The sequence below is a fragment of the Somniosus microcephalus genome, chromosome 34 (assembly GCF_052327205.1).
Source record: "Somniosus microcephalus isolate GS21.2 chromosome 34, FLI_Smic_1.0, whole genome shotgun sequence".
Taxonomy (NCBI): Eukaryota; Metazoa; Chordata; class Chondrichthyes; order Squaliformes; family Somniosidae; genus Somniosus; species Somniosus microcephalus.
The window spans coordinates 9,094,478-9,238,656 of NC_141020.1; the positions used below are offsets into that span (position 1 = coordinate 9,094,478).

Sequence of the window (144,179 nt, forward strand, 5' to 3'; positions counted from 1 at the left end):
AACCCAGTTGTGTGTCAAATTAGGTCCAGAAGGTCGCCGAGTCCTTTATCACGAACTGTATCACAGTATGGTATGGCAGCTGTAGCTACTATGACCGGAAAGCCCTGCAGCGGGTAGTCAAAACTGCCCAACGTATTACCGGCACCCGGCTACCGACCATAGAGCACATATACCAGAAACGCTGTCTACGGAGGTCACGGTCCATCATCAAAGACCCTACCCACCCCAGCCACGGTCTGTTCGCCCTCCTGCCATCTGGGAGACGCTACAGATGCATTCGCACCCGAACGACCAGATTTAGGAACAGCTTCTTTCCCAGGGCTGTCATCCTACTGAACTCTGCTAATAAACTCTAAAGCCTGCACACCTGCCAATGCACTTTATTATGGTTATGTTTATGTTAATGTATTACAAGCCAAATGTATGTTGAATGTTTAAATGTCTTAATCTAAATGTACACTCTCGGGAGCCGCAAGCCTACATTTCGTTGTACTGCACTTGTGCACTAACAATGACAATAAAGTTGATTATGATTATGATTATGATAAAATGCAAGTAGAGTTTTTTATTGTAACGTTGTGAGAAAATGGATTCTCACCAGTTTTAAAGAGTGTGCAGGGACAGAGGGACCTGGGAGTTAATGTGCATAGGTCCCTGAAGGTGGCGGGACATATTGAGAGTGGTTAGCAAAGCACATGGGCCTAAAAATTCGGTTGCTTTGCGCCTCCCATTAATGCCCTAAGGGGGCGCTAACAGGGCGCAAAGCAGCTAGCACCCGGGCGCGGTGCCGCCAACGCCTCCCGCGAAATTCAGCGGGAGGTTAGCGACAACAGTAACCGTTAGCGCCCCGCGGCGCTGATGTCATCACCGTGCGCAGCGCCCCGGCCGCGATCTTCGGGAGCGCCCCCTGACTTACCGCCGGACGCTATGTCCGACGGGGTCAGGGGGGCCTACCTGCGGCCAGGGCGGCGCTAATTAAAAGGAAGGTGCCGGGAGGCCATTTTTGTTGCTGGCCGCCTGCCAGCACCTGCCTCCGTTGCCGTCCCCGGCCTCCTCTGAAGCCCCCCCGCCCCCACCGCGGAGTGCCGGCTGCGCTCCGTGAGCCCGGCACTCCAATCCCTGGTGGCTCAGCTGGACCCCGGGTCACACTGCGCAAGGCCCTGCCCCTTTAAGAAGGGGAGGAAGGCCTGCAGTACCGCAGCACGTAGCGCCACGATATTCACTCACAGCGTCCCACGTGGGAGGTGGGGCGCTTCCAGTAGCACCCCGCTTCCCTCTTTGGGCGCTACCGATGAATTTCGGCCGCGGGGGCGCTAAAAGTAGCACCCCGGCGAAGTTAGCGCCCCCATGGGATCTTGGGCTTCATAAATAGAGGTATTGAGTACAAAAGTAGAGAAGTTATGCTGAACCTTTATAAAGCGCTGGTTAGGCCACAACTGGAGTATTGCGTCCAGTTCTGGTCGCCACACTTTAGGAAGGATGTGAAGGCCCTTGAGAGGGTGCAGAGGAGATTTACCAGAATGGTTCCGGGGATGGGGGATCTTAGCTACAAGGACAGGTTGGAGAAGCTGGATTTGTTTTCATTAGAGCAAAGGAGGTTGAGGGGTGATTTGATAGAGGTGTACAAGATTATGACGGGTTTGGATAGGCTAGACGGGGAAAGGCTGTTCCCACTAGTTGATGGTACAAGGACTAGGGGACACAGATTTAAGGTTTTGGGCAAGAGATACAGGGGGGGGGGACGTGAGGAAAAACTTTTTTACGCAGCAAGCGGTGAGGACCTGGAACTCGCTGCCGACGGACGTGGTGGAAGCGGAGACACTCAGGGGGAGAAATTGGGTGAGTAGCGCCACCTGTTAGCGCCTAAAGAGGCAGTCAGTGGCTGTAGCACCACTGGCTGTGCCTCCCGCGATATTCAGCAGTGGCGCTAATGATGGCGCTAGCCTGTTGCGCTGCGCCACCACCAATGACGTCATCGGTGTGCGCAGCGCCCCATTCGCGATATTTGGTAGCGAACACCGCTGTAGCGCCGTTCGCCACCCGCGCCCGGTTCACAGGGCCTTGCTGTGCCGGCAGCGGCGCAAGTTAAGGTGGAGGTGCGGGGCGGCCGCCTGCCAGCACCTCCGTCCCCGGCCTCCTGACACCCCCCGCGGCATTGCCGGCTGTTTCCCGAGAGCCCGGCACTTCTCCTCGGTGCCGGGCTCTTTTGACGGCACTCGCGATCGGGGATCGTGCTGTTGCAGGCCCCTCCCCCCTAACAATGGGAGGAAGGCCTGCAGTACCGCAGCGTGCTGTGCCGCAGCGTGTGGCGCTGCAGCACGTTGCGCTGCGATATTCAGTTTCAGCGCCCTAAGAGGGATGCAGAGCGCCTCGAGCCTCGCCCCGTCTCCCTCGAGGGTTTCTGAAACTGAATTTCTGGCGATCGGTATTACTCCCAATGCAGCGCAAAAATCAGCGCCCAGGCGAACTTGGCACCTCAACCCAATTTCTAGGCCTCAATGTTTTCAAGGGGAGACTGGATAGGCACTTGAGGGAAATAAACTTGCAGGGCTACGGGGATAGAGCGGGGGAATGGGACTGACTGGATTGCTCTACAGAGAGCCGGCACGGACTCGATGGGCCAAATGGCCTCCTTCTGTGCCATGTGACTATGACCGATGCCCTGCTACCAAACATTCAACATTCACCTTGCGGGAGTGAAGCTTTGCAAATCTCTTCCTCAGAACGACGGAAACAGCAGCTGTGAATTCTGTGGCACAGATGCCTAAAACTCACAATTAAGCGGTATCATAATTTACACAATTTTCCCAGTTTTGTAAATGGAACAAATCTCCCATTTACCCCACCCCCCCACCCCCATATGGGGTGCGCGAGAAAAAACACTGGATGTATCACACGCGATAGGCAGGGCTACAGAACTCGAGATTACAAAGCCAACCGTACTCAACATAGCACCTCCATTATGTTGCACAATTATCAGTACATGGCACAATATGTGGATGGGTTGCCAACAGTCCTGAAATGCCACGCATGCACATTCAGGTCGTTATGTTCCGCCCAGTCACTGCGGCTGCACAAATAGCAGTGAACTTCAAATTAAACCTAATCCTGAATCAGACTTAAAAAGTCAGTACCGCTTAAAAAGGCAGAAATTGCTCAATCTTCAATATCTGTGTTGATTAGATTGGTTCAACTACACTACAAGCTAGCAGTACACTAGAAGCTACATGCACACACACACACATACTTAGTCAGTGGCGCACAGATCATATGAGCTACTAGTGTAATGTTTGAAGTCATACATGAGCGTCACAAGAGGGTTGCAAAGTTCAAAGAAAAAGTCAATCAGTACAAAAGGCTGTTGACACAGAGCATGACTACACGCCGTATTACTTTGCATTAAAGGGTAACTAAAAACAGCAAAATAATTATTGAACTTGACAAGCTGACACAATAAAATATCATTTCTCAACTACTTATCTATTTTATAATAAATAAAACACATGTAGTGGACCAGTGAGTTATATACAGAATAAAAGAACACTTGTGTTGCCATCACTTAGTAGCTTCCATAAACCGCTGCCCCCTCCCATGTATAACCCTGGCCCAAGACTGCAGAAAGTGGAGGAGAAGTATCCGGGAAGGTGCCGAACACCTCGAGTCTCTTCACCGGGAGCAAGCGGAAGCCAAGCGCAAGGACCGCACGTCAACCCCAAGAACCTCAACCACCCGCCCCTTCAACCACCATCTGCCCCACCTGTGACAGAGACTGTAGGTCCCGCATTGGACTCATCAGTCACCTGAGAACTCATTTTTAATGTGGAAGCAAGTCATCCTTGGTTTCCGAGGGGCTGCCTAAGAAGAAGATAACTTCTATACACACACACACGTGACGTGCTTCCTGCAAGATCCCACTGTATTGAATTTAAAAGCTTACTTCTCACGACAGCACAGTCCCAAACGCCCCGTGTAATGCAACAGCTTGTTCTCAATCAGGTCGGTGCGATTTGATGCAACTGTAAACCGCGAGCGGTTATTAACCCCAAGTCAAAATACTAAAAACCAACAAATACGTTTTTAAAAAAAGCTCTCGTGTACAAGTTTCTCCAGTTAGCAACTAGGCTCTAGATGGAACACAGCAAAATAAGAGTAGAATAATTGGTCACAATTAGTGCTAATGTGCCAAAACTATGCACATTTCCAATGAATTAATGGCAAAAAGCAGCATTAAATGGCAGCCGTGAGTTTGTACACAGCCCCAAACTGTCCTAGTCTTCAACTGCAGGCAGCAATGAAGTATGCAAGGAAAGCGGGGGGGGGGCGGAAAAAAGTAGAAACAGGTGAAGCAAGAAAGCTTTTTTTTTAAATAAAAAGACCATTTTAGCATCTATCCAGTCACTGAAATGCAGACTATCAGATACAGGTTAGTGTACATTCAAGCAGGATGTTAATTCAACAGTTATGCATTTCAGGGCTTGCGACTGCAATAGAGAGCCCTATATTTAGTCTCTGTCGCTTAGGCTTTGACTGAACCTGAAGGCCCCAGAGTGTGGGAACTTACCAGTGCAAAACTGCAGCAGAGAGCTGGTGTCATACAGCCCACCATAGCCAGGGATTCGATCCGCCATTCCCCTTTCCTTCCAATCTCTTTTCAAAAAAAACCCCCACAAAATACACAAACAAAAGCTTTTCTTCCTCCTTATTTTACTTTCTCGGGCTCCTTCTGCAGCCTCCTGTTACCATAGCAACCAGCTCACTCCAGCTCCTTCACATGCCTTTGAAAAAAAATTTCCTCGCCGCCTCTCACCCTGAAAAATTCATGGCAATGCTTTTCCTGCAGCTTCTTTCTCTGGAGGCTTTGATCCTGCCATCTTTTGAAAAAAATATATAAAACGGATTGAGGATTAATAATGGAATCCTATTTTTATTTAAATAGGCTCATTACAGCACACCTAAGGATGTGATGTGATGCTCTTCCCCAAACTCCAGCTCTTTTTGCTCCATCCATCCCAGAGAGCTCATTGGCCGCCTACCTGCATCTGAAGCTAATTTATTAACAAGCTCGCAGCTTACTTCACCTTCCGTCAGCCAATGAACTGCCGCTATCTTAGTACACAGCCAAATTGCTGATAAACTAGGCGTGAAATCGAATTAAACCAGGGTAGCTTGATAAATGGTATTTGATGACAATGTTCAACAACTTGACTGTTTGGGCTCAAACCTTTACTGGAGCTGGCTTCAGAAGTTAACCGTTTGAAGCCCGGATCATTGGCGAGAGCATCTCATCGTCATTCGGGAAAAAAATACAGTTAAAATAATTTAACATCAGTTTCCTTTTTGCGCTTTATTCTTCATCTGTTTTTTTGTTCCTGCCTTCACATCGTTCAACTTATAAACAGCGGCAACATTGCGGGTGGGGACAGAGTAGTTACTGATTCTGACAGTGCAAAGGCTGCTGAGTTGACACAAACAATTGAAACGGGGAGCTCATGGAAGGGACTGAATGACAACTGATGTTGTTTCAGCTCCAATCACACTGATGACCTATGGAACTGCCCCCCGCCAGTTTCCCACAATGGTGTTGTCAGCAGTCACATTGTCTAAACAAAAAAAAATATTCAAACAACTACAAATGCCGGGAGGAAGAGGCGGCAAGTTAATCAGGGTAGCTTTCCCCCCCTTGTTGCTCAGCCGGCAAGGTTTCCTTTTGGACACGGGCTGAGCGGGAGCAGCGGTGGTGCGTTCCACTTAGGCAGGGACAAAATTAGCTCATCTCCATCCGATGACTCTTGCTGGGAAGTGTGGAGGGCCAGGTGATCGGGCTTGATGGGGATGCCCTCCCCTGGCCAAATAGCCTGCTGATCGTCACTGGCGTGGCTCAGGCATGAGTAATGGTCACTTGGGCAAGGTGCTGGAGAGCCAAATGTCTGTATCCCAGCAAGGATCGAACAGCTTCAGGAGCAGAGTGTGACATGAATCAACTGAGCGGCCTGCGGGTGGCGCTGTCCAGGGAGAGTATAAATACTCGGGCACGGGCCCAGCTTGTGCAGGACATTCTTAACAGGAACTAGTGAAGGACACAACTAGACCTCCATGTTGTAAAACAGTTGATTAAAGCTTTGTTTAATGCTTAGACCAAGTGCCTAGTAGTTTTCTTACATCAGAGTGTACTCTTTTTGATGGGACCGTAAACAAAAAATACTGTGACTATTAAAACATTAAATGAAACTTTACAACTTAAATTAAAATGTGGTTATCAGTGGTGGTGATGCACTCCAGTCCCCGCGGTGCCCACCGGTCGCGGAAGGCCTCGAGCGTGCCGGCGGACACCACGCGCTCCATCTCCAGGGCCACCCGGGCGCGAACGTGGCCACGGAAGAGAGGCAGGGCAGTCGGGCCGAACGACCCCCTCGACCGCCCGCTGCCCAGACCAGTTGATGGCCGCTTTGGCCAGGCCCAGGAGCAGTCCCACGAGGAGGTCCCCCCCCGACCTGCCCGCTCCCCTCCGCACCGGGTGACCAAAGATCAGGAGCGTGGGGACTGAAGTGCAGCCAAAAATCGAGGCGCAGCCCCTTCAAATAGTGGAAGAGGGGCTGCAACCTCTCACACGCCATATATACATGGAACACAGACTTCCAGGAGTAGAGTGTAGGGGTGAAAACTGATGAGAAAAGGAAAACAAAGTTACTCAGAAATATTTTGAACTGTTTACTTTCAAAAAGGGGTGCGAGGCCTCAATACAGACCAGAAGATGTCAGGTTTGATCTGGGCATGAGTAGCACTTCCCATTTCCATTGATTACAGTATATTAAACGGTGCTGGAAAGTCTGTGCTTGTGGACACTGGGTGAGAATACGATCAATCTCTTGTGATGCCCTCCGTGTCCAAATAGCCTGCCAACCGTCAAGACTCACACATGAAGCAAGGCTGCTTGGGTGAGATACTGGAGCAGCCATGGAACTATACTCTGGCGAGAGTTATAGCACCTTTGGGATAGGAAGGAAGAAAAATGGAAAAAAATCAAATAAAAAATAGATCTAGAAATAACAGGTAGTTAACAGGCAGTTAAGAGGATTATCCCCATTTTTCCAGCAGAGGTGCGGGCTTCCCAACGTCGGGAAACCCCGCCAGGGTCACCGAGGCGAGCAGTGGGTCTGCGGGGGTCGGAGGGGTCCAAAAGTGCGCTGTGGAGGTGAGTGATGGGTGCAAGTGTGGAGAGGTGAGTATCTGAGGTGACTGTAAACTGTTAGAAAATGTTTACTTACCTTTGTTTCTTCCTGCAGGTTTCAACAGTTGGGGATGCGGAGAGTCTCGCATCTCACCGGCAGAGATGACAGATGGCTGCTGCATTCTCCGATGCAGCAACCATCTAATTTCTGCTAAAGATAGAGGTTTGATGAGTCTTGAACACAAGAACTCATCAAACAACAGAGAATGTCAGTGTTTGACAGCTTCACAGAGCTGTCAAACGATGACAATTCATCTGTCAAAAATTTTTGACAGATGAAACGTCATATGCTGAAGTTCTCTGTAACCGGCTTCCCCTTAATTGGCCTGCTATGCCCGCTGGGCGGGCTTAACAAGGTCAATCAAGGGAAAATAGCGTGGGTTGGCCAGAAGTCGATGGAGGCAGGACAACGACCCGATTAGCAGCAGTCCCGCCTCCAACGCACCCCCATTGGCAAAATCGCCCCCGGTGTATAATTCCAGCCATCTTAGAGAATTGCCATCACCAGCGTGTAAAGCACTGCCCATTTCCATTGATTATTTTGTTTAATTAGTACGCATGATTCAACAACATAGGACATAGAATCATACAGCACAGTAGGAGGCCGTTCAGCCCATCTTTGAAAGAGCTCTCCAATTAGTCCCTTTCCCCATAGCCCTGCAAATTTCTCCCTTTCAAGTATATATCTAATTCCATTTTGAAAGTTACTATTGAATCTGCTTCCACCACTTTTTCAGGCAGCACATTCCAGATCACAACAATTCGCTGCATAAAAAAATATTCTCCTCATTTCCCCCTGGAATTTTTGGCAATTATCTTAAATTTGTGTCCTCTAGTTACTGACCCTCCTGCCAGTGGAAACAGTTTCTCCCTCTCTACTTTATCAAAACCCCTTATAATTTTGAACACCTCTATTAAATCTCCCCTTAACCTTCTCTGCTCGAAGGAGAACAACCCCAGCTTCTCCAGTCTCTCCACATAACTGAAGTCCCTCATCCCTGGTACCATTCTAGTAAATCTCCTCTGTACCCTCTCCAAGGCCCAGAATTAGACACAATCCTCTAGACATGGTTTGTATTTGTCTGCAAGGACATTTGTCGTCATTGCGAAGGCCCCATAGGTAAATATTGGAGGCACACTCTCCCTGACCTGTTCAAAAGCGGGAAGGTCCTGGTTGAAGGTCTGTAGGATCGGAGATGATATGGTGATTTATAGAAGCATCAGCTGGCCACGACAACGAATTGGTAAGAAAAAGTCAAAGGAATCAGGAAAGTTTGACCATATTGGGTTATCTTGAAGAGAGGATCTCTTGGTAGATAGAACAAATCAGAGTGAATTAGAAACGTGATTTTGTCACCAAGTCTCTTCACCAATTGTGCTACTGCAAATGAACGACAAAGATGTGGAAGAGAACTGGTATCCATGGGAGGGGAGCTGGACGCATAAAGTTGCAGTCTAACTTGAGGGTCGGGCCTCTTTCTAACATCTCTATGCAGTAAAGCCAAGTGATCTATGAGCCCCTCCAAGAGGCATAGCAACAAGAGGAGGCCATTCAGCCCTTTGAGCCTGTTCCGCCATTCAATTAGATCATGGCTGGTCTGTGTCGTAACTCAATTTACCTGCCTTGGTTCCACATCCCTTAATATCCTTACCCAACAAAAATCTAGCAATCTCAGTTTTGACATTTTCAATTAACCCTCAGCCTCAACAGCTTTTTCGGGGAGGATGTTCCAGATTTCCATTACCCTATGTGTGAAGAAGTGCTTCCTGACATCACCCTTGAGCGGCCTAGCTCTAATTTTAAGGTTATGTTCCCTTGTTCTGGACTCCCCCACCAGAGGAAATAGTTTCTCTCTATCTAACCTATTGTTGAGATACCGCGGCAAACGTGGGAGTCGAGACCAGAGTTGGTGAAACACAACTGCTTTAATCTACCTCATGGCAAAGAGAGAGCTTGAAAAGCCCGCGCAACCACTTAAATACTCCCCAGACAGGAAGTGCTCCCGGCAGCCTGTCCCTGTGGGAAACAAGTTGCCGGAGGAAAGGGCCACCGGCTGGGGGCGGCTGCTGCCGGCAGTGCGCCTGCGTAAACTGTCCGTGCTGCCGTGAGCGGATTATGTCCAATGGTGGCGTGTCGCCACACTATCAAATCCTTTAAGAAAGAAAGAAGAACAAAGAAGCATCTTAAATACCTCAATAAGCATCTTAAATACCTCAATTAGATTACCCAGTAATCATCTATACCCAAGGGAATACATAAGAACATAAGAAATAAGAGCAGAGTAGGCCGTACGGCCCCTCGAGCCTGCTCCGCCATTCAATAAGATCATGGCTGATCATCGACCTCAACTCTACTTTCTCGCCCGATCTCCATATCCCTTGATTCCCCTAGAGTCCAAAAATCTATCGATCTCAGCCTTGAATATACTCAAAGACTGAGCATCCACAGCCCTCTGGGGTAGAGAATTCCAAAGATTCACAACCCTCCGAGTGAAGAAATTCCTCCTCATCTCAGTCTTAAATGGCCGACCCCTTATCCTGAGACTATGCCCCCTAGGTCTAGACACTCCAGCCAGGGGAAATAACCTCTCAGCATCTACCCTACAAGCCTAGTCTATGCAACCTGTTCTCATAATTTAGCACGGTGGCATAGTGGTTAGCACTGTTGCCTCACAGCGCCAGGGACCCGGGTTCAAATCCGGCCTCAGGTGACTGTCTGTGTGGAGTTTGCACATTCTCCCCGTGTTTGCGTGGGTTTCCTCCGGGTGCTCCGGTTTCCTCCCACAGTCCAAAGATGTGCGGGTTAGGTTGATTGGCCATGATAAAAATTGGCCCTTAGTGTTAGGGGGGATTAAATACGTGGGGTTACGGGGATAGGGCTTGTGTGGGATGGCTGTCGGTGTAGGGACCGGGTGCTAGGGTTTGGATGATCAGCCATGATCTCGTTGAATGGCGGAGCAGGCTCGAAGGGCCGAATGGCCTACTCCTGCTCCTATGTTTCTATGTAACTCTTTTAGCCCCGGTATCATTCTGGTGAATCTGCGCTGCACCCCCTCCAAGGACAATAGATCCTTCCTGAGGCACGGTGCCCAGAGGCCATCTCAAACAGCGCTGAATTTTCACTGGCCGTGGGATAACTCCAGTCTGATGCAGTGTTGTGTTTTAAAAGCACCCATGTGGGCCTGTTTGGACTCCATGGGAACTTTGCGTGGAGTCTTCCTAACATTGAAAATTAGCTACAGCGCGGAGGTCTATGTGGGGAGCTCTGCTGCTACTGCACCGCAGTGCTGATCGGACTGAGGTCAGTCTGCATTGTAACACAGGTCTGCCCAGCTACACATCGCAACCAGCAGATTCTAGTCTCAGGGCAATAGTTGGAACACATCTCCAGCTGCAAACACACAGTTGAAATAGCAAAACTGTATAAGCACCCTTTGGTGATGTTGCCTCAGCTCCCATGAAGATCATTAACTCCTCCTAGTCAATTCCCCATATAATGGCATAAACAAAAGGAGGTTTAAAAGGCGTCCAACCAAGCTTTCTGCTTGACACTCAATATGGTCAACCTTTCCTGCTTCGTTTGACTTTCCTCACCAATTCTGGATCGCACCCAGCAGGAGCTCCATCAGACCAAGAAATGTACTCCTTCCATGTACAATGCCTTCATAGAATATCTATACTGTATATTGCACTGGAGAGGGTACAGAGGAGATTTACCAGGATGTTGCCAGGACTGGGGAATTTTAGCTCTGAGGAAAGATTGGAGAGGCTGGGGTTGTTTTCTTTGGAACAGAGGAGGCTGAGGGGAGACTTGATTGAGGTGTATATAATTATGAGGGGCCTAGATAGAGTGGATAGGAAGGACCTATTTCCCTTAGCAGAGGGGTCAATAACCAGGGGGCAGAGATTTAAAGCATGTGGTGGAAGGATTAGAGGGGAGCTGAGGAGAACTTTTTTCACCCAGAGGGTGGTGGGGGTCTGGAACTCACTGCCTGAAAGGGTGATAGAGGCAGAAACCATCAGTGCATTTAAAAAGTACATGGATATGCACTTGAAGTGCCGTAACCTGCAGGGCTACGGACCAAGAGCTGGAAAGTGGGGTTAGGCTGGAGAGCTCTTTGTCGGCCGGCACAGACACAATGGGCCGAATGGCCTCCTTCTGTACCGTAAATTTCTATGGCTTTATGATATATGTGAATGTAAATGTGAACTCCTCAATGTGCAATCTAAAAAAATAGAGAAATAGTCAAGTGAGTGCTAAAGGTAATGGCACCACAGCGCTGATTTTGTGAGAACGGCAAAAATGGGGTTGAGCTGTGTTGTCTAGAGTATGACACAGGAACATAAGAAATAGGAGCAGGAGTCGGCAGAGTGAGCTTTACTGTGTATCTAACCCGTGCTGTACCTGCCCTGGGAGTGTTTGATAGGACAGTGTAGAGGGAGCTTTACTCTGTATCTAACCCGTGCTGTACCTGCCCTGGGAGTGTTTGATGGGACAGTGTAGAGGGAGCTTTACTCTGTATCTAACCCGTGCTGTACCTGCCCTGGGAGTGTTTGATGGGACAGTGTAGAGGGAGCTTTACTCTGTATCTAACCCGTGCTGTACCTGTCCTGGGAGTGTTTGATGGGACAGTGTAGAGGGAGCTTTACTCTGTATCTAACCCGTGCTGTACCTGCCCTGGGAGTGTTTGATGGGACTGTGTAGAGGGAGCTTTACTCTGTATCTAACCCATGCTGTACCTGCCCTGGGAGTGTTTGATGGGACTGTGTAGAGGGAGCTTTACTCTGTATCTAACCCTGTGCTGTACCTGCCCTGGAAGTGTTTGATGGGGCAGTGCAGAGTGAGCTTTACTCTGTATCTAACCCGTGCTGTACCTGCCCTGGGAGTGTTTGATGGGACAGTGTAGAGGGAGCTTTACTCTGTATCTAACCTGTGCTGTACCTGCCCTCGGAGTGTTTGATGGGACAGTGCAGAGTGAGCTTTACTCTGTATCTAACCTGTGCTGTACCTGCCCTGGGAGTGTTTGATGGGACAGTGTAGAGGGAGCTTTACTCTGTATCTAACCCGTGCTGTACCTGCCCTGGGAGTGTTTGATGGGACAGTGTAGAAGGAGCTTTACTCTGTATCTAACCCGTGTTGTACCTGCCCTGGGAGTGTTTGATGGGACAGTGTAGAGGGAGCTTTACTCTGTATCTAACCCGTGCTGTACCTGCCCTGGGAGTGTTTGATGGGACAGTTTAGAGGGAGCTTTACTCTGTATCTAACCCGTGCTGTACCTGCCCTGGGTGTTCTAGATGGGGCTGTGTAGAGGTAGCATTACTCTGCACTCTGTGCTATCTCTGTTGGGAGCACTTGATGCTGACACTGGGTGATTAAATTGGAAAATGTTTCATGGAGGAGCTCTAACATCCTTGACGTTGATGAGCTCACAGTTCACAAAAGAAAAATCGCTGAGTCCTTGCCCAGAACACAGTACCTGTTTTTTCTACCCGTTTCTTTTTCCTTGGCTTGGGACAGGTGTTCCTCAGCCTCATTTTCTTGATGCTTGGAGGTGTGGAGGGAGGGCTTATCTCCTCAGTGTTACTCTGTGCAGCTTCCTCTGGGCTTGTGGACTCCTCTCCATTTAAGCAATATTCTGGGAAAGAAAAAGTGGTTGGCTGTCTGCTTTTTGGTTGAAGGTGCATTATAACATCAACTTGCATTTATATAGCGCCTTCAACATAGTAAAACTTCTGAAGGCGCTTCACAGGAGCGATTATTAAACAAAATTTGACACCGAGCCACATAAGGAAATATTAGGGCAGGCTTGGTCAAGGAGGTAAGCTTTTAAGGAGCATCTTTTGAGGAGAGAGGTAGAGAGGTGGGACATAAGAACATAAGAAACAGGAACAGGAGTCGGCCATTCGGCTCCTCGAGCCTGCTCCGCCATTCAATGAGATCATGGCTGTTGTGTATGTAACCTGTTCCACCTTAAGAGAGCTTAAGCCTGTTCCACCTTAAGAGATGTACTACTTTCTTAGGCTGCTGTAGACGTAATACCGGGGGTGAACACACCGGTATATAAGCACTGTGCAGTAATCTTGTATTCAGTGTAGTCCCTACCTCCAACCAGTAAAGACCTGTTTTATTGTTACTGATTAAGTCTGAGTATTAATTACTTGAACAACTCACAGACTTAACAATGGCTGATCATCGACCTCAACTCCACTTCCCCGCCCGATCTCCATATCCCTTGATTCCCCTAGAGTCCAAAAATCCATCGATCTCAGCCATCTTTATGTTCTTGGGATCTGAGCATATTCATTGGTCTTAATGTTGGCGTTTAACCACTGGGCAACTTCAAATACTGACTTAGCTCTTATACATGACCATGTCCATCTAGACACGCATTTAAAATATTTTTACAATGTCAAGGAAAGATCACTACAATATGTTGAATGGGGGGAATTCAGTTTGGGATCGGGGCAGGAGTGCAGTTTTCTGTACAACCAGCAAATCAATTGAATTTACTAGCTTGGGAATCTTGGGAGATACAGGGGGGATGTGAGGAAAAACATTTTTAAGCAGTGAGTGGTGATGACCTGGAATTCGCTGCCGACGGAAGTGGTGGAAGCGGAGACACTCAGACCTAGAAATTCAGTGGGCTGCGCCACCAGTTACCGCCTAAAGAGGGTACTCAGTGGCTTTAGCGCCACTGGCCACGCCTCCCGCGATATTTAGCGGGGCGCTAATGGCGGCGTTAGCCTATAGTGCTGCACCGCCACCGATGACGTCATCGGTGTGCGCAGCGCCCCGCTACTGCCCCGAACGCGATATTGGGTCGCGCCCCCCCCCCTTTAGCGCCGGTCGCAATTCACGACCGGTTCAGGGGAGCCTACCTGTGGCAGTAATGGCGCAAATTAAAGGGGAGGTGCAGGGCGGCCATTTTTTTCGTTGGCCGCCTGCCAGCACCTCCTCGCGCCGCCCTCCCCGGCCTCCTGATCCCACCCCCCCCCGGGCAGTGCCGGCTGTGTCCCAAGAGCCCGGCACTTCTCCTCGGTGCCGGGCTCTTTTGCCGGCACTCGCAATCGGAGATCGCGCTGGTGCAGGCCCCTGCCCTTTAAGAAGGGGAGGAAGACCTGCAGTACCGCAGCGCGCCATGCCACAGCGTGTGGAGCTGCGGCACGTTGCGCTGCGATATTCAGTTTCAGCACTTCAAGAGGGACGCGGGGCGCCTCGAGCAGCGCCCTGCTTCCATTTGGGGCGCTGAAACTGAATATCGCGCTGGCGCAAGCGGCTCCGTCCGGAGCGGAAATTCCGGCGCCCAGGCAAGCTAGGCGCCACCGAATTTCTAGGCCTCAATGTTTTCAAGGGGAGGCTGGATAGGCACTTGAGAGAAATAAACTTGCGGGGCTACGGGGATAGAGCGGGGGAATGGGACTGACTGGATTGCTCTACAGAGAGCCGGCACGGACTCGGTGGGCCGAATGGCCTCCTTCTGTGCCGTTATGATTCTATGATACTGTGAGAGAGCCACAGGAGGGTGGGAGTAATCAGGGAGGCACAGTCATTTTTTCTTTGTTCAAAAAACAAGCTGCAGTATAATTGGGACGGGTTTGTGAAACAAGTGTTAAATTTGAGTGCTGGGCCCAGATTGCGACAGCAGGTCTTGCACTGTGAACATTGTTTGACTAATCCAAGATGAGTAACCATCACTGCATATCCACTGAAGCCAGAAGTCAAAAGAGTGCATTAGAAATGAACGTCTCGCCACTTTGCAACGCTGATGTGTCGCGAGAGGTTTGCGTTTTTCTTTTCATTTCTCAGCCCTGCTGTTCTGCAGGAGCTGACTTCTGTGGGGGCAGAGTTCCATAAATTACAGCCGGCCTCTGGCACTTTCCCAAATTGGCCCTTCTTCACGTGTGAGCAGCCGAGAGGCGTCAGACTATTCAATCATGAAGGCCACCACAGCTGCGCCAGATCCCATTCTCACTCACAGGCCACACATGAACACTTTCCATCAGGGATCATTGAACAGTGGCTGCAGAGTTGGAATTCTGGCTGATTTCCCCTTCCTCATCCTCACACCCGCCCCTCGCCCCTCCCCCCCCCCACCGCCCCTTCCTTATTACTCAAGGATGCTGAGGCTCCTAACATAGCCTTGATTGAAAAAAGAAAGACTTGCATTTCTACAGCACCTTTCACGACCACCCGACGTCCCAAAGCGCTTTACAGCCAATGAAGTACTTTTTGAAGTGTAGTCGCTGTTGTAATGTAGGAAACGTGGCAGCCAATTTGCGCACAGCAAGCTCCCACAAACAGCAATGTGAAAACGACCAGATCATCAGTTTTTAGTGATGTTGGTTGGGGGATGAATATTGGCCCAGGACACCGGGGAGAAGTCCCCCTGCTCTTCTTCGAAATAGTGGCCGTGGGATCTTTTACATCCACCCGAGAGAGCAGACGGGGGCCTCGGTTTAACGTCTCATCCGAAAGACGGTCAACTAACTCAGCACAGACTGGTGATGCAGTGGGGAACTATCCTGGACTCAGTACTATAAAGTGCAATACCTTAAACAAAACCCACTCGGGAACTGTAGCTCAGCAAGAATCTCCACTGAAAACAGAATTAAAGCAGAGCGGAAATGTCGATGTATCTAAGCATGCTCGCAGGTACGCGCTCACAGAGAACAGCATGCTCGTGTAGAATAAGCTTATGTTAAATTTGCAACTTAAGAAGACAAAATAAGTAAAAAGTAATCATTCATATTTACAGTTCCTGCAATTACTCTATACAATAGAAACGGTTGTGTTACAGTCTGCTACAAGCTGGCAACACAATGTCGGGATGCAAATTAGCTTCTCGAGGAGTTTGTGCTGTTATCTGAGTTCCTCAACTGATTTACAGCCTTGTAACACATTCCACGCAGCTGCTAGTGTTTGTGCAGCAAACTTGACAAGTAAAATGCTTGAAAATACTTAAGAAAAGAGGTTTTCTGGTAATAACATTGAAATACATAATTAATAGTGACATTAGGAAATATGCTTCTTAGTAGTTGTAGCAGCAATCAGGAAAATAATATAATCTATGAAGCTCTGGTTTACTTTAAGCAATATTAGCATATTTTAGTCACACTCTGTGAATAACATGCACCAATACATCCTCAGGGAATGATTCCTCCAAATTCCCATGTTCTTGCTCCTACTTCAGGTCCATCAATCCCAGCTTCTTAATTGCAACAATTACATGCAATTGGCAGGGTTCAGCTCGAATGGCTGCGCAGCGCGTGCAAGTGACTGGCACTGGAAGAGACGCAAGAGAAGGCAAGGGAGAATGAGCAGAAGAAGAGAGTGAGCAACTGAGTTTTCATATCGAAAATGGAACGGAATGACTTGCTGCTCAAAAGGAAGGGAAAATGAACAGATGAAAGGGGGATGAGAACAGCAAAGTTAAAGTCGAGTACAAAGAACGAGGAAGAGAGTCAAACCGAAAGAGAATGAAAGTAAAAGAAAGACTTGCATTTCTATAGTGTGTTTATAGCCCCTGATCAGCCATGATCCTATTGAATGGCGGAGCAGGCCCGAGGGGCCACATGGCCTACTCCTGCTCCTACTTCTTATGTTCTTATGACATGAATCAGTCATTCATGAAAGAAAGACTTATGAAATAATACTGAGTGGCCTGCGGGTGGCGCTGTCCAGGGAGAGTATAAATACTCGGGCACGGGCCCAGCTTGCGCAGGACATTCTTTAACAGGAACTAGTGAAGGACACAACTAGACCTCCATGTTGTAAAACAGTTGATTAAAGCTTTGTTTAACGCTTAGACCAAGTGCCTAGTAGTTTTCTTACGTTAGTCCCTATCTCTGTAACCTCCTCCAGCCCTACAACCCTCCGAGGTCTCCGCGCTCCTCCAATTCTGGCCTCTTGCGCATCCCCGATTTTAATCGCTGCACCATTGGCGGCCGTGCCTTCAGCCGCCTGGGCCCTAAACTTCTCCACCTCTCTCCCGCCCTCTCCTCCTTTAAGACGCTCCTTAAAACCTTTTGCTGACCAAGCTTTTGGTCACCTGTCCAAACATCTCTTCATACAGCTTGGTGTCTGATTTTGTTTCATAACGCTGGTGTGAAGAACCTTGGGACGTTTTGCTATGTTAAAGGCGCTATATAAATGCAAGTTTTTTGTTGTTGCTGTTGTTCCACGTAGAAAAACATCCCAACGTGCGTACATGAAAGAGGTAGATTTTAAGGAGGGTCTTAGAGGAGGAGAGGAAGGGGGAGAGGCAGAGGGTTTTATGGAGGGAAGGCACAGCCGCCGAAGGTGTGGTGAAGGGAGGACAGGGTGCACAAGAGTCCAGCATCGGAGGAATGGGGAGTTCTGGGGGAGGTTGTAGAGCTGAAGGATGTTATAGAGACAGGGATGGGCAGGCCATGAATGGATTTGAACACAAGGTTGAAATTTTAAATTGGAGGCGATGAGGGATAGGGAGCCAACATGGGTCAGCAAGGACAGGAGTGATGGGTGAGCAGGACCAATGCAGGATCGGATACGGACAGCAGAATTTTGGATGAGCTGGAGGTGAGAGAGCATGGAGGATGGGAGGCCAGCCAGTAATAATCAAGAATAATCGACAAAGCCATGAATGAGTCTGTCAACAGCAGATGGGCTGAGGCAGAAGCGGCAGATGTTACAGAGGTGGAAATTGACGGACTTTGTGATGGAGAGGATATGGAGTTGGAAGGGAGATTGATGGTGCTGTCTGGCGGGGGAGAGGATGGGTTACTACCTGCTCCAACAAGACAGAGAGGCAAGGAGGCAGAAAGGGAAAATGTGGTGGGATAGAGGGAGTAGAAGGAAGAACAGTCATGGGCCAGAAGAGGAGAGAATGAAAGGGAGGGAGAGGAAGTGACAGAGTGCGTTTGCTGGGTTTTTCCAATGCAACAGTATGAAAGGTGAGAGAAAGACCTAATCAAGTGGATGTATAAGGAGAGGACAGAATTGATATATTTGTCTTTTTTTTCTTCAGGGTTTATTCTTTCTGAGATGTTTCTTATGTGATGTTGTGTTCTAGTTCCCACAAGGTTACAATGATCGACTAATTCGCATTAAGTTCTAATTTTCTTGCCACCATGTCTTTGTATGTACAATAAATATACAAAATACACACACAAAACGTGGCGGGTTGAAGACTGAGACATTGGGGGTGATTTTGCCAATGAGGAGCTTTTGGAGGCGGGACTCCCACTTGTCGGGTTTTAGTCCCGCCTCCATCGACTTCTGGCCAACCCACGCTATTTTCCCTTGATTGACCTTGTTAAGCCCGCCCAGCGGGCCTAGCAGGCCAATCAAGGGGAAGCCGGTTACAGAGAACGTCAGCGTATGACGTTTCATCTGTCAAAAATTTTTGACAGATGAATTGTCATCATTTGACGGCTCTGTGAAGCTGTCAAACACTGACATTCTCTGTAGTTTGATGAGTCCTTGTATTCAAGACTCACCGAACCTCTTTCTTTAGCAGAAATTAGATGATTGTTGCATCGGAGACTCTCCGCATCCCCAATGATTGAAGCCTGCAGGAAGAAACAAAGGTAAGTAAACATTTTCAAACGCTTTTCACTTACCTCACATACTCACCTCTCCACACTTGCACCCATCACTAACCTTCACAGTGCACTTTTGCACCTCTCTGACCCCCATAGACCCACTGCTCGCCTCGGTGACCCTGGTGGGGTTCGCAGCCTTCGGGAAGCCCGCACTTGTGTGGGCAAAAAGGGGATAATCCTCTTATCTGCCTGTTAACTACCTGTTAACAGGCAGTTAAGTGGCTGTAATCCCCTTCCCGCCTCCAAGGAGACGGGACCCGGCGCGGGTCGGCTACCCACCTCCCGGGTAGATGGCACGGAGGCGGGTTGGGGGCGGGTCGGGCATCCGCCCCCAGATTCTGCCATTTTCCCGGCAGTCCCACCTCCAAACCCGCCTCCCCAGGGCTGGCAAGCTCGCGCCCGTTGAAACAGAATGTGAAATATTACACTGTAAATTGTGGAGGACAAATAGAGAGAGGAAAGTAGATAGCGGAAATTAAATTTCTGGAATAGTTTAAAAAAGACAACACATAAGAGTATAAGTATTTTTAGAGAAGAAAAACACCATTAGGCCCAACAAACCTGTCCCATTTTGAAAGACCAACACCCCCGATCTACTTTCTCACAATATGCTCGGTCGTATCTCTTTCCAGAACAGCACCAAATAGTTTCTTGAGTCATTTATGTCAGCCGTGGCTGACTGGGTAGCACCCTTCCCTCTGAGTCAGAAGGCTGTGGGTTCAAGTCCCACTCCAGGGACTTGAGCACAATTAAATCTAAGCTGACGCTCCAGGGCAGTGCTGAGGGAGCGCCGCACTGTCAGAGGTGCCGTCTTTCGGGTGAGACGTTAAACCGAGGCCCCCTCTGCCCTATCAGGTGGATGTAAACGATCCCATGGTCACTATTTTGAAAGAAGAGCAGGGGAGTTCTCCCCCCGGTGTCCTGGCCCAATATTTGTCCCTCAAACAAAAACAGATGATCTGCTCATTATCACAATGCTGTTTGTGGGAGCTTGCTGTGCGCAAATTGGCTGCCGCGTTTCCTACATTACAACAGTGACTACACTTCAAAAAGTACTTCATTGGCTGTAATGCGCTTTGGGACATCCAGTGGTTGTGAAAGGCACTACATAAATGCAAGTCTTTCTTTCTTCTTTTTATACTGCACGCTTCAGTGACCCTCCCTGGTAACTGTTTCAATAACTCTATTACCTTTTGGGTGCTAAGTTCCACCTGACTTCCTTTCTTAACACCTAATTTCCTAATGTTTTGACATTTGTCATCTGGGATTTCACCACAGTGAATATATTGTCTGGATCAACTTTGTCAATTCCCCTCATAATCTGGAAAACTTCAATTAGGCCACTGCCAATTCTTCAATTTTTCAATGAGAACAAGCCCAACTACCTCGAGCTTCCCTCCATAACTTAACTTCATGATGCCTGGATATAAAAGTGTAAATACAGGAAACTTTCTGGTATCCGGCACCGATGGGACCAAGCTGGTGCCATTAGATCAAAACTGCCGTAGAAACCAGCGCTAATGTTAAAACATACGGAGCTCAGAGCTCCGTGTGAAGCAACAAACCCTGTTGCTTAGCAACAGCTTCAAAACAGTCGGCGCAGCTTGCAAGCGTCTAGCTGAAGCTGTTGCTTAGCTACAGAGACGCTTGCAGAGCCAGGACTGGAGAAAAGAAGCAACGAAAAGAAAAAAAAATGATCTGAACCGACTCCTGAATTTTGCCGGTAGTGGTAGGGGATAGTATCGTTAGGGGGATAGATAGAGTTCTCTGCAGCCGAGAGCGAGAGTCCCGAAGGCTGTGTTGCCTGCCCGGTGCCAGGGTTAAGGACATCTCCTCTGGACTGGAGAGAAACTTGGAGTGGGAGGGGGAGGATCCAGTTGTCGTGGTCCATGTTGGTACCAACGACATAGATAGGACAAGGAAGGAGGTTCTGCTGAGGGAGTTTGAGCAGCTAGGGGCCAAATTAAAAAGCAGAACCACAAGGGTAATAATCTCTGGATTATTACCTGAGCCACGAGCGAATTTGGCTAGGACAAATAAAATTAGAGAGTTAAATGCATGGCTCAAAGACTGGTGTGGGAGAAATGGGTTTTGCTTCCTGGGACACTGGCACCAGTACTGGGGCAGGAAGGAGCTGTTCCGTTGGGACGGGCTTCACTTGGCCAGTGCTGGGACTAGAGTCCTGGCGGATCATATAACTAGGGCTGTAGAGAGGGCTTTAAACTAACTAGTGGGGGGGAGGTTCCTAGAGAGCAAATAATACAAATGACAACAGAGAAGGTCATAGACTTAGGTAGCAGTGGGGAAATTAAAAACCAGAGCAGGAAGGGGCAGAAGGTATGGAGTAAAAGGTAAAGTAATAAAAAGGGCAAAAGCAGGAAATAAGTGTCACAAAACATCTTTGAAAGTTCTCTATCTGAATGCACGTAGCATTCGTAACAAAATAGATGAGTTAATGGCACAAATAACTACATATGGGTATGATCTTGTGGCCATTACAGAAACATGGCTGCAGGGTGACAATGCCTGGGAATTAAACATACCAGGTTATTTAACGATCAGGAAGGACAGGCAGGAAGGAAGGGGAGGTGGGGTGGCTATGTTAATAAAGGAAGGAATCACTGTAATACAGAGAAATGATATTGGGTCAAAAGATCAGGATAATGAAACAGTTTGGGTGGAGATAAGGAATAATAAGGGGAAAAAAACACTAGTGGGCGTAGTCTATAGGCCTCCGAACAGTTGCAACTCTGTTGGACGGAGTATCAATCAGGAAATAGTTGAGGCTTGTAATAAGGGAACATCTATAATTATGGGGGATTTTAACTATCATATTAATTGGACAAATCAAATTGGGCAGGGCTGCCTTGAGGATGAGTTCATTGAGTGTATTAGGGATGGGTTTCTTGAGCAGTATGTAACTGAACCGACCAGGGGGCAGGCAACCTTAGATCTGGTCCTGTGTAACGAGACAGGATTAATTAAAAATGTCCGAGTAAAGGATCCCCTTGGAATGAGTGACCATAACATGGTTGAATTCCATATTCAATTAGAGGGTGAGAAGGTTGGATCTCAAACAAGCGTGCTAAGCTTGAATAAAGGAGACTATGAAGGTATGAGAGCGGATTTGAGTAGAGTGGATTGGGAAAATAGATTAAAGGGTAAGACGATACATGATCAGTGGTGTACATTTAAGGAGTTATTTTACAACTTCCAAAAAATATATATTCCACTGAGAAGAAAAGGGTGTAAAAGAAAAGACAGCCATCCGTGGCTAAGTAAAGAAATTAAGGATAGTATTCGACTAAAAACAAGGGCATATAAGGTAGCCAAATCTAGTGGGAGGATAGAGGATTGGGAAAACTTTAAAAGACAGCAAAAAATAACAAAAAGATTGATTAAGAAAGGGAAGATAGATTATGAAAGTAAATTAGCAAAAAATATAAAAACAGATAGTAAGAGTTTTTATAGTTATATAAAAAGAAAAAGGGTGGCTAATGTAAATGTTGGTCCCTTAGAGGATGAGACCGGGAAATTAATGGTGGGAAATATGGAGATGGCAAAAACACTGAATGAATATTTTACATCAGTCTTTACAGTAGAAGACACTAAGAATATCCCAACACTGGACAAACAGGGGGCTAAAGGGGGGGGAGGAGCTAAACACGATCAAAATCACTAAGGAAGTGGTACTCGGTAAAATCATGGGACTCAAGGCGGATAAATCACCTGGACCTGATGGCTTACATCCTAGGGTCTTGAGGGAAGTGGCGGTAGGGATTGTGGATGCATTGGTAATAATTTTCCAAAACTCCCTGGACTCAACAAAGGTCCCGGCAGACTGGAAAACTGCTAATGTAACACCCTTATTTAAAAAGGGCAGTAGACAGAAGGCTGGAAACTATAGACTGGTTAGCCTAACATCTGTGGTAGGTAAAATTTTGGAGTCCATTATTAAGGAGACAGTAACAGGACATTTGGATAATCATAATTTAATAGGACAAAGTCAGCATGGTTTTATGAAGGGGAAGTCATGTTTAACAAATTTGCTGGAGTTCTTTGAGGAAGTAACATATAGGGTGGATAAAGGGGAACCAGTGGACGTAGTGTATTTAGACTTCCAAAAGGCATTTGACAAGGTGCCACACAAAAGATTATTGCTTAAGATAAAAAATCACGGGATTGGGGGTAATATTCTGGCATGGATAGAGGATTGGCTATCTAACAGAAGGCAGAGAGTTGGGATAAATGGTTCATTCTCAGACTGGCAATCAGTAACTAGTGGTGTTCCGCAGGGGTCAGTGCTGGGTCCCCAACTCTTTACAATCTATATTAACGATTTGGAGGAGGGGACCGAGTGTAACATATCAAAGTTTGCAGACGATACTAAGATGGGGGGGAAAGTAGTGAGTGAGGAGGACATAAAAAACCTTCAAGGGGACATAGACAGGCTAAGTAAGTGGGCAGAGATTTGGCAGATGGAATACAATACTGGAAAGTGTGAGGTTATGCACTTTGGCAGGAAAAATCGTAGAGCAAATTATTATCTTAATGTCGAGAAACTGGAAAGTACTGAAGTACAAAGGGATCTGGGGGTCCTGGTGCACGAAACTCAAAAGGTTAGTATGCAGGTGCAACAAGTGATTAAGAAGGCCAATGGAATGTTGGCTTTCATTGCTAGGGGGATAGAATATAAAAATAGGGAGGTATTGCTTCAGTTGTACAAGGTATTGGTGAGACCGCACCTGGAATACTACGTACAGTTTTGGTGTCCATACTTAAGAAAGGACATACTTGCTCTCGAGTCAGTACAAAGAAGGTTCACTCGGTTAATCCCGGGGATGAGGGGATGGACATATGAGGAGAGGTTGAGTAGATTGGGACTCTACTCATTGGAGTTCAGAAGAATGAGAGGCGATCTTATTGAAACATATAAGATTGTGAAGGGGTTGGATCGGGTGGATGCAGGGAAGATGTTCCCGATGATGGGTGAAACTAGAACTAGGGGGCATAGTCTTAGAATAAGGGGCTGCTCTTTCAAAACTGAGATGAGGAGGAACTACTTCACTCAGAGGGTGGTAGGTCCATGGAATATGCTGCCCCAAAAAACTGTAGAAGCTACATCATTACATAAATTTAAAACAGAAATAGACAGTTTCCTAGAAGTAAAGGGAATTAAAGGTTACGGGGAGCGGGCAGGAATTTGGACATGAGTCTTGGTTCGGAGCGGGCCCAGGGGCCGTGTAGCCTGATCCTGCTCCTATTTTGTGTGTCTAATTCTGTTAGATGCAGGAGATGGTTCTGTGATAGTGGATTGGCAGTTAGGATCAGATCAGCCATGATCTTATTGAATGGCGGAACAGGCTCGAGGGGCCAATTGGCCTACTCCTGCTCCTATTTCTTATGTTCTTATGTTCTTATCGAGCTTTCCGGACATTTAACCTCCGGATAAACGAAAGTTTCCTGTAACAAGTTTCACCTAAAAGCTGCTTAAGGAAGGATGAGATATACAGTGGGGGCTAAAGGGCCTCAGTGAGTTTTCAACCAGTTTCAACAACTTCATCTTTGTTGTTAACTTAGCAGAAAGTTAATAATCTTGGAGACTTTACACCTTACTGTAATGGACAGCAGAAAACAAGTCGAAACTCCGAGGTTGTGTGTGTTTTTCACTTCTTCCTAACTTTCCAAAACAATTCAGAAAAGGAAAGTGGGATTAGGTTGGATAGCTCTTTTTCAGCCGGAACAGGCACGACGGGCTGAATGACCTCCTTCTGTGCCTTTAACTCCTTCTGTGATCGCAATTCCCAGACTGAATAGAAAGATTGCATAAGAACGTAAGAAATAAGAGCAGGAGTAGGCCATATGGCCCCCCTCGAGCCTGCTCCGCCATTCAATAAGATCATGGCTGATCATCGACCTCAATTCCACTTTCCCGCCCGATCCCCATATCGCTTGATTCCCCTAGAGTCCAAAAATCTATCAATCTCAGCCTTGAATATACTCAACGACTCAGCATCCACAATGCTCTGGGGCAGAGAATTCCAAAGATTCACAACCCTCTGAGTGAAGAAATTCCTCCTCATCTCGGTTTTAAATGGCCGACCCCTTATCCTGAGACTGTGCCCCCTGGTTCTAGACACTCCAGCCAGGGGAAGCAACCTTGCAGTGTCTTCTTCAATCCCCAATATTACACGTTGCGCAGATACCAACCTGCCCATTCTCTCAAGTTTTGCAGGGAGTTCATACAGTAGCTTTGCTTTGTGTAAGATGAATGGTTGCATTGGTGCATGGTGATGCTAACGTCACTGGGGCGTGTTGTCCATCACGTGGTTTCTCATGGCGTTATCCAGGCTCCTGGTTCAATTCCAACGTTGTGTGGAGAAAGCTGAACAAAAATAAACCAGATGTTTATTTGGATTGTTGTTACCGCTTGGGCTGTTGGTTGATGTAATGTCTAGAATCGTAGAGATGTTAGAGCTGCTTGTGGACTCTTCCCGCTAACACGTAAAAAACACAGGAAATATAGCTGAGGAAGCCTGCAATGCAGACTAATATGATGAGTTATCAGTCTGTTGTAAATTATATCGGGGAAAAAATTGAGTTGCACCCCCTTTGGGGTGCTAACTTCGCCAGGGCGCTACTTTTAGCACCCCGAAAAAATTAGCACCCCGCGGCCGATTTTCCCAGTTAGCACCCCGAGAGGGAGGAGGGGCGCTACTGGAAGCGCCCCGCGTCCCTCTTGGGACGCTGCAAGTCAATATCGCAGCACTCTGCGGGGGGGCTTCTCAGAAGGCCGGGGACGCAGGTAGGCCCCCCTGACCCCGTTGGAGATAGCGTCCGGCGGTAAGGCAGGGGGCGCTACCGAAGATCGCGGCCGGGGCGCTGCGCATGGCGATGACGTCATTGCCGGAGGCACAGTGCCACGGGGCGCTAATGGTTACCACTGCCACTAACCTCCCGCTGAATTTGCTGCGCCCGGGCACTAGTTGCTTTGCGCCCCGTTAGCGACCTAAGAGGTGCAAAGCAACCAAATTTTTCCCCCATAAACTTTAACACTCCAGTGATATAAGTGGCACACAGGTTCATTCCCCCACTCCACTGAATTTGCAATCTCCACCAGGACTTGTATCTGATGTCAAGAAATTCTCCATCATACTAAGTGTGGTCAACATGGACTTCCAGGTCGGTGAATGCTATGATGGGGTATTATAGGTTCCTTCTAGCTGCCTAAAATAGGATGGGCAAATGGTCTTCTTCATCCATGTCTCAGCCGTGGCTCAGCTGGTAGCACTCTTTGCCTTGGAGGCAGAAGGTTGTGGGTTCATAGTCCCACTCCAGAGACTTGAGCACAAACATCTAGGCTGACACTCTAGTACAGAGGTGCTGTCTTTTGGATGAGACGTTAAACTGAGGCCCTGTCTGCTCTCTCAGGTGGATGTAAAAGATCTCATGGCACTATATTGAAAAAAAGCAGGGGAGTTCTCCCTGGTGTCTTGGGCCAATATTTATCCCTCAATCAACATCACTAAGAATAGACTATCTGGTCATTATCGCAATGCTGTTTGTGGGAGCTTGCTGTGCGCAAATTGGCTGTTGCGTTTCCTACATTACAACAGTGACTACACTTCAAAAGTACTTCATTGGCTGGGATGTCCTGAGTTTGTGAAAGGCGCTATAGAAATGCAAGTTTTTCTTTCTTTTTATCTTATGTCAATGAGGATCCACCTTCAATCTTGCACACCGCATAGCAAACAGTTCAGTATAACTGGTGGAACAGATGTCATCTGTTTATTGGTTGTAATTGGCGCAGGGAAACTGGGGAACATTTACTCCTAAAAGAAAAAATATCCAATCTAGCTCATCTTTAGAATTCATAAACTATCGGACTACTTGAAAAAAGATTGGCACGTATAGAAATTCCTATCATTTGTAAACAATGTTTACTATTTTTATGTTACCAGCAGATGTCCCATGGCTTTTCTCATGGTATGCTGTTTTACAATATGTAATAACAAAGGAAAGTGCTACAGGAAGTGAATGTAACAGCTCCAGGAAATGCTATAAATAGGACTGCTATTATATTTGGAGAGAATTTCCTCAACGGTTCTCCCGATCAGCTGCCGTGACATCAGCAGACATCCCATTTATACGATGTATCCACAGTTTCCGTCAAAGTTATGATGGCCGAACAGTAGAACCGCCAGGGAAATTCCCAGTAATTATATGCAAGAATTAATTTATACAGGGTTTTTCATGACCTCAGGACCTCCCAAAGTACTTTCTAAATGTAGTCACTGTTCTAATGTAGGAATGTATTTCTTAAGGCTGAAGGGATCAAGGGATATGGAGAGAAGGCAGGGACAGGGTACTGAATTTGGATGATCAGCCATGATCGCATTGAATGGCGGAGCAGGCTCGAGGGGCCGAATGGCCTACTCCTGCTCCTATCTTCTATGTTTCTATCATGGTAGCCAATTTACATACAGCAAGGTCCCACAAGCAGCATTGATATTAGCGACCAGATAATCTGTTTTAGTGATGTTGCGCTGTCTATTCTTTGTTTATTGTCTATGCAATTTGGTTGAGGAATAAATATTGGCCAGGACACCAGAAGAACTTCCCTGCTTTTCTTCAACTAGTGCCACGAGATCTTTTATATCCACCTAAAGAGCAAACGAGACCTTGGTTTGACATCTCATCTGAAAGACGGCACCTCCGACAGTGCAGCACTCCCTCGGCACTGCACTGGGAGTGTCAGCCTGGATTTTTGTGCTCAAGTCTCTGGAGTGGGACCAAACCTTCTGACTCAGAGGTGAGGGTGCTGCCCAAGGCTGACACCACAAGAATATACAATTATTGTGCATTGTAATTATAGCACGGTTAGAAATTGTGTATTTATTATTCTTATAATCCCTCTCTTGCACCTATTCCCAATATTTTCACAAACCCTGGCGTCAGATCCCAACTGGTATGCAACCCATGATATCAAATTTAAATAATTTTAAACAACTGCTATTTTTACGTCGAACTTGTGAGTTCTGGAAATCACCAAAAATATACTTGAGAAAAAATATTTTGAAGATTTTGTTATTTTCAAATACTTTTGAAGAGAGAACTTTTGAAAAAATGTTACAATGCTATAAAATTAGAATGTTCTCATTATTATCACGTTTATTTAAATGTGTTAAATTATGCAGCATTTCATTATTTGAGAATAGGGCCACCAAAATACCAAAAAAATAACTATGGGGGAGTAGAGGGGAAAAATGAAGGGGGAAGTCCCAATAACAAATTGAGGGGTTGAAGAATTAAAATAATGAATGAAGGAAATTTTTTAAGCGAGCACTATAACCCACCATGCTCACTGGACACCGCCTGAAGACGGTGTGAGAAGAAGCTGTTCGTCACCAACTCCCCGCCAACCTCAGCACCGCAAGACCGCCAGCTAGCAACAGGCCTCAGCCAATCAGGACGCCGTTCCTATGCGGGCGCTAACCAATCAAAGGCGGAGGTGGCGGGCTTGGCTCTCTTTGCTCCGCCCCCCCTCCCGCCCCGCTACTTAGAGCGAGCCCGCGGACGGTTGGTCGAAGGTAGATTCGAAATTGCGCGCCTCGGGGTTCTCAGCGAATCAGAGCCGCGGGTTGGGGGCGGGGTAGAGGAGCCGACGCACGTGACCTGGTTTACCTGGGGGGCGGGGCGGGAGGATGGAGGGGGTGCACACGTGACCTGTCTTAAATGGAGCTGAGAGTGAACTGAGGTAAAAGGGTAGGAGGGACAGGAGGCTGGGGCATGAGGTAAGAGGGGAGTAGTTGTGGTGTAATGTAATGAAACCTCAGCCATGTTTTATTGACTAGGGGGGGAAGCAGGTTCACTCAACATGCTAGCTGACCCCCCAACCCTCTCCTGGCATTGCTCACAGATGGTGTGGGATGTGGAGCAAATGTGCTGTGATGGTGTTGTGTCCAATCTGCCCTTTAAGGTCGCTCTTCGTGTGTGTGGGGGGAAGTGGACTAAATCGACACCTGAGGTCAACAGGAGCTTAATTGCTGAGGGATGTTTCCATAGGTTGGCGGCTGCTTGTAAATTTCATGGGGGTGGGGGGAGGGAGAGAGAGAGAGAGAGAGAGAGAGAGAGGTCACGTTATCGAGTTTAGAGGTTAATTCTTGAGGGACGTTTCTGTAGGTTGGCGGCTGCTTGTAAATTCCTGGTTCCGTTCCGGGGGGGTTGGTGGGAAGTGAGGTCTTGTTATCAGGGTCAGAGGTCAATCAGAAGTTAATTGTTGAGGGATGTGTCCATAGGTTGGCGGCTGCTTGTAAATTCCTGGCTCCGATCCTTGGGGAGGGGCGGGCGGAGGGTGGGAAGAGAGGTCATGTTATCAAGGTCAATCAGAGGTTACTTGTTGAGGGACGTGTCCATAGGTTGGTGGCTGCTTGTAAATTCCTGGCTCTGTTCCTGGGGGGCAGGGGGGGGGGGTTGTGGAGGGTGGTAAGAGAGGTCATGTTATCAAGGTCCGAGGTCAATCAGAGGTTAATTCTTGAGGGACGTGTCCATAGGTTGGCGGCTGCTTGTAAATTCCTGGAGGGGGAGAAAGGTCATGTTATCAAGGTCAGAAAAACTAACGTGAAATGATTGGCCTTCTTTCTCTTTGACAAGTGTATCCTGGCCTCAGATTCCTCTCCAGATCAAATTTTACATGACTTTAAAAGTGAAGGCAACTTAGTTGCAAAACTTGCAATGTATATTTTTTCATAGTTCATTGGCTGGGTGAATCTAGAACTTCCTGTGACAACTCTGATTCTAGAATTTACATTGCGAAACAATCAATGCAGCAAAAAAAACTCAGCTGGGACACAAAGGGGAGGTAACGCTGAAGTTGTACAGAGCTTTGGTCAGACCCCGTCTGGAGCAACTGCATTCAGTTCTGGGCACCCCACCTCTGGATTGATATATTGGCCTTGGAGGGGGAGCAGCGTAGATTCACCAGAACTATACCGTGGCTAAAAGAGTTAAACTATGAGGCATGGTTGCAAAGACTTGGTTTGTATTCCCTTGAGTGCAGAAGATTAAGGGGCGATCTACTTAAGTGATTCGATAGGGTAGATGCAGAGAAAGTATTTCCTCTGGTGGGGGGAGTCCAGAACAAGGGGGCATAACCTTTAAAATTACAGCCAGGCCGTTTAGGAGTGAAATCAGGAAGCACTTCTTCACACAAAGGGCAGTGGAAATCGGGAAAACTCTCCCCCTAAAAGGCTGTGAATGCTGAGACAATTGGAGCTTTCAAGACTGAGCTTGATCATTTTTTGTTAGGTAAGGGTATCGGGATAGGAAGCAAAGGCATTAAATGGGGTTGAGGTGCAGATCGACTATGATCTAATTCAAAGGCGGAGCAGGCTCGAGGGGCCGAATGGCCTATTCCTGTTCCAGTGTTCCTAAAACAATTCCAATAAACTTATAATACTCTCTGTGCTGTAAGTTTGATGTAAAAACTGCGTTATAGGCGCTATATAAATAGATCCGCAAAGCCTTGGGGGAAAAATTTGGTTGTTTTGTGCCTCCCGTTAGCGGCCTAAGAGGGCACTAATGGGGTGCAAAGCAACTCGAGCCCGGGTGTGGCGCTGCCAACGCTTCCCGCGAAATTCAGCGGGAGGTTAGCGGCGGCGCTTACCATTAGCACCCCGCTGCGCTGCCGACAATGACGTCATCGCCATGCGCAGCGCCCCGGCCGCGATCTTTGGTAGCGCCCCCTAACTTACCGCCGGTCTCTGTGTCCGACGGGTTGAGGGGGGCCTGCCTGCGGCCGGGACGGTGCTATTTACAGGCGAGGTGCAGGGCGGCCATTTTTGTTGCTGCCCACCTGCCAGCACCTGCTTCCGCTGCCGTCCCCGGCCTCCTGACTCCCCACCCCCCCCCCCCCCCACGCACCACCCCCCCCCCCCCCCCCCCCCCCGGCGGAGTGCCGGCTGCGCTCCATGAGCCCAGCACTTCTCCTGAGTGCCGGGCTCTTTTGCCGGCACTCCCGACCCCCGGGGGTTCAGCTGGGCCTCGGGTCACGCTGCGCAAGGCTGCTCCCCTTTAAGAAGGGGAGGAAGGCCTGCAATACCGCGGCATGTAGCGCCGTGATATTCCCTCGCTGCACCCCAAGAGGGAGACGGGGTGCTTCCAGTAGCACCCTGCTTCCCTCTTGGGGCGCTACCACTCAATTTTGGTCGCGGGGGGGCACTAATTTTTCCGGAGCGCTAAAAGTAGCGACTTGGCGAAGTTAGTGCCCCAAAGGGGGCGCAACTCAATTTTTCACCCTTTGAGTTTTGAATTTTGGTGTCAGACATGGATTTTCAAACTGGCATTCCTGAGACCCAGAGAGTCCGCAAGGGGATTCGAGAGAGTCTTCAGGGCTTCTTGCATTCACAGATTTATGTGTAGCTGTATACTGATAGGAAAGTGCTTTGTGCAATGATGGCGCCTTTAGTAGCTGATTGTGTCTTTTGGAAGTTAGGACCCCGTCAGGTTTATTTGGCAGTGTGTCATTAGGAGCAGGGTGTGGGTCAGTATTTGAAGGGGGTCCCCGAGAGTGGGTCAATAATTGCAAGGGATTCCCCAAGAGTGGGTCAGTAATTGAAGGGGGTCCCTGATGGTGGGTCAGTAATTGCAAGGAGTCCCCGAGAGTGGGCCAATAATTACAGGCGGTCCCCGTGCGTGGGTCAGTAATTACAGGGGGGTCCCCGAGAGTGGGTCAGTAATTACAGGGGGTCCCCGAGAGTGGGTCAGTAATTACAGGGGGTCCCCGAGAGTGGGTCAGTAATTACAGGGGGTCCCCGAGAGTGGGTCAGTAATTACAGGGGGTTCCCGAGAGTGGGTCAGTAATTACAGGGGATTCCTGAGAGTGGGTCAGTAATTACAGGGAGTCCCCGAGAGTGGGTCAGTAATTACAAGGGGTCCCCGAGAGTGGGACAGTAATTACAGGGAGTCCCCGAGAGTGGGTCAGTAATTACAGGGGGTCCCCGAGAGTGGGTCAATAATTACAGGGGTTCCCTAGAGTGGGTCAGTAATTACAGGGGATTCCTGAGAGTGGGTCAGTAATTACAGGGGTTCCCTGAGAGTGGGTCAGTAATTACAGGGGGTTCCTGAGAGTGGGTCAGTAATTACAGGGGGTCCCCGAGAGTGGGTCAGTAATTACAGGGGGTCCCTGAGAGTGGGTCAGTAATTACAGGGGGTTCCCGAGAGTGGGTCAGTAATTACAGGGGTTCCCGAGAGTGGGTCAGTAATTACAGGGGTTCCCCAGAGTGGGTCAGTAATTACAGGGGTTCCCCAGAGTGGGTCAGTAATTACAGGGGTTCCCGAGAGTGGGTCAGTAATTACAGAGGGTCCCCGAGAGTGGGTCAGTAATTACAGGGGGTCCCCGAGAGTGGGTCAGTAATTACAGGGGGTTCCTGAGAGCGGGTCAGTAATTAAAGGGGGTTCCCGAGAGTGGGTCAGTAATTAAAGGGGGTTCCCGAGAGTGGGTCAGTAATTACAGGGGTTCCCCGAGAGTGGGTCAGTAATTACAGGGGGTCCCCGAGAGTGGGTCAGTAATTACAGGGGGTTCCCTGAGAGCGGGTCAGTAATTAAAGGGGGTTCCCGAGAGTGGGTTAGTAATTACAGGGGGTTCCCGAGAGTGGGTCAGTAATTACAGGGGTTCCCGAGAGTGGGTCAGTAATTACAGGGGTTCCCGAGAGTGGGTCAGTAATTACAGGCGTTCCCGAGAGTGGGTCAGTAATTACAGGGGGTTCCCGAGAGTGGGTCAGTAATTACAGGGGGTTCCGAGAGTGCGTCAGTAATTACAGGGGTTCCAGAGAGTGGGTCAGTAATTACAGGGGTTCCAGAGAGTGGGTCAGTAATTACAGGGGGTCCCTGAGAGTGGGTCAGTAATTACAGGGGGTTCCGAGAGTGCGTCAGTAATTACAGGGGTTCCAGAGAGTGGGTCAGTAATTACAGGGGGTCCCCGAGAGTGGGTCATAATTACAGGGGGTTCCCGAGAGTGGGTCAGTAATTACAGGGGGTTCCCGAGAGTGGGTCAGTAATTACAGGGGGTCCCCGAGAGTGGGTCAGTAATTACAGGGGGTCCCCGAGAGTGGGTCATAATTACAGGGGGTTCCCGAGAGTGGGTCAGTAATTACACGGGGTTCCCGAGAGTGGGTCAGTAATTACAGGGCGCCCCTGAGAGTGGGTCAGTAATTACAGGTGGTTCCTGAGAGTGGGTCAGTAATTACAGGTGGTTCCCGAGAGTGGGTCAGTAATTACAGGGGGTCCCCGAGAGTGGGTCAGTAATTACAGGGGGTCCCCGAGAGTGGGTCAGTAATTACAGGTGGTTCCTGAGAGTGGGTCAGTAATTACAGGGGTCCCCGAGAGTGGGCCAGTAATTACAGGGCGCCCCTGAGAGTGGGTCAGTAATTACAGGTGGTTCCTGAGAGTGGGTCAGTAATTACAGGGGTCCCCGAGAGTGGGCCAGTAATTACAGGGCGCCCCTGAGAGTGGGTCAGTAATTACAGGTGGTTCCTGAGAGTGGGTCAGTAATTACAGGGGTCCCCGAGAGTGGGCCAGTAATTACAGGTGGTTCCTGAGAGTGGGTCAGTAATTACAGGGCGCCCCCGAGAGTGGGCCAGTAATTACAGGTGGTTCCTGAGAGTGGGTCAGTAATTACAGGTGGTTCCCGAGAGTGGGTCAGTAATTACAGGTGGTTCCTGAGAGTGGGTCAGTAATTACAGGGGGTCCCCGAGAGTGGGCCAGTAATTACAGGGCGCCCCTGAGAGTGGGTCAGTAATTACAGGTGGTTCCTGAGAGTGGGTCAGTAATTACAGGCGGTTCCCGAGAGTGGGTCAGTAATTACAGGGGGCCCCTGAGAGTGGGCCAGTAATTACAGGGGGTCCCCGAGAGTGGGTCAGTAATTACAGGGGGGATCCCTGAGAGTGGGTCAGTAATTACAGGGGGGATCCCTGAGAGTGGGTCAGTAATTACAGGGGGTTCCCGTGAGTGGGTCAAGGGATATGGGGAGAAGGCAGGGACAGGGTACTGAGTTTAGATGATCAGCCATGATCTCATTGAATGGCGGAGCAGGCTCGAGGGGCCGAATGGCCTACTCCTGCTCCTATCGTCTATGTTTCTATGTTTCTCCTCCACTTTGTGCGGTCATTGGGCCAGGGATTCCCAGGTGTCGGTGGGGATGTTGCACTCTTTCAAGGAGGCTTTGAGGGTGTCCTTGAAGCATTTCCTTTGCCCACCTGGGGCTCTCTTGCCGTGCCAGAGCTCCGAGTGGAGCGCTTGTTTTGGGAGTCTCGTATCGGGCATGCGGACGATGTGGCCCGTCCATCGGAGCTGATCGAGCGTGGTCAAAGCTTCGATGCTGGGGATGTTAGCCTGAGCGAGAATGAAATACATTAAAATGCAGCGACTTGTTATAAGAGGCAAAAACAGCAGTAAAATTGCACACAGCAAGATTCCATGGACCGAATGACCTCCTCCTATGCTGTACGATTCTACCATTAACCCTACGAGCAAGTGAGATGAATCGCTATTCTATTTTTGACGGTGAATGTTGGGCAGAACACCGGGAGAACTCCCTGACTTTGTACAAATAGCACCCGAACAGACAGGCGGGACTTTATTGTAACATCACATACAAAAGAGGGAACTGAAGTGTGTCAGCTTAGGTTATGTGCTCAACTTCTAAAGTGGGGCTTGAACCCGTAGCCTTCTGATTCAGGCTGGAGTGCTGTCAACTAAGCCAAGCTGACGTTGAGAATTTAATTGCGTGGTTGTTCAGCATCGTTCTCCAGTGTCTTTGTTGAAATCCAAGTCCGAGTCGAGTCATCCAGTCGAGGAACTGGGTGTTCACAACAAAAGCCCGAGCTCTCGACATATAAAGGGCAGGGGCGAAAAAAACACTTGTAAATGTTGGAAATCTGAAATAAAACAGAAAATACATAGCAGCTCCATCAGGAGAAAAGACGGGTAAATTGTGGAATCATACAGCACAGAAGGAGGCCATTCGACCCGTCACCCCTGTGCCGGCTGTATGAAAGCGCTGTCCAATTCGTCCCAATCCCCTTTCTTTCTTTTTCCCCTCATAGTCCTGCAAATCTTTCCTTTTCAAGTTGCGTGTCGGATGGCGAAGGGTTTCGTCCCGAGGCTGGATCTACACTGTCACTGCGAAATGGTTATCCTTTGCCGATCGACCCTGAATTTGGAGTGTAACTCCAAAGTCAGGGTCCGCCTTAACTGGAGACTCCCTGGCAACTATTTCAGCTGGGTACAAAGCAAAGTACCATAGTGTCGGGCAAATGCAGCCTGAGTTCTTTAAGCTGCTGAAATTGTTAACTTTGTTCACTTTAGCGGAAAGTGATGGCCAACGACAAATAGCGTTGCACCATTTTTTTTTACTCACAACTCCTTATGCTAAAATTCCTGGGATGGGGGGTGTCCTATGAGGAGAGATTGAGGAGATTAGGCCTATGCTCCCTAGAATTTAGAAGAATGAGAGGCAGTCTCATTGAAACATAAAATTCTTACAGGGCTTGACAGGGTAGATGCAGGGAGGATGTTTCCCCTGGCTGGGGAGTCTAGAACCAGGGGTCACAGTCTCAGAATAAGGGGTCGGCTGTTTAGGACTGAGATGAGGAGGAATTTCTTCACTCAGAGGGCGGTGAATCTTTGGGATTCTCTCCCCCAGAGGGCTGTGGAGGCTCAGTCGTTGAGTATATTCAAGACAGAGATCGATAGATTTTTGGATATTAAGGGAATCAAGGGATATGGGGATAGTGCGGGAAAGTGGAGTTGAGGTCGAAGATCAGCCATGATCTCTGACGTAATAAAGACTCACTACGCGCTTGGTTGAACATAAAGCAAGGCTTTAATCGACTTGTAACAAAACATGGAGGTCTAGTTAGTAGTCACTTGCTTCCTGTTTCCAGATTGTCTCTGGCCAAGTTGGGCCCACGCCCGAGTATTTATACTCCTCGGACGGCGCCCTCAGCTGGCTGTCCAGTAGTACTTCCTGAGTTACTTCTTGTAGAAGTTGCGATTTATGACAATCTCATTGAATGGCGGAGCAGGCTCGAGGGGCCGAATGGCCGACTCCCACTCCTGTTTCTTATGTTCTTATATTCTAATTTGCAAAGAGAGAAGCTGCAGTAACTTCCTTTCCTTTCAAGACAAAATGACTTGTTGATTTCCCCCTGACCGGCACCCTATGTAGGGCACATACCCTGACACAGAATGACATTGGGTGATACATCCCATGAGTTTGCACACTTAAATATATGCAGTGCCATTTGCTACCGACCACCGCAATTTTTGCAAACCAAGCCCCAGAGGCAGTGAAAATGATGGCTTCTGTGTGGACCTGAGCATTAAGAAAATCACTCGCCGTTAAAAAAAGAATAACTTTCATTTCGCAAGGCAGTGTCTAATTCCCAGGGTGTTGGCACAGTGGCTTTGTAACCAGGTGTCGACTAATTGGCTCCAAGTCGAGGGAGCTGACCCCTTTGATTTCTTCTCCCTGAGGGGCTGCATAGAAGATAGGAGCAGGAGTAGGCCATTCGGCCCCTCGAGCCTGCTCCGCCATTTGATGAGATCATGGCTGATCATCCAAATTCAGTACCCTGTCCCTGCCATCTCCCCATATCCCTTGATCCCTTTAGCCTTAAGAAATATATCTAACTCCTTCTTAAATATATTTAATGAGTTGGCCTCAACTGCCTTCTGTGGTAGAGAATTCCACAGGTTCACCACTCTCTGGGTGAAGAAATTCCTCCTCATCTCTGTCCTAAATGGCTTACCCCTTATCCTTAGACTGTGACCCCTGGTTCTGGATTCCCTCGCCATCGGGAAAATCCTGCCTGCATCTAGTCTGTCTAGTCCTGTTAGAATTTTATAAGTTTCAATGAGATCCCCTCTCATTCTTCTAAACTCCAGCGAATATAAGCCCAATCGATCCAATCTCTCCTCATACGTCATTCCTGCCATCCCAGGTATCAGCCTGGTGAATCTTCGCTGCACTCCCTCCATGGCAAGAACATCCTTCCTCAGATAAGGCGACCAAAACTGCACACAATACTCAAGATGTGGTCTCACCAAGGCCCTGTACAACTGCAGCAAGACATCCCTTGTTCCTGTACTCGAATCCTCTCGCTATGAAGGCCAACATACCATTTGCCTTCTTAACTGCCTGCAGAGGGTCCCTGGCTGGTCAGGGACTGGTGCATAATGGGAAGAGACCTAAAAATGTAGGGGTTTAAAAAACAACAGATACAAAGGATAGGGTTCTATATGAGTATCAAGGGATGTGGAGCTATGGCAGCTATATGGGGTTGAGGTACAGATCAGCCATGATCCTAATTGAATGGCAGAGCAGACTCGAGGGGCTGAATGGTCTACTATTCCTATGGTGAGAGTTGGCCCAAATTGAATAAAAGTAGCATTTTGTGATCAAAAACTAAAGAAAAAACAAATAAAATAATGTACAGAAGCTTGGAAATAATCTTTCTTTTATGCTTCCAGGATTTTTATTGATAGAGAGGGAAAGGAATGCCTATGCGCATAATGTCCTCCTTAATCCAAGTGAAGCATGAAGTGGTGGTAAGTGCCCTCTTGCTCCTCCCTACTTCCTTGCTCTATTGAAATCAAGACTCCTAGCACAGTCTTCTACTCTAAGGCTGAATGGTTTGCAAACAAAACTGGTGCGAGATGGCCTCTAATGATCTGGGGGCGGGGGGGGTGGGGTGTGGGTGGTCTCATAACGCAGTGTGTCAGGTGGCCAGTTATCATCATCTTAGGCAGTCCCTCGGAACCGAGGATGACTTGCTTCCACACTAAGAATGAGTTCTCAGGTGACTGATGAGTCCAGTGCGGGACCTACAGTCTCTGTCACAGGTGGGGCAGATGGTGGTTGAAGGGGCGGGTGGGTGTGGGGTGCTTGGGTTGACGTGCGCTCCTTCCGCTGTTTGTGCTCGGGCGCCTACTGTCAACAAGGGCAGACGTCGATGACGAAGTCCAACACCGCCTTCAGTGTGCCAGTGCAGCCTTCGGTCACCTGAGGAAGAGAGTGTTTGAAGACCAGTACCTCAAACCCAGCACCAAGCTCATGGTCTACAGAGCAGTAGTGATACCCGCCCTCCTGTATGCTTCAGAGACATGGACCATGTACAGCAGGCACCTCAAAGCACTGGAGAGGTAGCAACAATGCCTCCGCAAGATCCTGCAAATCCATTGGCAGGATAGGCGCACCAACGTCAGTGTTCTTGCTCAGGCCAACATCCCCAGCATCGAAGCTTTGGCCAGTTATACTGCCACTTTTGCCATGATGTGTACCCAAAACTGCTTTGCACCGGTGCGAAAATGGCAGTGAGGATGCGTCCTCGTGCATTTTTTCCCAATCTGTGGAATTCCTCCCCTCCTTAATCTCCCTTTCCCACCCCAACAATCTGCGGGTTTTAAAACCCAGGCTTGGCATTATCGAACCCCTTGCTTCTTGATTTACTTCCCCTAGAATGGGATTTCATTTCCTCTGGTAGCTCACTGGTCAGAATGCTTGCTAAAATTCTCTTGTATGCTGTTTTAATACAGTACTGTCATTCACCCGTTTGTTCTTGTTTGTCTGTTGGGGTACCAGAAGAAACTAACCCTCTTCTGTCCTACTCTTCAGCCTTATCTTCTCAATAAAGTCACACTAATTAATAATAGGAAGAACACAAAGGACAAAATTCTATCGTGAAATAAATTCTTACTATGATTTCCTGATAAGCAACCTCAATCGCACCTTTGCATAAGCCTTTGTACAAGGGAGGGATTGCATATTGATATCCATTGGCATGGGCAAGTGATTTGGTACAACGCCCTGTGACAAATCCTGCTAATCACTACACTCACCACATGCAGCATGACTTGCTGACTGAATCATACTGCACAGAAGGAGACCATTCGGCCCATCGTGCCTGTGCCGGTTCTTTGGTAGAGTAGTCCCACTGCCCCTCTGCTCTTTCCCCGTAGCCCTGCAAATATTTCCTTTTCAAGCACAAATCCAATTCCCTTTAGAAAGTTACTATTGAATCTGCTTCCACCGCCCTTTCAGGCAGTGCGTTCCAGATCATAATGGCTTGCAGCGTAAAAAAAAATTCTCCTCATTGCCCCTCTGGCTCTTTTGCCAAAATACTGTAATTTTTCAGCATGAATTGCACAAGGCAAATAAAATATAGGTTGTGGGCAGCAACTAATCATTTGTTCTTGAGGTCATCCAAAACTTGGCTGCCCGTGTCCTAACTCGCACCGAGTCCCGTTCACCCATCACTCCCTGTGCTCGCTGACCTACATTGGCTCCCGGTTAAGCAGCGCCTCGATTTCAAAATTCTCATCCTTGTTTTCAAATCCCTCCACGGCCTCGCCCCCTCCCTATCTCTGTAATCTCCTCCAGCCCCACAACCCTCCCCGAGATATCTGCGCTCCACTAATTCTGCCCTCTTGCGCATCCTTGATTATAATCGCTCCACCATTGGTGGCCGTGCCTTCTGTTGCCTGGGCCCTAAGCTCTGGAATTCCCTGCCTAAACCTCTCCGCCTCGCTTCCTCTCTCTCCTCCTCTAAGATGTTCCTTAAAATCTACCTCTTTGACCAAGATTTTGGTCACCTGCCCTAATTTCTCCTTATGTGGATCGGTGTCAAATTTATTGTCTTAAAATACTCCTGTGCAGCGCCTTGGGACGTTTTACTACGTTAAAGGCGCTATATAAATACAAGTTGTTGTTGGTCTACTTTCCAGAGGTTATTACCAAAATGGTGCAAAATAGGGCAGTGACTCACTGGATTTGCGATAATGCAAATGAGATATTGGACATAATTAACGAGTCAAGCATTCACAATCTTTTTCACTTTCTCTTTAACTTTCCAATTTTCTTCCCCTCCTCCTCCCGTGAAGGTGCTGACCCTTGCTGGAGTACGATTCCAATGGGTGCTTGGAGCTGTCCAGGTGCTTTCCCAAGTGGTCATTTCTTCATATGTGAGCCTGCACAATAAGTCCTGCCAGGTTATTGAACAGGGGGGGTTGGGGGGCGGGGGGAGGGGGGAGGGGATAGACATCATAGTCGAGCCCGGTCCAGCCCTTGTCCAATCTCAGAACACACTCAGACCTTCCAGCAGGGACACACATCAGGAGTGCGAGCAGTTGTAGCGCTGCCGTCATCTCATTTACCTAGAATTACGTAGATTATACTGCACAGAAACAGGCCATTCGGCCCAACCAGTCAATGCCGCCGTTTATGCTCCACTCGAGCCTCTTCCCGTCCTTCCTGATCTAACTCTATCAGCATAACCCTCTATTCCCTTCTCCTCCATGTGCTTATCAAGCTTCTCCTTAAATGCTATACTATACTATTCGCCTCAACTACTCCCTGTGGTGGCCAGTTCCACAATCTCATTTGAGATTAACTAACTGCACCCGAACCTGGGACCATTCTTGCTCAAGTGTTCTTGCTCAGGCCAACATCCTCAGCATCGAAGCTTTGACCACGCTCGATCAGCTCCGATGGATGGGTCACATTGTCCGCATGCCCGATACGAGACTCCCAGAACAAGCGCTCTACTCAGAGCTCCGGCACGGCAAGGGAGCCCCAGGTGGGCAGAGGAAACGCTTCAAGGACACCCTCAAAGCCTCCTTGGAAAAAGTGCAACATCCCCACCGACACCTGGGAATCCCTGGCCCAAGACCGCACAAAGTGGAGGAGAAGCATCCGGGAAGGCGCCGAACACCTCGAGTCTCATCGCCAGGAGCAAGCGGAAGCCAAGCGCCAACAACGGAAGGAGCGCACGTCAACCCAAGCACCCCACACCCACCCGCCCCCTTCAACCACCGTCTGCCCCACCTGTGACAGAGACTGTAGGTCCCGCATTGGACTCATCAGTCACCTGAGAACTCATTTTTAGTGTGGAAGCAAATCATCCTCGGTTCCGAGGGACTGCCTAAGAAGATGATGATTCTGGTCTGTGTGACTCACGGCCATTCCAATATATTTATCCATTAAGCCATTAGATCTCACTTAAAGCATTTATAAGCCTTGTGCTGTTTGCCCGAAATGTCACTTGTTTGTATTCCTCCTCCTCAGAGGTCTTTCTCCGTTCGTGCTGCCAATGGCGGTTATCAAACACAAGATTACTATTTTTTATCATTGCTTCCCTGATGAACTGTTTTACTTTTTAAATAACTGCAGGATTGGGACTTTGAGCAAAATGCGGAGATTCCATCAAGGAGGGACATTCTGTCTTTGAATTACAGAGAGCTGCTGACCCCGGACAGCCAGAAAATTAAACTGTCGCCTCTACAACATCGTCGAAAGCAAAGGTAAGATATCTGAGCCAGAATTTGCTGGAAGAGTAGCGAATGACGCACGCCATTATGAATGTGTAAATCGGCCAGCAACTTGGTGGCGAGGAAGAGATACCCCGTGAATTGAGAATTGCCACAGGTTGCTGGTCGGTTTGAGCCACACCGCCGTTAGCCTCGCGACAACTGCATCGCGCATTTAACCACACAGTGAGTTTCATGAAGTTGCTGCATTTGCGCATTAATTGCGCATTAAACTCGCCACAGAATAATACGTCTGGTAATTAATAGCGTAAGTACCCTTTTAAGGACGTGATTATTGTTGATGACTACCAGTCAACTCCTCTGGCCCAGAAAGTGAACAATTAAAAGTGAAATCTCATTCCTTCATGTAGTAAATTGTTGTTGGAGACTTTAAAATGAATATTAAAATTTAAAAAACAGCTTACTTTTCTTTTCTGTCTCTCTTTTTCTCTCACTGAATCCAGTCTGTCTTTCCCTCTCTTTATTTCTCTTTCTGTACCTGATTTGACTCTAAATCACCCTATTTCCTTCTCAGTCCTTCCTCTGTTTATTTCTCAATCCTTGAATCTCACTGGTTAAGGAGATAGCCTGTTGGTCCCGTTGTTCACCAATTTCCGAGATGCCCCATTGCCCTCGCAGCACCGTTATCAGCTCGCACTTCCAGCAACTTACAGGGTGATATACCTATCAATTCAGTTCATGAAAAGTGACGAGTTAAGTTAGTAACTATAGGTTTTTATTGGCTAAATAACAGAGCCCACCCTCGTGGGTGATCGGATCCAACAAGGAGGAATACCAGCCAGTCGACCACCTTTATACCTGGGCAAGCAGGCGGAGCCATGGGCGGAGTCAGCTGTGGTCAGCCCAGGTATAACAGTGTGACAAGAGGTGACCTTGTGTAGTGATACAACAGTGTAAACAGTGATAACCATAGTGTAACGATATAAACAGTGATAACCACAGTGTAACGATAGTGAACGATAAAAGTGGTTTACCACACAGGGCAAACTTTTTTTGAGCTGAATTGTGCAGGAAAAGGTCGAAACTACCGGGCACACCGCGAGATGCCCCACTCCAGCAAATTCCAGCCCATTGCATGAACTACAGAATGGTGTGGGTTTGTTAACAATAACATAAAGGTTTTCGAACAGCACTGCACAGAACTTGAGATTCTGCAACGGGACCCCAAGAGCAAGCGCAGTTTCTCAAAAATGTCCGGTTCAGTAGCCTAGAAATGACGAAAGGAAATACTAATAGAGAAGCATTCGTGTGACATTCCTCTGTCTGTATTTTTCTGGTGGCATTTACCGATTGAAAATAAGCGGGTTAATGCTTGCGTTAAGGCAGCAGAACCAAAGACTGTCTTTAAACCACGTTGATCTTTGTCGGTTCACACTGGCAACAGTCATTTCCAGGCTTCTTTTTTCTTTCTGTATTTGTTTTGTGTAAGGATAGCCTTTCGGTAGCTGATGCTGCCTTTTGTTAGGATACAAGTTAGGATATAATTGCAGGGGGTCCCTGGGTGTGTCAGTATTTGTAGGGGGTCCCTGGGTGTGTCAGTATTTGTAGGGGTCCCTGGGTGTGTCAGTATTTGTAGGGGGTCCCTGGGTGTGTCAGTATTTGTAGGGGGGTCCCTGGGTGTGTCAGTATTTGTAGGGGGTCCCTGGGTGTGTCAGTATTTGTAGGGGGTCCCTGGGTGTGTCAGCATTTGTAGAGGGGTCCCTGGGTGTGTCTGTATTTGTAGAGGGTCCCTGGGTGTGTCAGCATTTGTAGGGGGTCCCTGGGTGTGTCTGTATTTGTAGAGGGGTCCCTGGGTGTGTCAGCATTTGTAGGGGGTCCCTGGGTGTGTCAATATTTGTAGGGGGTCCTTGGGTGTGTCAGCATTTGTAGAGGGTCCCTGGGTGTGTCAGTATTTGTAGGGGGTCCCTGGGTATGTCAGTATTTGTAGGGGGTCCCTGGGTGTGTCAGTATTTGTAGGGGGTCCCTAGGTGTGTCAGTATTTGTAGGGGATCCCTGGGTGTGTCAGTATTTGTAGGGGGTCCCTCGGTGTGTCAGTATTTGTAGGGGGTCCCTGGGTGTGTCAGTATTTGTAGGGGGTCCCTGGGTGTGTCAGTATTTGTAGGGGGTCCCTGGGTGTGTCAGTATTTGTAGGGGGTCCCTGGGTGTGTTAATATTTGTAGGGGGTCCCTGGGTGTGTCAGTATTTGTAGGGGGTCCCTGGGTGTGTCAGTATTTGTAGGGGGTCCCTAGGTGTGTCAGTATTTGTAGGGGGTCCCTGGGTGTGTCAGTATTTGTAGTGGGTCCCTGGGTGTGTCAGTATTTGTAGGGGGTCCCTGGGTGTGTCAGTATTTGTAGGGGGTCCTGGGGTGTGTCAGTATTTGTAGGGGGTCCCTGGGTGTGTCAGTATTTGTAGAGGGTCCCTGGGTGTGTTAATATTTGTAGGGGGTCCCTGGGTGCGTCAGTATTTGTAGGGGGTCCCTGGGTGTGTCAGTATTTGTAGGGGGTCCCTGGGTGTGTCAGTATTTGTAGGGGGTCCCTGGGTGTGTCAGTATTTGTAGGGGGTCCCTGGGTGTGTTAATATTTGTAGGGGGTCCCTGGGTGTGTCAGTATTTGTAGGGGGTCCCTGGGTGTGTCAGTATTTGTAGGGGGTCCCTAGGTGTGTCAGTATTTGTAGGGGGTCCCTGGGTGTGTCAGTATTTGTAGTGGGTCCCTGGGTGTGTCAGTATTTGTAGGGGGTCCCTGGGTGTGTCAGTATTTGTAGGGGGTCCTGGGGTGTGTCAGTATTTGTAGGGGGTCCCTGGGTGTGTCAGTATTTGTAGAGGGTCCCTGGGTGTGTTAATATTTGTAGGGGGTCCCTGGGTGCGTCAGTATTTGTAGGGGGTCCCTGGGTGTGTCAGTATTTGTAGGGGGTCCCGGGGTGTGTCAGTATTTGTAGGGGGTCCCTGGGTGTGTCAGTACAGTATTTGTAGGAGGTCCCGGGGTGTGTCAGTATTTGTAGGGGGTCCCTGGGTGTGTCAGTATTTGTAGGGGGTCCCTGGGTGTGTCAGTATTTGTAGGGGTCCCTGGGTGTGTCAGTATTTGTAGGGGGTCCCTGGGTGTGTCAGTATTTGTAGGGGGTCCCTGGGTGCGTCAGTATTTGTAGGGGGTCCCTGGGTGCGTCAGTATTTGTAGGGGGTTCCTGGGTGTGTCAGTATTTGTAGGGGGTCCCTGGGTGCGTCAGTATTTGTAGGGGGTCCCTGGGTGCGTCAGTATTTGTAGGGGGTCCCTGGGTGTGTCAGTATTTGTAGGGGGGTCCCTGGGTGTGTCAGTATTTGTAGGGGGCCCCGGGGTGCGTCAGTATTTGTAGGGGGTCCCGGGGTGTGTTAGTATTTGTAGGGGGTCCACCATTCACTTTTTAGGATTATTGGCTGCATTAAAGTGGCGGATGTGTCCAGTGTTCATTTGTTAATATTGCACAGTCATTTCTAGGTTGCTCAATATACAGGAGCACTGCAAACTTCAAGTAGTGTAATTGGGACACTTCTGCAAGGAAGTGAAAATATGCTGCTCATTGCAACCCTCATGCATCTCCTAAAAGGCCAGCTACCAAGGGCAAGCTGTCAGAGGTCGTCTGAAGAGTTCTTGATCTAACCCCAGTTTACAGTGTTCAGCACGGGGCGTCGTTGTACTGTTTAGTGCAGTGCGGTGCAGCAGACCTGTGTTACACTGTCTGCCCCAGGATTATATGGGTTAGTTCAGTTTAGAGCCAAACTTAGGCTACGATTGTCAGCTTTTGGCTCAGTGGGTGGCACCCTTATCTCGGAATCACGGGTTCAAGCTCCAGTCTGGAGACTTGAGCACATAATTCAGGGCTGACGCCTCACTGTAGTCTTGAGAGAGTGCTGCACTGTTGGAGGTGCCGTCTTTTGGATTAGATCGCCTGTTCTTCCTCAGGAGACTGAAGAAATTTGGAATGGCCCCCCAGATTCTCACCAACTTCTACCAGTGCACCATCGAGAGTATAGAAACATAGAAACTAGGAGCAGGAGTAGGCCATTCGGCCCTTTGAGCCTGCTCCGCCATTCAACGAGATCATGGCTGATCATCCAAACCCTAGCACCAGGTCCCTACACCGACAGCCATCCCACCCAAGCCCTATCCCCGTAACCCCACATATTTAATCCCCCCTAACACTAAGGGCCAATTTTTTTTTTTTTATCATGGCCAATCAACCTTACCCGCACATCTTTGGACTGTGGGAGGAAACCGGAGCACCCGGAGGAAACCCACGCAAACACAGGGAGAATGTGCAAACTCCACACAGACAGTCACCCGAGGCTGGATTTGAACCCGGGTCCCTGGCGCTGTGAGGCAACAGTGCTAACCACTATGCCACCGTGCTGCCGTGCATCCTGTCCGGCTGCATCACTACCTGGTATGGCAACTGCACCGCCACAGACCGCAAGGCTCTACAGATGGTGGTGAAAGCTGCACAACACACTATAGGAATTAAACTACCTGCTGTGCAGGATATCTACCCCGAGGGGTGCCGGGGGAAGGCCCTGAGAATCATCAAAGACGCGAGCCACCCCAGCCACAACCTCTTTGCCCTGCTCCCGTCCGGTAAGAGATACCGAAGCATACGGTCTCGTACCAGCAGGTTTCGAAACAGCTTCTACCCCCAGGCCATAAGACTCATGAATGAATAATTTATTATTATTTATTACTGTTGTTTTATTTATTATTACTGTATTTCTATTAGTATTTTTATCATTGCTATGCCATATTTATTCCAGTGTTGGGAGGACTCGTAAAAATCAACATTTCATTGTGCAGCACACACGTCTGCTGCATATATGACAAATAAAATTGAATTGAATTGAGATGTTAAACTGAGACCCCCTGACTGCCCTCTCAGTGGATATTAAAGATCCCATGGCATGATTCAAAGAGCAGGCGAGTTCTCTGGGAATTTTTTGAGAACGAAGGGAATTAAGGGATATGGGGATAGTGCGGAGTTGAGGAAGAAGATCAGCCATGATCTTATTGAATGGCGGAGCAGGCTCGAGGGGCCGAATTGCCTACTCCAGCTCCTATTTCTTATGTTCTCTCCGGTGTCCTGGCCAATATTTATCCCTCAAAACCAACACCACTAAAACAGATGAACTGGTCAATTATCTCACTGCTGTTGGTGGGAGCTTGCTGTGTGCAAGTTGACCGCCGTGTTTCCTATGTTACAACCGTGACTACACTTCCAAAGTACTTCGTTGGCTGTGAGGCGCTCTGAGGCTGTGAAAGACGCTGTACCAATGTGAGTTCTTTTTTCTTTTCACAAAGTCAGAGGCTTAAATCTCAGCAGAGTTTCTGGAAGCGGTCTTGCATCTTGTGGCTAAACGTGCTTCAGGGGGCGGTCATACCCAAATTACAAAAACCACAAGCCTGTCTCGTGAACTTGACCTCTTGGTCGTAATCACTGCTGCCCCTAAACCAAAGGAAATTTGTTTAAGCGTCTTGGGACATTTCCGCTTGTGGGGGAGCCCAAAACTAGGGGCCATCAATATAAGATAGTCACTAATAAATCCGATAGAGAATTCAGGAAAAACTGCTTTACCCAGAGAATGTGGAACTCGCTACCACAGGGAGTGGTTGAAGCGAATGGTATAGATGCATTTAAGGGGAAGCTAGATAAACACGTGAGGGAGAAAGGAATAGAAGGTTATGCTGATAGTGACATGAATCGGTCATTCATGAAAGAAAGACTTATGAAATAACACTGAGCGGCCTACGGGTGGCGCCGTCCAGGGAGAGTATAAATACTTGGACACGGGCCCAGCTTGTGCAGGACATTCTTAACAGGAACTAGTGAAGGACACAACTAGACCTCCATGTTGTAAAACAGTTGATTAAAGCTTTGTTTAACGCTTAGACCAAGTGCCTAGTAGTTTTCTTACATCAGATAGGGTTAGATGAAGTCGGGTGGGAGGAGGCTCGTGCCGAGTATAAACACCGGCATGGACCAGTTGTGCTGAATGGCGAATGGTTTTGGTGCTGTAAATTCGATGTAATGCTACGTTAAAGGAGCTATATAAATGCACGTTGTTGTTGTATGCTTATATTGTAAAAATAATATCCACTGTTGCCCAGTAGATGGTACTGCGAGGCCTCAGCCAGCACCCACCCTGAGATGGGCAGCAATAATACTGCAGCCAGAACGAGTGAGTCGAATTTGGGATAGGTTTGATTTTGGGAATGCAAAAACTGGGGTTAGAGTTTGCCTTTTAAAATGATTCTGATCGAGGTTTAAGCTCCCTTCCCAATTCTAATGGTACTTTAGCAGAGACTAAAGAGTTAAGTTTTCTGTTTGTGTGCTCCCAGCACGGAGCTTCGCCCACCGGCAGCACCTTTTGGGAAACTGCTGCATTCCACGATTTTCCAGTACATGTTCCCAGTGGCTGAAACTCTGTAACAGGCACACACAGGCGGGAGTCAGATTTGTACTACTTCTCCCTTCTCTTATCTCCTTTCCCTCTCTCCCACATCTCGTCATTTCTCCCTTCCTTTCTCTCTCCCTCACTTCCCTCTCTGCATCTTTCATTCCCTAGCTCTCCCTACTATCTTCCTGTCCTCGCTTTTCTCCCGACCTCTTTTTACTTTCCCCTCTCCCTCTCCGTCTCTTCTCTCCTCACTCTTTTTTTTCACCCTCACTTCTCCCTCTTCTCCTCCTCCTTTCTGCCACCTCACTCCCTCCCGTTGTTTTTTTGTTGTTGTTGCAAACGATCGACTTAAGAAACAAACGTCCTCTCAGGAACCTGTTATTAACATCTCTTCCCAGGGAGCAGTACCGCAGCAATGTGAACTCGCTACGGGAGCTGGCCGCCATTCTGCCGGTCCCTTCGCAGAAACGGGAGAAGCGGCTCACAAAGGTACAAAAAACAAACCAAGTTGTTCAGTAACACTCCATAACACGCAGTCCCTCAGCTGAAGCAAGTCTGAATTGGCCTCACATCCTTGGTAATTAAACATGGGAAAAGCGAGTGGACAGGTGCAAAAAAAAATTTAAAAGGCTAATTTAGGACTGAGATGAGGAGGAATTTCTTCATCCAGAGAGTGGTGAACCTGTGGAATTCTCTACCACAGAAGGCAGTAGAGGCCAATTCATTAAATATATTCAAGAAGGAGTTGGATATATTTCTTAAGGCTAAAGGGATCAAGGGATATGGGGAGAAAGCAGGGACAGGGTACTGAGTTTGGATGATCAGCCATGATCGCATTGAATGGCGGAACAGGCTCGAGGGGCCGAATGGCCTACTCCTGCTCCTATCTTCTATGTTTCTGTCTCGAATGGGCTGGAATACAAAGAAGTGGAGGTTATGCTACAGTTGTATAAAACTCTGGTTAGAGCGCATCTGGAGCACAGCGTTCAGTTCTGGGCACCGTGCCTCAGGAAGGATATATCGGCCTTGGAGGGGGTGCAGCGCAGATTCACTAGAACGATACCGGGGATAAAAGGGTTAAATTTTGAGGACAGATTGCGTAGACTAGGCTTGTATTCCCTTGAGTATAGGAGATTAAGGGGTGATCTGATTGAGTTGTTTAAGATGATTAAAGGATTTGATAGGGTAGATGGAGAGAACCTATTTTTTTGGGTGGGAGAGTCCAGAACAAGGGGACGTAACCTTAAAATTAGAGCCGGGCCGTTCAGGGGTGATGTCAGGAAGCACTTCTTCACACAAAGGATAGTTGAAATCTGGAACGTTCGCCCCCAAAAAGCTGTTGAGGCTGGGGGGTTGGGCGGGGGGAGTCAATTTGAAAATGTCAAAACTGAGACTGACAGATTTTTGTTAGGCAAGGGTATTAAGGGTTACAGAACCAAGGCGGGTAAATGGAGTTAAGATACAGATCAGCCAAGATCTAATTGAATGGCGGAACAGGCTCGAGGGGCTGAATGGCCTGCTCCTGTTCCAATGTTCCCATGAAAAGTCATTGGGGGGGGGGGGAAATTGGGTATCGGCCATTTTGGGCCGCTAATATCGGCCGGGCCGGCGCTAATTATCGTCTCCGACTGTAAAATTTGCCTCTATCGGCCCCTGGACGTGATTTGAGCGCTAAATCAGGCGCTACACACCTCGCTTAAGGCGCTAACGTCAGGGAGCGAGCCGCTACCTCAGAACACTACCGAAGCTCAGGCGATGTCCGTTACCATGGAAGCCAGACAGACTGGCGCCGTCCATGTTCTTAAAGGGGTGGGGCCATCTTGCCGGCCTGCTCATTGCAGCCTTGAATCTCGGCCTGGAGAGACCTTCAAAGCAATTGTGTTGGAAGCACTAATGGACAGGCCCAGGGAAAGAGCTCGGCACTTAGGAAGCTCAAAAGTGGTGCTGAGGGCCAAAACTCCTTAGGACAGCGTTATATCTCTCCAGACATCTCTCTGCCTCTCAACCTGCGTGTACCAAAAATTTTGCCGGCAAGAAAAGGCAGGAAGTGCCCGCCTTTAAATAGCGCTCCCCCAGCCCCTTCCCGACTTGAAAACGTTCCCCTCTACCTGTTGTTCCTAGCGGCAGGCGCTAAGGCAGGGGGCGCGACTCAATATCTGGTCCGGGGCGCTACCGAGGCATTGCACACTCGGCTGATGTCACGATCTGCGGGCGCAGGAGATCGTGGTGGTAGTGTTTAGCGCTGCCGCAAAAGGACTGGTCAATTTTGCGAGTGGCGCTAAAATCGCCGCGGTCGGGCACTAAGTTCCAAGCGCCCCGTTGGCTAACGGGAGGCGCTAACCAACTGAATTTTTCCCCCATAAAATCACAAGAGTGATACGGCACCGAAACTAGGCCATTTGGCCCATCGTGCCTGTGCTGACTCTTTGGTAGAGCTACCAACTAGAGCTAAGTGAACTTAGAAAATAGAGGAACAGCTCTGTAAGGGTAGCATTAATGACAATTAAAAAATGCAGGAGATGGGGTGGGCGGGACTGGATGGCGCATTGGGTTAGTGCAGTGTTGTCCCAACAGAAATCACTGAATAGCCACAGGCCTGGCTACGGCGACACCATTTCAGCCACATGCACTACTTTTAATAGAAAGCGGCATAATACAGGATACAGGTAAATGTATTTCACGCGCGTATATTTACTTAATAAACATCTTACCACCATTCAGTAACCAAGGCATTAAATGTAAGAAGTCACACAACACCAGGTTATAGTCCAACAGCTTTATTTGAAATCACAAGCTTTCGGAGCGCTGCTCCTTCGTCAGGTGAAGTGGAGAAATGCATAAAGACACAGCTTATATAGTCAGAGAATAATGTCAGATGTTTACAGGTAATGTTTCCAACTGCCATTTATCACACCTCGGCAGAGAGATAATCACAGCAATCAAAGGTGTAAATGGTGTCCAAACAGGTCAGTCAGGAAAACATTACATCAAAGAACAATGAGGTGGGGTCACAAGGGGTCAAATATTGCAGATGCTGGGGTCTGTATGAAAAACAAAAAAACAGACAAAAAACATTTTTTTTTTGCTGGAAATCACAGCAGGTCCGGCCGCATCTGTGTAGAGAGAACAAGCCAATGTCGACTCGAGTCTGGATGACCCTGCGTCAGGTGGGGTTACATGTAGCGTGACATGAACCCAAGATCTCGGTTGAGGCCGTCCTCATGGGTGTGGAACTTGGCTATCAGTTTCTGCTCGACGATTTTGCGTTGTGTGTCTCGAAGACCCCTTGTGACCCCACCTCATTGTTCTTTGATGTAATGTTTTCCTGACTGACCTGTTTGGACACCATTCACACCTTTGATTGCTGTGATTATCTCTCTGCCGAGGTGTGATAAATGGCAGTTGGCAAGATTACCTGTAAACATCTGACATTATTCTCTGACTATATAAGCTGTGTCTTTATGCATTTCTCCACTTCACCTGACGAAGGAGCAGCACTCCGAAAGCTTGTGATTTCAAATAAAGCTGTTGGACTATAACCTGGTGTTGTGTGACTTCTTACATTTGTCCACCCCAGTCCAACTCCGGCATCTCCACACCAAGGCATTAAAGCACTCACAATAATCAACAAACACTTGCACACTCTGTTTTTCGTCGTCTTAACCAACAAAAAGGTTAAAGTGCACATGCATCATATGCCGTGCGAATATAAGTGTTGCGATCACGTGCCCAAAGACGGTGTCTATTACTCATTATGTATTTATGAATCAGAAATGCAATTAGCCACATCTGCATTCCCACTAAGCCACATGTGGTTAGTACATTACGTACTGGATAACATTGGGTTAGATACTATCCTTTCATCTTTGGGACTTTGAGTGAAATCCAGCCCAGACTAATGGGACGAAAGTCTCCTCTGTCTGCTGGCTTTAATAGTCCTGTGTGCAATGAGTTTGGGACATCTAATGAGGACGGGTGTACAACACAGTTCAGTCCCTGATTTGATACTAATTGGCTCTCTCACAGTGGCTGGTGTGGGGAAATACAGAGAAATGCTTCTCTGAGGTCGGGGCTGTGGCACATTAAAGGGGCTTTTGCTCTGCATCTGTCTGTGCCATGCATGACCTTGAGGGAAAGCAAGCAAGAAAGCATTTACTTTCAGCCGTGGCTCAGTGGGTAGCACTCTCGCCTCCGAGTCCGAAGGTCATGGTTGAAGCCAGCCCGCCCCCCCCCCCCCACCCCTCCAGAGACTTGAGCACTTAATCCAAGCTGACGCTTCAGTGGTAGTACTGAGGGAGTGCTGCACTTTTGGAGGTCTGTCTTTCAGATAAGCTATTAAACCGATGCCCTGTCTGCCTGTTCAGGTGGATGTTAAAGATCCCACCAAGAAAAGCAGTGGCGATCTCCCGGTGCACTGTCCAAACATTTAATCCCTCAACCAAATGCAGATTCACTGCTCATTTATCTCATTGCTGTTTGTGGAAGCTTGCTGTGTGTTGTTTGTCTGATGTATTTGCATTACACCAGGCAAACTGCACTTCAGAAGTACTTAATTGACTGTGAATCGCTTTGGGATGTCCTTATAAAAGGCACTATATCAATGCAAGTGCTCTTCTCTTTTACAGAAGGAGGTTCTGAACCAGGTTTTGCGTTACATTGCATTTCTTAACAGGCACATCAGCAACACTAAATCCCTGCTGAAGAATCATTATGTGGAGATAGATGAAAGTGGTGAGTGTATGCCACCTTCAACTCAAGCAGCATCTTCATGCTTTACGAGTCTCCCGTGAGTTAGCGGAACCACCTGTGCTGTCTCTGAGCTCCTAGCTTGGTGGACTAACAGGTCCTTCCTTGTTCCAAGGTTCCTCATGCTTTGGGCTGACCTTTGACTGGACAGCCACAAATAGGGCAGCAGGATTCCATGGTCAGGAGCCCAGAGGCTTCCTCGCGATTTTGGGAGCTTGACGATTAGAGACCGTCGTTCTTTTATGTGTTCTCTGGATATGGCCAAGGCCGGCATTTATTGCCCATCCATACTCGCTGGAGTTTAGAAGAATGAGAGGGGATCTCATTGAAACTTATAAAATTCTAACAGGATTAGACAGACTAGATGCAGGAAGGATGTTCCCGATGGCGGGGGAGTCCAGAACCAGGGGTCACAGTCTAAGGATAAGGGGTAAGTCATTTAGGACAGAGATGAGGAGGAATTTCTTCACCCAGAGAGTGGTGAACCTGTGGAATTCTCTACCACAGAAGGCAGTGGAGGCCAATTCATTAAATATATTCAAGAAGGAGTTAGATATATTTCTTAAGGCTATGGGGAGAAAGCAGGGACAGAGGACTGAATTTGGATGATCAGCCATGATCTCATTGAATGGCGGAACAGGCTCGAGGGGCCGAATGGCCTACTCCTGCTCCTATCTTCTATGTTTCTATGTTTCTAGTTGCCCTTGAGAAGGTGGTGATGGGCCTTCTTCTTGAATCGCTGCTTAAGTACATATCCTATCCCAATGTGACAAATTCCAAGTCTGGGTTCAGAGATCTGAACTGCTGTCCCATCTGACAGAGGAAAAAAAACGGCCATCCAATTGATATGGTTGGATTTGAACCTAGGTCAAAGGACAATGCACTGTCTCCTGCACCAGTATTCTCTGGCAAGACTAGTTTATTGGGGAATAACAACAGAAAAACGCTGGAAAAACTCAGCAGGCCAGGGCAGCATCTGTGGAGAGAGAAACGGAGTCAACGTTTCAGGTCGAAGACCTTTCGTCAGACCTTCTCAGTTCTGACGAAAGGTCTTCGACCTGAAACGTTGATTCCGTTTCTCTCTCCACGGATGCTGCCCTGGCCTGCTGAGTTTTTCCAGCGTTTTCTGTTGTTATTTTGGATTTCCAGCATCCGCAGTATTTTGCTATCGTACTAGTTTATTGGGGGTTGTTTAAAATATAATTGGATGCCTTATGGCAGAGTGAATCTGCTAGAGGGATGAGCTTTGATGGGCCAGACACCCTTTTCTCATCTCCGAATGTTCTTATGTTTTTGCAAACTTTCTTGTCAAATCCCTCCATGGCCTCACCCCTCCCTCTCTCTGTAACCTCCTCTAGCCCTACAACCCTCTAAGGTTTCTTCGCTCCTCCAATTCTGGTCTCTTGCGCATCCCCAATTTCCATCGCTCCACCATTGGTGGCCGTGCCTACAGCTGCCTATTGCCCCAAGCGCTGGAATTCCCTCCCTAAGCCTTTCCGGCCATTCAGGACTGAGATGAGGAGGAATGTCTTCACTCAGAGGGTAGTGAATCTTTGGCATTCTCTCCCCCAGAGGGCTGTGGAGGCTCAGTCGTTGAGTATATTCAAGACAGAGATCGATAGATTTTTGAATATTAAGTGAATCAAGGGCTATGGGGATAGTGCAGGAAAGTGGAGATGAGGTAGAAGATCAGCCATGATTTTATTGAATGGCGGAGCAGGCTCAAGGGGCTGAATGGCCGACTCCTGCTCCTGTTTCTTATGTTCTTATGTTCCGCCTCTCTACCTCTCTCCTCAAAAGATGCTCCTTAAAAGCTTACCTCCTTGACCAAGCCTGCCCTAATATTTCCTTATGTGGCTCGGTGTCAAATTTTGTTTAATAATCGCTCCTGTGAAGCGCCTTCAGATGTTTTACTACGTTGAAGGCGCTATATAAATGCAAGTTGATGTTATAATGTACCTTCAACCAAAAAGCAGACAGCCAACCACTTTTTCTTTCCCAGAATATTGCTTAAATGGAGAGGAGTCCACAAGCCCAGAGGAAGCTGCACAGAGTAACACTGAGGAGATAAGCCCTCCCTCCACACCTCCAAGCATCAAGAAAATGAGGCTGAGGAACACCTGTCCCAAGCCAAGGAAAAAGAAATGGGTAGAAAAAACAGGTACTGTATTCTGGGCAAGGACTCAGCGATTTTTCTTTTGTGAACTGTGAGCTCATCAACGTCAAGGATGTTAAGAGCTCCTCCATGAAACATTTTCCAATTTAATCACCCAGTGTCAGCATCAAGTGCTCCCAACAGAGATAGCACAGAGTGCAGAGTGCAGAGTAACGCTACCTCTACACAGCCCCATCTAGAACACCCAGGGCAGGTACAGCACGGGTTAGATACAGAGTAAAGCTCCCTCTACACTGTCCCATCAAACACTCCCAGGGCAGGTACAGCGTGGGTTAGATACACAGTAAAGCTCACTCTGCACTGTCCCATCAAACACTCCCAGGGCAGGTACAGCACAGGTTAGATACAGAGTAAAGCTCCCTCGACACTGTCCCATCAAACACTCCCAGGGCAGGTACAGCACAGAGTTAGATACAGAGTAAAGCTCCCTCTACACTGTCCCATCAAACACTCCCAGGGCAGGTACAGCACGGGTTAGATACAGAGTAAAGCTCCCTCTACACTGTCCCATCAAACGCTCCCAGGGCAGGTACAGCACGGGTTAGATACAGAGTAAAGCTCCCTCTACACTGTCCCATCAAACACTCCCAGGGCAGGTGCAGCACAGGGTTAGATACAGAGTAAAGCTCCCTCTACACTGTCCCATCAAACGCTCCCAGGGCAGGTACAGCACGGGTTAGATACAGAGTAAAGCTCCCTCTACACTGTCCCATCAAACACTCCCAGGGCAGGTACAGCACGGGTTAGATACAGAGTAAAGCTGCCTCTACACTGTCCCATCAAACACTCCCAGGGCAGGTACAGCACGGGTTAGATACAGAGTAAAGCTCCCTCTGCACTGTCCCATCAAACACTCCCAGGGCAGGTACAGCACGGGTTAGATACAGAGTAAAGCTCCCTCTACACTGTCCCATCAAACACTCCCAGGGCAGGTACAGCATGGGTTAGATACAGAGTAAAGCTCCCTCTACACTGTCCCATCAAACACTCCCAGGGCAGGTACAGCACGGGTTAGATACAGAGTAAAGCTCCCTCTACACTGTCCCATCAAACACTCCCAGGGCAGGTACAGCATGGGTTAGATACAGAGTAAAGCTCACTCTACACTGTCCCATCAAACACTCCCAGGGCAGGTACAGCACGGGTTAGATACAGAGTAAAGCTCCCTGTACACTGTCCCATCAAACACTCCCAGGGCAGGTACAGCATGGGTTAGATACAGAGTAAAGCTCACTCTACACTGTCCCATCAAACACTCCCAGGGCAGGTACAGCATGGGTTAGATACAGAGTAAAGCTCACTCTACACTGTCCCATCAAACACTCCCAGGGCAGGTACAGCACGGGTTAGATACAGAGTAAAGCTCCCTCTACACTGTCCCATCAAACACTCCCAGGGCAGGTACAGCACGGGTTAGATACAGAGTAAAGCTCCCTCTACACTGTCCCATCAAACACTCCCAGGGCAGGTACAGCACGGGTTAGATACAGAGTAAAGCTCCCTCTACACTGTCCCATCAAACACTCCCAGGGCAGGTACAGCACGGGTTAGATACAGAGTAAAGCTCCCTCTACACTGTCCCAACAGTGTACCTCAGTAGCGTGCCACCGAATACACCAAAGAATTTTTCCCAAACTGTCCATTCTGTGGCGTGTCTGTCCAATTTAGTTCTGAGTTAGTAGTTTTGCACTGTCGGCCCGTGCCCAGTAGGAACTGAGTTGAGAATGCCCCGAATTCCTTTCACAAGCAGCCAGGAGACAAAAGTGACTTTTGTCCCAATCGCCTGAATTGGATTTGTCCCCAAATCCCAGAGCTGAAAGGCTAGTGTCCAACAGCAACAACCATTATTTTAATATATATGTTGTTCGAGTTCAGAGAAATGAAACTAAAACATCTCTGAGTGAAGTTTAGTATTAAAGGATTGACCAAGGTGTTAAAATTCTCTGTAAATTCAGTTTTATGTTAAAAATGATCAGCTACTCCATAATGTTGACTGTAGATCTTTTGAGTTTTGGATTGACGTACCCATTGAAGGAGTTGAATATTTTGCATCCATGGTACATGCTGAAGCACACGACAATATACTCAAGGTATAAGAACCTAAGAAATAGGAGCAGGAATAGGCCACTTGGCCCCTCGAGCCTGCTCCGCCATTCAATAAGATCATGGCTGATCTTGGGCTCAAAGCCACTTCCCCGCCCGCTCCCCATAACCCTTCACTCCCTTATCTTGCAAAAATCTGTCTATCTCCACCTTAAATGTATTTAATGACCCAGCCTCCACGGCTCTCTAGGGCAGAGAATTCCACAGATTTACGACCCTGTGAGAGAAGAAATTTCTCCTCATATCAGTTCTAAAAGGGCGACCCTTCTTTTTCAATTTTTTCAATTCAATTCAATTTTTATTTGTCATATATGCAGCAGACGTGTGTACTGCACAATGAAATGTTGATTTTTACAAGTCCTCCCAACATTGGAATAACTATGGCATAACAATGATAAAAATACTAATAGAAATACAGTAATAATAAATAAAACAACAGTAATAAATAATAATAAATTATACGTTCATGAGTCTTATGGCCTGGGGGTAGAAGCTGTTTCGAAACCTGCTGGTACGAGACCGTATGCTTCGGTATCTCTTACCGGATGGGAGCAGGGCGAAGAGGTTGTGGCTGGGGTGGCTCGCGTCTTTAATGATTCTCAGGGCCTTCCCCCGGCACCTCTCGGGGTAGATATCCTGAAACTATGCCCCCGAGTTCTGGATTTCCCCACGAGGGGAAACATCCTCTCTGCATCTACCTTGTCGAGCCCTCTCAGTATCTTATATGTTTCAATAAGATACCCTCTCATTCTTCTGAATTCCAATGAGTATAGGCTCAACCTTTCTTCATAAGCTATCAGCATAGCTGTATGTACTTAAGTATTGTTACATACTTGATGATCAGGATGTTTTGTTGGGGATGGCCACGGGTTCGGGGTTAATTTGCCAGCACTGTTCAGGGGCTATCCTGTCTTGTGGTGGGGTAGAATTGTGTTGTGTTACAATTCAGTTCTCTGACTGGGCATCATGCTGTGCAAATGGCTGAAGGCACTTTTCTGTTAACTACGTTTTGCGTGCGCAAAGCCAAACCGACCTCTGCCTCCACCCTTCTGTGGGCCTCTCTGAGAGGCTGGTTCAGAAAGCGGTAACCCATTCTTGCACACGCAAGCGCCCTTGACTGGCCAGTGAGAGAAACGCAATCGTTTTCAATTTAATCGGTAAGCCTGCTCCCTTTTCCTCCTATCACAGAACGGAGACAGGTGCTGAAATCACGCCGCCGCCTTTACAATGAGCCAGTGCGTTACGATAACTACTCGCAAACAGACAGCCAGCGGGAGGTTAAGCTCACGTGGCAAGGAGCATCTCTGGATACTTCGTCCTCCAGCTCCTGTTCGCAGGACAACACAGTCAGGCCCCAAGGCCACACTCTGTTCCTTACCTTGCTGGAGGTGGCAGAGTCACGAGGCCTTGGAGGATCCAGCCTCAGCCACACGGGTAACTACTTGAAAGAGGTTTCAGCCTGAATGAGAGAAGCTAAGCATTTCCTTTATCCGTTCTTTGAATTAAGGTGTTATGGTGACAACCAAGTGTCAGCTTGGCTCAGTTGGTAGCACTCTCACCTCTGAGTCAGAAAGCTGTAGATTGAAGCCCTACTCCAGGACTTGAGCACGTAAATGAATTTCTAGTGCAGTACGCAGGGAAGTGTTGCAATGCCAGCGATGACGTGTCTTTGGATGAGACGTTAAGCCTGGGTCCCAGCTGCCTGGTTCGTTAGTTCAGGTGGACATCAATGACACTATTTGAAGAAGAGCAGGGAGATCCCCTGGTGTCCTGACCCAACATTCTCCCCTAAACCAACACCACCAAAAGCACATTAATTGGTCATTCATCTCCGTGGTGTCCGAGCGATCTTGCCGTGCACAAAGTGGCTGCCACGTTTTGGCCATGTAATGGCAGTCACTTCAATTTGTTGGGTGAAAGCAGCCTGATTGAGGCGTAACTTGAGTTTCTGTCACTTGTACAGGGAAGCACGAGACGAACAATGACCCAAAGTGCTCGCCTGAAAATGATGAGAAAAAGATGAATTGCAGTAGCAACTCCAGCTTGTATGACCCGCCAGTCAGCTCTCCGTATCCAAGGTAACAGACGCAAACCATGAACTGTATCCTTTTTTTCAATTGTCCGTTCCGCTCTTGAAGGTGCTGATTCACTCAGTACATTTTGGCGGGCAACAGTAGCCTTCTTGTACCCCCAAATGGTCATCTGTCACCCCTGTGCTCGCTGACCTACATTGGCTCCCGGTTCAGCAACGCCTTGTTTTTAAAATTCTCGATCTTTGTTTTCAAATCCTTCCATGGCCTCGCCCCTTCCCTATCTCAGTCACGTTCTCCAGTCCCACAACAACCCCCCCCCGAGATCTCTGCACTCCTCCAATTTCCGGTCTCTTGAGCATCCCCGATTTTAATCGCTCCATCACTGACGGCTGTGCCTTCACTGCCTCGGCCCTAAGCTCTGGAATTCCCTCCCTAAACCTCTCCGCCTCTACATCTCTCTCCTCCTTAAAACCTACCTCTTTGACCAAGCTTTTGGTCACTTGGCCTTATGTGGCTCACTGTCAAATTTTGTTTGGTAACACTCCTGTGAAGCGTCTTGGGATGTTTTGCTGCGTTAAAGGTGCTATTTTTAAAAATTCATTAATAGGATGTGGGCGCCGCTGGCAAAGCCAGCATTTATTGCCCATCCCAGCATTTATTGCCCATCCCGAAAATGGTGGTGAGCCATAGAAACATAGAAACATAGAAGATAGGAGCAGGAGTAGGCCATTCGGCCCCCCGAGCCTGCTCCGCCATTCAATGCGATCATGGCTGATCATCCAAATTCAGTACCCGGTCCCTGCTTTCTCCCCATACCCCTTGACCCCTTTAGCCTTAAGAAATATATCCAACTCCTTCTTGAATATATTTAATGAACTGGCCTCCACCGCCTTCTATGGTAGAGAGTTCCACAGGTTCACCACTCTCTGGGTGAAGAAATTCCTCCTAATTTCTGTCCTAAATGGCCTACATTTTATCCTTAGACTGTGACCCCTGGTTCTGGACTCCCCGACCATTGGGAACATCCTTCCTGCATCTAGTCTGCCCAGTCCTGTCAGAATTTTATAAGTTTCAATGAGATCCCCTCTCATTCTTCTAAACTCCAGCGAGTATAAGCCCAATCGACCCAATCTCTCCTCATACGTCATTCCTGCCATCCCAGGTATCAGTCTGGTGAATCTTCACTGCACTCCCTCCATGGCAAGAACATCTTTCCTCAGATAAGGCGACCAAAACTGCACACCAATACTCAAGATGTGGTCTCACCAAGGCCCTGTACAACTGCAGTAAGACATCCTTGTTCCTGTACTCGAACCCTCTCGCCACGAAGGCCAACATACCACTTGCCTTCTTAACCGCCTGCTGCACCTGCATGCTTACCTTCAGCGACTGGTGCACAAGGACACCCAGGTCTCTTTGCACTTCCCCTTCTCCCAATCTATTGCCATTTAGATAATAATCTGCCTTCCTGTTTTTGCCACCAAAGTGGATAACCTCACATTTATCCACGTTATATTGCATCTGCCATGTTTCTGCCCAATCACCCAACCTGTCCAAATCATCCTGGAGTTTCTCGACATCCTCCTCACAGCACACATGCCCACCCAGCTTTGTGTCGTCTGCAAATTTGGAGATATTACATCTAGTTCCCTCGTCTAGATCATTAATATATATTGTGAATAGCTGGGGTCCAAGGACTGATCCCTGCGGTACCCCCTTCTTGAACCGCAGAATGCAGTTAAGGGTCAACCACATTATGGGTCTGGAGTCACATATCGGCCAGACCGGGTAAAGATGACAGATTTCCTTCCCTAAAGGGCATCAGTGAACCAGATGGGTTTTTATAATAATCCGGTAGCTTCACGGTCACCATGACTGACACTAGCTTTTTATTTCCAGATTTATTTAATTAACTGAATTTAAATTCCCCGGCTGCTGTGGTGGGATTTGAACTTGTGCCCATGGATCATTCGTCCAGGGCTCTGGATTACTAGCCCAGTAACATAACCACTATGCTACCGTACCTTTAGTAAATGCAAGCTGTTGTTGTAATGATTGGCGGCCGGCTATTCTCCCATGGGAGCATTGGAACATTGCACCCGATCCCGATCCTGTCGTCCCGCACAAACCCAATTGTGGAGCCTCCGTCCCTGCCACGCTGAAATCAGCCAAATCAGCCCAGACTGGGGTTTCAAGCTGCGTCCGTCTGGTCTGTATTGGTTAGTCCCACACCAGCCATTGCGCTTACTCACTGAACCTTCAACGTGACCAAACATTGTGACAACAAGAGTAAGGCTTGCGGGCAGGAGTTGCGCGCCCTACCCAGCGCTTTTAATAACGTCCAGAGACATGAGCAAAGAAGGCAGGTGAAACGAGGGGAGAGCCGTAAAATTAAAAGCTCTTGGTAACTGTGCCGTCTCGCTCGTTCTTTTCTCGCACAGTCTGAAAGATCAGAAGCTGGTTCACTACCTCTCGTCCCACGACGAAGATGATGATGTCGACCGGAGTCCCTGGCTTCCACAGGAGTCCCCTCGAGGTGTGACATTTTCTTTCTATACTGCTTCTCTGCCCTCCAAAAAAAACCATTGGGACACTGTTTATGTAAGCAGGCTAGAAAACACTACTGGCCAGGCAGCATCCGTGGAGAGAGAAACAGAGTTAGTCGGCAGGATTTTCATTGGGCCGTGGAGGTGGGATTGGAGGAGTGTCGGGGGTTAAAATCTCAAAATCGGGGGGCATGAACCCATCCCGCCCCCAACCCGCCTCCATGCCAGTTTCAAAGGAGGCGGGTACCTGACCCGCACTGGGACCCGCCTCCCCGAGGCGGGAAGGGGATTAGTGCCAATTAACTGCTTGTTAACAGGCAGTTTTTAGCCTAATCCCTATTTTTATTCCTGAAGTGTGGGATTCCCGACAGCTCCAAACCACGCCAAGTTAGCGAGGCGGACCGTCGGGCTGAACGGCTTGGAGGGTTCAAGATGTCCGGTGTTCAGTGCATGATGGGTGCATGAGTGCAGAGGTAAGTGTGTTTGGTGTGTGTAAAGTGTTTAAAGAAGTTTACATACCTTTACAGCCTTCCTTCCTTCAGGTCTCGGGAGTCCCTCATTTCACCGGCACAGAAAGCAGAATGGCCGCGAGCTGTCAAAATCTGCAGCATTCAGCTTTCTGTTCCAGGGAGATCTCTAAATCAGCCTGAGAGGAAGGAATTAACCTGGAGTACAGATTGTCAGTGTTTGACAGCTTCAAACAGCTGTCGAACGCTGATATTTCATCTGTCAAAAGCTCTTGACAGATGAAATGTCAATGTGTGACGTCACCTGTTGCCGGGTGGCCCTTAATTGGCCTGCTGAGCCCACTGGGCGGACTCAACAAGGTCAATCAAGTCTAAATCGCGTGGGTTGGCCACAACTCGATGGAGGCGGGACTACAACCCTCCAGTATCAAAATCCAGCCCACTGTTTCAGAGCTGAAACGTTAACTCTGTTTCTCTCTCCACGGAAGCTGCCTGGCCTGCTGAGTGTTTCCAGCATTTTCTGTTGTTATTTCAGATTCCTAGCATCCGCAGTACTTTGCTATTGTAGAGAACACTACTGTTCTGATAAGTGAACAATTCAGAGAACTGATCGTGTACTAGTTTGAATAAGTAAATAATTTACTTGTTTTCAAATCCCTCCATGGCCTCACCCCTCCCTATCTCTGTAACCTCCTCCAGCCCTACAACCCTCCGAGATCTCTGCGCTCTTCTGGCCTCTTGCGCACCCCCAATTTTTATCGCTACCAGATGTATGTTAGCTCCAGTGTCATACTGTATTCAACAATATTAATTTAGCACAGAAACTGAGTGAGGGGAGACCTCATTCTCCCAGTCACCCATGCCTCTCTCCCACAGCACCTCCTAGCATTCCGTTACAGAGCAGACACCTGGGAGCAGGTCACTTGTTGAACTTTTGATTGAGAAATGAGTGTAATGTGCACGTGCTTATACTGCCAGCACAGCTGGTGCTTGCCTGTGCCCTACCTGCTAATGGTGATAATGAATATTCTGCTGAAGCAGGGGACAGGTGGCAGATGAAATTGAATCCTAACGGATGCAAAGTGTTGTTCATCGGATGGAATAATGAGTGGCATACGTACACGATGAATGGAATCGAATTAGTACAAGGTGACTCAGAAAAGGAGCTATGATATACTACTGTTCGGCATCTGTTCCATCTCTGTGAGGCATGTTAGGACATTTAAAGAAAAGAAAGCAAGACTCACATTTCTACAGCACCTTTCACCACCTCGGGACGTCCCAAAGCGTTTTACAGCCAATGAAGCTTATAAAAGCCATTGAAACTTATAAAATTCTAACCGGACTAGACAGACTAGATGCAGGAAGGATGTTCCCGATGGTCGGGGAGTCCAGAACCAGGGGTCACAGTCTAAGGATAAGAGGTAGGCCATTTAGGACAGAGATGAGGAGGAATTTCTTCACCCAGAGAGTGGTGAACCTGTGGAATTCTCTACCACACAAGGCAGTGGAGGCCAATTCATTAAATATATTCAAGAAGGAGTTAGATATATTTCTTAAGGCTAAGGGGATCAAGGGATATGGGGAGAAGGCAGGGACAGGGTACTGAATTTGGATGATCAGCCATGATCGCATTGAATGGCGGAGCAGGCTCGAGGGGCCGAATGGCCTACTCCTGCTCCTATCTTCTATGTTTCTATGAAGTACTTTTGAAGTGTAGTCACTGTTGTAATGTACTACATTAAAGATGTGGCAAAGCCGAGACAATGTGGTGAGGCAATTAAGGAAGCTAGGGTATAAAGCAAGAACGATGGAACGCATGTCTGATGAACTTTCGCTTAGGGTTCTGCAGTGTAGGGCGCGATCTTGCCAGCCCTGGGGAGGCGGGACTGCCGGGAAAATTGCAGAATTTGGGGCCGGGTGCCCAACCCACCTCCATGCCATCTTCCCAGGATGCAGGTAGCCGTCCCGCGCCGGGCCCCGTCTCCTTGGAGGCGGGAAAGGGTTAAAGCTAAATAACTGCCTGTTAACAGGTAGTTAACAGGCAGAAAATAGGATTATCCCCTTTTTGCCCTCAAGTGCAGGCTTCCCGCCAGGTCAGCAAGGTGAGTAGTGGGTCTGTGGGGGTCGAGGGGGGTGCAAAAGTGTTCTGTGGAGGTGAGTGATGGGTGCAAGTGTGGAGAGGTGAGTATCTGAGGTAAGTGCAAAGTGTTAGAAAAAGTGTACTTACCTTTGTTTCTTCCTGCAGGCTTCAGTCGGTGTGTATGCGGAGAGTCTCGCACCTCCGCTTTGGGGATGACAGATGGCCGTTGCATTCTCCAATGCAACAACCATTTCATTTCTGCAAAAGAAAGATGTTTGATGAGGTCTTGAACTCAATTTTTTTTTGGGTGCGTGGCCCATTCAAAATACCGCGCCTGCGGGGTTTTCCCTATTTAAAAGCCGGTGAGCCGGCTGCACGGGAGCTGCGGAGCGCTACGCAGCCACGCAGCTTAAAGGGAACATTGCTTGCATTTATATAGCTCCTTTCACAACCTCAGGTCATCCCAAAGCACTTTATAGCCAATGAAGTACTTTTTGAAGTGTTGGAATTGTGGCAGCCATTTGCACACAGCAAGCTCCCACCAACATCAATGAGATAATGAGGGATAAATATTGGCCAGGACACCGGGAAGATAACTCCCCATCTCATCTTCCAACAGTGCCGTGGAATCTTTTACGTCCACTCGAGAGGGCAGACGGGGCCTCGGTTTAATGTCTCATTCCAAAGCTGGTAACTCTGACAGTGCGGCACTCCCTCAGCACTGCACTGGGAGTGTCAGCCTAAATTTTGCGCTCAAGTCTCTGGAGTGGGACTTGAACCCATGACCTTCTGACTCAGAGGTGAGGGTGCCGCCCACTGAGCCACGGCTGACATGAGGGAAAAAAAGGGGGAAATATTAAGGAATAAAGCGGATAAATTTAATTAACGAAGAAAAGCACTGCAAGAGATATTTGGGCTAAAATCTTTCTTTGCAGTATTAGCAATGACAGTGTGGAAGGGCTTAAAAGAAGGAAAATCTGCTGGAAATACAGGAAACTTTCTGGTATCCGGCACTGACGGGACCAAGCTGGTGCCGTCCCATCAAAACTGCCGGACAAACCAGCACTAATGTTAAAACATACGGAGCTTCTGAGCTCCGTATGAAGCAACAAACCCTGTTGCTTAGCAACAGCTTCAAAACAGTCGGCGCAGCTTGCAAGCGTCTCTGTAGCTAAGCAACAGCTTCAGCTAGACGCTTGGGAGTCACGACTGGAAAGAAAAAGCAATGAAAAGTAAAAAAAACTTATCTGAACCGACTCCTGAATTTTGCCGGTGGATAGAGCTTTAGAACATAAGAACATAAGAAATAGGAGCAGGAGTAGGCCAATTGGCCCCTCGAGCCTGCTCCGCCATTCAATAAGATCATGGCTGATCTGATCCTAACCTCAAATCTACTATCACTCTAAATCCCTCCCGAACCCATGTGATCTCCCGGGAGAGGCGAAAAACCAGATAAAAAACCCAATGGCCAATTTGGGAGAAAAAAATCTGGGAAATTCCTCTCCGACCCATCTAGGCAATCGAAACCCGTCCAGGAGATCACTGTTCCTATATTTTCTACAGTACTTACCTTCTGTAAAAGGTGATCTCCACCCCAGCCAGGAACAGGAATAGAACCATCTCCTGAAATCTAACACCTAATTAGAACACAAGAAGTAGGAGCAGAACCAGGCTACACGGCCCCTGGGCCCACTCCGTTACAGGAAACGAAAGTTTCCTGTATACAGTAGATCAGTGAGGAGAAAAGACAGGTTATGATGTTTCAGGTGTAACACCTCATCAGAACAGTGTTGACGGTTTTATTTATAAAGGGGTTCGCAGCGTTGCTAAAAAAGCAGAGAAGTTAGTTTACTAATATCACGTTGCATAATTTTGCCCAAGTCGGGATTTGTTAGCGCCCTCTAATCTACATCATCCTTTCCTAAGGAGCAGCAGAGATTCATTCTCCCGTCAGTGGCTCTCTAACTACATCGGGGCTGCAGGCGACACTGGGCTTGAGTCCTTCTCTCTTCTCATCTCCAGGGCGCCACGTTCAACTTCTGCAGGACGGGAAGGACAACCTGGCTCAAGGTAACGGGGCTGGGTTAGCACGGTTCGTCGGACACCCCCCTCGAAATGTTTGCCAGCACTGGCCACTTTCCCCCAGCGCTAACCCCAGCTCTCGCTTTGATCAGCGCAAAAGACCCAACAATGTCACTAAGAGCAGAAATTCTTCTATGTTGTTATTTAAAAATGTAAGAAATCACACAACACCAGGTTATAGTCCAACAGCTTTATTTGAAATCACAAGCTTTCGGAGCGCTGCTCCTTCGTCAGGTGAAGTGAAGAGATGCATAAAAACACAGCTTATATAGTCAGAGAATAATGTCAGATGTTTACAGGTAATCTCTCTAACTGCCATTTATCACACCTCGGCAGAGAGATAATCACAGCAATCAAAGGTGTAAATGGTGTCCAAACAGGTCAGTCAGGAAAACATTACATCAAAGAACAATGAGGTGGGATCACAAAGGGTAAAATGTTGCAGATGCTGGGGTCTGTATGAAAAACAAAAAAACAGACAAAAAACTTTTTTTTTGCTGGAAATCACAGCAGGTCCGGCTGCATCTGTGTGGCGAGAACAAGCCAACGACGACTCGAGTCTGGATGACCCTACGTCAGGTGCGGTTACATGTTGCGTGACATGAACCCAAGATCCCGGTTCAGGCCGTCCTCATGGGTGCGGAACTTGGCTATCAGTTTCTGCTCGATGATTTTGCGTTGTCGTGTGTCTCGAAGGCCGCCTTGGAGAATGCTTACCCGAAGATCGGAGGCTGAATGTCCTTGACTGCTGAAGTGTTCCCCGACTGGGAGGGAACACTCCTGCCTGGCGATTGTTGCGCGGTGTCCGTTCATCCGTTGTCGCAGTGTCTGCATGGTCTCGCCGATGTAAGAACGGGATATGACGCTCGACTCGTCGATCGACAGTTCCGACGGGCCACAGCGAAAAATCGCATAGACCTCCTCAGAAGACAAACACGGGACACAACCAACAGAGTACCCTTCGTCGTCCAGTACTTCCCCGGAGCGGAGAAACAACGCCATGTTCTTCGCAGCCTTCAACATGTCATCGATGACGACGAACACCTCGCTAAGGCCATCCCCACGCCTCCACTACTCGCCTTCAAACAGCCGCCTAACCTCAAACAGACCATCGTTCGCAGCAAATTACCCAGCTTTCAGGAGAACAGCGACCACGATGCCACACAACCCTGCCACAGCAACCTCTGCAAGACATGCCAGATCATCAACACAGATACCATCATCACACGTGAGGACACCACCCACCAGGTACATGGTACATACTCATGTGACTCGGCCAACGTTGTCTACCTCATACGTTGCAGGAAAGGATGCCCCGGAGCATGGTACATCGGCGAGACCATGCAGACACTGCAACAACGGATGAACGGACACCGCGCAACAATCGCCAGGCAGGAGTGTTCCCTCCCAGTCGGGGAACACTTCAGCAGTCAAGGACATTCAGCCTCCGATCTTCGGGTAAGCATTCTCCAAGGCGGCCTTCGAGACACACGACAACGCAAAATCATCGAGCAGAAACTGATAGCCAAGTTCCGCACCCATGAGGACGGCCTGAACCGGGATCTTGGGTTCATGTCACGCAACATGTAACCGCACCTGACGTAGGGTCATCCAGACTCGAGTCGTCGTTGGCTTGTTCTCTCCACACAGATGCGGCCGGACCTGCTGTGATTTCCAGCAAAAAAAATGTTTTTTGTCTTTTTTTGTTTTTCATACAGACCCCAGCATCTGCAACATTTGACCCCTTGTGACCCCACCTCGTTGCTCTTTGATGTAATGTTTTCCTGACTGACCTGTTTGGACACCATTTACACTTTTGATTGCTGTGATTATCTCTCTGCCGAGGTGTGATAAATGGCAGTTAGAAAGATTACCTGTAAACATCTGACATTATTCTCTGACTATATAAGCTGTGTTTTTATGCATCTCTCCACTTCACCTGACGCTTGTGATTTCAAATAAAGCTGTTGGACTATAACCTGGTGTTGTGTGATTTCTTACATTTGTCCTCCCCAGTCCAACACCGGCATCTCCACACCATGGTTATTTAAAAAGTAATTGGGGTATCTTTTCCTCAGTGTTTAATAAAAACGAAATTGGCTGTGGTTTAGAACAAGAGTTTAGTGAGGTGTGAAAATCCAACTCTCTGATCAGCTATCCTGAATTGAAAATGTTGTTTCTCTACAGCCCATCTTTTGGGCTCTCTAAAGGCTCGTGGAGAGTGACGCCCATGCATCAACCTCCGCCCTCACATCGCTAAAACCCGACTTCCTCATCCCAAATGCAGAAGCGTGCAGTTGAGACTAGCCACAAAACTGCTCACTATCAGCAGCTTCCATTGCACAAGTCAACAGCAAGGTCTTAGCACATCGGGATTTTACCATTCCACTCGTTATTTTCGCAAGAAGTAAAACTGAGACCTGAAACTAACACTGGTTTGGGTAAAAGCTCCGATTAGCGCATGGTCTGGAGTCTGTTCCCATTACACTATGAGTTTATCACCGTATCTGTGATCACGCGCTGTTGCGCGTCCCGATTGACCTCATCGGTGAATGCACCAGGTGATATGATACTAAGCCACACAGACCACAAGGAAGTCCCAGGGTCAATCCTCGATCTGTGCTGAGCGAGCTGATGGGAGGCGGGCGGCTGACAGTTTGAGGAGGGGGAGGGGTGCAACAATTGGCCTCAGCACCTTGGCCAAGAGAGAAAGAAGAAAACAAAATATTAGCAAAGGGTCTCACACCCGCAACCTCTCCTGCAAGGCGCGTGCATCCGGATATCGGGTAAGGACAGGATTGGGCTGATGCCTCACGTGGTCAAACAGCCTCAAGGTTAGATTTTCCCCCATTTTATCACCTGTTTTCAGGTGGTACAGGGGTGGGTAGGGGAGAGGCATCAGCCATGGTGCTTTTCTTCCCAACTCTTCACCGGTGGAATGATAACAGATGCTGAATACGCTCTGACATATTCCTTTTAAAACTACAGGAAACTCTTTATTATCCGGCACCGACGGGACCGGCGTGGTGCCGGTTTATCAAAAAGTCCGGATTACAGAGAGGTATAGTTAAAGGTACGAGAGCTCCGTACACAACAACAAATCCAGGCTTCCCTGTTGCTTAGCAACATGTGCAGGAACTCCGGCCACAGACCTGTTGCTTAGCAACAAGTGCACAAACCCCAGTTACACAGCCACAGATCCAGGAACTGCCACTAATATGAAGTAAAACTTACCTGAACCTACTCCTGCATTTTGCCGGTTAACAGAGATTTCCGGTTATTTTTTTAAAGGTGCCGGTTAAAAGAGAGTTTCCTCTATTTGTTTTTCTCAGGAGGTGGGCAAGGCTGACATTTATTGCCCATCCCTTGTTGCCCTGAGAAGGGGGTGGTACACAGTCTTCTGGGACTGCTGCACTCCATATAGCTATGGTGCTCCCACAGTGGTGTTAGGTAGGGGTTTGCAAGATTTTGACCCAGCATTGCTAAGAAGACAGAGGGAGATTTAAACTTTAACCGGGCTGCAAGCACCGTGCAGCTAATCACAGCTTAATCAGTTTCCCTTGGCCAACGCACCAATTTTAATTTTGTTTTTAAATTTGCCGAGTTCTTCGGCTACCCTGGAGGCACCCGGCCATGCACCAGTGCTGCAGGCACTCAAAGCCGACAGCCTCGATACTCCTCCCTCACTGGCAGGTGGGCTTCCCAGTAGGTGTCAGTTGGTAGCACACTTGCCTCTGAGTCAGTAAGTTGCAGGTTCAAGTTCCAGAGACTTGAGCATATAATCTAGGCGGTGTGCGTATGATGAGCGTTGTTGCGATCAGTGACATTTTTTTTTTCTCTCCGCCAGTCCATCAAATTACAAATTTTAGACTGAAAAGCAAATCTATGATTTCCTGCCACAAACTTGTAATTTTCCTTCTTACAGCCTTGTTTGGAGCCGTGTGCCTTAGCCCAGAGCTTCCAGCGACCAGACCTGGAGACTTGAAGCTGTCTAATGCAGGTCAAACCCAGCAATATCCTAATGGTTACTGGAATCTCACTTTAAAGGTACCAACACCAAGGTGCCGGCTCAAAGCTTTAAGAATATAGACCTTATTTTTTCAAGTATCTCAAGTTGTTCTCGCTCCTCTCCAGCCCTTTCCTTTCCTCTTCTGAAGGCACTTTCGCCTGGGTAGCACTCTCGCCTCTGAGTCAGAAGGTCGTGGGTTCACGTCCCACTCCAGAGACTTGAGCACACAATCTAGGCTGACACTCCCAGTGCAGTACTGAGGGAGTGCTGCACTGTCTGAGGTGCTGTCTTTCGGATAGAACGGATAGACCGTCTGCCCCCTCAGGTGGATGTAAACGATCCCATGGCACTATTTTGAAGAAGAGCAGGGGAGTTCTCCCTGGTGTCCTGGCCATCCCTCAACCAACATCACTAAAAACAGAGTATCTGATCGTTAACACATTGCTGTTTGTGGGAGCTTGCTGTGCCCAAATGGGCTGCCGCGTTTCCCACATTACAACAGTGACCACACTTCAAAAAGTACTTCATTGGCTGTAAAGCGCTTTGGGACGTCCTGAGGTTGTGAAAGGCGCTGTAGAAATGCGAGTCTTTCTTCTTTAATGAGTTATGGTTCCAGAACCAGGGGTCACAGTCTAAGGATAAGGGGATAAGCCATTTAGGACTGAGATGAGGAGGAATTTCTTCACCCAGAGAGTGGTGAACCTGTGGAATTCTCTACCACAGAAGGCAGTTGAGGCCAACTTATTAAATATATTCAAGAAGGAGTTAGATATATTTCTTAAGGCTAAAGGGATCAAGGGATATGGGGAGAAAGCAGGGACGGGGTACTGAATTTGGATGATCAGCCATGATCTCATTGAATGGCGGAGCAGGCTCGAGGGGCCGAATGGCCTACTCCTGCTCTATCTTCTATGTTTCCATTGGCACCAGCTGTCCTCTGGTATCTCGTCCATTGAGTGGCCATTAATCAGCCATGAGCTGTGTCAGAGGCCCGACCGTCTATTTGATCTTGGAGGGCAATAAGGTCCCGTCCAACCGAGTCCTCACCTCACATCGGGACAGGAGGAGGCCATTCAGCCCCTCGAGCCTGTTCGCCAGTCAATTAGGTGATTGCTGATCTGTACCTCGGCTCCATCATACTGCCTTTTTTCCATATTCTTTGATATCCTTGCCTAACAAATATCTACCTACCACAGTCTTGAAATTTTCAATTGCCCGAGTATCCACAGCCTTTGGGGAAGAGAGTTCAATTTTAGAAGGATATGCTGATGGGATGAGATGATGTAGAGTGGGAGGAGGCTTGTGTGGAGCATGAACATCGGTGTGGACCAGTTGGGCCGAAGAGCCTGTTTCTGTGCTGTAAATTCGATGTAATTTCCACTGCCCTTCGTGTGAGAAAATGTTTCCTGATTTCACTCCTCGCTGGCCTAGCTCTAATTTTAAGATTCTGCCCGCTGGTCCTGGATTCCCCCACCGGAGGAAATAGTTTCCCTATTTCTACCCTATCGAACCCCTTTCTGATTCGAAACACCTCAATTAGATCACCCCTCAACCTTCTAAACTCAAAGGAATACTGACATAAGAAAACTACTAGGCACTTGGTCTAAGCGTTAAACAAAGCTTTAATCAACTGTTTTACAACATGGAGATCTAGTTGTGTCCTTCATTAGTTCCTGTTAAAGAATGTTCCGAGCAAACTGGGCCCGTGCCCGAGTATTTATAATCTCCCTGGACAGCACCACCAGCAGGCCGCCCAGTATTACTTCATAAGTCATTTCCACATGAATGACAAGATTCATGTCAAATACAAGCCAGGTTTATGACCTCCCCAGACATTTTCTAGCAGGGGCCACTGTCAACGTTCCCTCTAAGGCGTGCGGCCGCGCACCGATCCCGAGGCCCCGTGCAGGCCGCTCACCAGCTGATGCCGCTGGTAAAGTTACTGAGCATGCGCGGCCGCGCAGCAAGTTTAAAGGGACCGCGCACGAAAAAGAATTAGAGGGCACATTGGTCGCTGGATGGCAATCGGGAGGCAGATACCCTGCTCAGTTTGACCCTTTCCCAGCCCAGTGGGGCTGAGATCAATTGTACTGGCCCAATCGTCACCCTGGCTGAGATCAACTCACTCAGAACAGACAGGAGACCGAGCCAGCGACTATCCGGGTCTATCTGATTCAGTTATTCACTGCCTAAACAAACCCACCGACTCATCGAGGAGCTTGAACGTTTTAGGTACAGGAAAGAATCAAATAAAACCGAGTTTGCTGCGTGGGTAGAGGTACCACTGATGGAGTAGTGAGCCACGCAGGCCTGAAGTTCTGGGGATTGATCTCTGGTGTGCGCAGTCACCTGAACTGAGCCACTGGGGCATTAAAATGGCCTCTGCGCCCCGGGATTAGAAGAAAGAAAGATCAGCCAAGGTTCCCACACCCACTCCCGCTGGATGGGACTTGGCTGTAATGCTACCCATGGTCGAATAGCCGACCAACAATCACTCATGAAGAATGGACACTTGGATGACGTGTGGGAAGGAGACTGCCTGGGGAACTGTAACCTAGCTTGAATCAGTGTCTTCAGGGAAACGGGGGGAGGGAGGGAGGGAGGGAATGGCTGAAAGTTGAGTTATATGCTTATAAGGGGCGAGCTGCGTTGAGGAGCGGACGCTGTAGATAATAAACATCTCCTCGCTTTGCTTTACCCAGGACGATCCAGATCAAACTGTGCCGGCAACTCCGCCGATGACCTCCGACTTGTTCCAGTCGACCTTCATTTTCGACCACTGCTACCTGCCGTACAGTGAGACAAGTAGGACAGACTCCAGCCAGGCCGACAGTACATCCTCGGGGGACAACTCCTGCCAGATTTGCCCAAGCTCGGAGAAGTGGGACAGACATCTTCTGCAAGAGGTGACTCACTCCATCACCCTCATCCCTCCTACATACACATATTTTTGTGTGAAGTTTTTTTTCCTTTTGTGCTCATCAAGGGAATTTCAGGCTCTCCCAGGTCAGGTACAGCATAGCTCAGGCGCAGAGTAAAGCTCCCTCGACCCTGCCCCATCAATGTGCCTGAGCCAACTTCAGACTGTAACAGTGTAACTCTCGGCCTCATGAGTCAGAAGGTTGTGGGTTCAAATCCCACGGCCAGTGACTTGAGCACAAAATCTAGGCTGACACTTCAGGATAGCGCTGAACTGTCGGAGGTGCCATCTTTCGGATGAGATGTTAAACCAAGGCCGTGTCTGCCCACTCAGATGGACGTAAAAGATCCCAAGGCCACTGTTGCGAAGGGGAGTTCCACAGCCAACATCATTAAAACATATTGGCTTAGAAATTCGGTGGCGCCAAGCTCGCCTGGGCGCCGGAATTACCGCTGCGAACGGAGCCGCTTGCGCCCGCCAGAAATTCAGTTTGAGCGCCCCAAGAGGGACGCGGGGCACTGCTCGAGGCACCCCGCGTCCCTCTTGGGGCGCTGAAACTGAATATCGCAGCGCAACGTGCCGCAGCGCCACACGCTGCGGCACGGCGCGCTGCGGTACTGCAGGCCTTCCTCCCCTTCTTAAGGGGGAGGGGCCTGCACCAGCGCGATGAGCGATCGCGAGTGCCGGCAAAAGAGCCCGGCACCGAGGAGAAGTGCCGGGCTCTTGGGACACAGCCGGCACTGCCTGGGGGGGTGATCAGGAGGCCGGGGACGGCGGCGCGAGGAGGTGCTGGCAGGCGGCCACCGAAAAAAATGGCCGCCCCGCACCTCCACCTTAATTTGCGCCACTACCTTACCGCCACAGGTAGGCCCTGTGAACCAGTCACGATTTGCGACCGGCGTCACAGCGGGGGGCGCGACCAAATATCGCGATCGGGGCGGTAACGGGGCGCTGCGCACACCGATGACGTCATCAGTGGCGGCGCAGCGCTACAGGCTAACGCCGCCATTAGCGCCCCGCTAAATATCGCGGGAGGCGTGGCCAGTGGCGCTAAAGCCACTGAGTGCCCTCTTTAGGCGCTAACTGGTGGCGCAGCCCACCGAATTTCTAGGCCATTATCTTATCATTATCTCATTGGTGTTTGTGGGAGCTTGCTGTGCGCAAATTGGCTGCCGCATTTCCTACATTACAACCGCGGCGACACTTCAAAAGTACCTAAAATAAAAACAGCAAATGCTGGAGATACTCAGCAGGTCAGGCAGCATCTGTGAAGAGAGAAACAGAGTTAACGTTTCAGGTTCTGTTCTGACGAAAGGTCATCGACCTGAAACGTTAACTCTGTTTCTCTCTTCACAGATGCTGCCTGACCTGCTGAGTATCTCCAGCATTTTCTGTTTTTAGTTCAGATTTCCAGCATCTGCAGTATTTTCTTTTTGCTTCAAAAATACCTGTTTGACTGTGGAGAGCTTTAGGACGTCTTGAGGTGGTGAAATGCGCTGTATAAATACGAGTCTTTATTTTTCAGTTTCTCTCACCTGTCATTCTATGTCTTTTCTGAGTGAGCTTTTCATCCGATGCCTTTTAAGGGTAGCTTTGTACTGTGTACGAGTAACTGGATTGAGACTGCTCGTTAGTCTGGCGGGAGTTGAACCCAGGTCCCTGAGATGAAAGGCCAGTGTCTAACCCTTTGTGCTGCCCAATCATTCATACATTTATTTATTATGCTCTTAAAATGAGAGTCTTCCTATCACTCCCTGGACCCGGGTTCAAACCCAGCCTCAGCTACGAGACAAAAGTCGGAACTATCTGCGAAGTTTGTAGCATGAAGTCAGCTTTGTACAGTCGCAATCCAGTTGAATTGTCAATCACACACACACAGAAGCAACAACTTGGGTAATAATAAAAAAGATAAGATACTGGTGCAGGATAACGCTCCTCTGAGGCTGGGGCTGAGGCGCAACAGGGAACAGGACTCCATCCTAGATCGGTGAACTCCCCCACGCCCAGGTGGATCTTGAATGGAGGTCCAGAAACACACAGAACAGCACAATTCAAAGGAAAGCGAACCGCAAGTGGCTCCCTGGCAGGATTGAGTAACATTGATATTCATAAAAATCACAGGAATTTCAGCAGACAGCAAAGTCACTGAGCCTGTTGTGGCGGCGTCAGCGATAGCGCCACCTGAGAGATGCCTCCTCCGTTCCCATATCCTCGCTCTTCCTCCGTACCCTTCCTCTTAAATGTCATGATTGACTCAGCTTCAGCAGTCATGTGTGGCAATGGTTTTATAGTCTAGTAACCCTTGCATGAACAAAAACCGTCTTCTAACCTCCCTTTGTGGTTTCAGTATGGGAATATTAGAAATTTTACAGCTCAGTATCGGGCCACTCGGCCCATTGCGCCTGTGCTAGCTCTCTGCAAGAGCTATCCACTTGGTCCCATTCCCATCCCTTTTCCCACATCCCTTTTTAGTTTTTTTCCCTTTTCAAATATTTGTTTGCTTTCCTTTTAAAAGCTATTCTGGAATCTGCTTCTACCCCTGTTTTTGGTGCAGTATCCTTTGTCCTAACTATCTTTGTGGAGGAGGGGGGTGGAAATCTCCTAATATGTCCCTTCATTTGTTTTTGGTGATAATCTTAAATATATGCCCTCTAGTTACTGCTTCACCGACCAGTGGAAATAATCTTTCACTATCTTGTCGCTCAAACTCTCAAAACTTTCATCTGTTCTATTAGACGCTCCTCCCCTGAATACAGATCTGGCTTGTTGAGCCTCTCATCATGACTATCTCAAATGGGTAGAAAGGTGCTCTTGACATTGAGTTAGAGATAGAATGGAAAATACCAGTACAGGAAACTTTGTGATATCCGGCACCGACAGGACCGAGCTGGTGCCGATGTATCAAAACTGCCGGACATACAAAGTTAATGTTGAAGCATACGGAGGTTTTCATCTCCGTATCTGACAACAAACACTGTTGCTTAGCAACAGCTTCTAAAGAGTCGGCTGCAGCTGCAAGCGTCTCCAGCTGAAGCTGTTGCTATAGCTACAGACCTTGCAGTGCCTGACTGGGGAAAAAAAAGCAACGAGAACTAAAAAAACGGCTCCTGATTTTTGTCGTTAGATCGAGTATTCCGGACATATAACCTCCGGATAAACCAAAGTTTCCTGTATCTGCTTGTGACAATTCCAGCCTTAGAATCATAGACTCTGACAGCACAGAATGAGGCCATTCGGCCCATTGGGCCTGTGCGAGCTCTTTGAAAGAGCTATCCAATTAGCCCCACTCTTTCTCCACAGCCCTGCAACTTTTTCCCTTTTCAAGTATATATCCACATCCTTTTGGAAAGGTACTATCGATTCTGCTTCCACCGCCCTTTCAGGTAGTGCAGTACAGATCATCACAACTCGCTGCATAAAAAAGTCTCCTCATCTCCCCCTTAGTTCTTTTGCCAATTGTCTTAAATCTGTGTCCTCTAGTTAGCGACTCTCCTGCCAGTGGAAACAGTTTCTCCCGATCTACTCTATCAAAACCCTTCACAATTTTGAACACCTCTATTAAAACTCCCCTTAACCTTCTCAGCTCAAAGGAGAACAATCCCAGCTTCTCCAGTCTCTCCACATAATTGAAACCCCTCGTCCCTGATAACATTCTAGTAAATCTTCCTCTGCACCCTCTCCAAGGCCTTCACATCCTTCCTAAAGTGCGGTGCCCAGAATTAGACACAATTCTCCAGCTGAGGCCAAACCAGTGATTTATGAAAGTCTTGCATTCCACTCTGTGATTTATAAAGGTTTAGCATAACTACCAGTGATTTATAAAGGTGTAAAAGAACTACAATGATTTATGGAGGTTTAACATAAGTACCAGTTGACGTAAGAAAACTACTAGGCACTTGGTCTAAGCGTTAAACAAAGCTTTAATCAACTGCTTTACAACATGGAGGTCTAGTTGTGTCCTTCACTAGTTCCTGTTAAGAATGTCCTGCGCAAGCTGGGCCCGTGCCCGAGTATTTATACTCTCCCTAGACAGCGCCACTCGTAGGCCGCTCAGTATTATTTCATAAGTCTTTCTTTCATGAATGACTGATTCATGTCACCAGTGATTTATAAAGGTTTAGCATAACTTAGCTTCTCGCCTTTTGAAGGGAGAGTTGTGCATTGGAGAGTAGCTGGTTATCTGACCCCTGACTGTCACCTCCAGGACAGTGAGGAAAGCGAACGATGGCTGTCCTCGAGCGATGACGTGGAAGACAATGACATCACCTGGACCCCGTACTGCAGGGGGAAGCTCTCGCAGCAAACCGCTTCGAGCAAACAGAAGCGCGCCAAGAACACCGGCCAAGGCAACCACAGCAAGATGCGCAGGAAGAGGTGCTGCACCCTCCAGCTCAAGAAGAAATGTGTCAACGGCTTCATCATGTTCTGTCGTATTAACAGGAGGCTGTACATCAGGTAGAGAGGCGTGAGGGCACATTGTACAGAACATCGGGGAGAGAGTGATACAGTACATCAGAGAGAGGGGAGAGAGTGATACAGTACATCAGAGAGAGTGATACAGTACATCAGAGAGAGGAGAGAGAGTATTACAGTACATCAGAGAGAGGGGAGAGAGTGATACAGTACATCAGAGAGAGGGGAGAGTGATACAGCACATCAGAGAGAGGGGAGAGTGATACAGCACATCAGAGAGAGGGGAGAGTGACACAGCACATCAGAGAGAGGGGAGAGAGTGATACAGTACATCAGAGAGAGGGGAGAGAGTGATACAGTACATCAGAGAGAGTGATACAGTACATCAGAGAGAGGAGAGAGAGTATTACAGTACATCAGAGAGAGGGGAGAGAGTGATACAGTACATCGGAGAGAGGAGAGAGTGATACAGTACATCAGAGAGAGGGGAGAGAGTGATACAGTACATCAGAGAGAGGGGAGAGTGATACAGTACATCAGAGAGAGGGGAGAGAGTGATACAGTACATCGGAGAGAGGGGAGAGAGTGATACAGTACATCAGAGAGAGGAGAGAGGGTGATACAGTACATCAGAGAGAGGGGAGAGAGTGATACAGTACATCAGAGAGAGGAGAGAGAGTGATACAGTACATCAGAGAGAGGGGAGAGAGTGATACAGTACATCAGAGAGAGGAGAGAGTGATACAGTACATCAGAGAGAGGGGAGAGAGTGATACAGTGCATCAGAGAGAGGGGAGAGTGATACAGTACATCAGAGAGAGGAGAGGGTGATACAGTACATCAGAGAGGGGAGAGAGTGATACAGTACATCAGAGAGAGGGGGGAGAGTGATACAGTACATCAGAGAGAGGAGAGAGAGTGATACAGTACATCAGAGAGAGGGGAGAGAGTGATACAGTACATCAGAGAGGGGAGAGTGATACAGTACATCAGAGAGGGGAGAGAGTGATACAGTACATCAGAGAGAGGGGAGAGAGTGATACAGTACATCAGAGAGAGAGGAGAGAGTGATACAGTACATCAGAGAGAGGGGAGAGAGTGATACAGCACATCAGAGAGGGGAGAGAGTGATACAGTACATCAGAGAGAGGGGAGAGAGTGATACAGTACATTAGAGAGAGGGGAGAGTGATACAGTACATCAGAGAGGGGAGAGAGTGATACAGCACATCAGAGAGAGGGGAGAGTGATACAGTACATCAGAGAGAGGGGAGAGAGTGATACAGTACATCAGAGAGAGGAGAGAGTGATACAGCACATCAGAGAGAGAGGAGAGAGTGATACAGTACATCAGAGAGAGGGGAGAGAGTGATACAGCACATCAGAGAGGGGAGAGAGTGATACAGTACATCAGAGAGAGGGGAGAGAGTGATACAGTACATCAGAGAGAGGAGAGAGTGATACAGCACATCAGAGAGAGGGGAGAGGGTGATACAGTACATCAGAGAGAGGGGAGAGGGTGATACAGTACATCAGAGAGAGGGGAGAGGGTGATACAGTACATCAGAGAGAGGGGAGAGAGTGATACAGTACATCAGAGAGAGGGGAGAGGGTGATACAGTACATCAGAGAGAGGGGAGAGAGTGATACAGTACATCAGAGAGAGGGGAGAGAGTGATACAGTACATCAGAGAGAGGGGAGAGGGTGATACAGTACATCAGAGAGAGGGGAGAGTGATACAGTACATCAGAGAGAGGGGAGAGAGAGTGATACAGTACATCAGAGAGAGGGGAGAGAGTGATACAGTACATCGGAGAGAGGGGAGAGAGTGATACAGTACATCAGAGAGAGGGGAGAGAGTGATACAGTACATCAGAGAGAGGGGAGAGAGTGATACAGTACATCAGAGAGAGGAGAGAGAGTGATACAGTACATCAGAGAGAGGGGAGAGGGTGATACAGTACATCAGAGAGAGGGGAGAGAGTGATACAGTACATCAGAGAGAGGGGAGAGAGTGATACAGTACATCAGAGAGAGGGGAGAGAGTGATACAGTACATCAGAGAGAAGGGAGAGAGTGATACAGTACATCAGAGAGAGGGGAGAGAGTGATACAGTACATCAGAGAGAGGGGAGAGTGATACAGTACATCAGAGAGGGGAGAGAGTGATACAGTACATCAGAGAGAGGGGAGAGAGTGATACAGTACATCAGAGAGGAGAGAGTGATACAGTACATCAGAGAGTGGAGAGAGGGTGATACAGTACATCAGAGAGAGGAGAGAGAGTGATACAGTACATCAGAGAGAGGAGAGAGTGATACAGTACATCAGAGAGAGGGGAGAGGGTGATACAGTACATCAGAGAGAGGGGAGAGTGATACAGTACATCAGAGAGAGGGGAGAGGGTGATACAGTACATCAGAGAGAGGGGAGAGTGATACAGTACATCAGAGAGGGGAGAGAGTGATACAGTACATCAGAGAGAGGGGAGAGAGTGATACAGTACATCAGAGAGAGGAGAGAGTGATACAGCACATCAGAGAGAGGGGAGAGGGTGATACAGAACATCAGAGAGAGGGGAGAGGGTGATACAGTACATCAGAGAGAGGGGAGAGAGTGATACAGTACATCAGAGAGAGGGGAGAGGGTGATACAGTACATCAGAGAGAGGGGAGAGTGATACAGTACATCAGAGAGAGGGGAGAGAGAGTGATACAGTACATCAGAGAGAGGGGAGAGAGTGATACAGTACATCGGAGAGAGGGGAGAGAGTGATACAGTACATCAGAGAGAGGGGAGAGAGTGATACAGTACATCAGAGAGAGGGGAGAGAGTGATACAGTACATCAGAGAGAGGGGAGAGGGTGATACAGTACATCAGAGAGAGGGGAGAGAGTGATACAGTACATCAGAGAGAGGGGAGAGAGTGATACAGTACATCAGAGAGAGGGGAGAGAGTGATACAGTACATCAGAGAGAAGGGAGAGAGTGATACAGTACATCAGAGAGAGGGGAGAGAGTGATACAGTACATCAGAGAGAGGGGAGAGTGATACAGTACATCAGAGAGGGGAGAGAGTGATACAGTACATCAGAGAGAGGGGAGAGAGTGATACAGTACATCAGAGAGAGGAGAGAGTGATACAGTACATCAGAGAGTGGAGAGAGGGTGATACAGTACATCAGAGAGAGGAGAGAGAGTGATACAGTACATCAGAGAGAGGAGAGAGTGATACAGTACATCAGAGAGAGGGGAGAGGGTGATACAGTACATCAGAGAGAGGGGAGAGTGATACAGTACATCAGAGAGAGGGGAGAGGGTGATACAGTACATCAGAGAGAGGGGAGAGTGATACAGTACATCAGAGAGGGGAGAGAGGGTGATACAGTACATCAGAGAGAGGGGAGAGTGATACAGTACATCAGAGAGGGGAGAGAGTGATACAGTACATCAGAGAGAGGAGAGAGAGTGATACAGTACATCAGAGAGAGGAGAGAGAGTGATACAGTACATCAGAGAGAGGGGAGAGGGTGATACAGTACATCAGAGAGAGGGGAGAGGGTGATACAGTACATCAGAGAGAGGGGAGAGTGATACAGTACATCAGAGAGAGGGGAGAGGGTGATACAGTACATCAGAGAGAGGGGAGAGTGATACAGTACATCAGAGAGGGGAGAGAGGGTGATACAGTACATCAGAGAGAGGGGAGAGTGATACAGTACATCAGAGAGAGGGGAGAGGGTGATACAGTACATCAGATAGAGGGGAGAGTGATACAGTACATCAGAGAGAGGGGAGAGAGTGATACAGTACATCAGATAGAGGGGAGAGTGATACAGTACATCAGAGAGAGGGGAGAGAGTGATACAGTACATCAGATAGAGGGGAGAGTGATACAGTACATCAGAGAGAGGGGAGAGTGATACAGTACATCAGAGGGAGGGGAGAGGGTGATACAGTACATCAGAGAGAGGAGAGAGTGATACAGTACATCAGAGAGAGGGGAGAGTGATACAGAACATCTGAGAGACGGGAGAGAGTGATACAGTACATCAGAGAGAGGAGAGAGTGATACAGTACATCAGAGAGAGGAGAGAGAGTGATACAGTACATCAGAGGGAGGGGAGAGTGATACAGTACATCAGAGAGAGGGGAGAGGGTGATACAGTACATCAGAGAGAGGGGAGAGTGATACAGTACATCAGAGAGAGGAGAGAGTGATACAGTACATCAGAGAGAGGAGAGAGAGTGATACAGTACATCAGAGGGAGGGGAGAGTGATACAGTACATCAGAGAGAGGAGAGAGTGATACAGTACATCAGAGAGAGGAGAGAGAGTGATACAACATCAGAGAGAGGGGAGAGTGATACAGTACATCAGAGAGAGGGGAGAGGGTGATACAGTACATCAGAGAGAGGGGAGAGGGTGATACAGTACATCAGAGAGAGGGGAGAGTGTGATACAGTACATCAGAGAGAGGGGAGAGGGTGATACAGTACATCAGAGAGAGGGGAGAGGGTGATACAGTACATCAGAGAGAGGGGAGAGTGATACAGTACATCAGAGAGAGGGGAGAGGGTGATACAGTACATCAGAGAGAGGGGAGAGTGATACAGTACATCAGAGAGAGGGGAGAGTGTGATACAGTACATCAGAGAGAGGGGAGAGGGTGATACAGCACATCAGAGAGAGGGGAGAGGGTGATACAGTACATCAGAGAGAGGAGAGAGTGTGATACAGTACATCAGAGAGAGGGGAGAGTGTGATACAGTACATCAGAGAGAGGGGAGAGGGTGATACAGTACATCAGAGAGAGGGGAGAGGGTGATACAGTACATCAGAGAGAGGGGAGAGTGATACAGTACATCAGAGAGAGGCAAGAGTTTTTTCTTCGATTCGTGATGTGTGCGTCACTGGCAAGGCCAGCATTTATTGCCCATCCCTAATTGCCCTTGAGAAGGTTGTGGTGAGCCGCTTTCTTGAACCGCTGCAGTCCGTGTGGTGAAGGCGCTCCCACTGTGACTATCCTTCTTTGTTGCGGTTTGGTACAACTGAGTGGCTTGCTCGGCCATTTCAGAGGGCTGTGTGCCTGGAGTCACATATAGGATCGACCGGGTAAGGTAAATTTTCTTCCCTAAAGGACATTAAAAGACATTAGTGAACCAGATGGGTCTTTCCGACAGTCCAGTAGTTTCATACTAGTACTAGATTTTTATTCTAGATTTATTTAATTCATTGAATTTAAATTCCCCAACTGTGGTAGGATTATAAACTCACGCCTCTGGGCCATTGGTACTGTTCTCTGGATTACTCGTCCAGTGACATCACCACTATGCTACCGTACCCGTAGCATATAAGAAATAGGAGCAGAAATAGGCCACTTGGCCCCCAGAGGCTGCTCCGCCATTCAATAAGATCACGGCCGATCTTGGGCTCAAAGCCACTTCCCCGCCCGCTCCCCATAACCCTTCACTCCCTTATCTTGCAAAAATCTGTCTATCTCCACCTTAAATGTATTTAATGACCCAGCCTCCACGGCTCTCTGGGGCAGAGAATTCCACAGATTTACGACCCTCTGAGAGAAGAAATTCCTCCTCATCTCAGTTCTAAAAGGGCGACCCTTTATTCTGAAACTATGCCCCCGAGTTCTAGATTTCCCCACGAGGGGAAACATCCTCTCTGCATCTATCTTGTCGAGCCCCCCTTCAGTATCTTATATGTTTCGATAAGATCACACCTCATTCTTTTAAATTCCAATGAGTTTAGGCCCAACCTGCTCAACCTTTCTTCATAAATCAGCCCCTTCATCTCAGGAATCAACCGAGTCAATAGAGTGTGATACACTGGGCTGGATTTTCATTAAGCTGTTGGGAAGGAGGCGGGACTGCAACTTTCGGGTTTTAGTCCCGCCCCCATCGACGTCCGGCCAATCGACGCGATTTTCCCTTGATTGACCTTGTTGAGCCCGCCCAGCGGGCTCAGCAGACCAATTAAGGGCCACCCGGCAACAGGTGACGTCACAGACTGAGATTTCATCTGTCAAGAGTTTTTGACAGGTGAAATATCAGTGTTTCACAGCTGTTTGAAGCTGTCAAACACTGACAGTCTGACTTCTAACCTGAGTCCTTCTACACAGACTCAGTTAGAACTCACACCGACAATGAAAGCTGCAGGCTGTCACTTTTGACAGCTCGCGGCCATTCAGCTTTCAGTTCCGGCTGAGTGATGGACTCCCGACGCCTAGAGGAAAAAAGGCTGTTAAGGTAAGTACAGGTAAGTAAAACTTCTTTACACACTTTAGACACACCAAACACACTTACCTTTGCACTCATGCACCCATCACTCACCTGAACACCGACATCGCGACCCCTCCAAGTCCTTCAATCCGACAGCCCGCCTGCTCTAACCTGGCGTGGTTTGGAGCCGTCGGGAATCCCACACGACACCCCTCAAAATAGGGATTAGGCTAAAAACTGCCTGTTAACTATCTGTTAACAGGCAGTTATTTGGCACTAATCCCTTCCCGCCTCGGGTCGGCGGGTCCCAGTGTGGGGCGGGTACCCGCCTCCCTTGAAACTTACGTGGAGGTGGGTTTTGGGCGGGATGGTGTCGTGACCCCCAAATTCGGGATTTTTGCCCCCCCGCACGCCTGAAAGCCCGCCTCACGGCACACTGAAAATCTGGCCCAGTACAACAGGTAGGAAGATGGAGTCTCAGTTCATGTTCTTTCAGCAAGTTTGCATTACCTGCCCCGCCAACCGCCCCCCCCCCCACCCCATCCACTCCCACTTAAGTCCACAGAGCTTTCACTCACCTCAGTCCTGCACTTTGCAAAGAAAGTCTTTAAACCCCTCTGCATTTCTACCTTCACCGCCCCCCCCCCGCCACCGCTGCCGCCCCCCCATGTCCGATCTCAAGGCCCGCCCCTTTGACCACGCCTTTGCTCACCTCCCCGAACCTTGCTTCCATCATTGTCCAGCTATCATCTCCGTGAAGCGCTTTGGGACACTTTATTACCTTTAATGGCGCTATAAAAATTCAAGTTATTGTTGCAGTCTCTAGAAGAAAGGGGAGGTGAGGAGATCCACTGTTTTGAGTCCTGGGAAGAAATAAATTAGAGCAGGAAATAGTGCATTGAGTCTTGATTTCACAGTGGAAAACCAGGGTGGAGGAAGAGCTTGAATAAAGCAGCATCTTGTGGTTGCTAAGTAACCGTGTACTGAGGTGCCAGATTCTCTATTGTTCTTATTTATGTCAAAGAGATTGATCAGAATCCCTCATGTCTCCACAGTGACCATCCCGGAACTGCTTCTACGGTTGCTACCAAAGCTTTGGCTCACGTGTGGCGCTCCATGTCAAAAAATGAACGGCGGCCATACTGGTAAGACCGGTGCACCGCGGAGATCCACGATGGCAGCTATCCAGTCAGGGGAAAGCGCGCCAAACTTTATAAACAAACTCTACTATGTAGGGGTTCTGTTTTAACCAAGACAGGGCAAGAGCGCCTCCAGTGGGTCTATTGGTTTTTTAAAATTCATTCACGGGATGTGGGCGTCGCTGGCAAGGCCGGCATTTATTGCCCATCCCCTAATATCCCTTGAGAAGGTGGTGGTGAGCTGCCTTCTTGAACCGCTGCAGTCTGTGTGGTGAAGGTACTCCCACAGTGCTGTTAGGGGAGGGAGTTCCAGGATTTTGACCCAGCGACGCTGAAGGAACGGCCGATATAGTTCCAAGTCAGAATGGTGTGTGACTTTGGAGGGGAACTTGCAGGGGGGGTGGTGTTCCCACGCGCCTGCTGCCCTTGTCCTTCTAGGCGGTAGAGGTCACGGGTTTGGGAGGTGCTGTCACATTGCCCTGTGTAGAACTGAGGCAGACAAACCAGAAGGATCCAAGGATGGATTCCTGGTCTGTGCCGAGGTGACTGATCTCTGCTGGGCAACAGCAGGGTGATGCAATTGGTCTCAGTGTCCGCAGGCTCGGGAGAGGAATAATTCCAATCAAAAAGCAAAGAAGTTGCACTAAAGGTTTATAAATTACTGGTTAGGCCTCAGCTGGAGTATTGTGGAAGGATGGATGTCAAGGCCTTGGAGAGGGTGCAGAGATTTATTAGAATTACACCAGGGGTCAGGGACTTCAATTATGTGGAGAGACTAGAGAAGATGGGATTGTTCTCCTTAGAGCAGAGAAGGGTAAGAGGTGATTTAATAGAAGTGTTCAATATTATGAAGGGTTTTGATAGAGTAGATCGGGAGAAACTGTTTCCACTGGCAGGCGGGTCGGTAACCAGAGGACACAGATTGAAGATAATTGACAAAAGAACTAAGGGGGAGATGAGAACTGTTTTTATGCAGCGTGTTGTTATGATCTGGAATGCACTGCCTGAAAAGGTGGAGGAAGCAGATTCAGTAGTAACTTTCGAAAGGAAATTGGATAAATACTTGAAAAGAAGAAATTGCAGAGCGATGGGAGAAAGAGCGGGGGGAGTGGGATCAATTAGATAGCTCTTTCACAGAGGCGGCTCAGACACGATGGGCCGAATTACCACCTCCTGTGCTGTATCATTTCTACGGTTCACTATTCGTGCTGGAAAGTGAGTGTGTCTAGACGTTGGGTGATGATTCGGTCGGGCTCGGCTGTGATGCCCCCTGTAGCCAAGTAGCCTGCCAACAAGAAAAGAAAAAGAACGAACTTGCATTTCTATAGCGCCTTTCACGACCACCGGACGTCCCAAAGCGCTTTACAGCCAATGAAGTACTTTTTTTGAAATGTTGTCGCTGTTGTAATGTAGGAAATGCAACAGCCAATTTGCACACAGCAAGCTCCCACAAACAGCGATGTGATTCAAAATATTGGCTATGGGATCTTTTACATCCACCTGAGAGAGCAGACGGGGCCTCGGTTTAACGTCTCATCCGAAAGATGGCACCTCCGACAGTGCAGCGCTCCCTCAGTACTGCACTGGGCATGTCAGCCTAGATTTTTTTGCTCAAGTTTCTGAAGTTCCTTCTTGGACGAGGAACCAGAGGGCTGCCTGCACTCATGGACCTGCACCCCATCACGAGTCAGCGCCTTTAGGAGACGAGGGGAGAAAACTGATTAGAAAAAGAGCCAGCCAGGGTTCCTCGCTCCCGATTGTTACCCAGTGACCCATGCTGGAGTGCACGCATGTGTATCGAGTGAGAATCAGGCTTGAGGAATTGAAAACAAAAAAAATAAACAATGGGGCAGTATTTAAACTGAAAGTACACCACCCTCCCACACACTTATTTTCTCTTTTAAGCTGCCACCTGCCCTTGTTAAACCTGTATCTTCGTTTACATACGATAATCCCACTAATCACAGAAGCTGGCTGTGGGGTTGTTGGCTAAATCGGCCTCTTGGCAAGATGAGAATTTTACCTCTTCTTCAATTTTCTGTCCCTTCTCATCTCTCTTGATTCTTTCCAGAGGACAGCTCTATTGCCCCAGCTGCGCTCTGGTACCTCGCCAAAGTGGCCATTTTCCGTGTGAATCCCCTCTCTCTCTCTCCCTCTCTGTCAGGTATATCAGGTACAACACAGGCTAGATGTAGGGGAAAGCGCTCTGTGCTCAATCCCAACCTAAGAGCATCCCATATTGCAGCAGTGTAAGTTGTTCCACTTATCTCACCAGTCATAACTGAGTGAGGAGAGATCGATTAGATTGGGCCTAAACTCTCTGGAGTTTAGAAGAATGAGAGGTGATCTCATTGAAATATATAAGATTCTGAGAGGGATTGACAGGGTAGATTGTTTCCCCTGGCTGGAGAGTCTAGAACCAGGGGTCACAGTCTCAGGATAAGGGGTCGGCCATTTAAGACTGAGATGAGGAGGAATTTCTTCACTCAGAGGGTTGTGAATCTTTGGAATTCTTTGCCCCAGAGGGCTGTGGATGCTGAATCGTTGAGTATATTCAAGGCTGAGATCGATAGATTTTTGGACTCTCGGTGAATCAAGAGATCTGGAGATCGGGTGGGAAAGTGGAGTTGAGGTCGAAGATCAGCCATGATCGTATTGAATGGCGGAGCAGGCTCGAGGGGCCGAATGGCCGACTCCTGCTCCTAGTTCTTATGTTCTTATGTTCTTATGAGTGGCTTCTCTGAGTAAGGTGGCCAGTTTGGTGGCAAGTTGTTGGTTGTTTAGTACAGTGGGTTGACACTGTTGAAGCGGATGTTAAAGATCCCATGGCACTCTCCCAGTGCCCCGGCCAACATTCTTCCCTCAACCAACACCACCAACAAAACAGATTAGCTGGTCATTCATCCCATTGCTGTTGGTAGGATCTTGCTGGTGTAGATTGGCTGACGCGTTTTCCTACATCACAAGGCACATTATTCTTCAAAGTAATTCATTGTGTGTGTGACACGCTTTGTAATGTTTCTGAGAGAAGTGATAAGATGCTGTCCAAATGTTCCCAATTTGTCGTATCATATTAGTGCACTGCTTTGACCCCCAAAATAAAACATTTTATTACTGGTCCCAGACTCCCGAATTAATTTTGCAATCCTAGTCCTAATTAGGTGCTTAAATTGCACCATTAACCGTTTTTTTTTTGTAACCAGGCTCTTTAGAAGAGATTTGCTAAGCAAAGGGATCATTAAAAGTCTCTTGATAAAGTCTGCAATTTCGCAACAGTCCCTTAAGCAGCACTTTGAGCCAATTGTATTTTTGCGCTGTTGCATGGCAATCTTCAGCAGGCCTGCCAAGCTGCAGTGTGTCAAACGGGTGGAAATCGGGACAGCAACAAGTGCGGCTTTCAGTAGAATGAGCTGATCAGCTGGTTTTGGTGACTTGTGTTCTGCTGCTTCTTCGCCAGCTGTGCTGTCGACAGTCTAGGGGTTGGCCTGATTAAAGCGGGAGGGCCGAGAGTTGTGATCTTTCGCAAATACTGAAATGTGCTTCTCTCGCTTGTTTCTCTCTCTCTCTGTCGTTCTCAGCATCAAGGCCCGTGAATTCAGCAAGATGAATAACCGCATCGTGAGGCTGGATAGCTCGTCGAGTGAGGAGAGGGAGGAGGTGGAAATGCCCGAACCCCTCCACCTCCTGTAAGACACCTTCCTATTCTGAGACACACGCATACCCACACACACACACACACACAGTGCCGTTCTGGGAACAGAGAGGGGCGTCTAACCCGAGCCACACGAGACCATCATTAAACGTTACAAGAAATGCTTGAGGTGGGCAGTCCTGATGTACTCACAAGTTTAGCAAACTCAGTAAGGTCTAACTTGGATCTCCAAGACAAGGTTAAAATCTGGGAAATCATTGTGTCTCTTTTAAAATTGTGAAACAGAATTTTTGTCAATAGTTAATATTGAATAACAGCACTCGCCTAAATATTAGGGAAAATAGAACACCTTGACAGTGGTGCTAACGTTTAGGCGAATGACGGTGTTCCCAATGAAGTGTACAGTTGTAACAATGCACAGTCCAGGAGTAGTTGAATTTGATGCCGTTTTCATTCATCTTCAGCAGATCTTTTTAAGTCTATATTTAAAGCACGCTAACAATGTCTGACGAGCTTGGCTCATATCTGATTCTGAGCCACTGGTGTGACTATTTCTAGGCTAACGCGCCTTTTCGGGCACAGCCCTCTCTATACCCTGCAGCAGCTCGGCCTCCAGCTGTACGAAAAATCTAGTTGGATAGTTGAGATCTCCTCGTATCACAAGCAATGACGCCATCTCCTTGACATTCCTTTTGGTCTTCCACCCCTTGGGTTTAAATCCAACCCTCTCCTTTATTGGCTGCAGAGGTCCAACCAGATGTGAGTTTTGGGCAGTCCCCCCGCCCCCCCCCCCCCTATTTCCACGTGGAACAGTAAGCACCACCTCTAGTTGGGCACTAAATTGCAATCTGACCGAGAGGCCACAGGGGCGGCTGGTGTGGAAAATGGACAGTTTCTCACTGGTGCAGTGGGAGGCACTCATCGGAGTTTGGGGCTGGGGTGTATTGTCGGAACAGAGTCGAGGGACCTTTTCTTGGCATCTATCTGAGATCGTGTAATGGGGCAAGGTAGAAGGAGTTTTACTCAGCATCTAATCATGCTTTACTTGACCTAGGAATGTTTGATTCTGGCTCTGGGTGTCCAAAGATTAAAAAAAACCAGCACGAACATCCCTCATCTTAACCACCACAAAATTTGCAACTAATGTTTTTTCTGCTTTAAGCCAATAACATAATTCAGAACTGATTCTTCTAAAAGGACATCACCGGACAATTCGGCAGTCAGTATAGTTTACATTTAATATTAAAATGTGCATGTAACTCATCACTTTAATTAACAGAGCCTGTAAATGGTGCACAATGAGGATAATTTTTATGTTACAGAAGTGCAGTTGACAGCAAGTGCGTGTATCTCTCATTGTCAGCCGCACTGGTCCATATAAATTGTTCCACTCAGCCTGTCCTGACAGCACTGCAGACTCATTTTGCAGTTGAACCGATCTCCAATGGTGACCTGCCAGCTCATTACGCCGGCGTTCTTGCGCCATGACGGGAGCACGCTGTTAACACTGGGTTGGCTCACTGTCACATTCTTACGGGCCCGCCCACCCCATGCCATGGCATCATGGCGCGATGTTCCTGGCCCACCCCATGGGCCGGTTTCCCATCAGGCCTACAGGGAGTCAAGAATGAGGCAGCAGGGGGTCAGAGGGCAGTCTCCTGAGTCGGGGATGTTTGTGCCGTTGGGTCAGTGAAAGTCACGGAACGTGTTTATGCGTCTGAGCCTGCTGCCAGGATAGCAGAGTTGGATTTTGTGGCTCCAAATTATCAATTAAATCAGCGGCGGGATGAAAAAAATCAATCATTAACCTGCAGCCTGAAATTTACAGTAACAACTTCCCACTGATTTGACCGGGTCATAAACAACCACGGGGAAGAGAGCAGTGGGGAGTGGGACTAATCATAGAAACATAGAAGATAGGAGCAGGAGTAGGCCATTCGGCCCCTCGAGCCTGCTCCGCCATTCAATAAGATCATGGCTGATCATCCAAATTCAGTACCCTGTCCCTGCTTTCTCCCCATATCCCTTAATCCCTTTAACCTTAAGAAATATATCTAACTCCTTCTTGAATATATTTATTGAATTGGCCTCCACTGCCTTCTGTGGTAGAGAATTCCACAGGTTCACCACTCTCTGGGTGAAGAAATTCCTCCTCATCTCTGTCCTAAATGGCTCACCCCTTATCCTTAGACTGTGACCCCTGGTTCTGGACTCCCCGACCATCGGGAACATCCTTCCTGCATCTAGTCTGTCTAGTCCTGTTAGAATTTTATAAGTTTCAATGAGATCCCCTCTCATTCTTCTAAACTCCAACGAGTATAAGCCCAATCGACCCAATCTCTCCTCACACGTCATTCCTGCCATCCCAGGTGTCGGCCTGGTTCGGACAGCTCTGTCAAAGAGCCGGCACAGGCATGATGGCCTGAATGGCTTACGCGGTTCTATTCTATTCTAAAGGAGCAATAAAACACCTTCGCTCTTGACTCAGTTACTCCTGAGCTATCAACTCCGTCAAGTTGTGTCCCACATCTCCATCATACACCCGTTAAATTAAAAGCATAAAATCTAATTACCCGATTATTTCAAAGGGACATTTTCATGATTATAACTTACAAAAGAAAGTCTTGTACTTATACAGCCCCACGTCAAAGGACCTCAGGCACTATTAATTACTTTGAAGTGCAGTCACTGTGGTTACATAGGCAAACATGGAATCATTTTTGCACACAGCAAGATTTGCACACTAATGAGCTGACTGGCCAGATAATCTCCTCTTTTTGGTTGAAGCGGAGGAGGAACATCAGCTAGGACACCGGTAGAATGGCCCACTCTTTTTTTTTGAATAGTGCTATGGGATTGTTAACATATACCTAAACAATCAGAGTCTAATTTTAGCATTTCATGCATAGGATAACAAACTCCGACAATGCAGAACTCCCTCACTACTGCACGGGAGCATCACCCTCCATTATGTACGCAAGTCCTGCAGTGGGGTTTCTGACCCAGAGGCGAGAGTGCTACCCACTGAGCCAAACTGACACAGCGACTTCCAGTTATGACAATGTCCCTTTACAAGTCATTATAATTGAAGATGATGCCAGTTATTTTGTGCCACTTTTGTACGGTAGGGCTTTGGTATAGTGACGCCCTGAATCACTGATCCGAATCTAGCATTAGCTCTGACAGGTACACTCAGGCCTCCCTGGTAGGACGATCGCGGAGCAGTGATAACGGGCGCAGTGGAGACAATCGGGTTGTGCATCGCGTCGGCTAAAGGATGGTGCGTGGAGGAAACAATAATTATGGAAGTGCGGAGTTGGCTGTCTCTGGTGAGAGCAGGTGTGACCGGCCTGGTGTTACTGGGCACATGTTACATCTCCACTCCAGTGGGAGACCGTTTCTGTTGTTCCACTGCTAACTTCAGTGTTAAGGTAACTAAGTTTCATAATTGATTTGCAGTTTTATGGACTGTTGAGAAAATAAAGTCGCACATTGCCATTGTTTGTCAAAGCCGTTATTAATCTGTTATTATGGTTCCTATTTATTGTTGTGGCTGTTTTAAATTACTATAAATTAAATTATTGAGACCCCGTTAAGAAGACTGTGTTTGTATTCATCAGTTGCAGTAAATTCTGGCCTTGGAGCAGGGTTAGGGGCACTGGTGGTCGCTAGGTTAGCGGAGGTGTCTGCGCACAGTGGTTCACTGGGCACAAGAGCGCGGGAGCTCGGGCGGGGGGGCAGGGGGGACTCCTCCTCGCATCGCGACATTGCGCGGCAGCTCTCTGGCAGGCTGCCCTGGACACTGAGCATTTCCCAGTCGATGCCCATGAGCCTTCTTCAGTGGCCTGGGCACGCGAAGTTGGCGTCTGAGTGTGGCCGTGGCTCAGTGGGCAGCACACTCGCCTCTGAGTCAGAAGGGTGTGGATTCAAGTCCCACTCCAGGGACTTGGAGCACATAAAGCTAGGCTGACACTCCCGGCGCGGTGCTGAGGGAGCGCCGCACTGTCGGAGGTGCCGTCTTTCGGATGAGACGTTAAACCGAGGCCCCGTTTGCCCTCTCAGGTGGACATAAAAGATCCCACGGCCACTATTTCGAAGAAGAGCAGGGGGGAGTTCTCCCCGGTGTCCTGGGGCAATATTTATCCCTCAACCAACATAACAAAAACAGATTATCTGGCCATTATCACATTGCTGTTTGTGGGAGCTTGCTGTGCGCAATTTGGCTGCCACGTTTCCTACATTACAACAGTGACTACACTTCAAAAAGTACTTCATTGGCTGTAAAGCGCTTTGAGACGTCCGGTGGTCGTGAAAGGCGCTGTAGAAATGCAAGTCTTTTTTTTTTTCTTTCCTCTGCAGCAGGGCTAGTATGTATCCGCGCCTTCAGGCGAGCCAGCGCCTGTGGCGTCCTCTCCCCGGCACTCTGGCCCTTGAAGCCCGGGCAAACCAGTTTTATTTGCCCTTGTATTTCTCACTCGCCGGTTTGTCCTGTTTGAATTCTGTATGCCTGGAGGTTTGGAAAAAGCTCTTCTCAGCCCCTCATAAATCGTAAATCTGTTAGTATCAGCAAAGGTAGAGAAACAACTTGCATTTATGTAGTGCCTTTCACATCTTTAAGCTTTTTTTAAAATGAATTTATTCTTGGGACGTGAGCATCACTGACAAGGGCAGCATTTATTGCCCATTCCTAGTTGCCCTTAATTGAGTGGCGTGCTGGGCCACTTCAGAGGGCAGTTAAGAGTCAACCACATTGTTGTGGGACTGGAGTCACATATAGGCCCAGACTGGGTAAGGACAGCAGATTTCCTCCCCTAAAGGACATTAGTGAACCTGTTGGATTTTTACAACATTTTTACTGATACCAGCTTTTTATTTCCAGATTTATTTCGTTTAAACTGAATTTGAATTCTTAAGCTTGAAGTTGAACTCACATTCTCTGGATTATGAGTCCAAACCTCTGGGTTACTAGCCCAGTAATGTAACCGCTATGCCACTGTACCAGCTTATACAGGAAACTTTCGATTTACCGGCACCTAAATAACCGAAAATCTCGGTTAACCGGCAAAATTCAGGAGTAGGTTCAGGTAACTTTTATTACTTGCCTTCCTCCATTTGTTGCTGTGCAAGGGTGTGGCTGCAGCTGTTGCTAAGCTACAGAGATGCTTGAAACTTGTGGCCATTGTTCTGAAGCACAGGGTTTGTTGCTTTATACGGAGCTCTCGGCTCCGTATCTTTTACTATAGCGGTCAGTTATCCGGAATTTTTGATGAACCGGCACCACGTCAGTCCCGTCCGTGCCGGATAAAAAAAAGCTTCCTGTACTACACTGTGAGGCCCATCATTGCTCACCTGAGCAATACCAGGCTGTAAGACTTTGTCCCATGTGCATGCAGGAAAGCAGTGACTTTGTGACATAGTAACAGAGAGAGTTACATGTGTGTGCAAGTAATGAGCTCATCGTGTCATAACATCGCCATTAAAAATGCGCGCTGTCGCCACAGAAGCATCTTGCTTCCAGGCCCCAGGAAGGTCGGAGGCAGTCGAGAGGGCCGAGAGGAACAAAGCGGGTCTTCCTGGCCACTGGTCTTCAAAGATCTGGTCGGTTTGTTTTTTTGACTTGATGTGGTCACTGGCTGCGCAAAGAGCCATGGGAACCAGTGCCTGAAGCAGCCCCCCTGATGAGGACAAAATTCACGGAAAAAAAAAAGTTTAAAAATAAGTAACTTGGACCTCCCCCAACACCACTAACCGCAGAGGAACAGGGACACACCAGCAGATAAATTCCATGCAGTTGGCATTTTAATCTCTCCAGTTTCCAAACGCTACCCACAAAAGGAAAAGGCTGTGGTTTCCTTGTGTGACAGAAAAAGATTGTATTCGAAGGTTTGGGGTTTTGAGCCAAGGAGGAGAAATAGCTGATCCAGCTTCTAGCTGTCATCTGAACGCCAGGATTAGATTGTTGTCTAGAATTCATTCCACGTTATTGTTTTCTTTATTTCTTTACTCCAACTTTCCCTGCTGATTCTTGCTGGAGCATGGTCCCACCACACTCCTGTTCCGTGCCCACGTTGCCATTCTCCCATGTACGAGCCTTGATAGTGAGCAGGATGCAGCCACACCCAACTCTGTCCTGCGTTTTCCAGCAGAGATCATCTGAACAGCAATCAGGACTGGGAACTATGGGTCGCTAACCCTCCAAGATTGCCCTGCAGTCTCCAGGAATTATAGATTAATCTCCAGGACACTGCCGGGAGCAAAACCCAGGGAGGAAAATCATAAGGGGGAGCCATTAAAATGTGTTTCTTTTTTAAATACTCTGAACGCTTTTCTTTATTAATTATAAAAATAATGGACATTGGAATAAAGGCTGTTTGATTGAGAGTCAAGAGTCATCCAATCGGGGAATGAAGAGTCTGTTCGCTTTCCAATTGGCTGCGGAAAGGCGGGGCACCGTGAGGATGGACATGCCAGGCGATCGAGGATGGACATGCCAGGCGACCAATGGTGGCAGCCAGGGGGCGGGACGATTGAAGGCTGGAGGTCACATGATGACACCTCCAGGAATACGTCCACCAGAGTTGGCAACCCTACTGGTTATTCTTGTTTCCCCTGAGACCAGGGGCGGCCAAGAACGACAGCTTTTGTGAGGTCAAATAACTCCCCCCCACAGACCTGCGACCTTGATTGCTTTGCCTCAGCACCAAACGGCATGGTGCCACTACCGACTAATCCCCCGAGGCAGCTAACTCTTTGCTTTACAAACTGTCTTGAATAGAGACAGCAAGGAGACAAAGGCCAAGAAATTCGGCTGCGCAGTGCCCGTTCTTCAGCCACTCACCGACCGACTATGGTCCCAATATGGCGGGGCAGGAAACGCACACCCATTTCCAGCAGAAAGTGCGGCGCCTGCCACATTGGTTGAGGTGGATGAACTGGTGTCGGGAGCGCACATCGTGATTATTTAAAGGGCAGAATATTTGATTTAAAACGGTCCTGCGCCTCCTGCCGGTTCCCATTTTCCTGTTCGGTCCATGTTGGACAGAATGGCCTCCATGCTGTGCGCGAAGCCTTGAGATATGTTGGAGCTGGGCTCCTCCATGCTTGGCAACGTTGTGCGCAAGCTCTCTGGCAGGCTGCCCAGTGCACCGAGAATTTCCTGGTAGATGCCCATGCACCTTCTTCAGTAGCCTGGTCCCTTGAAGTCTGAGTCCTCTGCAGCAGGACTCGTATGCGACCTTGCCCTCCGGCGAGTTGGCACTTGTGACGTCCTATCCCCCCTTGCCCTAGCTCCAGATTAGAATCATCATTTAATTTGTGCAAAAATTATTGTTCAAAAGCGGGTGTGATGTAAGAAAACTACTAGGCACTTGCTCTGAGTATTAAACAAGGCTTTAATCAACTGTTTCACAACATGGAGGTCTAGTTGTGTCCTTCACTAGTTCCTGTTAAAGAATGTCCTGAGCAAGCTGGGCCCATGCCCGAGTATTTATACTCTCCCTGGACAGCGCCATCAGCAGGCCGCCCAGTATTATTTCATAAGTCATTTCCACATGAATGACAAGATTCATGTCAGGGTGCATTCGATTTTATTTTTCAATTGTTTGCGTGCTTAACCTCCTCTACCCCACCCTGCCCGGAAGACTATTCCACATATTCTGTGAAGAAGAATTTATTGTGTCCCTTTGTCCTAACTCTTTTAATTGACCTCTTAAGGAGACACTTTTTTCCTAGATTGATTCCTGGGATGAGAGGGATTGTCCTATGAGGAGAGATTGAGTGGATTGGGCCTATACTCTCTGGAGTTTAGAAGAATGTGAGGTGATCTCATTGAAACATACAAAATTCTGAGAGAGCTTGAGAGGATAGAGGATAACAAAATTGAGGCTCATGGAGTAGGTGGGTCAGTGGCAGCTTGGATAAGGAATTGGCTTAAGGACAGAAAACAGCGAGTAGTGGCAAATGGCTGTTTTTCAGACTGGAGGATGGTAGACAGTGGTGTTCCTCAAGAGTCAGTGCTGGGACAACTGCTTTTTTTGATATATATAAATGACCTGGATATTGGAATACAGAGTACAATCTCTAAATTTGCTGATGACACCAAACTTGGAGGTGTGGCAAACAGTGAGGATGATACCAATCGACTGCAACAGGACATAGAAAGGCTAGCAGAATGGGCAGACAAGTGGCAGATGGAATTTAATACAGAGAAGTGTGAGGTGATGCATTTTGGCAGAAGTAACGGAGAGGCAATATACACTAAATGGCACAGTTTTAAAGAGTGTGCAGGGAAAGAGGGACCTGGGAATTAATGTGCACAGGTCCCTGAAGGTGGCGGGACATATTGAGAGAGTGGTTAGCAAAGCATATGGGATCTTGGGCTTCATAAAAGAGGAATTGAGTACCACGAAAGTAGAGAAGTTATGCTGAACCTTTATAAAGCGCTGGTTAGGCCACAACTGGAGTATTGCATTCAGTTCTGGTCACCACACTTTAGGAAGGATGTGAAGGCCCTTGAGAGGGTGCAGAGGAGATTTACCAGAATGGTTCCGGGGATGGGGGATCTTAGCTACAAGGACAGGTTGGAGAAGCTGGATTTGTTTTCATTAGAGCAAAGGAGGTTGAGGGGTGATTTGATAGAGGTGGACAAGATTATGACGAGTTTGGATAGGCTAGACGGGGAAAGGCTGTTCCCACTAGTTGATGGTGCAAGGACTAGGGGACACAGATTTAAGGTTTTGGGCAAGGGAGGATGTGAGGGAAAACTTTTTTATGCAGCGAGTGGTGAGGACCTGGAACTCGCTGCCGACGGAAGTGGTGGAAGTGGAGACACTCAATGTTTTCAAGGGGAGACTGGATAGGCACTTGAGGGAAATAAACTTGCAGGGCTACGGGGATAGAGCGGGGGAATGGGACTGACTGGATCGCTCTACAGAGAGCCGGCACGGACTCGATGGGCCGAATGGCCTCCTTCTGTGCCATTATGACACTATGAGATGCTGATAGGCTGTTTCCCCTGGCTGGAGAGTCTGAAACCAGGGGTCACAGTCTCAATAAGGGGTCAGCCATTTAGGACTGAGATGAGGAGAAATTTCTTCACTCAGAGGGTGGTGAATCTTTGAAATCCTGTACCCCAGAGGGCTGTAGATGCTCAGTCGATGAGCAATATTCCCTCTAATTCTTTTTTTTTGCCGCCATGCGGCACGGTTTTTTTACATTGAGAAGCTGGCTGCGCGGGATCCCTGGAGCACTGCGCAGTCGTGCAGCTTAAAGGGAACGTTGTTGAGTATATGAGAGCGATAGATTTTTGGACACTCGGGGAATCAAGGGGGGAAGGGCGGGACAGTGGAGTTGCGGTCGAAGATCAGCCGCGATCTGATTGAATGGCGGAGCAGGCTCGAGGGACCATACGGCCTCCTCCTGCCCCTTGTTCCTCCTGTTTTTTTTAAATTTGTTTATGGGATGTGGGCGTCGCTGGCAAGGCCAGCATTTATTGCCCATCCTTAATTGCCCTTGAGAAGGTGGTGGCAAGCCACCTTCTTGAACCGTTGCAGTCCGTGTGGTGAATGTGCTCCCACAGTGCTGTTAGGGAGGGAGTTCCAGGATTTTGACCCAGCGACGATAAAGGAACGGCTGATATACTTCTAAATCATGATGGTGTGTGACTTGGAGGTGGTGGTGTTCCCATGCGCCTGCTGCCCTTGTCCTTCTAGGTGGAAGAGGTCGCGGGTTTGGGAGGTGCTGCTGAAGAAGCCTTGGCGAGTTGCTGCAGTGCATCTTGTAGATGGTACACACTGCAGCCACGGTACGCCAGTGGTGGAGGGAGTGAACGTTTAAGGTGGTCTCGACAAAGAGTTTGACTCGAAATGTTGACTCTGTTTTCTCTCCACGGATGTTGCCTGGCCTGCAGAGTTTTTCCAGCATTTTCTGTTGTTATTTCGGATTTCCAGCATCCGCAGTATTTTGCTATCGTTTAAAGTGGTGGTGGTGGTTTAAGAATGTTCCTGTGCCATTGCCCTTTTAAGGCAATGTGTGTGCCATTGCCCTTTTAAATCGTGTGCGGTGTTGGCGGAAGTGCAAGGCTGTGCATTGTGGGGCTAGGCGGGTGTGTGAATACTGGGATCAGGGAGTGGAGGGAATGAAATGTAACCCAGGGTGGTTACAGTGTAGCGAGGAACATGTTACAACAGGATCGTATTCACTGTTGAAGAGGCTACATACAGTGCAGTGAAGGAGGCGATCCAGGGACCCAACAAAAAGGAGAAAAAAACACAGCATCGCAGGTTAATAACTCGCCTTTTACATTGAAAGGAACAGAGGAAGCGAGAGAGAGAGAGAAATCAGTGTGTGCAACCAGATATACGCAAGACCAGGAAATTGCTGTGCAGAACCTCCGCTAGCCACGAAAGACTGAAGAGAGGGAGAATTCTTCTCAAGCCAAAACATGAGGTAGGATTTCAGCTTTTGTCGATTTCAGCTTTTGTCGATTTCCGGATGTGTGTGTGTGTTTCCAAGAGTTAATAACCTGTCGGGTTTTTTTTTTGAGTCGCTAATCTTCTGCCCTGTAAAAGTAAGGGCACTGGTCCATTTCTGACTTTCCAATGTTAGTAAGAGCGACTAAAGTCAACTTTCTGTAGATCTCGCGTTTGGAAATTAATTTTCAACACGAACTTAAAATGGCCCGACTTAATCATCAATATATAATTTAATTAAGTTGGAAAAAAACCTAAAGGAAGAATGTTGTAGATCAGTGAGAGTGAAAGTTAAGCATTATCTGTTTGATTCTAATCTCCCCTTTTTGTGGAATGTAAAGTGATTTTTATTTTATATGTTGCGTGCAGAGATGTATTTTCTAATTCTATAAGTGTGCGTGTTAGCGATTGCAATATGCTCTTCATTATCATGTGAAGAAACTCCAACCTCAATTGATAGAGCATAGAACCATAGAAATTTACAGAGGGAGGCCATTCGGCCCATCGTGTCTGTGCTGGCCGACAAAGAGCGGTCCAGCCTAATCCCACTCTCCAGCTCTTGGTCCGTAGCTCTGCGGGTTGCAGCACTTCAAGTGCATATCCAAGTGCTTTTTAAATATGATGAGGGTTCCTGCCTCTATCACCTTTCAGGCAGTGAGTTCCAGACCCCCACCACCCTCTGGGTGAAAAAAGATTCTCCTCAACTCCCCTCTAATCCTTCGACCAATTACTTTAAATCTATGCCCCCTGGTTATTGACCCTTCTGCTAAAGGAGCACTTTTTATAAAAAAAAAAAAAAAAATTTAAAATTCAAAAAATTATCACAGGTGGGCTCATTTGCCTTTAACAAGTTTTGAAGAAGGGTTCGACCCGAAACGTCAACTCAAATTTCCCTCCACGGATGTTGCCTGACCTGAGTTTTTCCAGCATTTTCTGTTGCCTTTAACAATATCGATTTTAACCCTGGTTATTGACGGGTTGCCGGTTGTTAAATAGTTTCTTGCCCATATGGGAAAAAAAAGTTGCTTTAATCGGGTCTGTTCACCCTCGGTCTAACAGAAGATTTGGTGAATGTGATTTTGATGATCTCGGTTAGTTGTAACGGCTCCATTTGATTTTTGAAGTGCATTGTAGTAAACAATTGTATCGCAGCTAAGAGTAAAATACTCGAGCTGCAAAGACCCAGTCCCCACGTCCTGCTTTCGGCGTCGAGTGAACGCCAAGACTCCATTTGCACCATCTCCTCCTGTAACCCATTCTTTTCCCAGACTCTCATCTGTGGAAACCCTTCCCTTGTTCCTAGAATCTACCAGCTTCTGAAGCCCAAGCTTGCCATTGCCCAGCCGCTACTTCCTGATTTATCTCCTCCAACTCCACTGTTTTATTACAGCATTGGCCCCACACCTAGGTTTCTTGATAACAAAAGACCTACATCCGCACCTTGCGTGTGTTTGCATAAATAAAATGCCCTTTTTTCACCTGGGTTAATTGTGCAGTTCCTGTTGCTGCGTTGGAACGTAGGGCACTTGTAAAAGAAGGGAGCAAATGGTTGGTGTGTGATGTATGTCGGTGTTTAAAAAGCAAGCCTTTGGATTAAACACATTATGCTAGCTGCAATGTAATCAGTAACTTCGACAGAATGAGTTTTAAAAAAAACAAAAAAAAACAACCCTTTTTTGAGTCAAACTTTGTGCTCAACAAGATGAAGACTGGACGAGCTAAGGAAGAGGCAACTAGTGTCAGTGGTAAACACTCCCAAGGCAGGTACAGCACAAGCTAGATAAAGAGTGTAAGTGGCCACCTGAGAAGGCAGACGGGGCCCTCGGTTTAACGTCTCCTCTGAAAGACGGAAAGACGGCGCCTCTGACAGTGCAGCACTCCCTCAGCACCGCACTGGGAGCGTCGGCCTAGATATTTACGCTCAAGCCTCTGAGTCGGAAGGTTGTGGGTTCAAGTTCCGCACCAGAGACAAGAGTGTTACCCACTGAGTCACGGCTATAAACCCTCCGAGCTTCCTCTACACTGCTCCATCAAACACTCCCAGGTTTTCTTTTTAATCCACACTTTCCTCTGGCCTTTTCTCTTCCCTCCCCCATGGCAGCTGTCCTTCATTCTGCCCGCGCCATTCACGCTCCATCTAGAGCCATCCTTTTTGTTCCTTTACCTGTCCCATCACCACCTCCTCTGGCCTTCAATATCTCCCAATGTACGATAGCAAAATACTGCGGATGCTGGAAAACCGAAATAACAACAGAAAATGCTGGAAAAACTCAGCAGGCCAGGCAACATCCGTGGAGAGAAATTAGAGTCGACGTTTCGGGTCGAAACCCTTTTTTTCAAAACTGGAAAGGAAAGGCAGGGCTGCGATAGAACAAAAGAAGTAAAAGAGACATTAAGAGGTATTCAAAACCAGACGAGATGGTGATAGGACTAGTGGAGACAAAAGACGGCTCAGATTAGGTGTGAAGTGTACTGGCAGGATGAGAGACAGCTGCCATGTGGGAGAGAGAGGAAAAAAAAGGAAATCTCTCCTGTTTTCTATCCTATCACTGACCTTCCCTTTTGTTCTTTCATCCCCTCCCCCTTTTCCCAGCCCCTAAACTTGCTTTCCCTTTCCTGCTTTTTTCCAGTTCTGACGAAGGGTCTTCGACCTGAAACGTTAACTCTGTTTCTCTCTCCATGGATGCTGCCCTGGCCTGCCGAGTTTTTCCAGCGTTTCCTGTTGTTGTTCTGAATATAGAACAGGTTAGATGCAAAGAGAAGCTCTTTCTACACTGCTCTGTCACACACTCGCATTAGACGAAGCGTAATACTTTTTCTACACTACTTCATAACGCACGGCCAGGTACAGCGTGGTTAGATACAATTTTTTATTTTGTCACTTGTTCTGGGGAATTAGACAACACTGGCAAGGTGGTATTGATTGCCCATCTCTAGTTGCCCTCGGGGAATTGAGTGGACCATGTACAGGAAACTTTTTTATCCTGGACCGGCGTGGTGCCGGTTTATCAAAAAGTCCGGATTACAGAGAGGTATAGTTAAAAGGTACGAGAGCTCCGTACACAGCAACAAATCCAGGCTTCCCTGTTGCTTAGCAACATGTGCAGGAACTCCGGCCACAGACCAAGTGTCCCTGTTGCTTAGCAACAAGTGCACGAACCTCGGTTACACAGCCACAGATCCAGGAACGGCCACTAATATGAAGTAAAACTTACCTGAACCTACTCCTGAATTTTGCCGGTTAACACAGATTTCCGGTTATTTAGGTGCCGGTAAATCGAGAGTTTCCTGTAGTTAGTGTGGGACAGGAGCCAGACTGGGTAAGGATGGCAGATTTCCTTCCCTGAGTGAACCAGTTGGGAATTTTACGACGATCGGGCAGCTTTTCTGGTCATTTTTTTGGTGCCCACGCATTATCGGATTTATTGAATTCAATTTCACAACTTGCCACGGCGGGGTTTGAACTCTTGATCTCTGGGTTGCTCATCCAGTATTGTCGCGATTAGCTCTCTCTGAAGTGCAACAACACCTCGCAACCATAACTTGCATTTATACAGCGCCTTTCGCATAGTAAAACATCCCAAGGTGCTTCGCAGGAGTGTTATCCGACAAAAATTGGCACTGAGCCACAGGAGCTATTTGGACGGGTTAATCACGGGTAAGTTTTAACAAGCACCTTAAAGGAGGAGAGAGAGGCGGAGAGGTTTAGGTTGAGAATGCCAGAGCTCGGGGGCCTAAGACGGCCGAAGGCACAGCCGCCAATGGTTGAGCGATGAAGCGTTTTCCCCCGCTGCACCAGAATGACATTCTGTGCTCGCTCTGTCTGATTGCCAAATTAAGGATGGTGTGGTGCTGTAGGCCCACAGTGACTAGCATTTGTGTAAAGAGTGGCAAAGGGTGGTGGGGAAATGCTCTTGTACGAATTTAGAGAAGTATATCACTGGAGACAGCATCTTAACAGCTGATGTGTGCAGTGGATGGTAAAGTTAGAGGAAGCTGTACAAATATCAGTCTTGACTGACTGTTTTGTTTCATAACTTTTGCTATATTTATGAGGAAATATCTGTGTCTAAATATCTAAATGTTGAAATAACACAAATAGGAGCAGGAGTAGGCCATTCGGCCCCTCGAGCCTGCTCCGCCATTCAATAAGATCACGACTGATCTTCGACCTCAACACCACTCTCCCGCCCGATCTCCATAGCCCTTGATTCCCCTAGAGTCCAAAAATCTATCGACCTCGGCCTTGAATATACTCAACGACTCAGCATTGTAAAGGAAACTTATTGCGGCTTTCACAATCTCAAGACGCCCCAAAGCGCTTTACAGCCAATGAAGTACTCTTGAAGTGTAGTCACTGTTGTAATGTAGGAAACGCAGCAGCCAATTTGCACACAGCAAGCTCCCACAAACAGTCAATGAGATAATGACTAGATAATCTGTCTTTTAATGATGTTGGCTGAGGGTTAAATATTGGCCAGGACATTAACGTCACACTATAAATGTAAGTTGGTTACAAAAGTCCTTCAATTGGCTTCAATATTCTCCCCTCGTGTCCTGAAGATGCTGACTCCTACCGAGCTGTGGGACACAAGAGGCTATTAAACAAAATTAGGGCTCATGGGATTGGGGGTAATATACTAGCATGGATTGAGGATTGGTTAACGGACAGACAACAGAGGGTAGGAATAAACGGGTCATTTTCGGGATGGCAGGCTGTAACTAGTGGGGTACCGCAAGGATCAGTGCTTGGGCCTCAGCTATTCACAATCTACATCAATGATTTGGATGAGGGAACCAAATGTAATATATCCAAGTTTGCTGATATAAAGCTAGATGGGAATGTAAGTTGTGAGGAGGATGCACAACTAAGTGAGTGGATAAGAACATGGCAAATGGAATATAATGTGGAGAAATGTGAAGTTATCCACTTTGGTAGGAAAAATAGAAAAGCAGAGTATTTTTTAAATGGTGAGAGATTGGAAAATGTTGGTGTTCAGAGGGACCTGGGTGTCCTTGTACACGAATCACTGAAAGTTAACATGCAGGTAGGGAAAGCAAATGGTATGTTGGCCTTTATTACAAGAGGATTTGAGTATAAGAGTAAAGACGTCTTACTGCAATTATATAGGGCCCTGGTGAGACCACACCTGGAGTATTGTGGACAGTTTTGGTCTCCTTACCTAAGGAAGGATATACTTGCCATAGAGGGAGTGCAACGAAGGTTCACCAGACTGGTTCCTGGGATGGGGGGGATTGTCCCAGGAGGAGAGATTGAGTGGGCTCAGGTAACTTTAACCTTGCAGTTTGAACTTGCAGTTAGGGATAAAATGCACCCACTATTAGAGCCAGGGGAATTTAAACAGCAGAAGATGGGGCTCCACTAAACTTGCCCCGGCTAACCTTCACCAGAATATCAGTGCTAATTTGACCTTGTGAGAGATGACATTATTCATGTCCGAGGCCAGGACCCAGGAGCGAGGCCCAGGAGTGGCGCAGCGGGGTCGGGGCCCAGGGAAGGTGCGGCATGGGCCAGCAGCAAGGGCGGGAGGACCACAATGCATCCTATGAAACCCAGGCAATAGAGACTATGCCTATATTCACTAGAGTTTAGAAGAATGAGAGGTGATCTCATTGAATGATACAAAATTCTTACAGGGCGTGACAGGGTAGATGCAGGGAGGATGTTTCTCCTGGCTGGAGAGTCTAGAACCAGGGGTCACAGTCTCAGAATAAGGGGTCGGCCATTTAGGACTGAGATGAGGAGAAATTTCTTCACTCGGAGGGCGGTGAATCTTTGGAATTCTCTCCCCCAGAGGGCTGTGGAGGCTCAGTCGTTGAGTATATTCAAGACAGAGATAGATAGATTTTTGGATATTCAAGGGATATGGGGATCGGGCAGGAAAGTGCAGATGAGGTAGAAGATCAGCCATGATATTGAATGGCGGAACAGGCTCGAGGGGCCGAATGGCCGACACCTGCCCTTATTTCTTACGTCCATCTCTGGTTTCTCCACATTAAAAATTATATATATAATAAAGTAACTGGTTTGCAAAGAGACCGACAGCAGTCAATTGCAACAAGTGAAGATAAAAGTGCAACATAATCGATACAGAATACATCAACTCTAGAGTGATGTGCTGTGTGTAATGTTTTGTGGTCAGCGAGTGTAATTTAAGAAATATTAGTAACAGGGCAAGGCCATTAGACCCAAACAAGTCTGTCACTTTTTGATGGATCAACCCTCGCCTACCCACCAAATCCCATCGAGGAACGCATCTAAATTGTTTCTTGGAACCATTTAACGCGTCTGTCCTTCCCGATTAAATTATTCCATGGATTATTGGGTGGAAAAGTTTCCTTCTGATTTTCCCTTCTTACTGCTAACTCTCCCTGGTACTTGAACCCATCACTTTTGTCACCTTCCAGAGTGCCTTGTGTGTGTATAACTTCGCTGTGCACTGCTGTGCTGTTTTAAAGCGGTCCATCCATACGTCGTGCTGAGTCCTAACTCGAGTCTGCTTAGCCACTTGGGCGCTTTCCTGTTGCCTTTTTTTAATCTTTGGGCTGCCTTCTCCCACTTGCCCATTGACGTAAGAAAACTACTAGGCACATAAGAACATAAGACATAAGAACATAAGAAATAGGAGCAGGAGTAGGCCAATCGGCCCCTCGAGCCTGCTCCGCCATTCAATAAGATCATGGCTGATCTGATCCTAACCTCAAATCTTCTATCACTCTGCATCCACCCGAACCCATGTGATCTCCCGGGAGAGGCGAAAAACCAGATAAAGACCCAATGGCCAATTTGGGAGAAAAAAATCTGGGAAATTCCTCTCCGACCCATCTAGGCGATCGAAATTCTTCCAGGAGATCACTCTGTCCCTATATTTTCTACAGTACTTACCTTCTGTAAAAGCGATCTCCACCCCAGCCAGGAACAGGAATAAAACCATCTCCTGAAATCTAACAGAATTAGAACACAGTAGGAGCAGAACAAGGCTACACGGCCCCTGGGCCCACTCCACTACCCACAGGGCCATGACCATTCCGAACCTAGACTCATGTCCAATTTCCTGCCCGCTCCCCGTAACCCTTAATTCCCTTTACTTCTAGGAAACTATCTATTTCTGTTTTAAATTTATTTAATGATGTAGCTTCCACAGCTTTCTGGGGCAGCAAATTCCACAAACCTACCACCCTCTGAGTGAAGAAGTTTCTCCTCATCTCAGTTTTGAATGAGCAGCCCCTTATTTTAAGATTATGCCCCCTAGTTCTAGTTTCACCCATCATTGGGAACATCCTCACCGCATCCACCCGATCAAGCCCCTTCACAATCTTATATGTTTCAATAAGATCGCCTCTCATTCTTCTGAACTCCAATGAGTAGAGTCCCAATCTACTCAACCTCTCCTCATATGACCACCCCCTCATCCCCGGGATTAACCGAGTGAACCTTCTTTGTACTGACTCGAGAGCAAGTATGTCTTTTCTTAAGTATGGACACCAAAACTGTATGCAGTATTCCAGGTGCGGCCTCACCAATACCTTGTACAACTGCAGCAATACCTCCCTGTTTTTATATTCCAACCCCCTAGCAATAAAAGCCAACATTCCATTGGCCTTCTTAATCACTTGCTGCACCTGCATACTAACTTTTTGAGTTTCGTGCACCAGGACCCCCAGATCCCTTTGTACTACAGTACTTTCCAGTTTCTTGCCATTAAGATAATAACTTGCTCTATGATTTTTCCTGCCAAAGTGCATAACCTCACACTTTCCAGTATTGTATTCCATCTGCCAAATCTCTGCCCACTTACTTAGCCTGTCTATGTCCCTTTGCAGGTTTTTTATGTCCTCCTCACTCACTACTTTCCCTCCCATCTTTGTATCATCTGCAAACTTTGATATGTTACACTCGGTCCCCTCCTCCAAATCGTTAATATAGATTGTAAAGCGTTGGGGACCCAGCACTGACCCCTGCGGAACACCACTAGTTACTGGTTGCCAATCTGAGAACGAACCATTTATCCCAACTCTCTGCTTTCTGTTAGAGAGCCAATCCTCCACCCACGCCAGAATATTACCCCCAATCCCGTGATTTTTTATCTTGAGCAATAATCTTTTGTGTGGCACCTTGTCAAATGCCTTTTGGAAGTCTAAATACACTACGTCCACTGGTTCCCCTTTATCCACCCTGTATGTTACTTCCTCAAAAAACTCAAGCAAATTTGTTAAACATGACTTCCCCTTCATGAAACCATGCTGAGTTTGCCCTATTAAATTATGTTTATCCAAATGTCCCGTTACTGTCTCCTTAATAATGGACTCTAACATTTTACCAACCACAGATGTTAGGCTAACAGGTCTATAGTTTCCAGCCTTCTGCCTACTACCCTTTTTAAATAAGGGTGTTACATTAGCAGTTTTCCAATCTGCTGGGACCTTTGCTGAGTCCAGTGAGTTTTGGAAAATTATTACCAATGCATCCACAATCCCTACCGCTACTTCCCTCAAGACCCTGGGATGCAAGCCATCAGGTCCAGGGGATTTATCCGCCTTGAGTCCCATTATTTTACCAAGTACCACTTCCTTAGTGATTTTAATCGTATTTAGTTCCTCCCCCCCTAGAGCCCCCTGTTTGTCCAGTGTTGGGATATTCTTAGTGTCCTCTACTGTAAAGACTGATACAAAATAATTGTTCAGTGTTTTTGCCATCTCCATGTTTCCCACCATTAATTTCCCGGTCTCATCCTCTAAGGGACCAACATTTACTTTAGCCACCCTTTTTCTTTTTATATAACTATAGAAACTTTTACTGTCTGTTTTTATATTTTTTGCTAATTTACTTTCATAATCTATCTTCCCTTTCTTAATCAATCTTTTTGTTATTTTTTGCTGTCTTTTAAAGACTTCCCAATCTTCCATCCTCCCACTAGATTTGGCTACCTTATATGCCCTTGTTTTTAGTCGGATACTATCCTTAATTACTTTACTTAGCCACGGATGGCTATCTTTTCTTTTACACCCTTTTTTCCTCAGTGGAATATATTTTTTTTGGAAGTTGTAAAATAACTCCTTAAATGTACACCACTGGTCATGTACCGTCTTACCCTTTAATCTATTTTCCCAGTCCACTCTAATTAATTCCGCTCTCATACCTTCATAGTCTCCTTTATTCAAGCTCAGCACGCTTGTTTGAGATCCAACCTTCTCACCCTCTAATTGAATATGGAACTCAACCATGTTATGGTCACTCATTCCAAGGGGATCCTTTACTAGGACATTTTTAATTAATCCTGTCTCATTACACAGGACCAAATCTAAGGTTGCTTGCCCCCTGGTCGGTTCAGTTACATACTGCTCAAGAAACCCATCCCTAATACACTCAATGAACTCTTCCTCAAGGCTGCTCTACCCAATTTGATTTGTCCAGTTAATATGATAATTAAAATCCCCCATAATTATAGCTGTTCCCTTATTACAAGCCTCAACTATTTCCTGATTAATACTCCGTCCAACAGAGTTGCAACTGTTCGGAGGCCTATAGACTACACCCACTAGTGTTTTTTTCCCCTTATTATTCCTTACCTCCACCCAAGCTGTTTCACTATCCTGCTCCTTTGACCCAATATCATTTCTCTGTATTATAGTGATTCCTTCCTTTATTAACATAGCCACCCCACCTCCTCTCCCTTCCTGCCTGTCCTTCCTGATTGTTAAATAACCTGGTATGTTTAATTCCCAGTCATGGTCACCCTGCAGCCATGTTTCTGTAATGGCCACAAGATCATACCCATATGTCATTATTTGTGCCGTTAACTCGTTCATTTTGTTACGAATGCTACGTGCATTCAGATAAAGAACTTTCAAATATGTTTTGTAACACTTAGTTCCTGTTTTTTCCCTTTTTAGTACTTTACTTTTTACTCCATACCTTCTGTCCCTTCCTGACACATTCTGTTTTTTAATTCCCCCACTGCTACCTAAGTCTATGACCTTCTCTGTTGTCATTTCTATTATTTGCTCTCTAGAAACCTCCCCCCCACTAATTAGTTTAAAGCCCTCTCTACAGCGTTAAACAAAGCTTTAATCACCTGTTTTACAACATGGAGGTCTAGTTGTGTCCTTCACTAGTTCCTGTTAAGAATGTCCTGCGCAAGCTGGGCCCGTGCCCGAGTATTTATACTCTCCCTGGGCAGCGCCACCCGTAGGCCGCTCAGTATTATTTCATAAGTCTGTCTTTCATGAATGACTGATTCATGTCACCCTTTACGATGGGGGTGGGTGTGGGGACCACCTACGCCTATCGGACGCAAGGACCCCCCCTCGCTGGCCGTCGATCCGGTATTCCGGGCCGGCACTCCAGTCTCCCCTCACCGGGCTGAACCCCAAGCCTCCAGACTCAGGTGAGAATATGACCGCTGAGCTAGATGGATGTCGACCCAGAATCTGCGACTGTCTGGAGTGGGGTTTGAACCCTTCACCTTCTGGCTCGGAGGCAGGAATGCTACCACTGAGCCAAAGGCTCGCTCCTCTGGTGCAGCGCTGCAATTGATGTATATCTCAATTATTCAAACGGCATGTTTCCCCCCAGACTGCTCTATGACCTAATTGTAGCTTTGGTTCATGAAAGGGATGCGCATCGAACCCTGGTAGATGGGGGTAAAAGCCTCCCGTGAACATTGGCTGGAAGGGGTCTCGGCAAAATGAGTTTGGGATATTCTCGGCCTAAGTTTGCTTTACCTAGAGCGCGGCAAGAATGCAGAACGCGTGGCCACAGGGAGTGGTTGAGGCGAATAGCACAGATGCATTTAAGGGGAAGCTCGATAAGCACAGGAGGGAGAAAGGAACAGAAGGATATGCTGATGCGGTGAGATGAAGAGGGGGTGGGAGGAGGCTCGTGTGGAGCATAAACACCGGCATGGATCAGTTGGGCTGAATGGCCTGTTTCTGTGTAAATTCTATGTAATGTAACTGTTGGTGGCAGCGACATCACAGAACTGCATGATCAATAGTCAGTCGGGGGAACGGCTGATGCAGGGAATCTTTACCTAAAGAAAGGATATACTTGCCATAGAGGGAGTGCAGCGAAGGTTCACCAGACTGATTCCTGGGATGGCAGGACTGTCGTATGAGGAGAGATTGGGTCGACTAGGCCTGTATTCACTAGAGTTTAGAAGAATGAGAGGGGATTGCATTGAAACGTATAAAATTCTGACCGGGCTAGACAGATTGGATGCAGGGAGGATGTTTCCCCTGGCTGGGGGGGGGTCTAGAACGAGGGGTCACAGTCTCAGGATACGGGGTAGGACATTTAGGACTGAGATGAGGAGAAATTCCTTCACTCAGAGGGAGGTGAACCTGTGGAATTCTCTACCACAGAAGGCTGTGGAGGCCAAGTCACTGAATATATTTAAGAAGGAGATCGATAGATTTCTAGACACAAAAGGCATCAAGGGGTATGGAGAGAGAGCGGGAATATGGTATTGAGATAGAGGATCAGCCATGATCATATCGAAGGGCCGAATGGCCTACTCTTGCCCCTATGTTTCTATGGTGCAGTTTTGTCCAATTCATTAGCCAGATGTGGCAAATTGGAATCTGGATGTGGCTAACTTAATTTCCGATTTAGTAAATAAAAACAACTGGCATATAATGCAGAATGAGTAATAAACATCATCACGGGCCTGTGACCTCAATATTCCTATTCGCAAGCTGTATCTACTTTAACCTTTTAGAGTGTGAGTGTTATTTGATTGAGTGCTTTTACTTCCTTGGTTACCGATTGGTGGTGGTAGTTTGTTAAGTAAACATGAGGTGTGTTTACCTGTATTGTGAGAGTTTGTGTAAGGCGTTTTCAACTAAAATTAGTTGCATGTGGCCACATCTATAGCTAGTCAGTGATTTCTATCAGACAGCACTGCCCTCGCACAGCAAGAGCAGCTCTTCGGAGGTTAAGGGTGAAGGCGTGTTGTGGGAGCGGAGTAGAGGGAGCTTAGCTCCGTGCCGGACAGCCTTGTGCCTAACCCGAGGGTGTTTGGTACACCCGAGGCAGATGTGGTGACAGTGTCCCACCTCGGCCCTCTCCCCGCATTGGCATTCCCGACTGTGGCGAGCTCCGACGCGGATCTTCCCAATGCGGTCGTGTAACTTCTGGAGCCGTGACGGTCCCAGTTGGAATTAACTCCCTGCATTAAAAAAAAATCCGACTTCCGGGTGAGACGTTAAACCGAGGCGCCGTCTGCTCTCACAGGTGGACGTAAAAGATCCCCGCGGCACTCGGAGGAGCAGGGCAGTTATCCCCGGTGTCCTGGGGCCAATATTTATAGCTCAAGCAAAATCACTAAAATAGATTATCTGGTCATTGTCACGTTGTGGTTTGTGGGAGCTTGCTGTGCGCAAATTGGCTGCCGCGTTTCCTACATTACAACAGTGACGACACTTCAAAATAGTACTTCATTGGCTGTAAAGCGCTCTGGGACGTCCTGAGGTTGTGAAAGGCGCTACACAAAGGCAAATCTTGCTTTAAAAATTACCGGAGAAAGGACGCCATGATGTTCGTATCAGAATGGAGTGCCACGGCGAGGCATGTACTGAAGATTCAAACTTGCATTTGTAAAGTGTGTCGCTATCTCCAGTGACAGTGAAGTACAGAGACTGTGTCTTGAAACGTGGCGGCTGTCGTGTGTGTCAATAACAACATGCAGCGTTGAGATGAACAGCCGGTTAATCTGTTTTGGTCGAGGGTGGAATGTTGGCCAGGAGACTGCGTGCGCGCGCGCTCTTTTTTTTTCGAATAGCAGAGATGCATTTAAGGGGACGCGAGATAAGCACACAAGGAAGAAAGGAATAGAAGGATATGGTGAGATGGTCAAGGGGACGTCCACCTGAGCCACTAGAATAGGCAGATGCCAGTTTAGCATCTCCTCCTGAAGGACTCCCTTCAGCGCTGCACTGCAGTGCTGGCCTAGGCTATGTGCTTGAACTATTACACTGGGTCCTGAACCCACAGCTATCTGGCCAAGACCGTGAGAGAGCTATCAACTGATAAGCCAAGTGCACTGAATAAAACACCGCATGAAGTCCAGGCATCTCTCTCTTGAGTTCTCGACTAGCTACAAAACCGCGAGGGGCGGGGGGGAAGTATAAATGGGGTGCAATGTTTTGGCAGTATTGAACACGGTTAGTTCATATTATGATCTGCGTCATCGGTGCTGGGGTAATTGTCGTAGTTTGGCTTTTTATTCGTTCACGGGATGGGGATGTCGCCGACAAGGCCAGCATTTATTCATCATAGAAATTCATGGGACAGAAGGAGGCCATTCAGCCCATCTTGTCCGTGCCGGCCGACAAAGGGAGCCTTTCACAACCTCGGGACGTCCCAAAGCAGCACTTTTTTGAAATGTCACTGTTGTAATGTAAGAAACACAGCAGCCAATTTGCGCACAGCAAGCTCCCACAAACAACAATATGATAATGACTAGATAATCTGTTTTAGTGATGTTGATTGAGGGATAAATATTGGCCCCAGGACACCTTAATCTCACTTTTTCCAGCTCTTGGTCCGTAGCCCTGTAGGTTATGACACTTCCAAGTGCATATCCAAGTACTTTTTAAATGTGATGAGGGTTTCTGCCTCGACCACCCTTTTCAGGCAGTGAGTTCCAGACCCCCACCACCCTCTGGGTGAAAAAATACCTCCTCAAATCCCCTCTAACCCTCCGATCAATAACTTTAACTCTATGTCCCCTGGTTATTGACCCTTCTGCTAAGGGAAATAGGTCCCTCCTATCCACTCTATCCAGGCCCCTCGTAATTTTATACACCTCAATTAAGTCTCCCCTCAATCAACATCATAAAAAACAGATGATCTGGTCATTATCACATTGCTGTTTGTGGGAGCTTGCTGTGCACAATTGGCTGCCACGTTTCCCACATTACAACAGTGACTACACTTCAAAAAAAGTACTTCATTGTCTGTAAAGCGCTTTGAGACGTCTGGTGGTCGTGAAAGGCGCTATATAAACGCAAGTTATTTTTAGAAAATCGTCCAGCAGTGACTAAGAATACCTGTTAGTCAGATCTCCGCATTCAGATGAGGCTTAATTTGGAAGGCTCCATGTTAGAAACTTGTTCCGTCCGTGTTAGAAAGCGAGATACGAGAAAGAAAGCGAGATACGAGAAAGCACAGAGAGCTGCACAGAGAGCTTCACTCGCTCTCGGGAGCCCTGGTGTCAGTCACTCAAACCAAGAAGCCATTTTGTTAGCAAACCTTGCATTTATATGATCCTTTTATCCGGTCTCGCGGCGCATGGCATAGCTGCTTTCAATTTTCAGTCCTAGGTGAATGCAGTAGCACATTTTGAGCACAGCAAGATCCCACGGACAGCAGTGCGATGAATGACCAGTTGACCCCCCCCGAGCGTTGTGTTTTGGTGGTGGTGGTGTCTGAGGGACAGATGCTGGCCTGTACGCTGGCAGAGTGCCCCGTTCTTCTCCCGACAGTGCCATGGGGGGGTGGGGCCTCAGCCAGATGATGCACTGTTCGATGGTGCCAAGGTTAGAAAGAATATCGAGTTCAACAATTTCAGATCATAACCTCGGCCCCTATTATATTTTTATCCACACTTTTGGTTTGTTTCTATGTGCCTTTTCCTTTTTCTCTCCCACATGGCAGCTGTCTCTCATCCTGCCAGCGCGTTTGCACATTCTCCCCGTGTTTGCGTGGGTTTCCTCCCGGGTGCTCCGGTTTCCTCCCACAGTCCAAAGATGTGCGGGTTAGGTTGATTGGCCATGATAAAAAAAATTGACCCTTAGTGTTAGGGGGGATTAAATACGTGGGGTTACGGGGATAGGGCTTGGGTGGGATGGCTGTCGGTGTAGGGACCGGGTGCTAGGGTTTGGATGATCAGCCATGATCTTGTTGAATGGCGGAGCAGGCTCGAAGGGCCGAATGGCCTACTCCTGCTCCTATCTTCTATGTTTCTATGTGCCTTTTCCTTTCTCTCTCCCACATGGCAGCTGTCTCTCACTCTGCCAGCGCATTTCACACTTCATCTAGAGCCGTCTTTTGTCTCTTTACCTGTCCTATTACCATCTCGTCTCGTCTTGAATATCTCTTAATGTCTCCTCACCTCTCAGACCCTCCCTTTTTGTTCTTTCAGCCCCTCCCCCCATTTCCCAGCCCCCAAACTGGCCTTTTAATCTGTTTCATTTCCTGTGTTTTTTCTCAGTTTTCTGAAGAAGGGTTTCTACCTGAAACGTTAACTCTGTTTCTTTCTCCACGGATGTTGCCCTGGCCTGCTGAGTTTTTTCAGCGTTTTCTGTTGTTATTTCGGATTTCCAGCATCCGCAGTATTTTGCTATCATATTAGAAAGAAGTCTAACCTTCCACAGTGCAATTCTCTGCTGCCAGCCATTGTTGAAGCCGGGTCCATGAAGTCCTTTTCAAAAGGCAGTGAGCTGGTTGCTTGGGAACGATGAAATAATTGAAGGGTAGGAGGAGCGAGCGGGAATGTGGGATTAGACTAGGTGGCGCTTGTGGAGGAAAAAACACTAGTGCGGACGTGATGGGCCGATTGGCCTCTTTCTGTGCCGTTACGTACGGCGGCTTTATAAACTGAAAGTATCACTGAGCCACGCTGTTGCGTTCTGCTCCACTCTTGTTCAGCGCAACGTACAGGCGCAGAATCTAGTGCAGGATGCAAAACACAAATCATTAATTGCTTTTTCATCTACAGAGATTACATGTACTTGGTGTAGATTGCTTGATAGGTGACCGCACAAGCCCAGGTCATGAGGCATAGAATCTCGCATTACACTTTTTTATGCGGGTACTTTTTTAGTGGGAGGGAAAAAAAAATCTTTTGACACCATCGCCCGACCTGATTCAGCTATCCCACGATCTAAACTTCTGTCAGGCGATGAACGTGGGTGGCCTGCTCGCTTTCCACACATTAGAACCAAGAATGCAAGTTTTTTGCAGCCCAGGTGGACAACCACCTGACCAGAGCAAAGGGACAAATTTGAAAGAAATGGCGGGGGGTAGTGGATGGGAGAGGGTGGGGAAGAAACAGTGAGTTTTACTAATAGATAGAAAGAAAGACTTGCATTTCTATAGCGTCTTTCACGACCTCGGGCCTTTCCAAAACGCTTTAACGCCAATGAAGTACTTTTTGAAGTGTTGTCACTGCTGTAATGTAGGAAACCCGGCAGCCAATTTGCACACAGCAAGCTCCCACAAACTGCAACGAGATAATGACCAGATCATCTGTTTTTAGGTGTTGGTTGAGGGATAAATATTGGCCCCTGGCTCCTCTTCGAAATAGTGGCCATGGGATCTTTTACATTCGCCTGAGAGGGCAGACAGGACCCTCGGTTTAACGTCTCATCCGAAAGAACGTACCTCCGACAGTGCAGCACTCCCTCAGCACTGCACTGGGAGTGTCAGCCTAAATTCTGTGCTGAAGTCCCTGGAGTGGGACTCGAACCCACGACCTTCTGACTGTGAGACGAGAGAGTGCCACCTACTGAGCCATGGCTGACTCTAGTTAAAACAGAAGCTTGCTTGACTGCCTTGACCATTTGGGGAGGAATTTTCCTGACCATCACTTGGAGAGGGGTTTAGCCTCCCTTCCCCCCCCCAGGGTAAAGCATTGCCAGTGGCTGGAGAGGGCGGGGGCAGTCCAGCAGAAGGGGTGAGCATTGATTGGGGCCCAACTGTCTGTTTTATTACGTTCTAGGGTCTAAGCCCTTGTTGAGTCTTGGACTGTGGGGAATTGTGGATTGATTATTGTAAGGGAGCAGCCTCGATGGCTTCAGGTCACAGTCTAAGGATAAGGGGTAAGCCATTTAAGACAGAGATGAGGAGGAATTTCTTCACCCAGAGAGTGGTGAACCTGTGGAATTCTCTACCACAGAAGGCAGTAGAGGCCAATTCATTAAATATATTCAGGAAGGAGTTAGATATATTTCTTAAGGCTAAAGGGATCAAGGGAAATGGGGAGAAGGCAGGGACAGGGTACTGAATTTGGATGATCAGCCATGATCGCATTAAATGGCGGAGCAGGCTCGAGGGGCCGAATGGCCTACTCCTGCTCCTATCTTCTATGTTTCTAGGTGAGAGGGGGCCACGGGAAGCTGGAACGATTTTGCGAAGAAGTTCTGGCCTTGATTTAACAAGATTGTACACGTGCAGTTGTTGTTACCCAAGGACAAGTACAGAACTGTGGAACATTGCTCAGCCCTGAATAAGCAATATTAAAAAAAAAAAAAGTTATTTTTAGTCATCGTGTGTTATTTCTCGAACCTGAAGGGATGAACTGTTGATCGCATTCAATCTGTGTTCTTGGAAGGGGGACACCAATGGCCAGGAAAGTTCCTTCAATTAAAACTTTAGGTTTGCGGTCCTTTCTTTTCTTGGAGGTTATTGCAGGATTTGCATTTAAAGGGGAACTGCATTTGTCTGAATTGCACCATATCCTGGTTGTTTGTCAAGTTGTGGAGTTACTTCTTCATCCTCCCTTGATAGCACATTCTCTGTTTCAAAGAACTTGCATTTCCACAGCGCTTTTCACAAACTCAGGACATCAAAGCGCTTTACAGCCATTGAAGTACTTTTTGAAGTGCAGTCACTGTTATAATGTAGGAAATGCGGCAGCCAATTTGCGCACAGCAAGCTCCCACAAACAGCAATGTGATAATGACCAGATCGTCTGTTTTTAGGTGTTGGTTGAAGGATAAATATTGGCCCCAGGACACTGGGGGAGAACTCCCCCCTGCTCTTCTTCGAAATAGTGGCTGTGGGATCTTTTACGTCCACCTGAGAGGGCAGACGGGGCCTCGGTTTAACGTCTCATCCAAAAGACGGCACCTCCGACAGTGCAGCACTCCCTCAGCACTGCACTGGGAGTGTCAGCCTGGATTTTTGTGCTGAAATGCCTGGAGTGGGGCTTGAACCCACAACCTTCTGACTCCGATGCGAGAGAGTGTGCCACGGCTGACACCAAAGGTGTAAGGGAGAGGAAACGGATTTCATGTATAGCCACCGTTGCCCTTTTTCCTGAATGTCACTGGAAGCCCACTGGGCTATGGAGAGACCTTCACTGTCTGCTTCTGGCAACTAAATCGGAGCGGTATTCCTTGTCCATACTTGAGTCAGCTGATCTCGGCCTGGTGTGGGTTGACGCATTACAATTGGCCTTTGGGGTGGGGGGGGTCGGTGGAGGACGATGTGCTCCTGGAGTAGGGAATGTGGTGGAATCAGCTAAGGTCCCCAGCCCGAATCATTATCCAAAGACCCCCAAATAGAAAGTTTGTGTGTGTGTGTGCACCAATGTCTCTTCACCTCTCACAGACCTTCCCTTTTGTTCTTTCGACCCCTCCCCCATTTCACAGCCCCCAAACTTGCTGCTTAATCTGTTCCATTTCCTGCTTTTTTTCCAGTTCTGACGAAAGGTCTTCGACCTGAAACGTTAACTCTGTTTCTCTCGCCACTGATGCTGCCTGGCCTGCTGAGTATTTCCAGCGTTTTCTGTTGTTATTTCGGATTTCCAGCATCTGCATTATTTTGCTATCGTATTAATGTTTAGATCAAGCTTGGCTGTGCTTTTCCTTTTTTGCTCTGCTTCCGCTGCTGTAACCGCGCCCCCCCCCCGCCCCAGAAAAACCAGACACACCCTGATCAGGGGCAACACACGGAGAATGGCCACTTGAGCAAGGTAATGGGGAGCAGCCAAGACCTGTGTTAGTGTACCTCCGAGACCAGAGGAATGGCAATGATTGGAGCAGTAATAGCTGTTGAATTTCCACATTTTTCCAGCCATTTAGATTCCGCCGCTGGTGCCCCTGGTCCATGCCGTCGTGGGTGCCAGGGTCTGTGCCGCTGCCCGCACCCCGGCAAGAGTTAGCACCTTCAGGAGAGGATGGGGGGGGAGAAAACTTGTTAACGCCTCGTGCTTTTTAGTTTAACTATGAATTGGTGTGAAGTGCAACGTGATTTTTTTTTTTTTGAGGTTGGCGGATTGACTGGCCTTCAGTATCATGAGAACATAAGAAATAGGAGCAGGCGTCGGCCATTCGGCCCTTCGAGCCTGCTCCACCATTCAATAAGATCATGGCTGACCTTCTACCTCATCTCCACTTTCCTGCACTATCCCCATATCCCTTGATTCCCTTAATATCCAAAAATCTATCGATCTCTGCCTTGAATATACTCAACGACTGAGCCTCCACAGCCCTCTGAGGTAGAGAATTCCAAAGATTCACCACCCTCTGAGTGAAGAAATTTCTTCTCATCTCAGTCCTGAATGGCCGACCCCGTATCCTGAGACTGTGACCCCTGGTTCTAGACTCCCCAGCCAGGGGAAACATCCTCCCTGCCAAGCCCTGTAATAATTTTGTATGCTTCAATGAGATCCCGTGCAAGACGTTGAAAGCTCCACTCTGCTTGGATGTATTCCTGGAGGAACTCCAGCCCAAACAGCTATTCTCCCCCCCCCCCGTCTCTAATTTTTTTTCAACTAATGAAAGTATTCAGAGGTAATTTAAAAAAAAAACCACAAATCTTTTTTAATGCCCCTGTTGTTTTCTCCTGGGTTTTGCTCACAGGAGATTAATCTTTCATTCCTGGAGACTCCAGGACATTCCTGGAGGGTTGGTAACCCCCTAGCTCCTGGGCCTCTGCGAAACTTTGAGCAGGCTGCACTTTTTTATTTGGGCCTTTTCCTGAAATGGAAAGTGTTTCTGCAGTTGGACCATCGGCCATCAGTATGTGTAAACAGGAGGCTGTGATGTGAGGCCGATCCAGGAATGTCTGGGGTGGGGGGGGGGGGGGGGGGAAATGACCATATAGAGTCATCTGTAGTCTAGCACTCCCGAGCCAAATGTAGGCGCGCGCGCACACACACAAACAGTTAGTCATCGCACTGAGGTTAGTCAGTTCCTCTTGATGTCGTGCAGTTGGTTTGTGAGCTGACGTCCTTATCAGATGGGCCAGCTCAGCTATCAGCCGACTGGAGAAGTCTGTCTTTCGTTTCTCAAATACTCACAGTTTGACTTGGTAGTTTTGCATTTTTGCTCCTCGCACAGTATGAATACTTTCCAATTTTTTTTTTTAAGTTTGTTTCAACACTCCGCAATAAGCCTATGGTTTCTCTAAATCGTAGACTTCATTCAAGTCAAAAGGATTCGTAACAGGAAGAAAGGACTTGCATTTCTACAGCACCTTGGGATGTCCCAACCCGCTTTACAGCCAAGAAATACTTTTGGAAGTGTAGTCACTGTTGTAATGTAGGAAACGCGGCAGACAAATGGCGCACAGCAAGCTCCCACAAACAGCAATGTGATAACGACCAGATCATCTGCTTTTAGTGATGCTGTTTGAGAGATAAATATTGGCCCCAGGACACCGGGGAGAACTCATAAGAACATAAGAAACAGGAGCAGGAGTAGGCCAATCGGTCCCTCGAGCCTGCTCCGCCATTCAATAAGATCATGGCTGATCTAATCCTAACCTCAAGTCTATTATCACTCTACATCCCTCCCGAACCCATGTGATCTCCTGGGAGAGGCAAAAAACCCAATGGCCAATTTGGGAGAAAAAAAATCTGGGAAATTCCTCTCCGACCCATCTAGGCGATCGAAACTCGTCCAGGAGATCACTGTCCCTATATTTTCTACAGTACTTACCTTCTGTAAAAGGTGATCTCCACCCCAGCCAGGAACAGGAATAGAACCATCTCCTGAAATCTAACACCTAATTAGAACACAAGAAGTAGGAGCAGAACCAGGCTACACGGCCCCTGGGCCCGCTCCGTTACCCACAGGGCCATGACCCTGCTCTTCTTCGATATAGTGACCATGAGATCTTTTAGCACCACCCAAAGGGGGGCAGACGGTGGGAGGGGTGGTCTTGGTTTAACGTCTCATCCCTCAGTGTTGGCCTTGATTGTGCGCTCCAGTCTCTGGAGCGGCACTTGAACCCACAACCTTCTGACGCCAAGACGAGAGTGCAGCCCATGGCTGATGCCAGCTGAATGCAAAAATATCGGCTGCCCTCCAAGCCACCAGCACCTGGCACAGGAACGGTAGCCTAGTGGTTATGTTACTGTGCCAGTAATCCAGAGGCCTGGACTAATGATCCGGAGACGTAAGTTCACCACGGCAGCTGTGGAATTTAAATTCAGTTCATTAAATAAATCTGGAATAAAAAGCTAGTGTCAGTAACGGTGACCATGAAACTACCGGATTGTCGTATACACCCATCTGGTTCACTGATGTCCTTTAGTGGAAGGAAATCTGCTGTCCTTACCCGGTCTGGCCGATATGTGACTCCAGGCACACACCAATGTGGTTGACTCTTAACTGCCCTCTGAAATGGCCGAGCAAGCCACTCAATTGTAAAAAAAAAAAGCTACAAAAAACAATAAGAATAAAACCGGATGGACCACCCGGCATCGACCTCGGCACCGGCTACAGACACGACAACGGCGCACTCGGCCCCGTCGACCCTGCAAAGTCCTCCTTCATCGTCACTGGGCCAAAATCCTGAAACTCCCTAACAGCACTGTGGGAGCACCTTCACCACACGGACTGCAGCAGTTCAAGAAGGCGGCTCACCACCACCTTCTGTTCAGGGCCATTCACAACTCCACAGATAATGAAGCAGTCCATGCCCGCATGCAACAAGACCTGGACGATGTTCAGGCTTGGGCTGATAAGTGGCAGGTAACATTCCAGCCACACAAGTGCCAGGCAATGACTATCTCCAACAAGCGAGAGTCTAACCACTGCCCCTTGACATTCAATGGCATTACCATCGCCGAATCCCCCACCATCAACATCCTGGGGGTCACCATTGACCAGAAACTTAACTGGACCAGCCACATAAATACTGTGGCAACAAGAGCAGGTCAGAGGCTGGGTATTCTGCGGCGAGTGTCTCACCTCCTGACTCCCCAAAGCCTTTCCACCATCTACAAGGCACAAGTCAGGAGGGTGATGGAATACTCTCCACTTGCCTGGATGAGTGCAGCTCCAACAACACTCGAAGCTCGACACCATCTAGGACAAAGCAGCCTGTTTGATTGGCACCCCATCCACCACCGGCGTACTGTGGCTGCAGTGTGTACCATCTACAAGATGCACTGCAGCAACTCGCCAAGGCTTCTTCGGCAGCACCTCCCAAACCCGCGACCTCTTCCACCTAGAAGGACAAGGGCAGCAGGCGCATGGGAACACCACCACCTCCAAGTCACACACCATCCTGACTTAGAAATATATCGGCCGATCCTTCATCGTTGCGGGGTCAAAATCCTGAAACTCCCTCCCTAACAGCACTGTGGGAGCACCTTCACCACACGGACTGCAGCGGTTCAAGAAGGTCAATGAGGGATGAGCAATAAATGCCGGCCTTGCCAGTGATACCCACATCCCATAAACTAATTAAAAAATAAACTAGGGATGGGCAATAAACGCTGGAATTGCCAGCGACGCCCATATTCCAGGAACGCATGGGGGGGGAAAAAAGATATGCGGAGAATGGCATTCACAGGGCAAGGGTCTTTGCCTGACCGCTGGTTTCCAGCATTCAAGATTAAAAACAGCTGAAGTGTCACTGCTGTTTGTGATGCAATAATTCTTGTTGATATTGTTTATGTTTTAGGAAGGAAAGAATGCATGAGGAATGCAGAGACTCTAATTTATTTGCTTTACAAGAATGTTGACTTTCATAGAGTCATAAGGGCCCAGAAGGAGGTCATTCGGCCCATCGAGTCCATGCCGGCTCTCTGTGGAGCAATCCAGTCAGTCCCATTCCCCCGCTCTATCCCCGTAGCCCTGCAAGTTTATTTCCCTCAAGTGCCCATCCAGTCTCCCCTTGAAAACATTGAGTGTCTCCGCTTCCACCACTTCCGTCGGCAGCGAGCTCCAGGTCCTCGCCACTCGCTGCGTAAAAAAGATTTTCCTCACATCCCCCCCCCCCCCCCCCCCCGTATCTCTTGCCCAAAACCTTAAATCTGTGTCCCCTAGTCCTTGTACCATCAACTAGTGGGAACAGCCTTTCCCCGTCTAGCCTATCCAAACCCGTCATAATCTTGTACACCTCTATCAAATCACCCCTCAACCTCCTTTGCTCTAATGAAAACAAATCCAGCTTCTCCAACCTGTCCTTGTAGCAAAGATCCCCCATCCCCAGAACCATTCTGGTAAATCTCCTCTGCACCCTCTCAAGGGCCTTCAGATCCTTCCTAAAGTGTGGTGACCAGAACTGGACGCAATACTCCAGTTGTGGCCTAACCAGCGCTTTATAAAGGTTCAGCATAACGTCTCTACTTTTGTGCTCAATACCTCTATTTATGAAGCCCAAGATCCCACATGCTTTGCTAACCACTCTCTCAATATGTCCTGCCACCTTCAGGGACCATGGCCAAATGTTAGCCCTGCCCTCTCTAAATTGTGATTATAATTTAATGCAAATGAACTATTTACCTAGCACCCTATCCCGTTTTTCAAATATCTCAATGCATCACATACGCATCAGTTACTTTTCCAGTGGAGCATTCGCTTGCTATGTGGGCAGGCATCTGGTGCACAGCAAGATCCCACGGGCATCTGTGAGGCGCATGGGCCTGTTGCTGTTCTTTTTGAGTGGTGCTGGTCAAGAGAAGAATGCTGGCCAGGAGGGGACGGGGGGAGATGTTGGTCACGCAAGCTTCGTCCTGTCGCAGCCTGGCTTCATTTAAAGGCTTCGATTGGGCTGCTGCCTCCTTTTTGCCCGAGGATTGACGTGACGGCTCTCGTTCCGCTGCTGCCGTCGGTCACGCGCATTTGGCTTTAAAGGTCTTTCGTGCGTTCCTGAGAAGGAAGGGTGTCCACGCTGAAGAGTGGCGTGCGATCCCATTTCTGTCATCCACCGTTACCACTAAGCAATCCCAGGCCAGATGTGGCACAGTTCAGTCCAGGTGAAAGTTCGCTCTGTTCTGCCCCAACAATCTGTCTTGGCTACAGTCTCCGAAGTGCCCTCTGCTCACTGCACCAATGAACCACTTCCCACACCAGCCGTTCTTGGGCTATGAGTGAGGTGCCAAATTACAGACAGTTTGTAGGAACTAGGCTGACTTAATCAAATCTCATTTCACTCTTGCAGCCAATAAACAAGGGACCCTTCAGTCTGGGCATCAACTGAAATTTGAGTGCCAGAGATGGAAGATTGGTATCCAACTCGCCACACTGTCTTTGTCCTTGTCAGCATGTTTTTGAAACCAAATATCCTGGTGTCAGCCATGGCTCAGTGGGCAGCACTCCCTCGCCTCTGAGTCAGACGGTTGTGGGTTCAAGTCCTCAAGACTTGAACACGTAATCTAGGCCGACACACAAGTGCAGTGCTGAGGGAGCGCCGCACTGCCGTCTTTTGGATGAGACGTTAAACTGAGGCCGCGTCTCCCCACTCTGGTGGATGTAAAAGATCCCATAGCACTATTTTGAAGAAGAGCAGGGGAGTTATCCCCGGTCAATTCAAATCAACTTATATTGTCAATGTTAGTGCACAAGTGCAGTACAACGAAATGTAGGCTTGCGGCTCCCGAGAGTGTACATTTAGATTAAGACATTTAAACATTCAACATTCATTTGGCTTGTAATACATTAACATTAACATAACCATAATAAAGTGCATTGGCAGATGTGCAGGCTTTAGAGTTTATTTGTGGAGTTCAGTAGGATGACAGCCCCGGGAAAGAAGCTGTTCCTAAATCTGGTCGTACGGGTGCGAATGCATCTGTAGCGTCTCCCAGATGGCAGGAGGGCGAACAGACTGTGGCTGGGGTGGGTAGGGTCTTTGATGATGGACCGTGACCTCCGTAAACAGCGTTTCTGGTATATGTGCTCTATGGTCGGTAGCCGGGTGCCGGTAATGCGTTGGGCAGTTTTGACTACCCGCTGCAGGGCTTTCCAGTCATGGTAGCTACAGCTGCCATACCATACTGTGATACAGTTCGTCAGGATGCTCTCTATTGTGCAGCGGTAAAAGTTAGAGGGGATCAGGGGTGACAAGTTACATCCCTTCAGCCTCCTTAGGAAATATAGGCGCTGCTGGGCCTTCTTCACCAGAGAGGAGGTATTGAGGGACCAGGAGAGGTCTTCCGTGATGTGGACTCCGAGGTGTGCTGGGGGCCAATATTTATCCCTCAATCAACATCACTAAAAAAACAGATGATCCGGTCATTATCACATTGCTGTTTGTGGGAGCTTGCTGTGCGCAAATTGGCTGCCACGTCTCCTACATTGCAACAGTGACTACACTTCAAAAGTACTTCCTTGGCTTTAAAGCGCTTTGGAATATCCTTGAGGTTGTGAAAAGTGCTATATAAATGCAAGTCTCTTTGTCTTGTTTATAATAAGAAAACTTCTGCATTTAGTTAATCCGTAAGGTTTTTGAATGTTCGGCGACGACTCCCAAAAGCTGATAAAACGCTAACATTAGAGATTCTTTCGTGCCACACCCTCTACGTCAGATACTCCATTTCGTGCTATTTCTGTGCTGTTGGACCTTGACTCCTTGCATTTCATCCTGTGTTCGTTTTACCACACCATGGGTTTTCCAGGCTGGTTCCCGAGGTGTGCTGACTCAGCGAGGGCGGAGTGAACTTGGTAATTGTTTCCAGATACCACGCACATTCAGCCGAGGATGTATTTTGGATGCCGGCTCATCTTGTGGTGTTGCCTCTCATTCAGTCGCGCCTGCATCCAATTTGTGCGGCAGAGGCTCCCTCAGCCAGGGTAGTGGGACGGGCAATGACCATAGTAAGCACACAGCATTCTTTAAAAAAAAAAGTAAAGACTGTTGCGGTTCCTTGGTTGCAACAACAGCCTGCATCTAGACGGCGCCTTTTTAATGTAGAAAAATGTCCCGCGGCCACAGCTTTGTTAGAGGCCCAGTGGATGCAGAGCCAAAGAAAGGAAGATTAGGAAGGGTGACCAAACAACTTGGCTTTAAGGAGAGTCACTGGAACGGTGGGTTCACGGGAGGTGTGGTAGAGCTGGAGAAGGTTACAGAGATGGGGAGGGGGTGGGGTGACGTTGGACGAACCAGGGACCAACATAGCTTAGCAAGGAAAAACAAAGTGCTGGAGATACTCAACAGGTCAGGCAGCATCTGTGAAGAGAGAAACAGAGTTGACGTTTCAGGTCGATGACCTTTGGAGAACATTGGTGCAATGGAGTCAGATGGTGACCAAAAGCGTGAATGAGACTTAGAAAGAGTTGCATTTATAGAGCGACTTTCACAACCTCAGGACGACCCAAAACGCTTATACTCAAGGAAGTAATTTTGGAAGTGTAGTCACTGAAATGTAGGGAAACGCGGCTGCCAATTTGCACAGAGCAAGATCCCACAAACACCAACGTGATACATCACACCAGACAATGGCAGTCAAGATGGTGGATCCACAAGGGGCAGATGTGATTTTCTATCTTTCGATCTTGTCTGTCTTGCTGGCTGTGGAGTGCAGCCTTTCATCGGGCTGCCACAGCGCCGTGGGCCACCCAGGCATCTCCGCCTTTCCCCCTCGTCCCCTTTCTGCAGTACCTGGGGGGGACTCTGCAACCTCGGACTGGAAGCTGAGTGGAGCTCGGACTTGCGTTTGTTTCTGCTCCGTGCTGTTGAAGGTTGACGAGTTAAAACTGCAAAATCTTGTTGCCTCCCCCTCCCACGCCCGCGTAAGTTGGATTGTGTCTTTCAGAAGCCTTTAGGCATTTTATACCCGCTATTTCACGATGTTGGATGGTGCAATGTCCATTTTCATGCATCACCTGTGGTGTGAATGTTGCTGTTCCTCATCGAGCCTGGTTCCTTTTATTCTTGACCACTTCCTGGGTTTGTTGCTCTACTCGTTTGAAGTGAAATGTGCAGTTATAAGGCACTTCTTTCTTTTGACAACTGCAGCCTCGTTCAGCGTCGACGGGGAAGCACATTTTCGGTGGTTCTCTGGAGCTTCCGCCCCGATTCTGACACTGGCCCGGTGGAGCGTGATGATGGGCTGGAGTTTGATTGGAGAGGAAAAACTTGCATTTCTATAGCGCCTCTCGTGACCACCGGCCGTCTCAAAGCGCTTTACAGCCAATGAAGTACTTTTTGAAGTGTCGTCGCTGTCATGATGTGGGAAACGCGGCAGACAAAATGCGCACAGCAAGATCCCGCACATGTGATAATGACCGGATCATCTGTTTTTTTTAGTGATGTTGGTTGAGGGATAAATATTGGCCCCAGGATACTGGGGAGAACCCCCCCCCCCCCCCCCCGGCTCCTCTTCGAAATAGTGCCTTGGGATTTTTTTACATCAGAGAGAGAGAGAATGTCACCGGGGGGGGGGGGGCCTGTTGTCTCGAGATTGAGACAGAAGGAGTGCCTATCGGTGTGGTCCAGCCCTGCCCAACATGGGCTGTGTCTGAAGAAAGAGTTTTGAGCGGTGTAACAGTGGGTTACAGGTCTGTCACCAGTATTCGGCGGGCATTCTGTCTCACTCAGGCAAGTAACACTTAGGTTGGCTAGAAAGTGGTGAGAAACAGATTGGAGATTATGGATCCCCCCCCCCCCCGAGGTCAATGCATCACTGGACAACTTGCTGAGCAGCCAGTTAGTCACAAGGAGGGATGTTTTGCAATGTCTAATGCACGTCGGTGCTGTATTTTAATTGCTTGACCGATCAATACAACATCCAATTTCTCTCCATTATCTGCCTGACCAAAGGCCCAGACCAGTTTTGACTCCCCCCCCCCCCCCCCCCCCCCCCCCCCCCTTTTTGTTTTGGGAGCGAACAAATGTTGTCTCGATATTTACGGCTTGATGGGGAGTGTTCGACAGGAGATCCGAGAGGTCTCGGATTTGATGACTGAGCAACTAAAGTAACTGGAGGGAAATGGTTTTTTTTCGGTGAGCGGGGATCGGTAATTGGAGGGCATACATTTCAGATCTGCATCAAAAGAGCGCTGGGAGCATTTTTTTAAAGATAATTGTTCACACATGGAATGCTCTGCTAGAAACTGGTGACCGCAAAATCCATCATATCTTTTTTTTTTAAAAAGAGTGGAAGAATATTTGAATAAGAAAAGTTTCAAAGGATATGGGGGAAAGTGCAGGGAAATGGAACTGATTGAATCGACAATAAAATCTTGCATTTATAGCCAGCAATGAGGGAATGACCAGATAATGGCCCAGATATTCCGATCCCTACGGGTGGGTTACGCGCTGTGTACCCACCCGTAGGGACATCGGAAATGCTGGTTTCAGGCATGCGCTGAAAACCGGCATTTCCGATCTGTCAAGAAAGCTGCCCGTAAAAACTTTAATTTTTTTTGAAGAATTTAAAGTTTTGTTTAAAATAGTTAATTGTACTTTCAAGTCATTTTAAAAATGTGATGTTTTTAAAAAAAATTATTTCAAGTTTTACTATGTTTTGGGAGTGATCTCCATTCATATATTTGACAGGCCTTCCTGTCAAATGTTTGAAGGGAGATTGGCTCCCCATGGCCCACGTGATCCCAGGGATGCTGCGAACTCCTGCGCCTCTGCTCTGGGATACCTGGGCCCTGCGCATCGGCAGTTTGGAGAGGCCCAGCAGCGGAATTGTGCGCGTCCCCGGGAGCTCTCGGGTAAGGGCGCAGATTTTTCCAGATCGTAGTCCTCCGCCCGCGGGAGGCCTGCGATCGGAATATCTGGGCCAATCTGTGTTAGTGATGTTGGTTGAGGGATAAATATGGCCTCAGGACACCGGGGATGATTCCCCCTGCTCTTCTTCAAAATAGTGCCTTGGGATCTTTTACATCCACCTCGGAGGGGCAGACAGGACCTCTGTTTAACGGCACCTCCGACAGTGCAGCACTCCCTCAGTGCTGCACTGGGAGTGTCTGCCTGGATTATGTATGGGCTCAGGTCTCTGGAGTGGGACTCGAGCCCACAACCTTCTGACTCCGTTCAGAGAGCCAGCGCAGGCCCAACGGGCCGAAGGGCCACCTCCAGTGCTGTAACATTCTACAATTCTGTATTCTTTGACTATTAGTTTGGGGGGTGGGGTGGGTGGTGGGGGGAACATCACAGCTGAAAACAGTCCTTCCTCGCCCGACACCCGTCCACTGGCACCTCCGTCCGGCAAGAGTGATTGGCTAGCGATCGGAGGGGTGGGGGCAAAAAAGAACCCCACCTGAAGCCAGTTATAGTTCCCCGTACTGCAGACCCAGCCCGAAGTCAGTAAGGGGCCACTCCTGACCGTGCGTGCCTCGGCTGCTATCTGCACAGGCCTGCTGAGCTATCGGTGGAGCCCAGACCTGTACATTTGACTTCCAAATCTCCTCTGCTACCTGCAGTACTAGGACTGCCCACGCACTGCCTCTTTAGACCAGCCCAACATCCTCCCCGTGGGGGTGCGGGAGGGGAGGGGCGGTACTGTGGAGCCAAGCTGCCATCACCTGACTCGTGCTGGGTCACTAGGCAATAAATAGGCTGTGTTGCAAATTCAGTCGAGCTATACAAAGGCCCCTGTTGCATAGAAATCTTGCATACATAGATACATAGAAGATAGGAGCAGGAGTAGGCCATTCGGCCCTTCGTGCCTGCTCCGCCATCCTTTTGCGATCCTTTTTAGAATTTTTTTCTCCCATTACTTCCCTTCATTGTCCGTGATGAACGGGAAGGAGTGGAGCAGTGTTTGTTTTGGCTTGAGACTCGGCCATTGTAGATGTGGTTTCAGTAATTGCATCTTTCTGTCCCGTCCTCCTCCTATTCCCTTCCCAGATTGTCTATAGGTTCCTCCCCCCACACCCCAAATTTGCTTGCATCCCCTTGTTTCCCCCCCCCCCCCCAACTTTTAGTAAAGGTGGGGTCCTTTTTTATTTTCCCCAAAACAACTACCTGTGACATGAATCAGTCATTCATGAAAGAAAGACTTATGAAATAATACTGAGCGGCCTGCGGGTGGCGCTGTCCAGGGAGAGTATAAATACTCGGGCATGGGCCCAGCTTGCGCAGGACATTCTTAACAGGAACTAGTGAAGGACACAACTAGACCTCCATGTTGTAAAACAGTTGATTAAAGCTTTGTTTAACGCTTAGACCAAGTGCCTAGTAGTTTTCTTACGTCAACTTGTATTTATATAGCGCCTTTAACGTAGTAAAACGTCCCAAGACGCTGCACAGGAGTGTTGTAAGACAAAAAAAAATTAACACCAAGCCACATAAGGAGAAATTAGGGCAGGTGACCAAAAGCTTGGTCAAAGAGGTCGGTTTTAAGGAGCGTCTTAAAGGAGGAGAGAGAGGTAGTGAGGCGGAGAGGTTTATGGAGGGAATTCCAGAGCTTAGGGCCCAGGCAACAGCAGGCACGGTCACCAAAGGTTGAGCGATTATAATCAGGGATGCTCAAGAGGGCAGAATTAGAGGAGCGTAGATATCGCGGTGGGGGGGGTTGTGGGGCTGGAGGAGATTATAGAGATAGGGAGGAGCGAGGCCATGGAGGGATTTGAAAACCAAGGATGAGAATTTTTAAATCGAGGCGCTGCTTAACCAAGAGATTCATGAGTGTCTGCAGCCTATTTAACCAGGGGGGGGGCATCACAGCCATATCCAGCCTGCACACATGGGTACTTTCCAGCAGGGGTGACTGGTGGCCTAATTGCACCCTCCCTGTGTCCAAACCTGGGGATGTGTCGAGACCGAGTGTAGTGATGTTGCCACTTTAATCTTCGAACACAGCGATGGGAATGAAAGTCTCTGCGTATTCTCTTCCGTCGCTGAGCTTGCGGGTTGTAGTGTGCTGCAGGGGCAGTGCAGTGCAGAAAGATCTTTACTGGGCATCTGCTAAGTGGCCCACCTGTCCTGGGTGTGAACGCTGAATCCTGAGCCTGGATAAAACAGCGTAGGGAAACACTTCACCTCGCGTACTGATATCCCTCGTCCCAGTGAGCACAAACTGCGCGTGACCTCCTCTGCCATCGAGCTCTTGCTGCCAAAGGACTCCCTCGCCTTTTTAAATGACCCGTGCGTCTCCTGATTTGTGTGCGAAACCTTCACAATAACGGCGTGGTGTTGTGATCTGGAACGCGCTGCCTGAAAGGACGGTGGAAGCAGATTCAATAGTAACTTTCAAAAGGGAATCGGAGAAATACTTGAAGGGGAAGTTTTGGAGGGCAAGAGCCGGGGGCGTGGACAGCTTGTTCAGAGAACCGGCACAGGCTCGATGGGCTGAATGGCCTCCTGTGCTGTATCATTCTATAACCTCCTCAGTAGACGGCTTGTGTTTTCAGTAAAATGGGATGGGCTATCTGAAATCTTTGCATTTTTAATCGTGCGAGGAAACAACACCTAACGATTCTGTCCTTGCAATCCTGGACTGGGTCCAAAGGGAGTGACGTACTGGTGATTACTGGTATGTCGCAGAGGGCGAGAGCAGAAGGACTTAACGGCATCAGACAAGAAGTGTATGGGGTCAATTGTGTTTTTTTTTTCCCCCCCCCCCTTCTCGCCCCCCCTCCCCTCGTAGTGTGTTGGTACTGATGTGCTAAACAAGCCCACTGATAACACACACAGACCCTCCCACTGGAACAGATGGTTTAAGGCCGAGTCACAAGATCGATGCAGCAACTTGTATTTATACATCACCCTTAAAGTCCTAAGGAAATGTCAAAAGGCACCACACAGAGGTGTAAGTAACAAATGGACACCAAACCAGAGGAAATATTCGAGGGGTGGGGAGACCAAACACTTGGTCAAAAAGATGGGTTTTGAGGAGGGTCTTAAAAGAGAGAGAAAGACAGACTTGCATTTCTATAGCGCCTTTCACGACCACCGGACGTCTCAAAGCGCTTTACAGCCAATGAAGTCGTTTTGAAGTGTAGTCACTGTTGTAATGTGGGAAACGCCAATTTGCGCACAGCAAGCTCCCACAAACAGCAATGTGATAATGACCAAATCATCTGTTTTGTTTTGTTGGTTGAGGGATAAATATTGGCCCCAAGACACCGAGGAGAACTCCCCCCTGCTCCTCTTCGAAATAGTGCCGTGGGATCTTTTACGTCCACCTGAGAGCAGATGGGGGCCTCGGTTTAACGTCTCATCCAAAAGACGGCACTTCAAAAGATGGTGCTCATGTCCCTCGAGGAGAGACAGGTGGAGAGACGGAGAGCTTCAGAGGAGGATTTCTGGAGCTTGGGATCTCGGTACCTGAACTCCCGACTTCCAACGATAAGGAGTGGGGAGGATGCACGAGGTCAGAGTCGGAGGAATGTGGCGAGATTTGGGGAGGGTTGTAATGCTGGAGGAGGGTGGAGTTGGAGAGGGGAAGGGCAAGACCATGATTTGAAGCATAAGGATGAGAATTTTGAGTTGGTGTGATGGATAAACTGGAGTTAATGCGAGATGAGCTCGTCCTCTCATTCAGACAGTGCGTACAGCTCTTCCCCGGTCACCACACTGCTGCTCAAACCATTCCCCGGTTTTTCCCCTCCACTGCTTGACTCGGAAGTCCATTCCACGCGTTGCTCACTCTGAAGAACAACTTCCTGAATTTGCCTTTTGCTGGTTTGAGCCGGTGCCATGGTTTGAGCTGTACGAGGTCCGAGTCTTGGGGTTTCCAATAACCCAACAGCACAGCACCCGGGGACTGCACCTTTCTGGGAAGTGGTCAAGTAGGGGAAGTGAAGTAGGGAGTGAAATGCTGGAAGTAGTTGCACGTTGTGTGGTTACAGGACTGTAACTGAGGAGAGAGAGGTGTGTGTGTGTGTGTGTGTGTGTGTGTGTGCGTGTGTGCGTGTGTGCGTGTGTGCGTGTGTGCGTGTGTGCGTGTGTGCGTGTGTGCGTGTGTGCGTGTGTGCGTGTGTGCGTGTGTGCGTGTGTGCGTGTGTGCGTGTGTGCGTGTGCGTGTGTGCGTCCGTGTGTGTGTGTGTCCGTGTCCAATGAAGCTCGAGGATGCAGGAGATGGCTATCCTCGATGGCTGTTCCAGTTTTCTCTCCTGAGGGTACGGTTCCACAGGTGCCGCCGGCCCTTGACTTCCTCGGCCAAGTGGCCATTCCTCACTCGTGAGCCTCGACCCAGGAGGGCCAGCCAGCTATTCAATCACAGAGTGCATCGTGGCCGACCCAATCCTCTGCACTTACTCACTTTCAGGCAGCTGACATGGGACAGCAAACCATGAGCAGAACACGGGCTGATCTCCTTGTTCCTTCTCCCCCCGCCCCACCCCGGCCAGGGTGCTGAGGCCAATCGGAGCGCCCCTACAGCTGTGATCCGCTGCCTCTGATTGGGGGATTGAACCTGGGGCTGTTGTGTTTTAAGTGGCTGTGTGCTTGTGCTGACTGAGTTGCTGGGGTTTGGGGGAGACGATCAAAACCACAGTCTTGCTCCAAAGTTCCTCGTGCTACACGGTTAATCTTTCTGACTGCGTACTGTTGCTCCTACTGTAACGGGAATTTAGTTCCACATTTCCTTATTTCTGTGAAGCACGGCCACATGCTTACAGCCCGTCTCAGTTCTTCAGCTGTTTCGGCCTCCTCCCCGCCACCCCCATCAGTTGCCCAATAGAGTTTACAAAATGTTTTGAGTGTTCCCCGATTGGTTGGGGTGGGCATTGGCCCTTTTAATTTTTTTTAAAAATTCGCTTATGGGATGTGGGCGTCGCTGGCAATGCCAGCATTTATTGCCCATCCCTAATTGCCCTCGAGAAGGTGGTGGTGAGCTGCCGCCTTGAACCGCTGCAGTCCGTGTGGTGACGGTGCTCCCACAGTGCTGTTAGGGAGGGAGTTCCAGGATTTTGACCCAGCGACGATGAAGGAACGGCCGATATATTTCCAAGTCAGGATGGTGTGTGACTTGGAGGGGAACTTGGAGGTGGTGGTGTTCCCATGCGCCTGCTGCCCTTGTCCTTCTAGGTGGAAGAGGTCGCGGGTTTGGGAGATGCTGCCGAAGAAGCCTTGGCGAGTTGCTGCAGTGCATCTTGTAGATGGTACACACTGCAGCCATGGTGTGCCGGTGGTGGAGGGAGTGAATGTTTAAGGTGGTGGATGGGGTGCCAATCAAGCGGGCTGCTTTGTCCTGGATGGTGTCGAGCTTCTTGAGTGTTGTTGGAGCTGCACTCATCCAGACAAGTGGAGAGTATTCCATCACACTCCTGACTTGTGCCTTGTAGATGGTGGAAAGGCTTTGTGGAGTCAGGAGGTGAGACACTCGCCGCAGAATACCCAGCCTCTGATCTGCTCTTGTAGCCACAGTATTTATGTGGCTGGTCCAGTTAAGTTTCTGGTCAGTGGTGACCCTCCAGAATGTTGATGGTCAGATTAATTCTGGAAGCTTTTTCAACATAGGAAGACCTCAATCTTCCCACCCCCAAAAACTAACACTTGACGGTAGGGAACCATGAGTATATAACACACAAGGCAGTTGAGGCCAATTCATTAAATATATTCAAGAAGGAGTTAGATATATTTCTTAAGGCTAAAGGGATCAAGGGATATGGGGAGAAGGCAGGGACAGGGTACTGAGTTTGGATGATCAGCCATGATCTCATTAAATGGCGGAGCAGGCTCGAGGGGCCGAATGGCCTACTCCTGCTCCTATCTTCTATGTTTCTATAACCTGCACCACAACTTGAGGCACGTGAAAAAGAAACGTCTGCAAGGCAGCGGGCTAGTGTCGATTAGCAGGGTGTGTTCAAAATCAGCCTCTTTTTTAATGTGATGTATTGAGAGAGCGAGAGAGAGACCCCAAGTGTCTTTCTGAGGTGTTGGGTAAACTGTCGGATGGATCGTAGCTGAGCTTCACTGCCAGAAAGCGTTTCCTGTTCCTTTTATCCCCAGCACTGTAGTTGCTGACTCGCTGTGTGGGTGTCCACACGGTGTGGCTACCCTCACTCAAAGGGTCACCCAACTAGCTATGGCCTATTTTTAAGCCTTTGTTTTAAAATTCTCATCCTTGGTTTTTAAATCCCTCCAGGTCCTCATCCCTCCCTATCTCTGTAACCTCCTCCAGCCCTACAACCCTCTGAGATCCCTGCGCTCCTCTAATTCTAGCTTCTTGAGCATCCCCCAATTTTAATCGCTCCACCATTGGTGGCTGTGCCTTCAACTGCCCGGGCCCCAAGCTCTGGAATTCCCTCCCTAAACCTCTCCGCCTCTCTCTCCTTTTAAGACGCTCCTTAAAACCGACCCCACCTGCCCTAATATCTCCTCCTTTGGCTCAGTTAATTTTTGTCTCTATAAATGGAAATTGTTTAGAGGTGAGGAGAATGACACCATGTTTGGGGGCCACCATCCATGAAGTCTTGTGGTTTAGTCGATGCATTGCATCTGCAGCATGAGCTTTGCTGAAAGCTGCCCAGCAGCTGAAGCTGCTTGGAAACTCCGCACTGCCTCTTTAAGAAACCTCAATTTCTCCTATTGGTTTCCAGGGGAACCTGTTCCTTCCTGATGTGTAATATCAAGGGTTCATTCAGTGTCAGTCGCACTCTCGCTCGCTCAACCGAGAAGCCCGTCTGTTAATCTGCCACCACCACAGGCGCACAACACTCGAAGCTCGACACCATCCAGGACAAAGCAGCCCGTTTGATTGGCACCCCATCCACCACCTTAAACATTCACTCCCTCCACCACCGGCATACCGTGGCTGCAGTGTGTACCGTCTACAAGATGCACTGCAGCAACTCGCTAAGGCTTCTTCGGCAGCACCTCCCAAACCCGCGACCTCTTCCACCTAGAAGGACAAGGGCAGCAGGCGCACAGGAACACCACCACCTCCAAGTTCCCCTCCGAGTCACACGCCATCCTGACTTGGAAATATATCGGCCGTTCCTTCATCGTCGCCGGGTCAAAATCCTGGAACTCCCTAACAGCACTGTGGGAGTACCTTCACCACACGGACTGCAGCGGTTCAAGAGGGCGGCTCACCACCACCTTCTTGAGGGCAATTAGGGGTGGGCAATAAATGCCGGCCTTGCCTGCAACGCCCACATCCTGTGAATAAAAAGAAAAAAGCCTCGGTGACGCACCTAATCCCAACTGAGTACGACATAGAGTTATACAGCACAGAAAGAGGCCCTTCGGCCCATGGTGTCCGCGCCGGCCATCAAGCCCTGTCTATTCTAATCCCATTTTCCAGCACTTGGTCCGTAGCCTTGTATGCTGTGGCGTTTCAAGTGCTCATCTAAATGCTTCTTGAATGTTGTGAGGGTTCCTGCCTCTACCACCCTTTCAGGCAGTGAGTTCCAGATTCCAACCACCCTCTGGGTGTAAAAGTTTTTCCTCAAATCCCCTCTAAACCTCCTGCCCCTTAGCTTGAAACTATGCCCCCCTGGTTATTGCCCCCTCTACTAAGGGGAAAAGTTCCTTTCTATCTACCCTATCTATGCCCCATATAATTTTATACACCTCAATCAGGTCCCCCCTCAGCCTTCTCTGCTCTAAGGAAAACAACCCCAGCCTGTCCAGTCTCTCCTCATAGCTGAAGCGCTCCAGCCCAGGTAACATCCTGGTGAATCTCCTCTGCACCCTCTCCAATGCAATCACATCCTTCCTATAGTGTGGCGACCAGAACTGCACACACTATTCTACCTTGCGGAGTGATAGGACATGGGTCTGAGCTTGTGATTTCCCCTCCACAATGTACGAAATTCTGGCCTCTTGTGCATCCCCGATTCCTTCGCCCCATCATTGGTATCCGTGCCCTAAGCTCTAGATTTCCCCTTCCATGCATCTCTGCTTCTCCACCTCTCTCCTCCTTAAAACTCTTTGACCAAGCTTTCCATCCTAATCATATCAAATCAGAAAATGTGGGAAACACTCGGCAGGTCGGGCAGCACCTGTGAAGCGCGAAACATGACTAATAACGTTTCAGCTCGGTGAGCTCCTCGGAATCGGGGGTTTCTGGAGCTGCGCTGAATCATCACCGCCCATTGCTGAGTATGCAAAGCCGGGCTCAGAACAGTGTTGCTGTTTGTCACTTCCCATACCCCATTACATTGGACCCCTTTGAAAACACCAAGAGCCAGGAGGACAGCGAGAGAGACGAGGAGGAGGAGGAGGAAAAGGGTGTTGCAGCGAGCTGCCAAATACTGATGCTCAGCCCTGAGCCTCTCCACCCACCACCCCCCCCACCCAAGCAAACAGTCGATGGAAGAGAGAAAACCGGGAGACTGGCAGCTGCCGATGACCTCCTTATGTGACTTAATGTCAATTTTTGTTTGATAATACTCGTGTGAAGCGCTTGGGATATTTTACTATGTTAAAGGTGCTACATAAATGCAAGTTTTACATAGGATATATGACACAGAAACAGGCCATTCGGCCCAACCAGTCCATGCCGGCGGTTATGCTCCACTCGAGCCTCCTCCCGTCTTGCCTCATCTAAATCTATCAGCATAACCCTCTGTTCCCTTCTCCCTCATGCTTGTCCAGCCTCCCCTTAAATGCATCGATACTATTCACTTCAACCACTCCCTGTGGTAGCGAGTTCCACATTCTCACCACTCTCTGGGTAAAGAAGTTTCTCCTGAATTCCCTATTGGATTTCTTGGTGACTATCTTATATTGATGGCCTCTAGTTATGCTCTTCCCCACAAGTGGAAACATTCTCTCTCTCTATCCACTCTATCAAACCCTTTCATAATTTTAAAGACCTGTATTAGGTCACCCCTCTGCCGTTTTTCAAGAGAAAAGAGACCCAGCCTGTTCATCCTTTCCTGATGTGTATACCCTCGCATTTCTGGTATCATCCTTGTAAATCTACCCTGCACTCTCTCCAGTGCCTCTATATCCTTTTTATAATATTGTTGAGCTCCAGAGTTCAGTCACACCGCTGTGGGCAGTTGCCAAGTGGAGGCCAGGCAGTTTCCAACAGAGAGAAAATGGGAGCAATTTCTCTTTTACAGGGACCCTTCCAGTTGCTGTACGGAAGCAGGGCTAACGCTCGATCAGCATCACTTTATATAAAAAAAAACCCAGATGATCTGGTCAAAAACACATTGCTGCTTGTGGGAGCTTGCTGTGCGTAAATTGGCTGCTGCGTTTCCTACATTACAACAGTGACTAGTCGTCAAAAAGTGCTTCATTGGCTGTAAAGGGCTTTGGGACGGCTAAAGGAGCTATATAAATGCAATTTTTTCTTTTTCTTTCTTTGAATCACTCCTTCACTCGAGTTTCCCATCCCTTTGACATCATACTGGTACATTTGTGTGGCACGCTCTGTGGCTTTAATGTCCTATTTTTTTAAGGGACCCAAAGCCGTGGCCTAACCAAAGCTTTGTACATGTTTACCATTAGCTTTCCACTCTTGTACTCTGCTTCTATTTATAAAATCCAAAAGGTTGTGGCTGTTTTCTTCACCTGCACGTTCCCTTTCAAGAAACTCTTTGTTATTCCAATTGAAAGCAGCTAATTTCAAAATTCTATCTTTTTACGAAACTGAATTTTCATTTCTATAGCGCATTTCATGGCCGCGGGACGTCCCAAAGGGCTTTACAGCCAATGAAGTACTTTTGAAGTGTAGTCACTGTTGTAATGTGCGAAACGCGACAGCCAATTTGTGCACAGCAAGTTCCCACAAACAGCAATGACCAAATAATCTGGGGTTTTTTCAGCGATGTTGGTTGAGGGATAAATATTGGCCCCAGGACACCGGGGAGAACTCCCCCTGCTCCTCTTCGAAATCGTGGCGTGCGATCTTTTACATGCACCTGAGAGAGCAGACGGGGCCTCCGTCTCATCCGAAAGACGGCACCACCGACAGTGCAGCACTCCCTCAGCACTGCACTGGGAGCATCGGCCTAGATTTTTGTGCTCGAGTCTCTGAAGTGGGAGTTGAACCCACGACCTTCTGACTCGGGCAAGAGTGCCGCCCACTGAGCCACGGCTGGCACTTGAGACTGCCATTGAAGAGAAGCTCCAAGAGGGTGATTTGCAGTGTTTAGGGGTCTGTATTATGGGGAAAGACTGGAGGGACTTAGGCTTTTCAGGGAATGAAGTACTTGCGTAGTCACTGTTGTAATGTAGGAAACGCGGCAGCCAATTTGCGCACAGCAAGCTCCCACAAACAGCAATGTGATGATGACCAGATCATCTGTTTTTGTTATGTTGATTTTGAGGGATAAATATTGACCCCAGGACCAAGGGAAAAATTCCCCCTGCTCCTCTTCAAATAGTGCCGTGGGATTTTACATCCATCTATGAGGGCAGATGTTTAACGTCTCATCTGAAAGACGGCACCTCCGACAGTGCAGCACTCCCTCGGTATTGCACTGGGAGTGTTAGCCTGGGTTATGTGTTCAAGTCTCTGTGGGAGTTGAACCCACGACCTTCTGACTCGGAGGCGAAAGTCTGAGGTGCTGGTATTTCAGTACATTTTAAGTTTCCTGTCAGCATGTCTCCCTGATGCACACGTCCTTTTTATTAAAAAAAAGTGTAAAATCAGTTGCAGGTTTACAAACGAGGATTGGGTCTGTGTGACCTAACCGCAAACATCCTTTTGATAAAGCTCGCAGCCTAGATCAGCACCCACCGCACTGTGACTTTTAACTCTGGTCTACACCTCGCAGCCCTGCACCGAGACACGGTTTGATCGGGCTGGAACGCGTTGTGCATCATCGACTGAATTCACTTCCCAGCTGGAGGTGCAAACGACAAAACGTTCGGTGGATCAAGATTGAAAAAAAAACACTATTTGCATGAAGACATTGGTGGGAAGCTCGAGGAACAGCACCTCCTCTTTCGATTAGGCACTTTACAGCCCTCTGGACTCAACATCGAGTTCAACAATCTCAGATCATAACCTCGGCCCCGATCACATACATATATATATTTTTTTTATCCACTCTTTTTGTTTCTTCTTCCCTCCCCCATGGCAGCTGTCCTTCATTCTGCCAGCGCAATTCCAAATCAAATCAACTTTTATTGTCATTGTTAGTGCACAAGTGCAGTACAACGAAATGTAGGCTTGCGGCTCCCGAGAGTGTACATTTAGATTAAGACATTTAAACATTCAACATACATTTGGCTTGTAATACATTAACATAAACATAACCATAATAAAGTGCATTGGCAGATGTGCAGGCTTTAGAGTTTATTTGTGGAGTTCAGTAGGATGACAGCCCTGGGAAAGAAGCTGTTCCTAAATCTGGTCGTACGGGTGCGAATGCATCTGTAGCGTCTTCCCAGATGGCAGGAGGGCGAACAGACTGTGGCTGGGGTGGGTAGGGTCTTTGATGATGGACCGTGACCTCCGTAAACAGCGTTTCTGGTATATGTGCTCTATGGCCGGTAGCCGGGTGCCGGTAATGCGTTGGGCAGTTTTGACTACCCGCTGCAAGAGTCATCCTTTGTTCCTTAACCTGTCCTATTACCACCTCCTCTGGCCTCGAATATCTCTCAATGTCTCTTAATCTCTCCTGCTTCCTATCCTATCACTGACCTTCCCTTTTGTTCTTTCATCCCCTCCCCTTTTTCCCAGCCCCCTAAACTTGCTTTCCATTTCCTGCTTTCTTTTCCAGTTCTGACGAAAGGTCTTCGACCTGAAACGTTGACTCTATTTCTCTTGCCACCGATGCTGCCTGGCCTGCTGAGTATTTCCAGCGTTTCCTGTTGTTATTTTGGTGAGAAACTTGTCGGCATCAGTCAATGCTGTCGACACCAATACCATCGGTCTTCAGACCGTGTGTTCTCTTCCAGACCTGCTCAAACTCTCTCTCTCCCCCCCCGCCCCCCCCACCTCCCCACAGCCCCAATCAATGAAAAGCTCCTTCATGTCCATACCAAAATAACAGCGTCCAATTTATGTCATGCGTTCATCACCCAAACTCGTGACCTCCACACCACCTAGCACCTGGCAGGGGAGTCCAGAACCAGGGGTCACAGTCTAAGGATAAGGGGTAAGCCATTTAGGACTGAGATGAGGAGGAATTTCTTCACCCAGAGAGTGGTGAACCTGTGGAATTCTCTACCACACAAGGCAGTTGAGGCCAATTCGTTAAATATATTCAAGAAGGAGTTAGATATATTTCTTAAGGCTAAAGGGATCAAGGGGTATGGGGAGAAAGCAGGGACAGGGTACTGAATTTGGATGATCAGCCATGATCTCATTAAATGGCGGAACAGGCTCGAGGGGCCGAATGGCCTACTCCTGCTCCTATCTTCTATGTTTCTAGAAGGTCAAGGGCAGCATTAGCTCCAGGCCTCTCGCCATCCCGACTCGGGCGTATATCGGCCGTTCCTCCATCGTCGCTGGGGCAAAATCCCGGAACGCCCTCCCTAACAGCACTGTGGGAGCACCTTCACCACACGGACTGCAGCAGTTCAAGAAGGCGGCCCACCACCACCACCACCACCTTCTCAAGGGGCAACTAGGGATGGGCAATAAATGCCGGCCTTGCCAGCAACACCCCATATCCCAAGAATGAATTTTTTATTTAAAAAATTGAACGTTGTTCTGTGCCACACTGTTGACTGCTGCAGCTGCATTCTTCCAGCAATAGGTGGCGCTTCGTAATCTCCAGATCCCCATAGTTCGACCTACAGTGTGACGACGACACTCTGCGGGCCATTCGCGTGTTGCTGACATTCCATGGGCAATGGCACAGGACATTTATTAGTCTAGAGTTCTTCTTCCCCAGCCTTCCCTCTTTTATTCCCCAAATATTTATTTCCCTATCTTAAACCAGGGTTGAGCTAATGAGTTTGCACATCTTTGTTTCCACTGATAAACCAGGGGAGGTTTGTTTCGCTCCGAAATGTTGGCATGGCAACGAGATTTATTCACTCCGCCCCACCCCAGTCATCACTTGTCGTGAGTTGTGCTGTAGCAATTTTCTTCACTTTCTCATTTCCCCCCCCCCCCCCTTCCTCTTCTTAGGCAGTCCCTCGGAACCGAGGATGACTTGCTTCCACATTAAGAATGAGCTCGCAGGTGGCTGATTAGTCCAATGCGGGACCTACAGTCTCTGTCACAGGTGGGGCAGACGGTGGTTGAAGGGGGCGGGTGGGTGGGGTGCTTGGATTGACGTGCGCTCCTTCCACTGTTTGCGCTTGGCTTCCGCTTGCTCCCAGCGAAGAGACTCGAGGTGTTCGGCGCCTTTCCGGATGCTTCTCCTCCACTTTGTGCGGTCGTGGGCCAGGGATTCCCAGGTGTCGGTGGGGATGTTGCACTTTTTCAAGGAGGCTTTGAGGGTGTCCTTGAAGCGTTTCTTCTGCCCACCTGGGGCTCTCTTGCCATGACAGAGCTCTGAGTAGAGCGCTTGTTTTGGGAGTCTCGTATCGGGCATGCGGACAATGTGACCCGTCCATCGGAGCTGATCGAGCGTGGTCAAAGCTTCGATGCTGGGGATGTTGGCTTGAGCAAGAACACAGACGTCGGTGCGCCTATCCTGCCAATGGATTTGCAGGATCGTGTGGAGGCAGCGTTGGTGGTACCTCTCCAGTGCTTTGAGGTGCCTGCTATACATGGTCCATGTCTCTGAGGCATACAGCAGGGCGGATATTACTGCTGCTCTGTAGACCATGAGCTTAGTGCCGGGTTTCAGGTCCTGGTCTTCAAACACTCTCTTCCTCAGGCGACCGAAGGCTGCACTGGCACACTGAAGGCGGTGTTGGACTTCGTCGTCGACGTCGGCCCTTGTTGACGGTAGGCTCCCGAGGTATGGAAAGTGGTCCACGTTGTCCAAGGCCTGGTCATAGATTTTGATAATTGGGGAGCAGTACTGTGTGGTGGGGGCAGGTTGGTAAAGGACGTTTGTCTTACGGATGTTGAGTGTAAGGCCCATGCTCTCGTACGCTTCGGTGAAGGTGTTGACGATGGTTTGGAGTTCGACCTCCGAGTGAGCGCAGACGCAAGTGTCGTCTGCATACTGTAATTCGACGACAGAGGATGGGACGACCTTGGATCTGGACTGGAGGCGATGGAGGTTGAACAGTTTCCCATTTGTTCCCCCCTTCACCCCCCCCTCAATCACGCCATCTATCCCCTCGTCCTCTGTTTGTTCTCGGCCAATGTTGGTCATGTTCCCCTGAGCGGCCGATGCCCTCGCGAATAAGCAGCTGTGGCTCAGTTGGTCGCACGTTCTCCTCTGGGTCAGCAGAGTTCGAGTCCTGCTCCAACGACCTGAGTGCACAATCTAGGCTGCCGCTCCAGTGCTGAGAGGGAGCACTGCACTGTCGGCGGTGTCGTCTTTCGGATGAGACGTTAAACCCAGGCTCCGTCATCCCTCCGGTGCATGTACAACATCCAGCGGCACTGTTGGGAAGACGAGCAGGGGAGTTCTCCCCGGTGTCCTGGCCAAAATCTGTTCCTCAACCAACATCGCTCTGACAGATTATCTGGTCATTTATCTCATTGCTGTTTGCAAATTGGCTGTAAAGCACTTTGGGACGTCATGAGGTCACGGAAGGCGCTATATAAATGCAAGTTCTTTTTTAACTTGAAATCGTGCGTGGGATCCAATCGCTCTATCTGTAAGGTCGTCTTTCATTTGCCTCCTTTTCAAGCGGGAAGAATCTTGAGTTTTTCCCTAACCTTTCCTTTTTAGCATCGGCCTCTGCATTTCCTCCGGGGAAGACCTGAAGTTCGATTGCGGGTCTGTGCTGAGTTAGCACATTTTGGCCCGGGTGGAAGTAGATCACTGGTCTGTGCCAAGTTAGCACGTGCTGGCCCGGGCGGAAGTAGGGGTGAACCAGTTGGCTTCAGTGCACTTGGGATATCAAAGGATTAAAATAAGCAAAGTTCAGTTCCCAATTGATAGTCAGTGCCACCCCTCCCACCCTGGGTTTGCTGCCTGGATGTCAAGACTGGACATGGCCATGATGCCACGTGGTCGAATAGCTCGGCCACCCTCACATATGTAGGAAAGAGCTCTCATTTATATAGTGCCTTTCACGACCTGCGGATGTCCCCAAGTGCTTTACAGCCAATGAATTACTTTTGAAGTGCAGTCACTTGTAATGTGGGAAACGTGGCAGCCAATTTGCGCACAGCAAGCTCCCACAAACAGCAATGTGATAATGGCCAGATCGTCTGTTTTAATTTGTTGATGTTGGTTGAGGGATAAATATTGGCCCCAAGACACCGGGGAGAACTCCCCCTGTTCCTCTTCGAAATAGGGCCATGGGATCTTTTACGTCCACCTGAGAGCAGACGGGGCCTCAGTTTAACATCTCATCCGAAAGACGGCACCTCCGACATCGCAGCGCTCCCTCAGCACTGCACTGGAAGCGTCGGCCTAGATTTTTGTGCTCCAATCTCTGGAGTGGGACTTGAACCCACAAACCGTCTGACTCGGAGGAGAGTGTGCTGCCCACTGAACCACGGCTGACACTGCAGAGTGGCCAGTTGAGCGAGCCTGGCAGTTGAGGGACTGTACCCCAGCCAGAATTGATGCCTGCATGAGGGGAAGCGAGAATGAAGAGATCAACATGGTCTCGGTGGTGGCGGAAGCAGTCTAGAACCTCCCATTGAGGGCCCGGCCTGGCTTGTCTGATCTCTTGATCGTTATGCAAATAAGTGGCTGGGGGCCCATGTGTGTGTGACTTCTTTCGAAAATTAAGAACATAAGTAGGAGCAGGAGTAGGCCATACGGCCCCTCAGGCCTGCTCCGCCATTCAATAGGATCATGGCTGATCCGAACCTAGACTCACGTCTACTTCCCTGCCCGCTCCCTGTAACCCCTAATTCCCTTATCTGCTAGGAAACTGTCTATCTCCGTTTTAAATTTATTTAATGTTGCAGCTTCCGCAGCGCTCTGGGGTAGCAAATTCCATAGATTTACTACCCTCTGAGTGACGAAGTTTCTCATCTCAGTTTTGAAAGGGCAGCCCCTTATTCTAAGATTATGCCCCCTAGTTCTAGTCTCACCCATCAGTGGAAACATCCTCCCCGCATCCACCCGATCAAGCCCCCTCACAATCTTATATGTTTCGATAAGATCGCCTCTCATTCTTCTGAACTCCAATGAGTAGAGTCCCAATCTACTCAACCTCTCCTCATACGTCAACCCCCTCATCTCCGGAATCAACCAAGTGAACCGAAAGATACAAGTGTGAGAGAGAACTTTTCTCACATGGAGCGGTCAACCTTTTGGCAACTGTTCTCTTCCTGTCGTGTGTGTGTGTGTGTGTGTGTGTGGCGGGGGGAGTACTGGTGCGTACAGGTCTGTTACTGGTGAGGAGATGAGTATAAGATCATGGGATTGTGTGATTGATTTTTACCGTGTATCTATTCGTATCACTCACCACACTGTTTCTGTGAAAGATTTTGTGTTTGTGAGTAGGGGTTAAAGGTTGGCTCTTTATCATGAGTCCGGATGATACTTGCATTTTGACCTTTGCTATTTCTATTGCCCACATCCTGTATCTCCACTCCCTTAAATCTGGTGGGAGGTCCCTCAGAGTCCTAACCCATCCAATTCCACAAATTCCTGCTTCTTGATGGGCTTGGCAGTACTTTTTTTAAATTTCTTAACTTTTTTCTCTTCCCCCCCCCCCCCCCCCTCCCCCTCCCTGGTAAC

The 144,179-nt window shown here is 48.3% G+C and overlaps 2 protein-coding genes across 3 annotated transcripts in view; both read left to right on the forward strand.

Moving 5' to 3' along the window:
• Positions 1 to 37,340: 37,340 nt before the first annotated feature.
• Positions 37,341 to 91,787, forward strand: meiosin (meiosis initiator). Its single transcript, XM_085973348.1, has 14 exons — positions 37,341 to 37,420; positions 41,040 to 41,170; positions 47,987 to 48,077; positions 52,214 to 52,319; positions 54,337 to 54,495; positions 57,802 to 58,047; positions 58,577 to 58,691; positions 61,088 to 61,182; positions 65,669 to 65,812; positions 69,750 to 69,871; positions 72,536 to 72,739; positions 76,958 to 77,208; positions 84,459 to 84,548; positions 88,121 to 91,787. The coding sequence occupies exons 1-14, from the start codon at positions 37,370 to 37,372 to the stop codon at positions 88,230 to 88,232; spliced, it is 1,917 nt and encodes a 638-aa protein (XP_085829474.1). The 5' UTR covers positions 37,341 to 37,369; the 3' UTR covers positions 88,233 to 91,787.
• Positions 91,788 to 98,285: 6,498 nt separating this feature from the next.
• vaspb (vasodilator stimulated phosphoprotein b) overlaps positions 98,286 to 144,179 on the forward strand; it is a 99,583-nt gene continuing 53,689 nt past the window's right edge. The window contains exon 1 of one of the 2 annotated variants that reach the window (XM_085973349.1): positions 98,286 to 98,640. In XM_085973349.1, coding sequence (XP_085829475.1) covers positions 98,636 to 98,640 — 5 coding nt within the window. In that variant the 5' untranslated portion in view covers positions 98,286 to 98,635. The remainder of the gene's footprint in view (positions 98,641 to 144,179) is intronic. The other variant, XM_085973352.1, reaches the window with a different exon arrangement.

Bases quoted from the DNA above. Each gene is read 5' to 3' on its own strand.
- meiosin (XM_085973348.1), top strand. From the start codon at position 37,370: ATGCCTATGCGCATAATGTCCTCCTTAATCCAAGTGAAGCATGAAGTG. The intron at 41,171-47,986 runs GTAAGATATCTG...ATCTCTTCCCAG, and splicing joins CAACATCGTCGAAAGCAAAG to GGAGCAGTACCGCAGCAATG. The intron at 58,048-58,576 runs GTAACTACTTGA...TCACTTGTACAG, and splicing joins ATCCAGCCTCAGCCACACGG to GGAAGCACGAGACGAACAAT.